This window comes from Pipistrellus hanaki (assembly GCF_964339955.1).
Source record: "Pipistrellus hanaki genome assembly, chromosome: 7".
In the NCBI taxonomy this organism is placed as follows: domain Eukaryota; kingdom Metazoa; phylum Chordata; class Mammalia; order Chiroptera; family Vespertilionidae; genus Pipistrellus; species Pipistrellus hanaki.
This window is the reverse complement of record NC_140509.1, coordinates 33,644,538-33,788,716: the sequence shown is the minus strand read 5'-3', so window position 1 is coordinate 33,788,716 and position 144,179 is coordinate 33,644,538. Positions and strand designations below refer to the sequence as shown.

General features: G+C 38.3%; 1 protein-coding gene across 1 annotated transcript; it reads right to left on the bottom strand.

The window, feature by feature from the left end:
- Nucleotides 1-135,368: 135,368 nt before the first annotated feature.
- Nucleotides 135,369-135,935, bottom strand: BCL2L10 (BCL2 like 10; the record flags this gene model as incomplete). The annotated part of the gene is made up of 1 exon (XM_084890484.1): nt 135,369-135,935. The coding sequence occupies one exon, from the start codon at nt 135,933-135,935 to the stop codon at nt 135,369-135,371; it is 567 nt and encodes a 188-aa protein (XP_084746610.1).
- Nucleotides 135,936-144,179: the final 8,244 nt, after the last annotated feature.

The following is a 144,179-nucleotide window of genomic DNA, read 5'->3' as shown; positions in this document are numbered from 1 at the left end:
GCAAAGAAATCAACAAGAAGCAGCGGTCCAAGGTGAAGGAACAATCTATGGGAAATGGCCGCTGGAAGAAAAATGTTTAAGAGACTTTGAGAGGAGGAATGTCACCATGTGATTTTAAGTTGAGAGCCTAAAGTGCTAGAACCCTTTTCCTTGCCCTCAAACACTCAATACAAGTGCTCTGCTATGCACAACTATCAATGATGCTTAGGAGAAACCAAAGAAAAGTATGCACATTTTGTTGGGGTTAAACAAAGGACAACAAGAGGCAAGAACAAGACATCAGAATTCTATAGAAATCATATTTTAAGAAGTAACCATAAGAATATAAACTTAAATTACCATATGATCTTATCACAGAATATATTCTACGTTTATATATCCTATAAACTAGATGTCCGTGGGGTCCTTTGGCCTGGCCTGTGGGATCGGGCCAAAACCGGTTCTCCAATATCCTCTGAGGGGTCCCATATGGCAAGAGGGCAGTTCTTGGGTGACACACCCCAGAATCAGGTTCCCTCCTTCTGGTTCTGGGTGTCACCTGAGAACTGCAGCTACCAAGTCACCGCAGCTCGGCAGCTCCTGCATTGAACATCTGCCTCCTGGTGGTCAGTGTGAGTCATAGCTACTGGTCAGACAGTTGAATGGTCGGATGGTCACTTAGGCTTGTAGAGAGATGTATAAAGAAATGCTGTTCTTTTTTATTTAAAGTATAGATAAACATCTGTTTAAGTACTCTAGCTTCCATTTTTAATAGATGTAAGGAATTCCATAATAATATGAATGTGAATTTAATTTTTTTATTGTTGACACTATTACAGATGTCCCTCATTTTCCCAGCTTTGCCCACCTCCATCCAGCCCTCCAACCCCCTTCCCTGGCCTTCCACGCTGTTGTCTGTGTCCATGGACTATGCATATATGTTTTATGGCTAATTTCTTTACCTTCTTTTATTCAGCCTCCCCATCCACTTCCCCTCTGACATCTATCAATCTGTTCCATGTATCCATACTCCTGGGGTTTGTTTATTTATGTGGGTTTTGTTGTTATTTTTAGCTATCTCCTTTTTATGGACTATAGGTTATTTCTTGTCATGAAGATAAGAAAAAGTTACTTTTCCTTTGGCTGAGTCCAATAACCAAATACAAGTGGACCTACTTGCTCCCCTTCACCTGATTCTTAAAAACTGTCTAGCCATTTGCTTCCACAGAGTTGAGTTCTGAGTTTTAGCCTCTCTCCTCTACTGCAATGGCCTTAAATAAAGGCTTGCCTGTTTAACTTTATCTAGTGCAATTTTTGCTTCAACACTCCATAAAGCAACCCAAACAGCAGAATATTTGTATGGGATATAATGTTTTTTATTATTATTAATTGCTGTTATAATAAACTAATTTAATTAGGTTTCTTAAAATTCTACTTTAGTTCTTTCATTTAACATACATTTACAAAGTACCCTCAATGTATGGCTTTTAATTTTTTTTAACTTAGTAAATATTAAATTACTATAGGGCCTTACACAAAGAATGTAATTTCTTTAATTCTCTGTTTCCTTATTTGTAAAATTAAGCTTGTTAAATGGATGCTAAAATCCCCACAGATCTAAAAGTCTAGGATCTGACTAATTCTTTACAAAAATTCCAAATCACTAAGCAATCTGTTGGACTACAGAATGTGTTTCTACAGTACTAATTAGCTCACACATGATTAGAAAATAGAAGTATTGTGTCAGTATAACATGGAAACAATCTGTATAACATGGTTTATAATTTTTAAGGGGAGGGGAACCAGAAAAGCAGGAGTAGAAATAGAACTTTGAGCAGTGAAGGAGAAAGCCTGAGCCCATAGCTGCTTGGGCAGCAGCAGATCTTTCAGCTCCATTTTCATAAGTTTAATTTAAGTCCTGCCACAGGGCACCATCCCCAGAGGCAGCACCAGCCTCCTGAGGCCTTTCTTCATGACAGGTTTCACTCCCTGCTGTATGCACCTTCAAAGCTGCCCTGCTGGCTTAGATCTCCACTCCCCTCTACCTGCCAGCCCTTTGCTAATTAAGGAGTTGCCAGTATTTCCACTCTGGGTCTTATCTGTACATTTTAACATCCTCTGGGACAGTCTCTAGCTATACTGAACAATCTGCCTGGGTGGTCTGCTACCTCCCAAGACACCAATTACTATCTGGTTAGTGCACTGGTCACAAAGTCCCACATGTGTGAGTGGCCGACCCTCAATCTATTTTCCCCATTAAGTCCTGTTTATTTTAGCACAAAATTTTACAGAACATCAGATTTGGGGTGTTAAAAACAAAACAAAAAAAAAACAAAACAGAACCTGTGTAGTGATGAAAGTAACTCATCCCAACCTACCAAAATCTAGGGGAAAAATGCAATAAACTCCTGTATACTAGTGTATCATAGTTGTCTCCAAAATTATCAATTTAAGTACCTGCCATGTGCCAGGCAATTTGCTCATCTCTTCTACTTCCCTGTTTGAAAACACCTGAAGATTTCTCACCTCCGACGATGATAGAAATATATTTTTAGTACTTTTACATTAAGATTTTCCATCCAGATATCGTTTACATGTATCGAAACCCAAAACCATTTCTATACATAGGGAGAATCCTTGTTTTAAAAATTCAATTCATTTTATGATGTCAACAGAGTCATAACTCAGATTCTCTCTCCGTGTGCTTTATGCAATAATGTACTACTGTATATGGTTATATACACCCAGACACAAATGAAAACTATGTGCTAAAGGTATTAGAAGCAGAGTAATGCCATAAAGAGTTCTGTGACTGTAACTTGAAGGCTCAGCTTACATAAACCGAAGAAGAAGGCAAGACACCTGATCCTGGCTATTCATCATAGGTTTGTTGCTCTATTCCTTTAGGTAGACCAGTTATTTAATATCATGTATTCTATCAATACTTGCAAATCCAAAACAAAGAATGCAAAGTACCCCCAACATTATGGCTTTTTAAGTTTTTCCTAACTTGGTAAATATTAAATTACTAGAGGGCCTTATACAAAGAATGCAATTTCTTTAATTACATTACATTTCTCATAGATTCTTCCTTCTTTCAGTTGCTTCCTGTCAATCTTTGTTATAGACAATCCATGCTGAATAGTCAATAGGAACAAAGCATGATGCAAGGCCAAGAAAGCAAGACCACTGCATTTTATATTATATGTATTTTTTAAATATCTGAGACATCAATACTTTTATTATAGTATATGTATTCATTTAACAATTTTCTATTAAGTATTTACTATGTGCTAACTGTTCTAGGCCTTGGGATGCAACAAAGGTAGTTTCTATTAGAGAAGTACAGAATTAAAGGTAACAGACAAAATGCAATTAAAAATCCAAGATAATTTTACCCTGTATTTCTTTGAAGTGTGTAATAAATGAGAGGCCACACAGAGATGGACTGCTACTTGAGACATTGAATCAGGAAAGATCTCTCTGGGGAGGTGAACTATGCCCAGAACTTTAGGTGGGGAGATGGCCTGGGGAGAGCTTAAGAGGGAGCATCCCCAATAGACAAAGCACTTGGTGCACTGGACTATAGATGAGAACCAGCATGGTTGGTTCTAGAGACCAAAAATAAGCAGGAGAAAAGTTATCTACTTGTTCACAGTCTCTACTTCTGGTCACTCCTTCCCCCCAGAGTAAAGAGTATCCTGACTTCTAACACCATAAATTAGTTATGCCTGTTTGTGTACTTTATGTAAGTGGGACCAAACAGTATGCTTTATTATGTGCCTGGCTTCTTTCATTCAATATTATGTCTTATTGTTCTGCGTTGTGAGAATGTATACCAGTGTATTTACCCATCTTACTGTTAATGGGTATTTGGGCAGTTTCCAGTTTGAAGCTATGCTAGTAGGTGTCATAATATTAAAGATAAAATAAAGAGATTTAGATCTATACAACCACACAGTTGAGTCTATATCTAGGAGTAAAATTGCTGGGCCATAGATTATGCATATTTTAAGCTTTAATAGATACTGCCAAACAGTTTCCAAAGAGATTATATGAATTTACACCAGCAGTTTATGCATGTTCCCATTCCACATCCTGGATAAACCTGGTTTTGTTTTTATATTTGGTACTTCTTTAGAGATAATGAAACACATTATAGAACACTTTGGGAAGATGTAATCTATAGAAAGCCGAGTTTCGCTTCTCACATAGTCATATATTTCTCTACGAAAATCATTTGTGTTTTCAGCCACACACGTGACATAAATGAGAAAGGCATGAGATGATTGTGGGGAGCCATCATCACTAGTGTTTGAGGCACTTATCATGAGCAAATTCTGCATGCTTTACATATAAATAGCTCAGGTGGTAACGACAACAGAAGGATAGCCATACAGCTAGGGGCCTGATAATTTGATTCTCTGGTCAATAACAAAATTTATTTCAGAATATTAAGTTTTTGTAAGTATGTCTTATATTGATGAAATGCTGACTTTGGTTAACTATAACATTGCAGTCAACCCTGATTTTGCTTAAAGATAATCTCCTGGCAGTTCAAAGTAGACATGTTTTAATAAATAAGGAAACACACTCATTACAAAATAAAAGTTTTGGGGACATACTGTCTGAAGTTGTCTTGCCTATTAAAATGTCCAGTCCTACAGTTTTAGAAACAAATGTAACTTTAAGAATACTTTGTGTAATAATTGTATTCGGTAAGTATAAAGAATAGCTTGCTGAGAAAGCTACATACTCAAACTGAGAAGTTAATAAATGTTATGCCGAAGTGTTGTGCTAGATATACTGGAACACTCGGCCACTAAGTGAGGTATGAAACCAACTCTTTCAAGTGCTTAAGAGTGACCCTAAAAGTCAAGAGATGTGGGTAGCAGCTGTTTCCCTTGTCTTGTCAACTGGCTCAGTGATTAATATACCACATTACCCATGTATTTATCAAGAAAAGGTAGAATATTCAACAGAACAAAGTCAATTAATGTTATGTTTAACCATATCCAAGCAAAGGAATTATAAGTATCTTCCTCCAATTTCTCAGTCATTCCTTATCTTCTCAATTTGTAGGTAAACATATGTTATCCAGGACATAGTACAATTGTTTAGGAAATAGAGATTGGGATACTATAGTCCTTTATTCAAGAGAAACACTAATAAATGTTTAGATGAGTGTAAGAGTGGTGAAAAGAAATACTATTCTTCCTGAGGTGACAGGAAATAGCAGATGCACGCTATTTTAATGCATGTTATATAAATATTCCACGTTACATCTCATAAACAAAGTGCCAGACCTTAAAAGATTCTGTATGTCATTTGGGCATTTCCTCAAAAGCAAGATTCTCAATCCATTTATTACCTTGATTACTTCCCAGGGTTTATCATTGTAGTATTAGAGGCCTAGGGCACGACATTTGTGACTGGGGATGAGGGGGGGAGGGATGGAGAGATGAGGGAGGGGGGTAGGGAGGAGATCCCTCAGCCCAGCCTGTGCCCTCTTGCAGTCAGGAACCCTCAGGGGATATCCAACTGCTGGCCAGCGTCCAACATCCTTAGCGCTGTTGCAGAGGCGGGAGAGGCTCCCACCACCACCATTGCTGCGCTCACCAGCCTTGAGCCTGACTCAGGGCTTCTGGCTGAGCAGTGCTCCCCCTGTGGGAGCACACTGACCACCAAAGGGCAGCTCCTGTGTTGAGTGTCTGCCTCCTGATGGTCAGTGCAAGTCATAGCAACTGGTCATTCTGCAGTTTGGTTGATTTGCATATTAGCCTTTTATTATACTAGGTATAGAATTGGTAGTGGTTAGCTTAATTCATGTAAAAGGTGGTGAGGATCAAATATAATCAATTATCAAGGAGTAAAAGCTTAGTTAGCAAACACAATGGGTGCAGTTGCCCTTGGTACCAGGGAAATGGTAGAATTTCCATTATCTATGAATATTTGTTGCTTTTCACTCTTCTGATAAGATTGGCGCCTCTGTAACAAGTCTTGCAAAATAAGAATTCTTTATGCTAATTTGCATTGGTTGGGGACTTGGTTTTCACAACTGCCAATTCTTAATGATCTCTGTCTATACCAAAGATCTGATCAGTTCTTCCTACACTCATTCAGCTTCTCTCAAAATTCATTTAAGTCACAATGATTTAAACATTATAAAAATCTACTATTGAAATTTTAACTTGAAAGAAATGTAAGAGGGTTTTGTTTTAGTTGTCTGATGAGGATTCTCTTCCCTGGTAAGATAAAAAATTAGACAATATAGCCTCATGGCTAAAAGCCAAGGTATAGAGAGCAGACACCTGGGGTTGAGTCTAAACTCTCCAAGTTGCTAGATACCAGAACCTGGACAAGTTTGTGAAGCAGGCAGAGTCGTAGGTTCCTCATCTGTAAAACTGAGGTAGCAATATTTACCTCCAGGATGTTTTATAAGATAGGACCATAAGCAAACACATATAGCCCTTAGCTATTATCTAACTTTCCACCAAATGATAGCCATTACTGTTGTTTGTTAATATTTAGGAAGAGTGGCACCTCAGGGATGAGAACCTGTATAGGCACGATCAGAAAGAAATCCCTCCTCAGAAAGCAGCTGCCAGGAAACAATGCTAAATGAGAAAATCTTTGGTCACATGACAACTTCTTTCTCAAATCCAGCATCTTTCATCTCTTTCTCTTTTTATGTTCCCCATCCCCTTTAGGGAAACTGTACTTGTTAGAAAATGTGGTCTTGTAAATTTGATGTCCCCTAGTCAGCCCTCAGAAACTGGTGATAATCAGGAAAATAGTTTTGCCCTGGCCAGGTGGTCAGAGCATCAACCTATGTTTGATCCCCAATCAAGGGCATGTACCTGGGTTGCAGGTTTGATCCCTGCCCTAGTTGGAGAATGTGCAGGGAGCAACCAATCAATGTCTGTCTGTCTGTCTCTCTCGCATTCCCACAAACTCTCTTTCTGCCCTCCTCATCCCTTTTTCCCTTCCATGTTCTCTAAAAATCAATGGGAAAATATCCTCTAGTGAGGATTAACAACAACAACAACAATAAAAGTAATTTTAAAAAAAATGACCAAATTTCTTATTTCTAGTCTGAACAGCCCCCCACAGTTGAAGGGGTACGGACATGAGAGTCCAGAAAGCTGGGTGCTCCCTCACCTGCGCTGCTCCTGAAAAGCTCATCATCTTGACCAGCCAGTGATCTGCTGGGCTCCACAGCCACGTGTTAAAGACTAGCCAGTTATAGCAGTGGCTTTTCAAACTTCGTAAATCAGGAGAATCCTTTTTTCAGTTGATGTGCTCCTAAAATTACCAAACATAAAACGGACTCCTTGCTGTCCCTTCCTCAGCCTCTTCTTAGCCCTCACCTGGCTCCCAAGAGGGCTCCCTGGAACGTCTGAAAACCCCAGATGAAATGATCAGTTAGTCCTCTTGACTGAAACGTTAAATTCTAAGGTGGACGTATTTAATGGTGGTCCCGAGTTACTCTGCTTTGTGACCTCTGGGAACACACTAGAAACCTGCAGTTGGGTCAGCAAATACCATGATCAGGGAAGGCAGGCAGCGCCCCATCCTGAGCACAGGGCTCACTCACTCTGTGACTTCTCTGGAGCAGCTCCAGGACCAGGGGGCCCTTCTGCAGACGGCAGCAGGCAGACCCAGGAGGCAGAGCTTTACCAGCAGCAGGGGGCGCCCTGGGCCCCTGACCACCTACCTGGCTTCTCCTGCACAAACAGGGGTGCTTCTAACACTGCAGACCTGCCTTCCTCAAAAGATGTGTGAATTAAAAACCCTGTGTCCCCACATTTGAAAGCCACCGTCCTTAGAAGTCACCACTCAGACTTCACCATGTGTGTCTTATGCATTGTCACCTGACAGGGGTCGGTGCGGCTTCCAGGACAGAAGCAAATGGTGCAGACATTTTACAAGGGCGGTTGCTCCCTGCACTGAGGTTCCGTGGATCCTCAGTGAGTGAGAATGTTCCAGGGCCTTCCCCCTGATAAAACCTCTGCATTCGCAGGGCATTTGGGAAGTATTATCAGAAGAATGTCTCTCATTTGCTCCTCCCCACCATCCTATGGCAAAAATAGAAGAGAGTATAATCTATATTTGAAACCAGGGCCAAGAGAAATTATTTTACTAGAATTTAAAGTTGATCAGTGGAAGAAAAATATAAATGACAGATTCGTGATGCTTTCCATTGCACGCTTACTGTAATAGATAACTATATTTTTTTTTAACTTGGCTAACCATTAAAATTCATCACACCTAAACTTCTCTTAGAATTAATAACACTTACTCTCTGTAGCATTTCATGCCATAAGTTTCTGGGGAGCTTCTTTCCTCACACTTAGACTTCAGGACAAGGCCTCCAGGCAGGCAGTGCCGGGCTCTGTGGGGTTTGGGGGGGGGGGGGGGGTTGCAGAGGGGGGGAGCTCTCTCCCTCTGCATAGTCCCAGCATGCCTCTCTCCCACCCTGTGTTCCCAGCATCCCTCTCTCCCACCAAGTGGTCCCAACATCCCTCTCTCCAGCCACGTTTCCCCAGCATCCCTCTCTCTGATGATGTGTTCCCAGCATGCCTCTCTTCGTTACATAAATTTATTTTGCCAAAGGACAAATATACTGGATACAGTGGAAAGAGAAAAGACTTTCTTGAATTATTATTCCTCCCTTTTTTTTCTCACAAACTATCTTTACGCTTACATTTCACAGTAAATATTCATATGTGGATATGTGGGTATCTATAGATGTATATGAAAAATACTGTCAGAGAACTGAAATTCACTCATGCACTAAACATTTTAAAATTAATCATTACACTTTACCTCTTAAGAAATCTGGGTGGGTTGTTTTTAAACACAAATAATCCAGGATCAAAATTTTTTAGGTTTAATTATGAACTTTTTAATTGGCTTAATTATTTGTGAATCCCCCCCCCCCTCCCTTCAGACCAGGAATTCAGAAACAACTCTGGATATAATTGCTATGAGTAGGAATAAAAGAAACACCTTCCTGAGTGATGAATGTTGAAGGGAACTGAGCCAAGTGGAGTACACTGAGGCCCTTGGCAGGTTGCTGATTATGCCACTTCAGATACAGATGGATCTTTCTCCCCGAGGAGCCACGCTACCATAGGCATCAATCTCCGTAGGCTCTAAAGCACATCAGCCTTTTAGAAATGGCTTGAAGAAGCCTGGGAATGAATAATTTTGGGGACCGCACAACCTCACACACTCAGGAATTGGATGTGCCTTCAGGAGTCAAGTATCTAATTAGCAGATCTTTGGGCTCTTCAATTTAAGTGAAGAACTTTCCCCTGAGAGTAACTTCTGACTTTGGGCTCTGTAAATTAAAACAATTGCTCAGCTTTTAAGATGGCAAATCAACTTAATTTGTGAAAACAGATGGATTCACACATACATTTTAAAACTCTCTTCTTTTAGGGACGATCCAAAAGCAAACATTTTACATACATTATAACCTATTTTTAATTTTTCTACTTTTCTCTAGGCTAGAGACTTTAAAGTAGATGAAATAAAATAGACAAATAAACTTCTATAAACTTATATAAACCTCTCTCTGTAGTGCTTTGTCACAGTATGTAACAGAATATGTAAAAGATTAACAATAGTATCACCTAATTATAATATTTTTCCTACCTGGAACATTCTAAAAACTATACCTCTGGAGAATACAGCCAAAATCAACGACAACAACAACAAAACAAAACAAATAAAGAACAGCATCAAAGTAGCCAAGAAGTGTATATCACTCTATTTCATTTATTGATACTCTCATTCTTTCATCCATCAATAACAATTGTGTGCCCTACTTATAGGCCAGGCATTCTGCCAGACCCTGGACATTAAAATGATTAGCAAAAACAGGTCTCCATCGTCACGAATTTTATAGTCAAATGCATAGGTGTTTCCTCTCAAGCCCATTTATATTTATTTTATATATAATTCTAATAGCCCAATATATCTTAGACCCATATCCATATCACAGTATAAATATCAAGTCAAAAGGAAAAGGGCTACCATAATGTGTAATATGAGCAGGAAGAGAGAAAGAACTAGCCAGGAAGGAGAGAGGAAACTTATTAGGATTCATTCATTCAACAAATATGTTCTGAGTATTTCATATATGCCAGCACTGGAAAAATAAACTCACAAAAATATTACCTAGTTCTCTTGGGGATTACCTTCTAGTGGCAGGAAGACAACCATTAAGAAGAACATGAAGCTGAGGAGATTTAATATCAGGTAAATGTGCATAAATAATAATGGCAGCTAACTCTTTTCTAATACCACATACCCAACATTTTCTAAGCATTTTCCATATAAAATTAACTTAATCCACACAACAACCTTCTGAGATGTGACCTCCTTTTTGTTTCCATTGTATAGAGCCCACAACCCTATCAAGTGCCCTGATTAGGAATCAAACCATGACAATCAAACTACTGAGCCACACTGGCTGGGCAAAAATGAATCTCATAAAAAATAAGTCATCTATGGAAAATAAATAAATTTATAAATTCAATTATAGTGCATGCATTAGTTTATAAATCAATTTCTTTTAGTTAATTATATAGCATATTTTTGACATTTTAATATTTATAAATTGGCTCACAAAGTTCCTGAATATGATCTTAAAATAGCCAGCAAGTTTTTGTGGAAACTACTTTAAAATTTATAGAAAATTCACTGTGGCTCTGTTATCTGATTCAATGCCATTTTAGCTTCCAAATAAAAATATAAATAAAGACCTATGTGCAATAATAAAAAATTGTGTTGTGTTTTCAAGAAATAATAAAATGTGTAATGTATTTATGATACAGTTTTATTTATATTAGCAAGTGGGAAAATGTTTATGATACAAGATGAAATAACAGACACAAGACACTTGTTTATACAATATAATCCCTATTTAGTCTGAAGCAAATGTGTGTGTGTGTGTGTGTGTGTGTGTGAGTGTGCAATAAAGAAGAAAAATGACTACAAATATTTTAAACCATGATTTATCTCTGGGTATTTTAGATTTTTGCATTTTTTTCTCCTTTCGAATTTCTGACTTATAAAAAGTTACAGAGAACACATATTGTATTAGTAATACTTTAAAATAAGCCAATTTTATTTTTACATAAAAAATTTAAAGCAAGTTAAAAAATGTAGACCTAATTGCAAGATATGAAATTCAGCACTTAATAATTTTAAATATCATTGCTATAAAAAGTACTAAGAAATAACAAAGGGTTATACAAAAAGGCAATGACATTGGAACCCACAAAGCTCAAAGCTCAGGCCTGGGAGGGAGAAGAAGGATCACAGAATTGGAATTATAAATCTGCATAAACCCAAAGGAGAAGAGCCAGACAATGGCTTCACACTTAGAGCTAACAAGTCTTGGATGAATTTTATATTAAATTGGCTCCAAGTTTACCTCATCTAGGTTTCCCACATGGAAGGCAAATTTTTCTGGCAGGGATGAAAGTAATAAATCAAACATCCATCCAACTCATTTAAAACCAGTCTTTTGGTTCTAGCATATTGTGAAAATATTCATCCTTGAGAACTCCCAGAGATAAAGAGGGCACTGCTTGTCCTCATCCCACACCCCTTCCATCTCTAGAATCCAGGTGGCAGTTCATTTGGCTCCGGATGCTAAATGGATTATGTAACTGCCAACATCACTCCCCCAAAAAAAAACAAGCTATTAAGGGAAAAGGTAATAAACTGCAAAGCTAACCATTTTACATTTGGAATCAAAGACTGTACAACTTTTATTTTCTCAATGGGAATAACTAAAAATTCTAGACCAAATGATAAGGTATCAAAATAAGCAATGCAATTTTGCTTAGTTATTATAAACTTTCAGATGATGTTTCACCAAAAACATTTTCAAAGATCATTTAAAATAAACACAGACAAAAATAAACAAACATTTCTTCTCTAAATGAAAGGATAGGCCCTTTAAGATCATTATATCACTTATTGTTCTTATTTGAGAATGATCTATCTGTATTTACAACTTTCCTACTCTCTGTCCTCTCAGCTCAGCTTCCCCAATCTTAGTATTGCAATAAGGATAATCTGCTAATTAATTATCAGATCTTTTGTCCTTTAGCAGAAAGGAACTTTTTAATCATCCTTCTGCAGTCACTGAAAGTACCATCAGCTCAAAACAAAACACTGTTTCAGCTGTGGCTTCCTATTTGAGACTGGAAATTGTCCTCAAGTACAAACATGTCAAAAAGCATAAATAGTCTGTTGACTTGGCCACACATTCAATTTTTATTGTAGAGAAGAATTACTTTAAATTTTAGCCAAATGTAATACCCAGACAGAACTGATCCTCCAAAGGAAGTGGTTTTGAGTATCATATTTAGTTGTTGATATTAGTTTTGTTTTGTTTTAATGATATGTTTTTATTGATTTGAGAGAGAGGAACATCGATGAGAGAGATACATCGGTAGTCTGCCTCCTGCATGCCCCTCACTGGGGACCGAAACTGAGCATTGCCCTGACCTGGAATCAACCAGCAACCTCTCCGTGCATGGGGTCAGTGCATGGTGACTGGGGGAAATGGGAACCACCCAGCCAGGGCTTGTTGGTATTAGTTTTATGACAAGTTTTATGAGTACTTCATTGATCTGAATTTTAAAAAAAAATCAAATTCCAGGCCATTTAATGACCTAGAATTGAAATTAATGACATCCCTATGCACATTATTTTTGTCCATCTATAAGCAAACAAATACAGGTAAGGCGAGAGTTACAGAGAACACATTACACAAAATACATTTTAAAAATATTGCAGCTCTTCAAATATGTGAAAAGCAGTTTGGCTTACCAAGGCACTGGCTCTGCTTGCCAATAACAAATCCAATTTAGCTCAGTCTCTGGTGGCAAGTAGTCATGTAATTGAGTATAATTTGTCACAATTGACCATTCTGACTTAAGAACGATTTAGAACTGAGCTAGGTTCATACTTTTAGATGTTCATAATCTAAAAGCTCTTGTCACATTTCAGCTAATAATAGAAAATATATAACATGGCAACCTGCCCTACCACAAAAGATCTATTTAACTATAATATTTTCTATATTACATTATTTACATTTAATATTTTAATTGTTAAAACGTCATCCGTTGCATAAATGTCTACAAAGATAATATTCATATTTAAATCTTCAGTGTCACATGTCTGAAATTCAGCTCTAATGTAACATCTTTCACCTGAATATTTTTTTTCTGAAGTATTTGGAAACTTCTGACACCTGAGATAAAGCCAAGAGAAACCAAATTATTTAATTTTGACAAGTTGGTTCCCTTCACATTGATGTCATTTGACTACACAAGTCTGTTGATGCTAACATTTCCAAATGTATTAGACAGACTCTATAGAAATGAAAGACTAAAAAACTCATGTGTCGCTTGATCAGAGAAATAGACCATGACATTCATTGTACAGTTAAAGGAGGTAACGAAACTAAAAAGGAACCGCTTGACAAGGACAATAGCCCCTACAATACTGAGTGTGTTATTAGAAGTCATTAAATGTTAAGAAAAATAGCAGTAAGACTGCAGACAGTTTTTCCCAAACGATATGGTTGAGGGCATCCTCGCACTAGCAACGACCTTGTGGAATGTATGACTTGATAAAATAAATGCAACAACAGCAGTAATATTAATGGTAATAATAATACAAGGGGTTAGCATTCCTGATTTCTGCCAATGCACCAGACTCTATGTTAAGCACTTAGTATAACATTCAATTAAAAAAAAAAACCTAAAAAACCAAAACAAAAATAACCTAAGCACAACTCTACAAGACCAGTTCTATTATTTGGAATTTGATTGATGAGAGTGAAATTTGGAGGGAACTTTCAAGGATTCAAATCTAGATCTCTCCCATTCTAAATCTTGAGCTCCTAAATATTACATATTCTATTTAAAAATATTAAGGAATAATCATTTAGGACATCTTTTCATGAAAGTTCAAAGAATTTTAAATTAAATTCTAAAACATTTTAAATACGTAAAGGTTATAAAACTTTTTACAAACATCCTGAACTAAAAATGCATATTATTTTCTCAAAATGTATGTATAATACTTTTCTCTCTTGTAGCTTTCATCTTCTACACATTTTATTTATTTAACCAAGCAATATCACTCTTTTATCAGTCAGCAAAAATTCTACTTTGCTAAATTGAAAGTTTTTCATAAAAGTGGTTAGTGTCTGAGAGTTTTAATAACAATACTAGAGGCCCAGTGCACTGGGGAAGGGGTCCCTCAGCCAAACCTGGCCCCTCTCACAGTCTGGGAGCTTTCAGGGATGTCCTACTGACAGCTTAAGCCCACTCCTCATGGGGAGTGGGTCTAAGCCACAGTCTGGCCTCCTTCTGCAGTCCATCACCCTGCTATTGCTGCCACTGCCAGCTGCTGTAGCTGCCAAAGTGTTTTCACCAAAACAGACTCCACTCCCTTCACCACGAAAAAATGACAACTTTCTTTAGGCATTTTCAAGATGTCTCTTTCATAGAATATGACATTTCTTTCTTTTTTTTTATCCTCACCTGAGAATATTTTTCCATTGATTTTTAGAGAGTGTGGAAGAGAGAGGGAAAGACAGAGAGAAACATTAATGTGAGAGGGACACTTCAATTGATTGCCTCCTGCATGAGCCTTGACCTGGGCCTGGCCAGGGAGGAACCTGCAACCTAGGTACATGCCCTTGATCAGAATTGAACCCGGACCCTGCAGTATGCAGGCCAAGGCATTATTCACTGAGCAAAACTGGCTAAGGCAAAATATGACATTTCTTAGCCCCTCCAGCAGTGGACCTTTGTTTTTTTCTCCAGGAGTGAGGTGGAAAAACCCTAGATCACCTTATTGGATTCTTATTACCCAAGTTACCAATAACAGTGCAAGTGGCATATAGAGAGCTTAGCCAATGAGCTGTCAGAAAAGGTGTTTCCTCTGCAGCTCACACACAAAGGCAGGACTGCTGGAGTGCCACAGTGTGTCTGCTCCAGGCCTGCTCCAGCCACGCCATAGCAGCTTGGATGCCCCCCAATGTGTGTGTCTGCTCTGGGGCTGTGCTATTCGTGGCTTGCCTCACCACGCACACAGTACCTTCCTGCCCATCTGTGCATGCAGCCTCCTCTTGAGCTGGTCGTGACTATTATGGCATCCTGGCTAATTTGCATATAGCCTCTTTATATGTATAGATACTACTTAACGTAATAAGAATACAATCCTTATCAGCCAGGGTTTTAAAGTCTGACAAATTCTCACAGGTATTAGGACAAAGGCATGTGAATTGGCTCTTCTCTGAATGGGAAAAATGGGAATCTAAAAGCTTATTGCTTATGGCTCCAAAAAATTGTAAAAGAAACTGTTTCCCATTTCATTAAATATATCCCTTCCATAGGTTTAAGCTCACTTTTCTCTTTTCTTTCTTTTTTTCCTGCATTTTCATTTCCCTTTGCTACATTTAGATAAATATGAACATGAGAATCTCATCTCTCCACAATTTAATGTGTTACTGCACATCCTCATGGTATTACAGGCAAATGAAAACATACGATGAGGAAAACCAAGTGAATGAGGACTAATCTTAAGAAACCATGTCAAACCTTTTTCCCTGATAATGTTCCCCAGCTTTGCCTTGAGGTCCGTAACTTGGACATCAAGTGCAGAGGAACACATAGGATACATTTGAAAACCGTTGGCTTTTATGAGTCTCTAATTTTCATCTTTATTAGAATACCAACTATCATTTTCTCAGTGTAACAGAATGAGAATGTGTGAATATAGCTCTAAATATGTCTCAAAATAGACTTAGTCTATCCCTTTTATGAGCAGCAAGGAAATTAAAATTAAAATCTTCATTAAGCTAAGATTGACCAGTTGATTTGCCTGTAGAGCTCTTAATTATTTAAGGGAAATGCTACAGAATTAAACATAGTTACATATTTAAATAACAAGGACTGTATGTACATTTAAAACCATTATAAAATAAATTGCACAACATGCAAATATAAGGCAGCATTCTAATGGTGGCTTGTCTGTAATAATTAACATAATTTTTTAGAAGCTGAATTTTAAATGATGCTAGAAATGTGGTTTTTAAAGGGGATGTTGGGTTAAAAGCACAAGAATTCTAAGACAATGGAATGGGGAAGGTAAAAGAGAAGTTGCTTGGCCTTATTGTGTAAAATCGTTTTCTCCCACTTGCCTCATGTATTAAGGTTTATCTGTTAGTGCTTTTAGACTCTTCCACTATCACAATTGGGTATTAGGGAAGTGGCCATATGTTCTGTTTTCTTTGAGACGGTCATGATTTATGTTAATTATGGTGGAAAATTTTAGAAATGGCTCCCTCCATCTGATTTGGTGATACCCCTGATACCCCTTTAATTGATATCACCAATTAAAGGCTTATAGATTATAAATTACTTGTGCCTCTAAGTTTCTCTTTTATAATTTCCACCCTTTATTTCTGTCTGCTATAGCCTGGTTGAGTTCTTCTCAAAACATTTGAGGTAAAGGACCTTTCTTTTTCAATCCATGTAGGTACTTTTGTAAAATATAACAAAACAAATTATTAGAAAATGATAAGCTGCAATTTTTTTGTTACTAGATTCAACAGCATGAACTTATTCTGTAAACTTCTTATAAAATATTCTAAATGGTTGCTATCAATTTCTGTACTAATCTCTTCTAGGCCTGGTAACAGTTAGTAGAACTACACTGATTCACAGACCACTCTTATAGGAACACTGATCTAATTGATTTCCTTAGACTTACTTTTAGTTTACTAATTCTTTCCAGATATATATCTAATATATTGTAAACCAATCCATTTAATTTATCAATTTCATTGAAACATTTTTTATTTTATTTTTTAGAATTTCTTTACCATATTTTTTATTCATTTCTATTATTGGCTACAAGTCAATTCCTTCATTCATTTCCCTAACCATTTATAACATAATTAATTTAAAGCCTTTCATAGTTTTGTCATGCACTCAGCCTCCTTTTGTTCTTATGTTAGACACTGAGCTCATCTTCTGCAGGAGTTGTTTTCCTCAGGGGCCCCCGGCTACAGGTGTATTTAGGGCGGCAGATATTCCCATAAGCCATTCATCCTCTTGGTCTGCTCACTTCTCTGACAGAGTTCCCTCTTTGTCTCTAGTGCCTGTTTATATCCCTTTCAAGGTTTAAACTCACTTTTCTCTTTTCCTTTCTTTTTTTTCCTGCATTTTCATTGCGATTTAGTCTTTCAATTTTAAACTTACTGTGCCATATCAATTATGTCTTAAAAACTCTATATTACTACTCATAGAAATTTTTAATTTATAAATATTAATAATGACACCTACAGAAGACTACTGACAAAAATATTGAGGAAAGGCTAGTGTAAATAACTGTTGAGAACATCCCAAGTGCTGTACAAAGGTCTGTAAATAGTGAAACTTCTCAGGCCACAGTACATGCAATGATTTTTTTTAAGTATATTATTTATTGATTTCAGAGAGGAAGGGAGAGGAAAAAAGATAGAAACATCAATGATGAGAGAATCACTGATTGGTTGCACCTTACTGGGGATTGAACCAATAACCTGGACATGGGCCCTTGACTTGAATTGAACCTGGGACCCTTTAGTCAGCAGGCTGGTGCTCTATCCACTGAGCAAACTGGCTATGGTGGCAATTGATTTTTATTGCAAAATCTATTCCAATATAAACCTTCTCACAAAGGATAAATTCTGAAAATTCCAAAACAATAACACTTAAGCCATCTTTTATTAATGCATACATTAAAAACATGAAATTGGGGGTGGGGGGGGGGGAGAAAAAACAGGCAAGAAAGCCTTCTAGGGATCTGAGTAGTAGTTTGCAAGGCTTGATGGATAATTTTTTTTCCAGATAATAAATATTAGAGAAGGTGAGGAAAACTAATAATGTTACTTGATTGTCAATTTCTTTGTCATCAAAATAAGGCAGTTCTTTATCCTAATATTTGGAATACTTTTTTTTTTTTTCACAATGTTACATCTTCAATTAATGGGCTCATCCTTTCTTGATAAGTGGTAGAAACCTTATATTTGTATCATTCTGATGAAATGTTAATATTTATTTTTATCTTCTTTTCTCAAAATTCCATTGAAATGCCATCTAAGTCATGTGGAAATTCTTCTGACTTATGGTCTCTTTTCATTACTTCAACAGAATTTCTAAAGTGGTCTCAAATCCAGGACTTCTTCACTTGTTTGTAACTGGTAGTGGCAAGAGAAAACTGTCAAGGTGAAGGCTTGAGTTTTAGTCCCAACTATGCTACTAATGAACTGTAAAACCTTGGGGAAGTCATTCCACTTTCTGGAAATAGAGATTTTACATTTGTGGGAAGAAAACATTAAACTAAAGATCTTTTTGTTTCTTTTACATTTTTAAGATTTCATATTTTCAAGAACTTATTATTCATTATATGTTATTTTTATGAGATGCTAATTAGGTTTTTTTTTTATTATATGATCATTATACAAACCTGGACTATTTTTGTACTTTTCTATTTTAAATGTGGATAGCAGAGATTATCTGCTCACTCCTGCATTTTAGTGGTTTTGCCTACTTACTACAGAAAGCAGGGTTTGTTCAATGTAGCAAAGAATATTGATTTTTGCTGACTTAGATTAACTATGATTCAGATTCTCAAAATTTCTGTTTATATCAGTTTCAATTACAGAAATATTAAAATATAGTTTCTTGTGTAAAAGTTTATTTCTGTGTCACATAAAAACAACTCCACAGTTTTATGGTCCAGATCAATTTCAAGGAATACAAATAATATAGGCCATTCCTATCTTTGAGCTTTACAATGCTTCAGTTATGAGGATCCAGAGAAATGTTCACTCTCCTAATTAGTCTTTCTTCCTCCTAAAAGAGAAGCATTTTCACTTTTTAAAATAATGGCTCCCTTTAAATTTGTACTTAGGTCTAAAGACTTGGTTAGGTTCAGGAAAACATATTTGTTAAAGAAAGTGCACTGGCAATGGTGCATACTTATTATATCACATTAAGGGGCATATACTGTCAAGTTGTTCTTTATTAGTAACTAGAGGCCGGATACATGAAATTCATGCAAGAGGAGGCCTCCTTCCCTCCCGGCTGGTACCAGCTTCCCTCTGGCACCCAGGACCCGGGCTTCCCTCGCAGCCCAGGCTTTGTCCAGAAGATCGTCCAGAAGGATTTCTGGAAGGACATACAGTCTAATTAGCATATTATGATTTTATTATTATAGATTATTAATTAAATTAGTAATATCCAAATTTCCCTATTGTAATGGCACATTGTTCCTATGCATGTATAAGTGACCTGAGTAGTATTAGTCGGCAACATGCTAATATTCCTGTTCCTCTACAACTTTTCACTTAATGGTTATGACATCCATTTATGGTCTTTTGCTAAATACTCAGTTATTACATTGAGGGTCATAACAAGGCAATTGTATAATTCATCACTCCTTCTTCATGAATTAACTAGTATGCTTTTGTAAAGATCAGCTTCTCTGGCACAATAAGAGGTTAGAGACTGTAAAGGAAAAATTTCACTGAACACAGTTAAGCAGACAAGGAAGACTTTATTCAAGATTATTCCAGTAGGAATAAGACAGGAAGATATTTAGGCATATTTCACTGGGTGAGCCAGTGAAAAGGTACAGAGCATTTAAGGTGGCGGGTCGGGGGGGGGGGGGGGGGGGGGCGGGGAGGGTTAGTCACTGTAATCATGTCAACTATGTTCGTTAATTTTAGTTAGCTTGTTAATTGGTTAGTCTATTAGTTAGTTCTCCTGCCCTCCCACAGAGACTTGGAGATAGGTTGACTATCTTTGTTGATTAATATACTTCAAAGGTTGGCTCCCAGATCACTGAGAGTAACATTCTTGGGATGTAAAACTGATTAGAGGCTGGGAAAAGATTTACATCCCCTAGGGCCAGGAAAAGAATTTACAAATGAAAGTTTTCTAAAGAAAATGCTCTAAGAAAAGAGAGGTTAGTGACCAGTAACCAGGGGAAAACCTATTGACTTCCCTGTACTTTTCCCTAACAAACATGACTGCCATTTTCAAGGTCATTCCTTGGCCTCAAATGACTCCTGGGGAATAACCATTATGACCAGTTGCCAGATAGCAGGAAGGAGAAATTTTAAAGAGGAAAAGAAATGATGTCTGTTATCTGGTTTTCAATAAAGGAGACTAAGAGCCAAACAATAGCTTTTACTAACATGCAGTTGGCCTTCTCAAACTGCAAGGCAGACTGAGGAATATGGTGTTTTAGGTGAGTACATTCCTGCCTGAAAAAGTCAGGAATCTTTCTACTTTTGAAAGGTAAAAGTGGCTGTTGAGCAGGCAACTAAAAGTCTCAATCATCCTGGTAAACATACATGCCACAGAAAACAGAAGCCCTGAGAATGCTGACAAGTTCTGAATAAGTTGTCCTGCCTCAGATCTGTGACATGTAATATTTTCTGTTTTATTAGGAATACATCATAAGCCTAACGCTGAACATCTGTTTTCATCAAATCAACAGAAGAAGACACGAGAATAATATTTTTAAATTCTTAATTCTATTTATCAGTATTGACTAGCAACTATTTAAAACTCACACTGTGTATTCAGAGTACCACATACCGTATTTTTCGGACCATAAGACGCACCGGACCATAAGACGCACCAGTTTTTAGAGAAGGGAAATGAAGAAAAAAAGATTCTGAAACAAATAGTGTCCTAAAATATTTTATGTGCATTAAAAACCAACATCACAGTCATAAACACATGTAATCAACCCTGTAAAGTAAACAGCAGCATTTAGAACCATTTAAAACCATTATTAACAAATACAGTCAGCAAAAGACAAAATGTACTGTAAAACACAATAACAAGAGACTTCAGTAATAAATTAGAATAAAGTTGAAGATTTATGGTAAAGGTTCTGCTGAGATCTACAGTACGCCTACCCAGTAGTCAAGCACAGCAACAGAGGGCGGAGAGGAATGATTGGGGGAATAGACGCGGCATTCTTCCGGGCACGGAGTACGGGCCAGCAAGGGGTACAGGCGATGATTACGGTTTGGATTACGCAGTTACCGTACACCGTACCTGGGCTGACATGGAGATATGGCTGCAGCGAGGGCATGGAGGCTGACTACCATACATGGGAACTCCTCTACCACTCGGGGTTTATAGAGCGGGGCAGACACTCTGGGCACGGAGGAATAGACAGTGGCTGCAGCAAGCACACAGAGCCGGGCAAGCACACAGAGACCACACAGAGCTGGGCAAGTAAAAAAACTTTTTTTTTAAAGTATATGTGTAGGCTATATTTGGACCATAAGACGCAGGGACTTTTCCCCCCCACTTCTGGGGGGAAAAAAGTGCGTCTTATGGTCCGAAAAATACGGTATTTTGTGTAAATGTTGAAAGCCACCTTTCCCAACATGTTAAAAACACCTATTCAATGACCTAAGTACAAAATATTTAGGAAGTTGTGGTTCTTAGAATATAATGACACACCATTTTTACCTGATTTGATACATTTGCACTTTAAGAATAAAGAAATGAACCTTAAAATTCTGTAAGAAATAACTTTTAATGAATAGCCTTCAATTTTATTTATTAGAACTGGATCAAATCAGAACTGAAAGTTCCAGATTAACCCTGTCTGCCTAATACTCCATTTGTGTAACACTGCTCCAACAAACAGAAGCTTCAACAAAAATCACAGCTCTTTCCATTTATTACAGCATACACTGGGAGAAAAGTTTCAAACTTCAAAAATGCTCTCAATGTCAGGCCAGTATTCGATTGAAATTCGTATTCTAAGTTTTCACTTGGTACAGTTTCTTCCTCTGATATAAAAATAGTCCATGGGTACCTTTAAACTTTCTATATAATCTCTAAACATCTCAATGAAGAGAAAAGCAGGAACTCACCTGGATTCATAATCATCATGCATATACATTTTTTTTCAGGATTGTGTTTCTACATTTTTAATTCTAATCTGATAGTGTTATTAGAATACTATGGATATAATCTATATTGACCATTTTTTATTCTATCTCTGAAACACAAAGTCAAAAATATATAAACATAAATATATTTAAACTTCTCTAAATAAAAACTCTATGTATTATTATTCTTCTAAATGTTCAACCAAATTTTGATCTTAATTCACCTCTAAGTTCATAGTTTTAAGAAAAGCTGACCTTGTCTACTTGTTAAAAGATGTTATTTTAATCAATATATGGTTCCCTTTACCAGCATTTACAACACATCATTATAATGTAAATAAAATGTTTATTAAATCCCTACTAAATACCCAATATTGAGTTATGGCTGAGAATACACAATTACGTAATATGCAACCATCGCACAGTTTGTTAGGCGTCAGAGATGTGAATACAACAATTAAATACCTTTGGAAAGCTCTGTCTGATAGAGTTGTTATTAATACAAGCATCTTTACTACATAGGGTCTTCACCCATTAAATAAATAGTGATCAGGAACTATCATCTGTGTATACTTGTCTTAAAATACTTAGTTGGGTTTTTTTCTTTTAATTGAAGAGTATAAAGAAGTCCTGTGCAAGAAAATTAGTCATTTTATTGTATCTTCCCAAAATACAGTATTCAATTTCAAAAGCTTATATATGTCGGTGATCTCAAAAGAAGCAAAGAAGACTATGTCTTTTACATTGCATTTCAGAACTCTGCATTCTATTCTAAAAAGTGCTTTTAATTGTTGAAATCCACTTTTAATATAGAAAGTATGAATCCCTTAACAATGAACACACTAAAAAAAGTGCTTTGATAATTCTTTTTTCCAAAGGTTTCACCCACGTTAATATAGGTCACACTACTCTTAAGGATGCAATCTTATGTAATAATGAACAGCAAGAACCATCAACTACATTAGGATAAGAGTTCAATCAGGACTTCCCATACTGCAAATAAGACTTAGAACTTTCAAAAGGTTTCATTTATTTTTATTTTTCTTGAAAGCTAAAGGATTTCTTTTAAACACTAAGATTAATAGCTAGACTTCAACTTTCAGAGCTTTCTGGACCAACTAGATCCAATGGAGATAGGTCAAAGCTCCAATTAGAGGGGGTGAATTCTAATTATATCACAGTGAATTCCATAAATTATGCTATTAAATTTGATTACTTTCCTTGGCAGTTTGAACATATATGGGCCTGAAATTAAAATTCTCAAATTGTTTTTCTGGCTGACAAAAGGGGAGGTTGACTACCATCACATGTTACCCAGAAAGAATTTATTAAAGACAACAATAGTACTCTGGGACTAGAGACAGGTAGTGTTCAGACCTAGTTGGGGGAGGGAAGAGAACGGTACTTTCTAGAACAGCCAGTTACTCAGCTCAGCAGATGCCACTCAAGACTGATTCTATTTGCTGCTCACGAATTCTGTTCCTTCATATACATACACAATTATCTCACCTGCGCCCTAGAGCGAACAACAACAATTTCTTTGGAAATTTTCAGGAAAGAAAAATCTACCATTTGTTAAGTATCACCTTTTTTTGACAGGCAATATGCACTGGTACTTCCTATACATTATTCCATTTAAACTGAACAACGCTACATTGTAAAGATGGGGAAATTGAGCCTCAGTATGACAAACCAAGAATTTCAACCCAGGTCTGTGTAAGGTCAAAGTCTGTGCTCTGTCCATCCTGTGGCACTGGATGTACAAGGATAGTTGAGACCATTGTCAACCACTTATAAGAACAGTAGACATGGTAGGGGTTGCTTGCCTTTTACTATAGTGTAATGGGATCAGTCATATTTGCTATTCTAGTTGTAGCTTGCCAGATTATAAACTTAATGTGATCCAAACATTCAATCTTTCCTTTACTTATCTTAGAAACAAAAACCTCTGATGACCCTTTATTACTGCAGAGCTACCAGAAGCATGTATGAAATGTTTGGGTTTTAAGCACTTTTGTAAAAAAAAAAAAAAAAAAAAGATATACTTTGTCCTGACAGTGTGGCTCAATGGTTGAACATTGACCTATGAAACAGGAGGTCACAGTTCAATTCCCAGTCAGGGTACATGACAGGGTTGCAGGCTCGATCCCCAGTGTGGGGCGAGTAGGAGGCAGCCAATCAATGATTCTCTCTCATCACTGATATTGCTATCTCTCTCTCCCCACTTCCTTCCTCTCTCTGAAATCAATAAAAAAATATTTTTAAAAAGATATGATATTTTGTCTAAGTCAGAGCTATCTAAATTCTTACCAAAAGAATATCCACAGGGGAAATATATATTATCAATCTGACAAGCATAAGCGATTTCCTGGAAATATGTTTTACAGTAATTCTGCATTTCTTTCCTTGTAATAATGCCTCTGAGAGCCAGAAGTAGTATAGGCTAAATAATTTTGAAATGTGAGTAATGGAGGGAAATATATAATTTAGTTCAAGAAAATATATGGGTGTGGTTCTGTCAGAAAATAATTCAACTAGCTGTAGTACTGTGTGAGAACAATAAATACTCAGGCTGTAGTTGTGAGTTGAAGTCTCTGCATGAATAATCTCATGTTATATTGACTGCATAAATTTTACTTTTGAACTCTGGTTCTTGTGACTTTCAAGTGATGGAAATTATGTGTGTTCACCTAAGGCGCAAGGAACAAAGAATAGTCAACTACTGATAGCCCACAGAGCTCCAAAGAATGAGTCCTTTGGTATACCTGGTCTCACTCAACCAGTTCACAGTGCCTTACACACAATAAATTATAAATTTTTTTTTTAAAGTTAGGTTAAGGCACAGCTAATAATTCACTAAAACTTATAAGCCTGTGAAATGTTTATACTTAATAACAAAACTCTAAAATTGAGATAAATATCTATAATAATAAAATCATAATATGCTAATTCGACTGGACAGCTGAACGACCTTCCTGATGTCCTTTCAGATGACCTTCCGGAGAAGGCCTCGGCAGCCACTGAGTTTCATGCATCAGGCCTCTAGTTATAAAATAAAAATGAAGATATTTATACAGTTTACATCAATATGTAATGTTTCTATATGTATAGTGTACTTAGAGTTTTGTGTTTAGAACTACCTCGTTAGAACCTACAATAGTATGTGTAGCAGGCATCATTTTTATACCAACACCAACGTCTCTCCACAGTGAGGGAAATAAAACTCAGAGGTTCCTTTACTCAACCAGGTTTGCAGAACTAGAGCTAGTAGTAGTGAGGCCAGTGTTCATCTGACCCAAGTATATGCAGTTGATTTGCTCCATGAGGGGAAACAGATATCCCAAATTTGACCAATTATTACCCTTAGCCTCAATAAGGGCCCCAAATAAGAACATTCTGGCCAGGGACTCATGGGTTGTCTTCTTCACCCCAGTTTTCTAAACAACTCTGTCAACAGCTGCCTTCTAGATACAGCTGCTGGGGAGGTGAGTTCTGGTGTTTCCTCCAGCTTGCAATGGAAATGTGTCAATACTGTTAAATGCAGGGCTCCTCTCAGCCTCAGGCTACTCCAGCATCACATTCAAGCACAGGGATATCATTCACTTCTCTTCCCAGAGTATATAAACTACTCAAACTTTCTTGAAAACTAAAGCAACTAACAGCCTGTTTTCTGAGATAAATGGATTCACTGCAATAGACTGAATAGAATAAAAGTATAATATAGTAACTTATATGAGTGAAATCAAGTCCGATTTCTAAAGATTCTTTACAGAGACCCAATAGGACTATTTCTGCAAACATGGCCCAGACAAAAACAAACAAAAAAGTTGGTCTTAGGTCGATTAGGTGGCAATCCAGTCAAAACCACTAAAAAGCAGCTCTCAAAATATATTTTTTAAAATATATTTTTATTGATTTTTTACAGAGAGGAAGAGAAAGGGATAGAGAGTTAGAAACATCGATGAGAGTGAATCATCGATCAGCTGCCTCTTGCACACCCCACACTGGGGATGTGCCCGCAACCAAGGTACATGCCCTTGACCGGAATCAAACCCGGGACCCTTCAGTCCGCAGGTCGACGCTCTATCCACTGAGCCAAACCGGTGTTGGCCAAAATATATTTTTTTAATAAAAGCCTAATTCTTATTGTTTACTTTATAGTCCCATTACTCAAAACATACCTGACAGCTACAACAGTGGGAAGCTGTGAGCAGGTTGTAAAATCTCCCACCAGCATGAGGCGCAAGAAAAAAATCTGAGCTTGAGTGGCTCTGTAAATTTGGACATCTTGGAAATAAAGAGAGGTCAGAAACCCACAGGGATGGGTGTAGGCAACAGGTTGGGGCCACCATATCAACTGCAGCAGGTCTCAAACAGGCAAGGAAGCAGGCAGCTAGCTAAGGAGAGTGCTCGTGGTGGAGGCAAGTGGGAGAGGGGAGGCAAATGAAGAAGGGAGGGAGGAAGGGAGGGAGGGGAGGGAGATGTTTCAAGGATGCGGATGGGCCACTTTGGAGTCAATAGCCTCTCATGCTGGAAGATAGAAATCCTTCTGGCATGTGGGGAGAACTTACCTTCTGAAGCCCATGGCAAGTGTGTCAGAGTGCCCTAGTTCAGGCCATTTGGGCAACCGGAGGAAGCAGCTTGGACTATGTGGATGGCAGTAGGATCAAGGAAAGAGGGGAAGGATTGAAGAGGAGTTGTGAAAGGAAAGGGGAAGACAGCGTGTTCGACAAAGAGAGCCTCGAGAAGGAACGAGTCTAGGCTTGAAGACACACGTGTGGGCTTTGAGTCTGTACAGCACCCCACACCAAGAAGCCTGCAGAGAGAAAAGCTGTGGCTGTGACATGAAAATCCACACGCTGGTCTAATTCCTGAGAACAGAAAATTGGTAGGTGCTAGGCAGCCTTATTCCAATGATCTGTGGACAGCAACAAAAAACACCATCACAAAAGCCGAATTTCTTTAGACTAACAACTCTCCTTTCTGTTGTGTTAGGAGCCTCTTACAGATTCCATTTGAAATGCAAATCATGTCATGCTCTTGAGTGGGCATTGTGGGGAAGTGATTACAATGACTGGGACAAATCATCAGCAGAAGCATTTTGGAACACAGAAAATTTTCCATGAATTTTACTATCGTCATGACTGTCCTAGGCGGTTGATGATAAAGAATTCTGACTTCTGGCCAAGAAGCTTAAAAGGAAAACCAGCATCCAGCATCACGGAATGACTGTGGCCTGTGAGAATTGGAATACGTGATGAAACTTTCATCATCTGTGCATGGTCAAAAGGGCCAGGGCTTTTCTTTGTTTAGCTATGGCTTTGTTTCAAACTAAACATTTGAGTCAGTTTCACACACAGTTGGGACCCAAAACAAAGGCCTCAAATGACAATCACGGTCTTGTCAGCTCCACGGAAGGTGGCTCCTGTTTCCATCCATGCGGGCCCAGAGCCCCAAGATGCAGCCAGAACCCACGCAGCTCTCTGAGCAGGGCTGCGTGTGAGTAAAAGGGACAGTACTGAAGCAGGTGACTTTGTCAGAGAAATATAAAAATGGATTTAAAAACGAATATATTTGTCTACCTTTTTTATTTCAAGAGGTAAGTGCTTTAGAATGCTTTCTTCTCAGATGCATCCAGGACTCTGTACATAGATTCCTTGAGTTTCCAAATAGAGATAAATTAGTTCCTGGAACGATTTGTGGGCAAGTTGTTTACTGAAATTCAGCCTGAGTCGCATATTTCCAGCTTCATGCTCCCCTAAGTGATGGCTGAAAAGTGTATGTGTGTGTGTGTGTGTGTGTGAATTATATACTGAGGAAGAACAGTGAGATGTTGTTAGAAAAGGCAGACTGCTGAAATATCTTCAAAATCGATGTTATAGGTACCAAAGACCTTTTGTTGGCCTTGGCTTCCTTCCCTCGGGCTAATGATTACTATAGAACATAAAGTAACAAATATCCTGAGCTGCATTGAAGAATACACAGAGAGACATTTTTAGGGGAGGGGACAACTTAATTGGCCACTTGAATTGACAGAGCAACAGGAATTGTTGAAGATGACACAGAACAACATGCAGAAAGGAAAGTCCTTGCTACTTATTAGCTGTGCCCTGCGTTGGTGTTTTGACTCTCATTATAATGATGCAAGTATTTGCCAACCTCCAGAAGACAGAAAAGCAATATATCTGGGAGATTTCCTTACAATAAAAATAAAATAATTATAGCTGCATCGCGTTCAGGAACTAGTATGTGCAATGTTAGGCACTTAGTTTGTTCTCAGAATTAGCCTGTGAGATAGGTATTAGAATTCCCATTTATTGACGATGAGTTGAGATAAATTGTCACAAATATCTACTGGGGAGATACCACGGCTCCAGAGAAAACTAACGTTCATTAAAGTGCCAGGATTTGCCTAAAGTCATGGTTAGCAATTGATGAACCTGAACCCTGTCCCCCAGGACACTTTACGTCAAGCATGCTCCTCTGCACCACGGCAAAGGGTGACAGAACAAAGGGATTCCTAAATGCCACAAATGCTCAGCGCTCCACACCAATCAAATGAAAGTCTAAACAACCACCCAACATATTGTGTTTTCTAGAAAGACTTTGAATTCCAGATAATTTCACTTGTTCCACCCAATGTAAGATACTTTTCCAAAGAAATATAATGTGTTTAATAAAACTTAAATTCAAGTTTGTATGCAGTTCAAAAGAGTCCTAAACATAGATACTGCCCTCAATTCTTCTTGGAAATAGCAATGGTTATTGTAATGTTAGTGAGCTAATAAAGAAGAGTTATCTATTGAGGACGTAGGATGTGGCAAGTAATAAATACAATGTCGTTAAAGTCTGACAAGCACTATATAAATTGTTGTTCTCATTCTTACATGGAAAGGGCAGTGATCAATCCTGTGTCAGACATCTGCAGTTCCCGTGCTCTAGGAAGCACCCATCTCATCTGGAGGGCTTGTTGGAAAATAGATTGCCGTGCACTGCTCTGGCTGGTTCTGACTCAGGAAGTTTATACGAGGGCCTGAAAATTCGTTTGACTTACGTTCCCTGGTGATGTTGCAGGTTCTGGGGTCCAATGGTGAAACCCACTGATTTTCCTCCCATAAACGAGAGAGCAAGAAAATGAACCCAGGTTTGCCTGACTTTAAAAAATCATTTCATTATCCCACACGGTTTCTACTATAAAGATTTTGAATTAAAATGTTTTCGATCTTAATTTTGTCTTCGATATTTATATACAGATTAATAAACCAAGGGCTGAGAATTTCACACTGGAATTGTAAGATATAGAGAATTAAACTGAATGAATCAACCCACAGTGAGAATTACATTAGCCACTACCTGCTCACCTTACCTATTCTATTTCACAGAACAGTATTTTAAAGCTAAAGGTGACCTTAGGCCTCATCCCGTGAAACTCCATTTTATAGGTGAGTGAGTTGAAACCCACAAACATCTTCTTAAGATGCTTCAGTGGTCCCCCCCTACCACACCATCCAAATACCCACACTTCTAGAAAGTTTAACCTCTTCTTCCCTCCACCACTCTGTAGAGTCTACCACTTCCTTCCTTTGCTGTGATTGCTTCTGATCTGTTCTTTCTTGATTGGTGTTACCACCCATCTTTTAACTTACTGGTTTACAATGTTGTCCCCTCTTTTGGACTAGAACCACCTGTAAAGCAAGTATTACATTGACATGTCCCCTGAATTCACTTAGAAAATGCTTGTGTAATGAAATGAGATTTCACTTCATTTTGCTTTTTCTCTCTTTACTGTTGCACCATTTCTACCACCATGGTTTGCTGACTACTAAAATGTAGCTGTTAGTAAATACTTTCCCCCATTTTTTAGTATGTCATTTAAAAAGTGAGCATAGCCGAAACCGGTTTGGCTCAGTGGTAGAGCATCAGTCTGCGGACTGAAAGGTCCCAGGTTTGATTCCGGTCAAGGGCATGTACATTGGTTGTGGGCACATCCCCGGTAGGGGGTGTTCAAGAGGCAGCTGGTCAATGTTTCTCTCTCATCAACGTTTCTAGCTCTCTCTCTCTCTCTCCCTTCCTCTCTGTAAAAAATCAATAAAATGTATTTAAATAAATAAATAAATAAATAAATAAATAAATAAATAAATAAATAATAAAAAGTGAGCATAGACCTATAAACCAGGAGGTCATGTTTCAATTCCCAGTCAGGGCATATGCCTGGGTTGCGGGCTCTATCCCCAGTCAGGGGTGGGGGGTGGGGGTGGGGGGGTCGGAGAGGTGCAGGAGGCAGCTGATCAATGATTCTCTCTCGTGATTGATGTTTCTATCTCTCCCCTTCTCTTCCTCTCTGAAATCAATAAAAAACATTTTTAAATAAATAAAAAGTGATAATTTTAGGATGCTTGTTCTTAATATTTAAGGCATCAAAAAGTATTTTACACATCATAGGAAATACAATAGATAATACTGGAATAACTATGTGCGGTGCCAGGTGGGTACTGGAAATATCACGGAAAACACTCTGTAAAGCACATGACTAACCATTATGCTGCACACCTGAAACTAACACAAAACAATGCTGAATGTTTAAATATTAACTGTAATTGAAAAAATTTTAATTAAAATATTTTTAAGTAAACAAAGTATTTTACTTATGTAAAATAGAAATGTGTAAGATTTCATTTAAAGTCTCCTATGCCTCTTATCCTTCAAATATGTCCATTTTCCATTTTTATAGAGAATAAGATTAGAAATCAGCCCATTTTGTCAGAAAAAAAACTATTTGGAGGAAGTACAATGACAGAGTAGGTTACAGACATAACCTGAAATTCCTATAATAACAATCTTTTACTGCTTTAGGCTAATTCAAAAGAAATATGACGTTTAGATCACAAAGTCTAGAAAAAAGCCTTCACCAAACTACTGCAGGGAAGTCAGCAGAAAAGAACACCCAGCAGAAGCTTCCTTTGAATCAATGCAAAAGCTAATTTAAAGCCCACAGTGGGAGAGTGGAGGAGTGGCTGAATCACAGAGCTCTGATATTCCTTACATCTTTTGTATAATAGAGCTCAAATATAGTCTAAACTCTTTTCTTTAAAATGTCTAGCCCAGTTGGTGTTGCTCAGTGGTTAAACATCAACTTATGAACAAGGAGGTCATGGTTGGATTCCTGATGCCAGGGTTGCAGGCTCCATCCTCGGGGCAGGGGTGGGGGGTGGTGTTTGAAGGAAGCAGCCAATCGATTCTTCTCATAATTGATGTTTCTATCTCTCTCTCCCTCTCCCTCTCCCTTCCTCTCTCAGAAATCAATTTTAAAAAAACAAGTCTAGATCAGAGGTATCTTACAACCCATATGTTCAGCACTTTCCTAGGGTTGACATTAAAACATGCAATGCCATCCCTGAGAGTAGGGATACATTTCAAAAATAACAACAATGCAACAATAATCATGAGAAGAACCCTTTAAAGGGTTCTTCTCTCATGCCAAACATATTGTAAAACTTCCTATACTTAACCTTGGGGAAACCTGAAAGGTAGACAAACAGAGGCATGTTGATGATGCAGGTGCAAAAAAATACTCAGAGGATTAGGATGACCCATGCAGTCATACCTGATTCTTTGGTGCCAAAGCATTCTACTCATGTAAGTTGTTACATCCTCTAACTGAAATAAAAACCAACATCTGTATTTCAATGGCAATGGGACACTTTTTAAAGAATTATTTTTTAATCTCTATTGTTAAAAGTATTACAAGAGAACCCTGTGCATGGGAAAACACACAGTGTTCATTTGCCAATGTTACATCCGATAGGGGCTTAATCTCCAAAATTTATAGGGAACTCATACAACTTAACAAAAGGAAGATAAACAGTCTAATAAAACAGTGGGCAAAGGACCTAAATAGACACTCTTCAAAAGTGGACACACAGAAGGCCAAAAGACATATGAAAACATACTCAAAGTCACTAATCATCAGAGAAATGCAAGTCAAAACACGAATGAAGTATCATCTCACACCTGTCAGAATGGCTATCAACAACAAATCAACAAACCACAAGTCCTGGTGAGGATGCAGAGAAAAAGGAACCCTCGTGCACAGCTGGTGGGAATGCAGACTGGTGCAGCCACTGTGGAGAACAGTATGAAATTTCCTCAATAAAAAATAAAAATGGAACTCCCATTTGACCCAATAATCCCACTTCTAGGAATATATCCCAAGAAACCAGAAACACCAATCAGAAAGGATATATACACTCCTTTGTTCATAGCAGCACAATTTACAATAGCTAAGATTTGGAGACAGCCTAAATGCCCATCAGCAGATGTGTGGATTAAAAAACTGTGGTACATCTACACAATAAAATGCTATGCTGCTGTAAAAAAGAAAGAACTCTTGCCATTTGCAGCAGCATGGATGGAACTGGAGAGCATTATGCTAAGTGAAATAAGTCAGTCAGAGAAAGATAAATACCACAGGATCTTGCTCATTTGTGGAATATAATGAACAACATAAACTGAAGAACAAAAACAGATCCAGATACAGAGAAGCATCGATCAGACCAACAAGCCTCGGAAGGGAGGCAGGGGAGGTTGTGTGTGTGTGTGTGTGGGGGGCGGGGGGGGGAGTGGGTAAGAGGTCAACCAAAGAACTTATATGCATACATATAAGCATAACCAATGGAACAGACAATAGGGGGGTGGGGATGTGCTGGGGGAGGGAGGAGCAGCCGGGGAGAGGTCAATGTGGGGAAAAGGAGACATATAATACTTTCAACAATAAAGAATTAAAAAACACACACAAAGTATTACAGATGTCCATCCTTTTTCCCCATTGACCCCTTCAAGCCTACACCTGCCCCCTGCTCCCTGCCATCCCAGACCTTCATTACACTACAGTCTGTGTCCATGGGTTATACAAATATGCATACAACTTTAAGGAATGATATTCTTAAGAAATTAATTATTCTCCCCTAGAACTTCTGAGATAAATGAAGAGTTTCCCTATTTTCCATCTAGTAGAAAACTAAATTGGAGCATTTCTAGCCATTTGCTGCCTCCCCAAAATTTAAACAGACAGAATATTTCTGTAGTACACTATATGACCAAGTTGCCATTCTGAGAGAACAAAAACAAACAAACAAAGGGTTTCTCTACATTGTATTAACAGTCAGAAAGTCTCCCCACTCCCTTGCAAGCCATAACTTTCCAAAGCAAAATAAAATCCACAACAATAAAATCTTAATTTCAAATGTTGTTTTGAGTTTTCTCAATTAAATATTAAAATGTCTCAGAGATCTCAACTCTTGTGACCCAACTCGCCCTCCCAGATTGTTTTGTTCACCCTCAAAATATGGCATAACATCCTTTTAAATTTAGAAACACAGACTTTCTTCTGGGTTCTTCAGGTTCAAACTAATTAGTAAGGTGAAAAAAATATATCCCCACCTCCTTTAAGAACCAGCTGAAAGAGCTCAGTTGCTGGTGGATAGCTCAGTGTGGAAGCTGGGTTCTACAGTGAATGGAAAAGCTGGTTGTGTAATGCAGTGGAAATAAATTAAAACATTGGGATTAACTAGACAGTGTCAACTGAGGATAGTAGAGAGCAATACAAATACTACAAATACCTAGGGCTGTAAGAAACCATGGAAGGTGCTGATTTACCCAAAAGGCCAGTCTTTTATGGCTCTCGGGAAGGAGAAGGAAATGGAAAGAATGTGAGGTGGGAGCCGGGAAGAATGGGTCAAGTTCTGTCTTTACTATTTAAAGCTGCTTCACCTTGAAACACAACTAACCTGAGCCTCAGTTGCTTTATCTAGAAAGCAGCGGTCATAATTCTAACATTACAGGGCTGTTTTAAGGATTAGAGATGCATTATTTTAAATGCCTGACAGAATAAATACTCCAAGGACCAAGAATTTTTCATTGAAAGAGTTCATGGCTCATACAATATTCGGCAACTACGATTACCATAAAAGCTGAAGCCAGAACACAGAAACAAACAGTCACTCGTAATTGTCAGAGGCAGGCTCTGCCTGCCCTCATGATGCTTACTTAGGCTTACCTTTTTTTTTTTTTTTAATTTAATACTTGTTCTCTAGCTTTTTATGGATGTTTTCCTTGTTTGTTTGTTTGTAATTTCTAGATTAAAAGACAAATGAAGTTAGAAGAGAGAGAGAAACTTCCCTTGAAATTATTGAAGATGCTTGACTGGCAAGATGAGAGTCCTGGCTACCCCCAAAAGACAGAAATACCCAGGTCCAGCGGTGGGCAGTTCCAGGACATGGTGGGTGCCCCATATGCCTGGAAGACATGAGGATCCATGGCAATGCACTTGGACACAGATTCTGTGCGAAGTGGCTCTTCCTCTGGGTCGATGGGGAGGACAGTGTAGCGTCAACCTCTTGCTAACTAGGTTGCCAAACATCATCCTATAACTGAATTTGGAATGAAGAACTCCCAGAGATACTTCAGCCAAGAGTCTGAAGCAGCACCCTTGCTGAAGGCTGGGCTCAGCAGGGCCTGCCAATCCACAGTGACTCAAAACCCAGCCCCGGGACATGGGCGCCAAGGCTCTGGGCAAACTGTCTCTGCTAAGTGGCAATCAAGATTCAGTCAACAGCCAAGACTGGTTTGGCTCAACATCGGCTTGGGGACTGAAGGGTCCTGGGTTCGATTCCGGTCAAGGGCATGTACCTTGGTTGTGGGCATATCCCCAGTAGGAGGTGTGCAAGAGGCAGCTGATAGATGACTCTCTCTCATCGATGTTTCTAACTCTCTATCTCTCTCCCTTCCTCTCTGTACAAAATCAATAAAATATATATATTTTTTAAAAAGATTCAGTCAACATTTCAAAATTGTGCTTCTGCTTTAGTTTTCATTTGTTTACATTACTTTTACTCAATATTGACTAGATACAAAAGAATTCTTACAAGATACATGTGGATTTGAAGAAAGATGGCACAAATACTTGTGTACCTTCTAATGCCGTTACAAGGCAGGATCTACTCCCTCCTGTCCCTCACCAATGCCATTGTCAAATCAACTGTGCAATGTTGAAATAATCCCCGATACATCACAATGTGTCATCTTTTAATCCATTATTGTTCGTTTGCTAATACATTACTCTGAGGATTTCTGCATAGACAAAGTATATTGGCCTGTGATTTTCCTTCTTCGTGCAATTACCTTTCATATCAAGGTAACCTCCTCATAAAGTGAGTTGAGCGTTTTTCCTTTTTTGTCTATGTACTGCAACAGCTGTTGGAATTCTGAAACTGTCTCTTACATGCTGGTTGACCCCATAGGTAAGAACTCTCTGGTCCACAGGCCGACGCTCTATCCACTGAGCCAAATCGGTTAGGGCTAAATTTTAATATTTATGTCATAAAAATCACTGAATCAAAAAATGTACTGAATCTGTTAAGTTTTCAGCATACTTTCTTTATTATGCATATCAATTTACTATGAAAAAGGTAGCTTTGTCAGTTAGTATGATGACTATAATCCTTAGGCTTTCAATCACAACCGATGATTGGATACTGCCTGGGAGAAATATAAAATCTCCCTAGAAAGCTAAGCAGAAATACTTTACAAATAATGATTATTTTTAGTAAAAGCAGAACACTGTGTTTAAGTTCATCTTAAGTGAAGCACATTTGTCAGGTGGCAATAACATGTTTCTTTAAAACTATTCATAACTGATAGGAAAAAAAAATACAAATGCAAGTTTAGTCTAGTTAATTCAGAATTTATAATTCAAAAAAACTGTCAAAACTCTTAGAAACCAAACATTTATATGGAATTCCAATAAACATAATTACTTTCCTATGTTCTCCTCAAAGGAGGAGACAAAGGAGGGAAAATGAGGAATTTTATTTAACTTATAGGAGACCTGCAACCCAATTTTTATGCAGTCTGTAATTATAGTAGTTTACAAAATAAATACTTAAAAAAAAAGGCATGGCAAAGGCCTAGAAGTTCCACCATTTCTAAGATTGTATTATACCCAATTTCCAAGGTCTGAGATTTAGTAAAGGAACTCATGGCTGTGTAGCCAAACTGTGTAGCTAGTAGGAGGCACGGGCATTGGCATTGTACTGATATTTGCATTAGGTCAAGTTACTAGTTTTCTAGTAGTAGAACCCATGAGAAAACTGGCTAATTGTGCTTAAATAGTAGGTATTTGGCAGAGCTGGGGCTCAACACAAATTTCTTTATCTAAAAGCTAATATTTTCTTAGCTGTTTTACAACTACCTCTCTAGTGTATATACAGGGAAACAATAAACCTAAATTATTGCTAACTTACTCTAAGCTATTTTCCAGGACTGAGAAAGTACAATCAAATTCAGAGAAAGCTTTTATGAGGATACAAAAAAAGACCTGTAATGCTCTTCCACTTTTAGAATTCTCTAAGTTGAAAACTCGATTTTCATTATTTCACACTTAAAACTCAGCTGAAGAATATTCTGCTCATTTAACTACTTGCCATGCAGTTATTTCATTGTTAATTTCTTCCTTGTACTCATTAATGCTTTGAATACAAGCAAGAACAGAACAATGATTTGAGAGGTCCATCCTGAATTTAGTAAAGTTAACTATTTTCATTTTTTTTTTTTTTTGGAGTATGTCTGCATCAAATTTGGAAGATCTTAGAAAACAAAATAATGCAAAGGTAATATTAAAGAAACAACTGATTTACTGGAAGTGCCTAGAGATTTTTATTTTTTTTTATGACAGATAAAACTTGACAACCCGTCTAGGTGTTTTCTTGACTTGCCGATCAAAATGAGAAAACAGAGTATCATGAAAACAGTTTATTAAAACAGTAAAATTCTCCCATGTAAAATATTTATTTCAGAGGCACCTGTCACATTAGCATCTGGGTGTGCTTACACGAGTCAGAGTTAAAAAAAGATGGACTTTTCTCTCCTTGGGAGTCATTTCAGATTTAAAATACCAGCAAACACTCATATTTTAAAGGACACTACTCAGAACTTTTATAAGTAGATAAAAACACAGATATTTGAAGTTGATATATATATGTACTATGGATACTCATTTTATTCATGGAAGAAAATCTAAAGCACCTATTTAGTGTTAGATGGTACTCATAAAAACACTCACACACATAATTTAATTCTTACCATAATCTTACGTGGTAGGTTTATAATAACAGATTTTAAAACATAAGCCACGGTGATAAGACACCCAGGGTGAAGGGAAAGGAATTTGACCAGACATTAAAGGTGGGGATTCTTGCTAAACTGACTAAGCAAGATTTTTGCTAAAACTGGGTGATGCAAAGACAAGAACAAAGATCAGGGAAGTATAAAGGTGCTGTCTAATTGAGAAGAGGAGCCTGACTAAAGTTTGGTCAAGAACATCTTACCAGAGGTCTAGGGTTTTGTTATTTAGGGGTGGTGGTTAATAGGGCCGTTTTTAAATTACAAATTTGATTATTTCAATAAATATAGAACTATACAGCTTTTGTATTTCTTCTTATAATCAGTTTTGGTAAGCTGTACTTTTTTTATGGTATTTATTTCATCAAAATGTTCAAATAAGTTGTTCACAATAACTCTTATCATCTTAATGTGTGTATAATCTATAGCAATTGTTCTTTTACATTCCTAATATTACTTGTCCATTCTTTATTTTTTCTGATCAGTCTCACCAAGAATTAATTAAATCCTTTTGTTGCTCTCTATTGTTTATATGTTTTCTATTTCCATAATATTTGCTCCTAATCTGAATACCTTCTATCTGTTCCCTTCGGGTTTTATTCATTTAATTCAATACTTTTTCAATTGGCAAAGCTATTATGTTCATTGATTTTTTTTTTCAGGTTTCTTTTTCATTTTTAATACATGCATCTAAGGCTACAAATTTTCCTCTCGTACAGTTTTACTGGTATCCCATGCTTTTTTTTTTTAATTACAGATTTTCATTCAACATTATTTTGTTTAGTTTTAGGTATCCAGCATACTGGTTAGACATTCATATTTTTTAAAAAGTGGTCACCCTGATATGTCAAGAATCCACTTGATACCATGCATAATTATTACAATACTAGAGGCCCATTGCACAAATTCGTGCATGGGTGGTGACTGGCTGGTCCAACCCCTTGGTCAAACTCCCAGTAAAATGGACAATTTGCCTATTAGCCTTTTATTATATAGGACTAGAGGCCCAGTGCACAAATTCATGCACTAGTGGGGTTCCTCAGTCTGGCCTTCAGGATCGGGCTAAAACCAGCTCACTTGACATCCTCTGAGGGGTCCCAGATTGTGAGATGGCACAGGCCAGGCAGAGGGAACCCATCAGTGCACTATCAGGGCCAAGGACAGAGGCAGGAGGTTGGCCAGCCAGGGCGGGACTGTGGGAGGGCACCATGGCATGTCCAGCCCATCTTGCTCAGTCCCAATTGGTCAGACCCCAGCAGCACACTAACCTACAGGCCAGAGCATCTTCCCCCTGATGATCATCAGTGCATGTCAAAGCAAGTGGTTGAGCGGCCTTAGCATATCATTAGCATATTATACTTTAATTGGTTGAACAAACAACCAGACTTAGCATATTAGGCTTTTATTATATAGGATTATTGATTATATTCTCTATGCTGTACTTTACATCTCCATGATTTGTAACTACCAACTTACAGTTCTTAATTCCTTCATCTTTTTCACTAAGACCTCCAAACCCATCTGGAAACCATCAGTCTGTTTATATATCCACTAGAGGCCTGGTGCATGAAAATTCATGCACTGGAGGGGTGGTTCCTCAGCCTGGTCTGTCCCCCCTCACAGTCTGGGAGCCCTCAGGAGTGGGAGGCGACCTGGCAATCAAGAGGAGGCAATACCCCATCACACCTTTGCTGCTACCATTGCCAGCAGCACAAGTCTTGGCTGGCCCTGGTTACCTGAGCCGCAGGCTGGCCCTGGACAGCTGAGCAGCTGACATCTGAAGCTTGCCTAGGCTTCAGGCTGGCGCTGAGTAGCTGGGGGGCTAATGGGACTGGGAGGCTCCAGAGGTAGGCACATGGCAAGACCAGGCCTACCTAGGCAAGCCCAGCCTTGCCAAGCACCTGCCACCCCGGCGGAGCTGAGAAAATTAGGTGCCACAATCTTGTGGCTGTAGGCACTGCCATCTTTGATTAGCATATTCTCTCCTTATTGGCTGTGGGTACCAACATCTTCGAGGGTGGGGCAGCCAGTTAGCATATTCCCTTCTTATTGGCTCTAGGTGCCATCATCTTTGAGGGCAGGGCAGTCAATTAGCATATTCCCTCTTTATTAGATAGGATGAGTCTGTTTCTATTTCTTTTTCATTTATTTTGCTCTTTAGATTCCACATTTAAGTGAGATCATATGGTATTTGTCTTTCTCTGACTTATTTCGCTTAGCATTATACCCTTTATATCATCCATGGTGTCAGAGAAAAGGGAACCTTCATGCACTGTTGGTGGGGATGCAGATTGGCACAGTCACTATGGAAAACAGTATGGAGGTTCCTTAAAAATTAAAAATGGAACTGCCTTATGACCCAGTGATTCTGGGTATCTATATCTGAAGAAACTGAAAACACTAATTCAAAATTATATATATAGTGTTCATTGCAGTGTTATATACAACCACCACACTTTTTTACACAGTATTTTCATTATCATTCAATGAAAAGTATTTTATAAATCCCATTGTTTTTCTTTTTGTTTAAACATGAGTTACTTGTACATGTATCTCTTTATTTCAGAGCATACAATATAATGATATACTAGATATCTTTTTTTTATTGATTTCCAACATAATTGCATTATAGTAAAACATTATACTCTGTATGATATTAATAATGTCAAATGTGTTGAGAGTTGCTTTATGGCCCAACATATTATCTATTTTTGTAAGTGTCCCACATGTACTTGAAAAGAATGTATATTCTACCGTTGAGAGAAACAGTGTTGTAAATATGTTTGTTAGGTCAGGGTTACTAATGGTGTACAAGTCTCCAATCAGTCCCCTAAGCCTGGGAGACTGTTGAAAACTCCACTCTCAGCTACCAGCCAGTAGAGAAATGTTCCCCCATCTAGGGAGGCATGGGTGAAGGGACAAACTTAAACAACAGGCTCACTACCCAGAACCATTCTCCTCCATCTAGCCCCATAATTCTTTACACTCTTGTTAGCACCCTTGATACTCTCCAGTAGGTGTGTGTGTGTGTGTGTGTGTGTATGTGTGTGTGTGTGTGTGTCTCCAGATTTCTTAGCTAAACTTAGTGGATCATTTTATTTGAAATACTGGGCTTCCCTAACCAAGAACACATCTATTTGTTCTATCTGCTCTCCTGGAATGTGTGATCTGTAAAAACAGTAACTGTGACACTGTTGTATCTTCAGTGAAAAGAAACAAATGCACTGAGTAGGTGCACAACAAATATTTGGTGAATGAATGATTATATGCTTCCACTCCAACATAATAAATGATTCTTCTTGGCTCAGCAACTTTCCAAACACTCATTTCTAGAAATAAAGCCTTTCAAAAGCTAAAGTTTTTTAGCTCCACATTAAGAATAATTGGATAGTTACCCTTTCTAATCATATCTATAAAAGTCCCAAGAGTACATAATTCACTGACCATTATAAAATGCATCTTCTTCAAATTTAAGGTTAGAAAGTGCCAAGTTATATATTTAATTAAAATAGCTTTAATTCCATGTGGATTTAAGATTAATGTGACTGCACAAAAAACAGACGCATTAGGGACTCTCCAGGTGAGAATAACATTAATTATTGTGTTTGGAGTTGACAAGCCTTTCATCTGATAAATTCTAGGATTGTGAAGACATTTGAAATATATGTTTCTTCCCAGTTATTTCCCTGCTGAGTTTTAAAATATTTTTTTCAAGCAAGATAATTTTTACCTTTACTTAAAACAGTTGAGGAATTATTATACCCTTCAACATATGAAAAGGCAAATGAGATAATATAAACTTATCCAAGGTCACATAAATTAACCAATAATTTTTGAATACATGGCCCTGTTTTTTGACTGGTCTCTGGACCACTGTGTAAATAGTAGAGTTTTAAATTATTGGGGACAGGGGCCTATCTAAAGACACTAATCAAATTAAATAAGCTTCTAACTTTGACAAATAAGTAAAAAATAGATTAGTAGGGAAGTAGCTATCAACCGCCTGGAAAATCTCCTAGAAATGAATCATCTCAAGAATGTTCACACTTGTTCAAACTTTGTTCTATTGCTTTTTTTCTATCCTTTACTAGGCATTAAAACGAAAGGCTAAAGGGCGAGTGGCATCCACTCTGGCAGCCATGGACAACCCCGCTGCTAAGGGACCTACTGCCCTGGAAGCCCTTCATCTCTGCCAGTGATTAGTGGCTTCTGGAATACCTAAAATTGAACGTCTATAGTTGAGTACTCAAAGGTGACAAGTCATCTTCCATGTCCAGTGAATGACAAACTCCTCTGCTTTAATTAGATTAGAAAAGGGTAAATGTCCAGCTATCTTAGATGAAGAGATTAAAGAGGTCAAGTAGCCAGCCAAAAAGTGTAGCCTTCAAGAAATCCAGATGCCCAAAGCTAGAGGCCATGCAAGCTATTCAGCTCAGCTAACTTAAAAAAGGTTGCATACTTTAATCATTGTGAACCTCCTGAACCTAACCTGATCCTGTCACATAGAAGGAATATCACAGTCTCAAGTGATAGAAAGCCTGACTCATTTAATCCAAATCATTAAAAGTATGTTGGTGACCCAGTAATAATTATGGGCTTTGCTTTATCATTATGAATTAAAAAATTTTATGTATTTGATACTTTTCAATCTATTGCAATCATTAATGCTTTTATTCTATTTAAAAATGCTACCAAATAGTCTGTAATTTTATCTATCATACATTGTTTAATATTTTTATTAGAATATTACAACACACAGAAAAGTACACCAAAGAATACAGTTTGTTTAATTACTACATCCAAAATAAACATAACCATGTCACTACAACTAGATCAAGATATAGAGCATCACCACCAACCCCAGAAGTTCCCCTCCAGTTAAGTTCCTTTTACAATACTTTGAATCCTATCACCATGTTAGTTTTGCAAATATATTTGGGGACAGGTATACCAGTTGACAGAGCCTACATCATATTCATACATACATACACACACACACACACACTAGAGTAGGGGTGTCGAACTCAATCAGAGAAGGGGCCAAAATCTAAAATCCAGCCTAAATCGCGGGCCGAATGGTTTACTGAACAGTCATAAACTGACAATGTCATAAACTGACAGCGGAGTGCAGTGATGACAGCGCGGTGCGGGCCACATTTCAAGGCCTGGCAGGCTGGATTTGGCCCGCGGGCCTTGTGTTTGACATATGTGCACTAGAGGCTGGATGCATGAATATTCCTATAAGAATGGGCCTTCCTTTCCCTTGGTGCCTTCCTTTCCCTGGGTGCCAGAGGCTCAGAGTGGCTGGGGTGGTGCGGACCACCTGTGTTGTTGCCATGGCAACGATGCAAGCATCCACCTCAGGCCATTTGGTGCCTATGTATGCAAATAAATCCGCCATCTTTGTTGGGTTAATTTGCATACTCGCTCCTGATTGGCTGGTGGGCATTGCAAAGGCACGGTCAATTAGCACGTTACTCTTTTATTAGATAGCTATTTGGATCTGGCTTCATTAGTTCAGTATTATGTCTGTGAGCTCTGTCCATATTGTTAAATGTAGCAGCAATCTGTTCACTTTTATTGCTATATAATATTCAATTGTCTGAATATTCAACAACTTATTTAATCATTCTAATTAGTGGATATTTTGGTTGTTTTCAGATTTTAGTTCTCATGAAAATTTTTAAGCTTCTATATGTAGATTTTTAGGTGTGTTTTGGTAAACAGAATACAATTATATTGGGTATGTAACTGGTATACTGCAACAATTTTTAAAACATGGAATACTTGACTATTCATTCAAGGGCACTGACTTCTTTTCCCTTAAATTCTCAAATAAAAAAATGACAACAGCCAATACAATAAAAGCTGTCTGGTGTGAAATTTGTCTTGAACCATAAATATATAGGTGATATAACAAAGTTGCATCTTATTGGTCATGTTGCATAATAATGTTATGTCTGATTGGTTAATTCTTGGTACCAGAAATCCTTATATACAAGTATTGGCACCTGATATTTTTTATTTTAAAAAAATATATTTTTATTGTTTTTAGAGAGGAAGAGAGAGGGAGACAAAGAAAGAAATATCAAGAGAGATAATCACTGATCAGCCACCTACCAAGTCCACAACCCACGTACATGCCCCAACAGGGAATCGAACTGTGACCTTTTGGTTCATAGGTCAATGCTCAACCACTGAGCCATGCTGGCCAGGCTAGCACCGATTTTTTAAAGTCAATTGGGAGCAAAAAGGTAGGTTACTGGTATTCTTATTATTTTTGTAAATCAATAAAAATTATACCTATATTTTTTGTCAGATTGGCAAAAAATACATAATACTTTTTTTGGCATGCTGCAGAATTTTAGTAATTAGCTTATGTGTGCCATGAAATGAAAAAAGGTTGAAAATCACTTAGACAATTTGAACATTTTGAATCCTGATAAAACTGACAGAGGACTACTGTTGTCACGTTGTTGTCTAGGTGACAGATTTGTTAGTGTTGCTGCCTCTGTTGCCCACAACAAAATGGTTTAGGCACAGGCCCTACTTTGTAATACCACTAGATTCTAATAAATTTTGGGGACAGGTATACCAGTTGGGAGAGCCTACATCATATGCCTATGCTCTAGCTGCAAGGTAAACAGAGAAAGAAAATTTCTAACATTGTTTCCAACATTTCTGCACACAGGGAGGGGATTTAAATCCCAGTCAGTCAAAAGGAATACCAAAAAATCCATTTCATTAGGCATTCAGTAGATGTTTGTTGATCTGAATTAAATGACCCGCTCCTCTCACATCATGATAAAATATGAGGACGTTTGAGCCAAAGTTTAGCAGCTTGTGCCACAAGAACACCTGGGAATTTGACCCTGAATTTACTCCTTGCAACACTGCTTTTTGGAATCTAGTGAGTTAAGATAAATCTGTGATTTAACTGTGCACCATTCTCTAACAGACCTTGTTAAGAAAATTTATTATGACCTCTTCAGACAGATGGTTGAACTTCCTTTTACAAACATTTTTGGAATTCTATAACAGTTGGGACTATTTATTTTGCAAGTTATCAAAAGTCAAATAAGCTTAATAAAGTTCATCTGTCACTAGAAGTAGTCCAGTCCTTAATTTGGGCAGAGAATGATCATCAGAAAAATGCTGCCCAGAACCCAATTTATCTTTATTTCTCTACAATGTCTTCTATGTATACAGGGTCAGTTTAACCTATAGGCACTACCCTGAACCAATGACCCTTCCCACTAACACACGCGCACACACGCACACACTCACATACCAGATTCCATCTGTAGTGTTAACCAAATAGATGCCATACTTCGGAAGCCAAGAGACTCACATGCATCTTCCAGTAACTGTTGTCAAAAAAAGTAAAAGCTTATTTTTTTCCCCCAGAAACCTTAGCAAATATCATATCTTAATGCATTTGGTTGGTTTATGTATCCATTTCTGAACCAGGTACTATGAGTAAAATAAAATAGGATTCCAACTTTGATTTAAGATTATCAGAACTCAACCTTAAAGCTAACATGGGTAAATCCCACCCCTTCATCACTATGACCGAGGGAGAGAACGCGGTTCCACCAAAGGAAACATCATTGAGAGGCAGGATGCTGTTGGTGGAAAACAAGGAAATGGGTTCAAGAAGGCACACAACAAAAGCCCATTATGGTTGGTTTGAATTTCCTGGTAATTGCAGCCACCCCCCTTTTTTCGATGGTTAAGAACTAGACAGTCTGCTAAAGGCTATTACTAACATACCATTTTAAAAGGATTCAGTGATTTTTCTGTGATGGAATTCATTCATAGCTCCTAATTTATTATCCTTCTCAAATTTTCATATGCTTCCTGTTACATGTCAGACCCAAAACTCAAACACTAATGCTTCTATTTGACTGTGGATTGATGATATTAAAAATTGTGGATAGAGAAGCATTAAGAGTGCTATAGATTGACTCACAGACTGGCCCTGTTCCCTGAGGCACCATGCCCTTTGACTATTCTTTAGGTCAGAATTACTCAAGATGTTCCCAGGGCTAAGCATGAACTCTGAAATTATTGTGAAAATCATATTTCTAGTTCAAATATCCTGAGTGGACAGCACTGAAAATCATGACCACTTGGATAACTTCTGTTTCTAAAAATGTTTTGAACTTACAGATCTTCATGTCCCAAGAGGCAACACCAGCTTCTACAGTGCATCGGTTTCTTTCTTTCTCCAGGAAATTCCATGAGTCATCAAAATCAATCCCGCCTGTCACAGCAGCTTAGAAAGTCTGTACTCCTGTGGCACTCGGTGCAGAAACAGACAGCTTGACATTTGGCTTCCTCTGTCCCTGTGTTCTAAAAGAAACGGAACCACCTGCCAGCTTCTCTTTCAATACCCCAGAGGCAAGATACATACTGAGGTCGCACACCCAATCCCAGGTGGGAGACACATTTCCGCCTTTGCAGATGCCCTCTTGGGAAGTGCAGGGCTTGAAGCTGCTGGCTGTTGGCACTGCCCATCTTACTCAGCAAACCAGAGATGAGAGGGTGGTAGGGAAGCATTTTTCCATTCATTTTTCACACCCTTTCATTTGCCATGACCTCAGGGATGGAACACCAGCTTTTGTCAAAGCAGCAGAGACAAGCTCCTGGAAAGTTTGTGTTCCAGTTGCTCTCTGCTCTGGGGTGGCAGCAAATCTGGCAGAATTGCTCTGGCAAGTGTGGAGGGAAGAAAACCAGAGGCTGCTCTGCCATCGTAGCCATATTAATTCTGATGATGCTGAATAATTTTGAGAATTAAAACTTTGAAGTCAAGCTGCACCTGTCTAATCATATTGCCTCCTGAGAAGTAAACGTCTTTTGGACAGTTGCAAAATAGACCAAACATTTCGTTTAGAAGCCCTCCCTTTTATGTGTCTTGTTGTTAACCAAGTTGCAGAGACTCTTTTAGTTTTACATTATTATTCATCTTTCGAACATTAAAGAAAACACTTGTACCACTCCCGAGGCTCCCATCTTGTTGCCTGTGTGAGTAAAAAGAATTGTTTTTACATTACTCCATTGAATTGGTAAGCAATATTTCATCACACATTTCTCCTATTATTGAATATTTAAGTTGTCCCAAATTATATTGTAAATAATGCTGCAATTAACATTTTGGGGAAGGAAAAGGTAAGGGAGAAAACACACCTTTTTTTCTCATTACAAAATCAACACATGCTCACTGCATGCATTTTGTAAAAGCTAATAGTAAATCAAAAAAATTTCACTTAAGTAATGTCCTTCTAGATTTTTTCTTTATGCATTGAAGAGTTTGTTTAATGTGATACTATCCTTTCCTACAGCAATAAGTCATGTGCATTTTCTATATAATTAAATATCCATTAAGTCTGATAGGTTTGAGCCTTACATACAGTCACCTGAGTCTCAGTCCAATTTCAAAAATTTACTAGATATGTGGCTTAAGGCATTAGGTTGGTATAAGGATTAAATTATGAAATGTATATAAGTGCATTAAGTGGTACATAGTAAATTTTCAATAAATACAGTCATTAATATTAGTATTATACATCATTTTAATGTCTCCACATAATTTTATTGGGTAGAGCACATTATTAACTCATCCCAATTATTGAAAATTTAAGTTATTCCCACTTCTTCATTAATGTAAAGGAAAAGGAGGAACATAAACATCCTCATATGACCATCAGTGCATGTATCCCTCTATGTCCTTAGCCTAATTATATAGAAATGCAATCACTATGTCAAAGGATATACCTGTTTTGGGATTTTTAATGCATATACCAAAAAGAAAAATATCCAGGAAATTTGCACCAACTTATACACCCACACACAGCTCACTGTCCTTCCACTTTGTTTGCTAAAACAACTAAGAAAAAAATAAAAATTTATGAGCCACGTTTTTACAAAAGCCACTGCATTAACTGAGGATGAAACTGTTATGTTATCATTTATAAGTGCGACAAATGATGTGCTTCTTTTATTCAAATCTGTGTATGTTATTACTGCTACTAAATTGAATTTGGGGGGAAAAAATGTGTTAGAGGAGGATTTTCAAGTCAAATCACAGCATCCAAAGTGTCAAAGTAGAAATTTTAAAAAGTAATGAAGCATATTCTAATCACATTTCTTTAAAAGTTCATTACTAACATTTCTGTAAGGATGAATGTTTGAGCACATAATAAACCAAAACTCAAGAAATAACAAATATTTCTAATATTGCTGTTGATATTAGTAACAAAGTACTCACATTTTCAGAGTAACATATAATTTAGTAATTTAAGACACTGAGTTGCTTCTAAAATATTCACATATCACAGGAGAATTTAACATTTTTTCCTTAAATGTAAACACCAACAGCCTAAAAATGTATAAAACAGCCTAACAAAGTCACAAATTCTCATTACACAGAAGCTATACCATTTCATAAAATAAAAAAGTTGCATTCAACTCCTTACATTTCTAACATCATATAATGTGTTTCTATCATATAAAAATCTTATGCTGTAAAGAAATGTTTTAGTATTTTTTATTAGAGACTAGAGGCCCAATGCATGAAATTCGTGCAAGGAGCTCAGCCCTCACAGCGGCCCTGGCTGCCGCCTCAGCCCTCACAGCCCTAGCTGCCTCGTGGCCCCACCCCTCACCCACTGGTCATTCCAGAAGGTTGTTCTGCCATACGGTCTAATTAGCATATTAGCTCTTCATTATTATATACGATTCTTTCATATAAACTGTAATAAAGAGCATATTAGCTCTTTATTATATAGGATTCTTTCATATAAACTGTAGTCTACTGAAATTATTTTTAAATTTGGGCTTAAAACTTATCAGAAAGTTTCTGAAAGATAAAAGCCCTTCTAAACTCCAGATCCTTGTCAGAGATCACGAACTGGCAGACAAGAATATCTTCTGAACTCTTGAGGAGAAAAATCTTTCTCCCAATCACTGATGGCTAATAATATAAAGAAGTTAGAATTTGCCTTAACAAAGTATGCAATAATTTAAAATAAATTAGTAAAGAAAACTTTTATAAATAGTTTAAGCCGTGATAGCTAGCTGGGTGACTTCCCCCCTACACACACTAATATGGTAATGACAGCGCCCTGCAACCCACCTTTCTCCGTGAGGGCAGCCACCTTGCATATGTGCATACATCTGTTGCAAAGTGAATGAGAGAGAGAGTGTGGCTAAATCAGTAAAGAGCCAGCATCACTTGAGAAAAATGACTCTATTCATGCCTGTCCTGTAAAACTGGGCTAGCAGCATCATCACCCCATAAAACAAATCAAATATTGTTACCTCTTAACCTTGTAAGATACTTGGCCAAAGTAAGATTTCATACTGTCTATGGAACTCTAGAGCTTCATTTGTTATTAAATAAAGTATGGGTCATTGCCATTGTCATCTTCATTTTATTACATACACAAATTCTCAGGTTGCTTTTGCATCATGCTGTGATTCTGCTTAGTATATAAAATGATAAATTAAACATCTCTACTCTCTACTGTATTAATTGAATAAGTTTTTCAATCTCTCTGGACCTTAGTTTTCTCGTGTGTAAAACAAGAATACTTCTTGTAGTGTTGCTTTAGAGTTTTCTAAAGACCTAGTTCAAATTTATAGCCCACTACCTGGCACATATTACATTGCTCAGTAAATCATAGCTATTATCATTAATTAATTTCAGTACTTTGAAATTGATATTGATCATTAAATTCTTAATAATAAATTCTTGAGATTTTTCCCTAACAGTGATTAGGTGCACCAAGCAATTGGTAAGTGAATAAAATAGTGCCATTGTTAAATAACACTTCATGCAGTTCAGATGGGGGAAAATATTTTAAGCTAACTCAGTTCTAGACATACATGCACAGCAAGTAGTAAAAACATCTAAGAAACATGCTGTTTCTGGGCTGCCCGAGTGGCAGCTCCACAGTAGTCAATTTCACATCAACAGAAGATAACAGACCGAATCAGAGATGGGTTCAAGACCATTTGCGCTCAGTGGCCCTCTACTCCATACTGTGGGTCATGCTGTTTGAAAGCTGACCTTGATGGCAACAGCAGAGTTTCACCAGCACTTGCAGTCTACTCTGCTCTTTGTATTAAACAGTTACTAAACTTAAACTTTGTGCACTCAACAAGATGAAATGCAAAGTTTTAAAAAATCAGAATGAAATAATGTATGCAAGAGTTGATGGCAAATATTCACTAGCTGCCTATTGAATATCGGTCAAAATGGCATCAGACTACTTAAATTAAAAGCCTCAAACAATGAAAAATATTAGACTCTGAGGTAAAATGTCTACTCCACTGGCTGCTCACAAAGGCTAAGTATTCATAAGAGACTTTTTAGTCTCTTTTTTTTCTATTTTTTTATATTTCTCATCTGACCTATTCTACACACTAGGTCCATAACAAGCTTACCAAAACATTAGTTAACATAAGTAGTAAAATTCATCAATGATTTTTTTATAGTGCATCATGTCACCAGGAAGGGACTGGGACCAAGGCAGATCTGCCCCTGAATGGTCTAGAGCATGTTGGTTCTTGACTTCCTGCAGGAGAGATTTAACAACAAGAGTCCTGGTGATTTTGAGAGTACGATTATTAAATCTGGGGACAGTGAAACAAAGGAAGGGCTTAAGATAGAAGAGGCAAGATCACAGTAACAGAAGTGAGCCGCACTGGGCTGCATGGGCTCAGGAAAGGAAGTTACAAAGGCACAAGGACCGTCCTTGGAGACAGGTTCAGAGGATTTATATGGGAGGAGCTGCTGCTGCCCACTGCTTTCCTGGTTGCAAGTTTTGTAGGAACCCTTGGAGCTTAGGAGAAAGAAAGTAACAGTACACATCTGGGAAAAGGGGGTGGGGCACAGGATGTGTGAGAGGGAGAAAGAGAAAAACTGAGTATTTTATCAAAATGACCATCTGGAATATTCTCTAGTCAGGTCAGCTTCACTGCTTTACTTTTATCTTGGGTTTTCTGGCTCTAATTGGATTTTTGTTATTTATTCCCCTGACTTCATCCATTCTGGAGTTTGGCTGGCACTAATGGCACTGAGTCTCTGTTATCTCTCTTCCTGACCAGGGTGATTTAAGCTACTCACTCTCTGGTTGGGGAGGAGAGGTATAAACCATCTGCTCTTAAGTGTCCTTGGTTAGGAAAGATAAGATCTTATGATTTATTAACAAGCTGTTATTTGCTCAGCCTTGTTTAACTATCTTGTCTCAGTTTCCCTCATTCCACTTGCCAAGACATTTTTCTAGCTGCTTCTTATCCTGTCTCAAAAGGATGAAGTATCCAATTTCCAGTCTGAGACCTGTCTTTGCAATTCCTTGTCCTACCCACCTCTGCATGTACTCACTCTATATTTAAACTTGACTGCTTATTGTACATCAAGTGTCTACCATATCCTCTTTCTCCTTTGCCTTGCCTAATGTTTCTTGTGCTCTTCCATTATTGTCAAAATACCCTAAGACTCAATCCAAGCCTCTTTTTCATCAAGGGCTGCAAAATCAAACCTCAGAGCCTGTCGTTAACCTGAATGAGTAGATTCAAAAATAAAAGCATTGCAGGAATTTGGGACCAGTGCTGCCCTTTCATAGTTCAAGAGAAGTCAGAAACCTGGTTTTTCATGTGAAATCTCTTTAGGCTAAAATGGTTAAAATGCTTTATATATAATGAGATGATACTCTGAAAATGTAATGTGTTTGTATTCTGGGTAATTTCTAATGGAAAAGCATCACTCTGTTCATGTGTGTATTACCATTCATGCAGTTCCTCCCATCCTGGTGCTGATGCCTCAGAAAAGGTACTCCTGTCATACCATCTACATCTCTCCCATTGTACCAGTACCAACTGATAAAGGGAGGAAGCAAACCTTAATTTGATTGAAATTAAACACCCAGTAATCAGAAAAACACAATCTCAACATATGAATTGCAACTGTTGTGTGACCTTCCCCAACAATCCTACTGCTCCATGCGTCCTCTTTCCTCCCAAATACCGAGTGCTTGTTGTTGTACTTACCTTAGGTATTTCCTGTTTTTGTCTTTGGGGGCTTCTCCCTCAACAAGACTGTTTCTTATGTTTCCGGAGGGACTACATGGATGGCCCACCAACCAGAACTCTCCATAGTATGTTCTTTATGTTTTGCTGAGTATACTCTGCTGCAAAGGTGGAACTGGAGGCTCATTTTGAACCAGGGACGATAAGTTTCCTCACATTCCCAAAGGAATCTAAATTACGCGATGCTGGTGAAGTTATGTTGCAAGTCCCTAGAGTCATGGTCCAGGGCTTACATGTTTGTCTCTCCCTTACTACCTGCCAGTATAGATAAAAAGCACATCCTTGGAAGTCAAGTCCCTGCTATTGATACATCAAATATGGAGACATCAGTGAGTTTAGCCTAAATCAAGAAACTTGCCCAGCTAGTGTGACTCAGCGGTTGAGCATCGATCTATGAACCAGGAGATCATGGTTTGATTTCTGGTCAGGCCACGTCCTGGGTTGCAAGCTTGATCCCCAGCAGGGGGCATGCAGAAGGCAGCCTATCAATGATTCCCTCTCATCATTGATGTTTGTCTCTCTCTCTCCCTCTCCTTTCCTCTCTGAAGTCAGTAAAAAAAAAAAATTTAAATAAACTTTGCAGCCCAGGAATTTACTGGTAAATTCCATGGAAATAAAGTTCTATTAGGAAAGGTTTCATATTTGTAATTTAAAAAACAAACGAACAAACAAAAAAAAAAACCTAAGATATCAAAGTAGAAAAAAAGGTTTGTCTTTACAAAAGAGGGAGGAAGCAAACCTTAATTTGATTGAAATTAAACATCCACTAATGTTAATTTCTGCCCTGTTTTCTGTCAAGAATTAATTGTAAAAAAAAAAAAAAAATCATAAGAATTACACCAAAAATCTCACTCAACTCCCTCCCTCCCCACCGCCAAAAAATATGGAACTACCTTCCCAGCTGTCTCCCTAGATCTTAGGAATTCCATTTTAAAGAAACAGCTATCTTCTCTGGAGTGATGAAATGTGGACGGTGCTGCTACCCCTTCCTTCATTTTTTGTTTTTATCATCTAATACATAAGAAAGAATGGGACAACAGAATTGGGGTCATGCTGAGAAGTCCCACTGCAAAAGGAGACTTTTATCCTCTAAGATTTGCCAGATTGTTTCATGGTATTGGGACAGGACCACCCTGGTATTCATTGGCCCCAGGAGGTTATGATAAATGACTTCACATAAACTGCTACTTCTATTTAAAGAAATGCGTGAGTTTTTGTAATCTTTGGGAAGAGGAACTGGCCCCTGGGATGTGTCATTCGAATAGCCTGAGGTATCTAGAATTCATAACAGCTGGAACCCAAAGGGCCCTTTGAAGGAAAGCCCCGTTGCTGCCATTTACACATTCTATTTCAAGCCTGGAGTTCCCTGTGGTTTGCTAAAAAGGAGCCCAGCACCACCCAGCACCACTCAGAAACAATGTCCTGCTTATGTCAGTTATTGTCAAGAACCAGCTACAGCTGAGTTGCCAATTTTTTCTGCATTCTCCTAATGTTTTTCTACCCTATTTTTAGCCTGTCCAATAAATACAAGACTTCTGTAGAATAAATGTGTATCTTTTAATCCTGGGGCAATCATAATTGCTACTTTAAAGCCTCAGTGTCACACTCCTTGTTGAGATGGAGGTAACGGTTTAATCAAGTCATTTATGTCTGTATTTCAATATTCTTTACCTTAATCATTAATCATCCAAATTTGAAAATAAGAGAAAAGGCAATCTCCAAACCATCCTGCATCATTACTTAAGTCTAGCCGAGGCTATTTTTAACTTTCAATAACGAGTGTTCCCAGAGAAAACTGTGCGTTACGTATTTATGAGGTGATGACAATGCATATGCTAACTGCTTCCCACGTTTTATTGAATTTATCCTTCACAACAACCTTCTGTGTCAGATGCTAGTATTATTTTAATTTTAAAGGAGGAGAGAACTGAGGGTTGAGGAGATTAATTACTCTGGCCAATGTCACATAGCCAGAGGATGAAGCAGGGATTTGGACCCTGCATTGGGCCCAGAGTCTCAGTGTGTATTCGTATCACCACAGGGAACTGCCTTACAATGTGCTATCACAAGGGCACCAGTGTTCCTGTGCAATGGTTAACATAGTATACCCTGATCCTGGGCTCAAAAGCCCAAAACTACTAAATCAGAATGGAATTTGATTCTCCATTAAGTTACATTGTCAAATCTGAGTTCCATTCCCCAGAGCATACATTCCAAAGGTCTAAATTCAAAGAAGGAAAGTGTGTAAGCCAATTCCCAGCTTTTACACATGTCATTTAATCTCCAAAGTGACATTTCAAGTGAATATTGTTATCTACAGTTTTACAAAAGAAAGAAAAAAGTGATTCAGTTAAGTTATATAACTTCCCCCAAGGATGCATAGATAATAGAGTTGAGCTGGAATCCAAATCTCTCCAGCTCCAAATCTCTCACATTCCACTAGATGGACCCAGGTTGGTCTTTGGCCAATTAGAAGCAGCAGAAATCATGATAGGACTGGTCTTTGTTCTGAGATTTATTCCCAACTCTCAGTCCTACAATAGCTCAAGTGGCAGAGAATGTTGGTGGATATAAGTTCTGAAGATCAACTGAAAAGAGCTGATGTCTAGTGATGGCCATAGAAAACAATTCGAAGCTGGCAATGAAAGATGAAAATGAAAAACTATTCTTGCATCTCCAGAAGAAATGGCATGTTTTAAATAACTTTCTTACCTAACTTCGTATTCAAAATGGATAATGTTAGAACCAGCCTTCAACTTTTATGGATTAAGATTTTTTTTTTTTTAGCAAATGATATGGAAGTTGTCTAACATTCCAGTTGTTAATGGGAAGCTTCACATGTTATCCCTACCACTTTGTACATCTCATCATTTATGCAAATCAAAAACCTAGAGAGCATCCTTGATATTTCCTTATTCTTTGTCCCTATAGTTAAGTCCTAGCCTACATGAAACCCTGCATTGAGAAACTTCACATTAGAAAGAGAAAATACCTACTTAAAAGAAGTTCCAAAAATTGATCACATATTATGCACTAAAATATAAAATAAAAAAACACTCAAAATGTCTAAATATTATAATCAAAATAAACTCTATTCTCTGGTTACACTAACTTAACTCTGAAAATGAAAAAGAAAAGAAAAGAAACTACCAAAAAAAGTTAAAGTTCTAACTTCTTAACTCTTCAGTTTAAGAAAAATTACAAAAAGAACTAAAAAAATAATTTAAAAAAATACATTTTGAGCAAAATGTGTAATGCTAAGTATCAAATAAGAATGAAAATAAGTGAATTAAGCATTTTATCTCAAGAAGCTAGGAAAAAAAACAAAATTGGAAAGAACAAAGAAATCAATATTTGAAAATCAGAAATTTATGAATTATAAATCAGAAAATGAGTAGAACTAACAAGTCCAATAGTTAGGTTTTTTTTAATAAAATAAAGCACTAATACAATTAATTGAAAAAAGAGACAGGACATAGAAATCACAAAATACAAGAATAAAAAACATAATGGGGGAAAAAAATACAGACAGGAAAATAAACACTTATTAAAAAAAACTATGCCTAGCATAATGTATGCTGTTCTAGCAGAACTTAAAAGTCACTAATGAAATATTAACATATTCTATTCATTCAAATGCATAATTATAATGGCAATTTAAAAATTCATTCTTCTTAGATACAATTTCTAATGAATCTAATAATTGAAGTCATGAGAGACCAACATAGAGCTGCTTATTAATAATTACACATTTCAGAAGAAATAAGCAATTCTCTCACAAATCTGTCCCTCGGTAAAAGTCAGAAACTCATACAATGTTCATAAAGTATCTTACGTTCTGCATTACGTTCAAACTAGATAATGTCAAGCACAGTGAAGAGTCTCAGATCTTCCCAGCTTGTATACTCAAACGTTAGCCTGTTACAGTTTCATTGGTGGTGGCAGAAGACATGCAATGCCCTGGTCACAGACAAAGGGCTTCATTACTCATGCACATCAGGTAGCACGAGCTGCATGTCTGCACTGTTGTTGTTTTTTTGTGTGGTTTTTTTTTTTCAGCCTTTATTCCTAGCACAGTGATGTGGAGGAGTCGAAGCGGGTGCTGCTCACAGAGGGGGCTGTGTCACCACGAGAAACTATGAGTTGGGCAAACCTGCCTAACCTTTGTCTCAAAGGAAAATATTATCTTTACTGTCCTGGACCCGCCCCCCAAAAAATCTGCCTCCTGTCCCAGAGAGATACTGTCTCTATCTTCCAAGGCTCTTCACTATATAAGCATCTTTGAAAAGTTAGCACAGAACCAAAGCTGTCAATGCTTCTGCTCACAAGACATGTACAATAGAAAGATGAGACCCATAGCAAATTACCTGCAACAGGTAGCACATGTACTACACAAAATATTAATTACAACAGAATAAGTTCAAACTCAGAAATACATATAATTCTTACAACTGGGCAATACTCTGCACCTAGAACATCAACATTCGTAAATTATCACTTAAAGTTTTCACAGGCATATCAATTAACTCCTGCTGAGTAAAAATTCAGCCCAAAGTTAGTGGCTAAACTCAATGGTTTATTAGCTATACTAGTGGCCTGGTGCATGAAAATAATGTGCAGGTGCAGGGGGTGGGTGTTCCTCAGCTTGACCTGCACCCTCTCCAATCTGGGACCCCTTGAAGGATGTCCTTCTGCAGGTTTACAGGGATCGGGCCTAAGCAGGCAGTCAGACATCCCTCTCACAATCCAGGACTGCTGGCTCCAGCCACTCACCTGCCCACCTAGCTGCCTGCCTCCCTGCTTGATTGCCCCTAACCACTCTGCCTGCTGGGCCTGCTCGCCCCCAACTGTCCCCTACCACTGGCCTGCTCACCCCCACTTTCCCTCCCCACTGGCCTGCTCACCTCCAACTGACACCCACTGACAGCCTGCTTACCCCCAACGGCCCCTGCCATCCCATCCTGGGCTGGTCATCCCCGCAGTGACCCAAGACTCCAGCCCCTCCTTTTCTTTATTTTTATTTCTTTTTTTTCAGCACCTCCTTTAGTGGAGACCAGGGCCAGCTGGATGCAAGTATCTAGGATTTATTTATCTTCTATAATTGAAACTTTGTAGCCTTGAGCGGAGGCCAGGGCCTGCCAGGTAGGGCAGTAGACTTGGCTTCCTCCATTGCCAGGGCAACCCAAGCCTCCTGTTTGTTCCAGCTCTGTGGCCAGCCGCCATATTGGTTGTATTAATTTTCATATTCACTCCTGATTTGCTGGTGGGTGTGGCTTATGGGTATAGCAGAGTGATGGTTAATTTGCATGTTTCTCTTTTATTAATGTAGATATATGAAAGGTTATGTGACCGGGAAACCAACCAGCTGGTACATATGATGTGCACTGACCACCAGGGGGCAGACTTTCAATGCAGGAGCTGCCGAGTGTGGTGACTTGGCAGTGGCAGTTCTTGGGTGACACACCCTGGAACCAGAGAGGAGGGAGCCCGATTCCTCACGGGGCTACTCAATTCCACCTTCAGCCGTGGGTTATGTTGCTGCTGGGGCACTGTTGGCCCTGAACCTAGTTTACTGCTGAGCTGCGGTAATTAATTTCCTTTCAATGTGCACAAATCTGTGCACCAGGCTACCAATTTCTTTTATAAGACCCTAGATTGGCGAGATGATTCTTTGGCAGATTTTACCTGGTTCACTCACAGAGCTGCATTCCACTGGAGGTCTGATTCTGCTGGAAGGTCCAAGACAGTGTTACTCATATGTCTAGCAGTTGGGTAGAAGTCCTCAATTTTCCTTGACCCGGCCACTTACCCATTCAAAGGCAAGATAGGCTTCCAGAAGTAAAATTCCATGGTCAGCTACTGAGAGGGCTCAAGGCCACACACAATGTCACTTTGGCCACATTCTGTTAGTCAGAGCAAGTCACAAAGTCAGCCCAGATTGAAGTGATGAGAAAATCATTTTGTCCTCATAATAAAGGGGCTGTAAAGAATTTGTGACCATATTTTCAACCTACTACAATATGACTCCTAGGTGCTTGGGATTTATTGACTGGACTAATCAAACAAAAACAATGCCCAGACGAACACTGAGAGAATGTAATTCAACCAGGCTCTGATGAACCAAGAAGGTTCACAGTAAAAACTACAACAGATAACATTAACTCCACAGAATATTAATCATTAAAAAAAAAAATCACCGTAGTGTGAAGTTTGGACCATTCTGGTTAAACAAAATTAAACCATGTCTTCTACTGTAAAGATTCTCAATCTTAATTAATCAGAGAACCGTTAATTTGGTGCAAAATCTTCCACTGGCACTGTGTTGCCTATGACATTCTTTGGGAAAAGCTAATATAATGAAAACTGTAAACTTTAGAGATAGCAGACTGGTTTTGACTCGAAACATTGCTACCAACAAGCTTAGTAGAAGCTTGACTTGGAACAAGTTGCTAGGAACAAGCTCCTGAAGCAAAAATTCAAGATTCATTGTGAGGATTGAATGTAATAATGTATATAAAACAATCTGTGCAACAGAGAGTTCATAACACTGAAAAATTATTACTTTTTTTTTCTTACCTTAAAATCATTTGTGTCCCTGCCCTTGCCAACTCTAAATACAGAGAAATTTATCATTTTACTTGGTGGTAAGAGGTGAATATTTGGGTAATCAATCTAAAGGCATCAGTAAATTATTAACTGTCTTTTTATGTTATATGTAAGAATTCCCATCTCCCCTAAACAATGGGTCTATATTCTGCTATGGGTATATGTGGAGTGTTTTCTCAAGTTGGTAGAAAAATAATGATAGTATCATTTTTAAAAAGGTGATTTGTGGCTCACAATACTAGCTGTAATCTCTTTTAATCATATTTGTTGGAATATAGTACATGAGGATTTTTTTAAACTTGTAAGGATATGAAGAAGAGAAAGCTCTAAGAAGAATGGGGATGAATCTCTGAAGATAAAAGACAAGGAGAAAGATGGACACATCGAAGAAGATGCAGAAAACAAGAAACAGGTAAGGTGATTACCAATTCTGGCAAAGTAAACAGCTTGATACAAATTAAGAGCCAGGAAGCAGCATAACGATCTTGGAGAGCCTGGGGAAGTGGTGGTGACAGTGGATCATGGCACAAGCTTACCAGAGACCGTAGGGAGAGTAGAGAGGGGCTGTGACTCCCCCTGGACACAGGAGCAGGGCTTTCTCTCAGGCACCAAGATTGGAGGACTGCTGTTTGAAAGGATTAGCTCTGTACATGGTTTAAAGAGTTCTTTGGTCCCAGGCTTCTAGAATCTCAACTGAATTAACACACATACAAACACGCTGGGTTCTTCTCAAACTAAAATAATGCTACGAGGACTCTGAAAAGCCTGGTGTCTGCCTAGAACTTTTACTCTTTGGTACTTTTGGACAGGAATATTCATTCCAGAACCAACATCCAATGGACTTCAGTGTATCCATGGCTTAGGCTTTCCATCACCTCACATTATATTACATGCCATCTTTGGGAAACCACCTTGTCAAATTAATTTCAAAAATGCACGTCATAAAGCATGGACAAATTCTAGGCGTCAGATGACATCCTCTGTCTGAATTTTAGGGTATAATTCACAATATGTCTCTTACTCATTTTCAAGTCAGTTCTGTTGAATGAAGGGGGAAAGAGTAGTATATTTAGATGCTATTTTTTTTAAACTATCAGAGAATATTTTCTGAGAGCAAACAATGGCAAGAGTCACTGAGCACCAGGATCTAGGAACAAGCACATGGAATTGATAGGGACTAATGTTCTGCTCAGTGAGAACCAGCAAATCACAAAAATGTTCCTTTAACATATGTCCACCCCAAAAACCATTCCATTCACTTCAAACGCCTTACTTTTCTTTACTTCATTTGTCTCAAAAGCAAAATTGGCAGTCTTGTTCACCACTGAAGATTAACTTCTAATGGAGTCATTAAAGTACATAGATGCATATGAAGCATTTGCCATTGTTTTAGAAACCGGAACCTGAAAGATTAAAAGAGAAATTGGCACAGATCTTCCAAATACTTAGAATGAGACTGAAAATTACATTTTTAAGAGCCCCTTTTAGCTTAAGTAAAAATAATGAAACAACATTTACAACAACAAAAAAGAAAAAAAAAAAAAGAAAGAAAGAAAAAGAAAAGAAAAGAAGAAAAAGAAAAGAAAAGAAAGCCCTAGCCTGTTTTTCCTCAGTGGGTAGAGTACTGGCCTATGGACTGAAGGGTCTTAGGTTCAATTTTAGTCAAGGGCACATGCCTGGGTTGTGGGGTCAATCCCCAGTAGGAAGTGTGCAGGAGGCAGCAGCTGATGAATGATTCTTTTTTTTCTTTTTTTCTTTTTTTAATATATTTTATTGATTTTTTTACAGAGAGGAGGAGAGAGGGATAGAGAGCTAGAAACGTCGATGAGAGAGAAACATCGACCAGCTGCCTCTTGCACACCCCCTACCGGGGATGTGCCCGCAACCAATGTACATGCCCTTGACCGGAATCGAACCTGGGACCTTTCAGTCCGCAGACCGACGCTCTACCACTGAGCCAAACCGGTTTTGGCATGATGAATGATTCTTATCATTGATATTTCTATCTCTCTCTCCCTCTGCCTTCCTCTCTGAAATCAATAAAAAATATATTTAAAAAAAAGAATATAGAGAAACCAAGATGGCAGCATAGGTAAGCACCTGAACTTGCTGCCTCGCTCAACAAATTCAAAACTACAACTAAAAGTCAAAACGGGTACCATCTAGAACCACGTGAAGGCTGGCTGAGTGGAAATTCTACAACTAGAAGGAAAGAGAAAAGCACACTGAGACTCAGAGGATGAGCAAAGGTGAAGAAGTGAAGTGCAGAGATACAGAGGCCACACGCAGAAAGGGCTGGCAACTGAGTACACTGTTATCTTTTTCAATCGGGAGAGAAACACAAGCTCCCAACTGCTCTGAACTCCAATTCTGAGTGGGACACAGGAGACCCAGACTCATACAGGGAGAAACTTGACTGTCTGGCATCAGGTGGAACTTGAGGGCAGCTTTCTCTTAGAGGTGCTTGCAGCGATCATTGTCCCTGCATGGTGCTGTTGGACACAGAGCCACAGGACCTCTTCCAGGGAGGACTGACAGTCAGCCATTGCTGTTTGCTCCACCCTGGTGATTCTCTGAGACCCCGCCCCAACCAATTTATGTGCAGAGGATTTTGCATATGAATGGTCTAGCCCTTTGCAATCTGAAACCTAACATAGTGCAGCTGGGTCAAAGAGCCCCAGAGCCTCTAAAAGAAGACCCAAGGCTCAACAGCAGCTTTTGTTGCTTCATAGCTGGGCCTCATCTGGGCACTTCCAAATCCCAAACAAAGAAAAGCAATCTGCAGATCTCTCTTTAGCTCCTTCTGGGTGGCTTCTCTCCTTGGAGATCCAAGTGCCAATGTACACAGTGGTCAGAGAGAGAACATTCAGATTACAACTCTTCAGATTCATAAGAGACTCACTCGGGGGACAGACTCAGTGAGCACCAAAGCCACACTAAAGCAAGTCTTGCCCCATAAGGGTGTCTCCAGCACAGAAGTTATTCCATCATAGACACAACTTGCCTGGAGGTCAATTCCTCCCAGTGATACCAACAACAATCAAGGCTTAACTACAACAAGACTGTGCACACAGTCCACAAAGGGGTACATCAAGAGTGTATCTGGGGAGGATGAGTCACTGGGTCCTCAGGTATCTGGGGAGGATGAGTCACTGGGCCCTATTGGACACCTAGCACACAAAGCCACTCTATCAACACAGGGAAACAGCCAAAATGTGGAGTCAAAGAAACAGGTCACAAAAGACAGAAATGGAGGAAAGCAAACTACTAAATATAGAGTTCAAAACCACAATTATAAGGTTACTCAAGAATCTTCTAGAAACTGCCAATAAATTTAGTGAGACCTTCAAGGATATGGAAAAGGACCAACTAGAAATTATCCATACACTTACTGAAATAAAAAATAATATATAGCCGAAACCGGTTTAGCTCAATGGATAGAGCATCGGCTTGGGGACTGAAAGGTCCCAGGTTCGATTCCGGTCAAGGGCATGTACCTTAGTTGTGGGCATATCCCCAGTAGGGGGTGTGCAAAAGGCAGCTGATCGATGACTCTCATTGATGTTTCTAACTCTCTATCTTTCTCCCTTCCTCTCTGTACAAATAAAAAATATATTTAAAAAATAATAATAATAATAATATAGAGAGATCCAATAGCACACTAGAGGATTGCAAGAATCAAGTCAAAGATTTGAAATACAAAGAAGCAAAAAACATTCAACTGGAAAAGAAAAAAGAATCCAAAAATATGAAGATAGTGTAAGGAACCTCTGGGACAACTTCAAGCTTACCAACATCAGAATTATGGGAGTACCAGAAGAGAGAGCAAGATATTGAAAACCTACTTGAAGAAATAATGACAGAAAACTTCCCCTACTAGGTGAAAGAAATAGACTTCCAAATCCAGGAAGTGCAGAGAACCCCAAACAAAAGGAATCCAAAGAGGACCACACCAAGACACATCATAATTAAAATGCCAAGGGCAAAAGACAAAGAGAGAATATTAAAAGTATCAAGAGAAAAATAGTTACCTACAAGGGAGTACGACCATCAGCTGATTTCTCAACAGAAATTATGCAGGCCAGGTGGAAGTGGCAAGAAATATTCAAAGTGATGAATAGCAAGAACCTACAACCAAGATTACTCTATCTAGCAAAGCTATCATTTAGAATTGAAAGTCAGATAAAGAGTTTCACAGATAAGAACAAGTTAAATGAGTTCATCACCACCAAACCAGTATTATATGAAACTAGAGGCCTGTTGCATGATATTCATGCAAGAATAAGCCTTCCTTCCCCTGGCTTCCCTCCCAACTGCCCAAAAGCCATCAAGTCCTCACTCCAGTAGCTCCCTCCACCACCACTCCTTGCTTTGTGCCTGCATATGCAAATTAACCTCCATCTTTATTGGGTTAATTTGCATACTCACTGTGATTGGCCAGGGGCATAGCAGAGTGGTGGTTAATTTGCATGTTTCTCTTTTATTAGGTAAAATGCTGAAGGTATTTTTTAAGAGGAGGAAGAAGAAAAAGGTAAAGACAAAAATTATGAACAACAAAGTGACAACAAATACATGCCTATCAACAAGTGAATCTAAAAATCAAGTAAATAAAAAATCTGATGAACAGAATAAACTGGTGAATATAATAGGATCAGGGGCATAGGAAGGGAGTGAACAGACAATTCTCCGGGGAAAGGGGTGTAGGGGTGTGGGAAGAGACTGGACAAAAATCGTACACCTATGGATGAGGAAAGTGGGGGGCGGGGGGGGGGCGGGGGGGCATTAAGTCACGGGGAGCTGTAAGAAAGCAGTACTTAAAAGTTTTCATCACAAGAAAAAAATATGTGTAACTATATTGGTGATGGATGTTAACTAGACTTATTGTGGTTGTTATTTTGTAATATTTACAAATATCAAATCATTATGTTGTACATCTGAAACTGCATATGTTATATTTCAGTTGTCTCAATTTTTCTGCCAAGTGATAACATTAAAGTGACAATACACACACAAAGTAAAGTAAGGAAGAAAAGATATGCCAAAGGAGACAGGCACCAGAACATTTGTTAAATGTTTCTTGGCTAGCAAATAAAACCTGAGATAAACTAAATCTATGTGAAGAGGAGACTCTAGTATTATAATGGAGTATAGTTATACAGTGAAACACTATACAAATAATAAAGAGGATCAAATAAATCCACATTGATAAAATAACAATAACAAGGTAAATCTTTGGACTCCTTATGGGAGACTCCCATCAGATTAAGTGGTCATACTTTACCTCTAGACAACTGGAAATCATTGTCATTTTTCAGCTAGGCACTGACACAATAGGAGTCACTTTAAGAAGATTGATCTGGGAACTAACTATAACCGTGATGGATTAAAGATAAGTAATTTTAGAAGTAAATTCCATTAAAAAGCTACGACAACAGCCCAGATACAAAATAATAAGGGTCTTTGAGTTCAAGTGGTCATAACTGGAATAGAAAGAGACAGATGCAGGATCACAAATAAAGGCATGGCAAAACTTGGGGGCTGAAATGAAAAGGGGCACGTTATAGGATGCACTTTGTTCTTACACCCCAACATTCATATGTTGAAGCCTTAACCTTCACTGTGGTGGGATTTGGAGATGAAAGTCTTTGGGAGGTAATCGGGATTAGGTGAGGTCATGAAAGTGGGGCCTTATAAAAAAAGACACTAGAAAACTTAATCTCTCTCTCCCCACCCCTTCACACACAAGGGGTCACATGAACAAGAGATGTCCACCAGGAGAAGTCTCATAATGAAACCTACGTTACCAGCACATTACCTTGATCTTTGATTTTTCAGTCTTCAGAATTGTGAGAAACAAATTTAAATTTCTGTTATTTAAGCCACTCTGTTTATACTCTTTATTATGACAGCTTGAGCTAAGACTGGTGAGGTCAAAGTAAAACTGATTTTTAATCTGGATACATGGAAAAATGATAATTCTGAGAAACAGCAAGGTAACAAAAGGATCTAGTTTGAGGAGATAGCAATCTAAACCCAAATAATTAGGTCAACTTTAGCTGTCCCTAGGTCATGCAAATCAAATGTGGGCTATCTACCTTGTAGATAATATAATAAAAAATTTAATTGAACATAAAATGATAATACATGGGTATGTCTTTCTGTAAGATGAGCACACACTGATTTTACTTTTAAGACAATAGGATTGGCAAAGCTATAAGAATGTAAAAAAAAAAAAGTCATTTGGAACTCTCTGCTGTTGGTTTATGTTGGAGTTTGTGCTTCTATTTAATCTCCTCGAATGATGTTGGTAATGAGCTTGTCAAACAATTTTCTGCCAGGATTTGATATATTACATTCAAATTGTTTATATTGTTATTATTTTATATTATGATGTGCCAGTGGCACATAATAAAAGGAAAACCCATTCAGACCAAGAAGGTTTTTTCATTGCCAAACTTTATTCTTTGATTGTTGTTCTCTTTTGCCCTCTAAACCCAACCTCAGTCCCCTCCCTGGACCTTCACCACACTGTGTCCTTGGGCTATGCATATTATGTCTTCTGGCTAATATCTTCACTTCTTTCTTCCAGTCCCACCCCACCCTCCCCAGCTCCAACAACTCTCAGTCTGTTCCATGTACCCATGCCTCGGGTTCTATATCGTTTGTCAGCTTATTTTGTTCCTTAGATTCCATCAGCCTGGACAACTTGTGTAAAAACTGCATTCCATGCTGGGCCTGAAACATCCCAAAGCTCACTTTCGTAATTAAATTGTGACTAAGATTTAGATGTTTCAAAAAGGGTAGTGATCCAAATGTATTCCTCTCAATAACTTCTATTTTATTGCAGGATAAGTCTAAATACTGGAGGGAGTGCAGGCCTTCAAATGAATCCTTGCGTAATTCTCTCAAATTATTTCCACTGAGAATTAGTTTCTCAACCAAATGGTATGACTTCCACGTGTCTTTACCAATGTAAGAAATAGAGTTTCCTTGCAAGTTTAAGACAGTAAAAGTACCACTGTAAGTGTGGGGCTCTGGCACGGGCACTCTGTGGAGTCTCTGCTTTGGGCCGAGACCAGTACAGGAAAGTGTACCATTACTGCAGGTACAAAGTTTACATATGTTCATGGTGGCAGTCCGTTCAGTCACTGGAGGAACTGTCTCAGATGACTCTCGTTGCTGAGTTCTGATGACTTCCGGGTCCACAGACTGGACCGTGACTTCGGTCAACATTGGCTGCTGAGCCTGAATGGGCTCTGGAAGTGCCACCTCAGAGGGCTTTGGGGGAGCTGTAGTCTGCTGCAGGGCTGCACCATCAGCTTCCAAAGTAGGTTCAGGGATGATGGTCCACTCCTGGTCCGGCGGTTGAAATGTGACTTCAGACAATGTTGGCTGCTGAGCCTGAATAGGCTCTGGACGTGGAAGTGCCACCTCAGGGGGCTTTGGAGGAGCTCTAGTCTGCTGTAGGGCTGTGGCTTCAGCCTCCGAAGTAGGCTGGGCTGGGGTCTCCTGCTGGGATGGAGGCTTGAGCTTGTCTGTGAACTTTGGAGGATGAGCTGAGACCTTGTCAGCTGCAGATAGTTCAATATTTGTAGGGGGCTCTGAAGTGATCAAAATCCCCAGATCCACACCTTCAACATTGATAATTGGCAACACTGGATGCTGAGCTTCACTCGAACCAAGAGGTGAGACTGTCGCCTCATGATGGACTGAAGGTTGAGCTACGACATCCATAGAGGGTTTCCGGGGCTGAGCTCGATCCTTCTGCTGGGCTGGAGAAGGCTGTACACCTGCCAGACACACGTGCATGGGGGATGAGCTCTTTTGCTGGATTGAAGATTGAACACATTCAGGGTAGGATGGAACTCCTTGGTGGACTAACAACGCTTTTGATGGCTCAGAGGATACTGTAGACTGAGCTTGAGCTTCATGTTGGGGTGGAAGCGGAGCTGAAGCTTTCTGGGAGTTTGGAGAAGCTTCCCTTGTCTCGGAGGATTCTGGAGGCAGAGCTGAGACTTCCTGTCTGGATGACGGAAGTTCATCGTCTTTCGATATACATATAGGGTTTTGCTGATCCCAAGACCTGGGCTTGATGGGCCCAGGGGGAACGGAGGTCAGCAGGACAGGGACCAAGGCCATAGGATGAGCAGCCTGAACTTGCAGCCACATCAGCTGCCATGTGAACAGGAGCCGTGAGGCCCAGAGGAGCAGCCCGGACATGACAGGCACAGGTCCGGGGCCCAGCGATCCTTCTAGGCAAATGAGGTGCTGGCACCATGTGCTGAGTATGAGCCCAACAATTGGCAGCCGTGTCACAATTGGTAGCTATGCCATGTATGCGCCACTTGGCAACCAAGCACCCCTCCCCCGCCTCAGGTTCCAAACTTTATTTCAGCTTTATTAATCATGGGCTGAGAGTGACTTCAGAAGAGTGAGCCTTCTTAGCAGAATCACCAGGGACCAAGTGGTCCTTTCCCCCTGCATAAAACACAGCTACCTCTCCCTGGGTCTCTCCTCCCTCCTCACCACTCTGAGGATTTGAGCTTCACACCCGGTGGCCCGGAGTCCAGCAGCCCAGGGATGGTGAGATGGTGGGGTGTCGGGGAGTGCTGTAGTGCTACCCAAGGAAGCCACAGGGCCTGTCATCCCAGGAAATTCAGAGGTGCTCATCCAGTTCTGGCAATCTGAAATCTGAGAGACATTCTTCCTCCTCTTGGCCATACTGCTTCCAGTAAAAGTAGACAACCTATAAAATGAACAGTTAGGGTGGTGGGGAGGGAGGGGGACACACTTTACAGTTCTAAAATGTTGCCATTTTTCTCAAAATTCTCAGTATCCATGTCTGATTCTTTTTTTTTTTTTTTTTTTTTAATCCTCATCCAAGGATATGTTTATTGATTTTAGAGAGAGAGGAAGGGATGGGAGCAGGGAAAGACAGAGAGAAACATAGTATGAGTGAGAAACATCAACTGGTTGCCTCCCCTACCCACCCCAACCAGCAACTCCTTGGTGCATGGGATAATGCTCCAACCAGCGAACCACCACCTGGCCAGGGCTCTGTGTCTGATTCTGAATTCACCATTCTATTCCATTGGGGTTGCCCTGAATCAGGATGACTCCTAAATATAGGTAGATGGGGTTTTGGAGAATGAGCAATTCATTCTGGGATAGGGGGTCTCACACCAAGTAAATAACTCTTGGCAGTGGTGGGGGAAACCGTCCCGCTCCCACCTTGGCTCACCACAGCCATTATTCTAGAAATGTAGCAATGCCACTTTTCTAAGGTCTACCCTGAGCACAAACGGAGAAGATATTTAGACTGTTAAAGCCAGAATGTTGAATCATTTTTTAAATACTGTAACTGGCACCTAATTTGCTTTCTTCACAGCCCTTTTTATATTATATTTTATCCTATATTTTTTTCCATTCTTCTTGTTTAGTGTCTATCACAACCTCCAGCATGTAAGCTCCAAGAGAGAAGAGGCTGCATCTTATTCCCAAGTGTTTAATGCATAATAATGGTTTTATCAATACTTGGAACTGATTCCAAGATTGGCCTCAGGTAGGGATGGATCCCTTGTTATAACCTGGTTTCTGAAATCTTTAACATCAATACTAAATCCCTTCCTCACATATTTCACAGGAAGACAGATTTCTAAAAGCCCAGGATAATAGCAGAGCTTTTGCTTTCTCATCAGAGGTTCCAAATTTCAAAATTCCAGCTAAGTTAAATGCAAGAACTATTCTATGTCAGCTATCATTTAAATTTTTAAATTATCAAATTGATTTCTTTTTTAAATTGAATGTATTGGGGTGACATTGGTTAATAGGATCACGTAAGTTTTTGGTATAAATTTCTATGATACAAGATCTGTGTATTGCACCATGTGCCCACCACTCAAACTCAGATCTTCTTCTGTCACCATATGTTAGCCCTGCTTCACCTCCCCACCTCTACCCTCTTACCTTTGGCAGCCACCACACTGTTATTTGTGTCTATGAGTTTCAGTTTTACATCCCACATATAAGTGAAAGCACATGGTTTTTAGCCTTTCTTGACTGGCTTATTTTATTTAGCATAATATTCTCAAAGTCCATCCATATGGTTGCAAATGACAGTACTTCATATTTTCTTATGGTTGAGTAGTATTCCATTGTGTATATGTACCACATCTTTTTCCAGTCCTCTATCGCAGGACACTTAGGTTACCTCCATGTGTGGGCCACCATGAATAATGCTGCAATGAACATACCGATGCATATATCTTTGTGAAGACATATTTTTTTTAGTTTTTTCGGGTATATACTCAAGAGACGGATTGCTGGGTTGTATGGTAGCTCTATTCTTAATTTTTTTTGAGAAACCTCCATACTTTTTCCATACTGGCTGTACCAGTCTACAGTCCCACCAGCAGTGAATAAGAGTTCCCTTTTTTCCACAACCTCTCCAACACTTGTTATTACTTGTCTTTTTGACAATAGCCATTCTAATAAGTACGAGATGGTATCTCATTGTAGTTTTGATTTGCATTTCCCTAACTGCTAGTGAGGTTGAACATCTCCTCATATATCTATTGGCTATTTATATGTCTTCCTAGGAGGGGTATCTACTCAGGTCCTCTGCCCATTTTTAATTGGGTTGTTTGGTGTTGAGTTATATTAGTGCTTCATATATTTTGGATAGTAAACCTTATCAGAGCTATTGTTTGCAAATATCTTCTCCATCCGATTGGCTGACTTTTTGTTTTTTTGTCATTTTCCTTTGCTGTGCAGAAGCTTTTTAGTTTGATATAGTTCCATTTATTTATTATTGTCTTACTTCCCTTTTCTTTGGGGTCAAATTCATAAAATATTATCTATGAACAAGATCCATAATTTTGTACTTATGTTTTCTTCTATGTAATTTACTGTTTCAGATCTTATATTTAGATCTTTGATCCACTTTGAATTAATTTGTGTACCTGGGACAAACTGTAATCTAGCTTCATTCTTTGGCATGTGTCTTTCCAATTTTTCCAGCACCGTTTGTTGAAGTGGTTTCTTTACTCTATTGTGTATCTCTGCCTCCTTTGTTGAAAATTATCTGCCCATATACATATGGTTTTAAATCTGAACTCCACACATAAATTTTGTGGGAACACAAATATTCAGCCTATAACATCTCCCTTTTCTTTCAGTTAAGAAGTTCTGCCATGTCTTTCTTTGTGATAATGCATTCATCTGTCCCCTCCTTTTCAGTCTGATTATAAACATTTGAACTCAGGACCCTTATTATTTCATGCCTGGGCTGTTACAATAGCTTTTCAGTGGCATTTGCCTTCTCTAATAAGAAGACTTTTTTGATGTCCTGTATGTTTCTCTGTATTTCACTCTGATAACACCTTGTATGTCTCTTAGCCCAATTTACCTGTATTACAATGTCCTTTAACCTGTTATATCTTACTGCCTAAACTCTGAGATTCTCAAAGTCCATCCAAGGAAACTGTGTTTCATCTCTACTACTTGGTGATTGACATAAAATAGGTGCTCTATAAACACTGGGTAAGGAAAGGAAAGTCACAGGGAAGAGATGGGGAAAGAGAAGTTGGGAGAATAGAAACCATAGTAAGGGCTTTAAGTCCTTGATCAGAGTCTCCCAAAAGCAGAACCTGAGTCAAGGGTTGAGTGAGTGGACCTAGTTTACCTGGAAGGGTTAAGGATACTCACACTGGGCTGGAAGGTGGTACAGAAAGGAAAGAGAAGGCAGACAATTAAGGACGCATTATGAAAGCAGCAAGCACTGTGGGTAGTGAAACAATATGGGTGAGGAGACGCTCTTGGAAAAAGAGTAAACCACTTGAATCCTAGCCAAGGGTGAAGGAAGCAGGCGTGATTTACGCCCACACCCTTCAGTAATTGTTAGGGGCTGCTCCCAGGAGCACTTAAATTCTCAGGTGTTTTCAGTCTGATGTGCAAAAATGCTGGATGTTGGAAGTCAGGCTGGCATGGGTGACAAAGGACCCCAGGGGATCTGAGTAAAGAACTGACAACATCTGTGATACTCAGAGACTAAAAAGAAATTTCATCAAGTTCTGTCCAAGAAAAGGAAAGAAGTGTGTTAAAATATGGAAACTTGGTATGCTCTGTTGCATCACTTCACAGATTTTAGGCTTTTATATTAAAAGAATCTAGTTTACAATGGCAGGAATCAGTCCAAGGATAATTTAAGGAGACACACCATCATTAAAAACCTACACCCAAGCTTCACCAATATCAAGCTTTTTTGGAGGCAGTTACCTGACTCAATCATCCTTAGAGCAATTAGTATGTAAAACAGACAAAAAAAGTATAGTTCTGTGACTCAGGAAGAGGCTTGCAGAGGCTGAGATTATCTCTGATCAGCTTGATCCTTACCAAGGAACGGATAAGTAAAATGAAAGCAACCTCTAGAGCATCCTCTTTTAAAGAAGGGCTAATCAAGGTGACTGAAAAGAAATCTATCAAAGTATTCTCCTGGCACTTAGGATAGGGAAATATGTCCTTATAAACTCTTTACACAAGCCACATGAGTATGTTGTTGGTGGTAAGGCAATAAATTTTCTGCCAATTCAAAAGCACTGTTATAAATGTCACATAAATCCAAAAATAATGACATATGTATACAAGTACACTTTTCTCATTTCTGACTGTTTGCAATCATTTCTAAGTTCAGTTAATAAAATCACCTTCAGGTAGAGTGTAACGCATGATTCATTAAGCATTTGGGAAATGCTTTTATGAACAAAGGACAGGGCTACACAACATGAGCCACTCAAAGAAGAAAACAGACTTTGCTCTCAGGAACTATATGACTTAGCTAGAGGCCCTGCGCATGGAATTCATTCATATGGGGAGAGGGGGGACTCAGCCCAGCCTGCACCTCTTGCAATCCAGGATCCCTCAAAGGATGTCCCACTGCCAGTTTAGGCCTGATTTTGCAGGGAATTGGGATCAGGCCTAAACTGGCAATTGGACATCCCTCTGGGAATCTGGAACTAATGGCTCCTAATCACTCACCTGCCTGCCTGCCTCATCTCCCCTAACCGCTCTGCCTGCCTGCCTGATTGCCCCTAACTGCCTCTGCCTGGCCCCCACCACAGCAGCTTTGTCTGGGAGGACATCAGAATGACGTCCAGAAGGTCGTTTAGCTGTCCAGTCTATCATATTATGCTTTTATTATTATAGATAAAGGGGGCATGATGGATGTGGGGGGGGAAAATAAGATTGCTAAATGTCATCACACACACACACACACACACACACACACACACAAAAAAAAAAAAAAAAAAAAAAAAAAAAAAAAAACCTATGGAAAGTCAGAGAGGGAAACGTTTGTTTCATGCTCATGGGTCAGCTAGCATTTGAACAAAGTCTGAAAGCACTTGCAGGATTTGGAACTGTGGAGGGACCAGGGGTGCAAAACAACACAAAGACATGGTGGCAAAATAACGGTGATTTACAGCTATGAATATAGAGTTCGATTTGGCTGGAGTGTGGAATATATAAAGGAAAGAAAACTGCAGTCAAAAACAGGATTGTAATAGGTAGTGAAATTATAGAGCTACACTAGTATAGTAGCCATTAGCCATATGTTGCATTGAGCCCTTGAAATATAGATTAAAATGTATTTTAAGTAATTAGAAAAATGATGCAAAATAATTCCTAAATGACATGTTAAAATAATATTTTAATATATTGAGTTAAAAATATATTGCTTTATTTTTACTTTTCAATATGACTATGATAAAATTTTAAATTACATCCATGGTGCAAATTGTATTCCATTGGGAAATGCTGTTCTGTAATAATAGCTGGAAGTTTGTACTTTGTTCTGTGAGAAGTTGAGGCCTTAGGACAGGGTGAATGTCTGGGTGACATAATTAGGTATCTGCTTCAAGATGATTAGTCTTGGCTTAAAAGGGAGGGACCACAGCGGAAAGTACAATAGAAAAAGAAACGCATACAAAGTTGGAATAAAACAACTTGGCAGTTGGGTGTGCAGAAAAGGAGATGCGTGTACATGATAATGGGGAGGTAGAACTGGCAGTGGATCAGAAGTTACGTGTAGAAAAGGGTAGAAGTCAAGTACAGTGCCAAGTTACTGAAAGAAGTAATTGGAATAAGTGTGATGATGTTAACAGAAGCAGTCAGAGGGAATCAGCTACAAGGAAAAAAAGATGAGCTCAGCTTGGGACATAATGAGTTTTAGGTCCATGGGACGTTAAGGTGGAGTAGCCAAGCAGTTAGAAATGTGTGAGAACAGATGCTCCTACAACCTGGGAGCATTTCAAAGGACATAAAGAGAAGATGAAAAATCTAAAAATTGTCTTAAATAGCAATATGTACTCAAGAAATGGAGCCTTCTTATTCCTTGTATAGAGGTGACCCCTCCATGTGCTATCAAAAATACTATATATCACCTGGTAATGGTGTTTTTAAAATGATGTTTAAACTTTAGAAAAGCATAAAAAAGGGAAAACCCCTCCATTTAGCTATTATTTGTTGAGTGCCCCGAAGGGTCAGGTGCTGCATAGCTGGCCAGAGAGGTGCACATGAATGAGGCATCTGTCTGTTCTGAGAGCTTCTCAGACTCAGTGTTTTCTTCAGTGGAGTGGAAATGCTAAGGAGTGATGAAGCTGATCTGAAAGCTTGTCAAACCTCCATGCTATAAAGAGGATAGCCTCTAATAGAAACCAAACCTGAGGCAAAATGGGGCAGCTTCAAGAATAGTATTGTTTTCTTTCTATTTTGTGACTGGTTTCAGTATGATGCCTCATTAGCCTTAACACTTTGCAGCTTTGTATATTATTAAGCTTCTGTTGTTTTAAATGTTAATATTCAGGAGTCATTTCTTTCCAGTGAAGACAGAGTCTGTTCTGTGCTCTATGTGAAGTCACGTCTCTAATTTTAAAATATCATTTCTATGATCAAAGATACTTACGGGAGCCTCCTTGTAGCTGAGAAGACTACTCCTTGCAAACTTATAAAAAAAACAACAACAAATTGCAAACTTATAAAAAAAAAAAAAACTAAAAAAAAAACCTATCCATTTGCTAGTGAGACAAATGAAGACACCACATCAAATTCTCAAAACATTAGCTGGAATCGCATCATGGTCCAGATGCAATTGCACAAAAAACTATCCATTTGCTAGTGAGACAAATGAAGACACCACATCAAATTCTCAAAACATTAGCTGGAATCACATCATGGTCCGGATGCGATTGCATGGGCTATTCCGTGCACTCCATAAAAGGAGCATTTTAATAAATTTGGGGGCAGGAAAGACAAGGACACTGAAACCTTGAAGAACCATTATCTTCTCATGAAAGTCTGACCCCTGAGTGAAAGGAATAGAGAACAGAAACATTTTTCAGAGAGATGTCAGGAAGTAGCCACAGTTTAAGAAACTAGATGGCTATAAACAGACACTGTAATCATGTCTGGCAGTGTCTGAGTACTGCACACTGCTAGGGTTAGCTCTGTCATCTCCACTGACTGAGGGTGAGCCACAGTTTTGCAGATCTGCACTGGTGGTTCTGGCCAAACACAACGCAAAATCCCTTATGGGGAAAAAGGACACAAATATTAAAAAGACCAAGTATGATGACTTCTTACCACTGACAAATTATAGTTACTTTAACTCACTTCTCTTCCAAAAATAGAATAGAAAAGATAGATTCAGGTCCAAGATCCTACTTTGTCAGAATCCTGATGATATATGCTAGGATGTAGTCATATCATTGGGGAGAGAGCTGATGGTAAGTCTTCAAAGCTTGTAATTAATCTTAAAATAAGAAAATATGATTGAATGATCATTCTAATAACAGAAGAATAAATGATGATACAGTGACAGATCAGACAAAGGAGTTCTTTCTCAGAGAAAAAAGCATTACTGCAATTTCCATTTTAATTTGAGCTGAACTATTATTTGGTAAAACTCTATAGATCCTTAAAGAATATTAATTCAAATCTTCTAGGCTGTCAGTGAAATACATTATACCTTTATTTTTCTTTTCCTCTCCATTACTTCATAAGTCTTGACGGCAGAATGAAAATGTAGCTCCTATTACAGAAAATGGCATTTTATGTGACCCCTATAATGATTATGGAAAAATTAAAGCATTGATCTTATCCCCATTCCACATTTAAATGATGGCATAGTCAATGCTTCTTTTTGACTTTAACATTTGTTTAAGTTTAATCACTGTACAATTAGAAAGCCATTTCACAACATTAAATGCAAGACATTAATTTAAAAAGAAATAAAATATCTATATTTTATGTTCTCTAAATACCAGCTAGGGTTAAGTCACCCTTGAATGAAGAGAATTTTTAAAAATTTTTATATTAACATATCCTTTTTTTTTTTTTTTGGAGTGAGAGAACTAACCTTTACTGATCTCTTATGAAATGCCAAGCACTGGGTGAAGTGCTATATACAATTATGTCATTTAATTATCACTCTACCTATGAGATACTGAAGCAGGAATGTCAGGATTGACATTAGTAGAAATGGGGAAACTTAAGCAAAGTCTACCCCATGATGTCCCCTACTTTCCCACCCACTAATACACACACACACACACACACACAGCTTGCTGTTCCTCTACCTTATAAGATTTGCTTTATGGTTTTTACAGTATAAATTATTTCCCTGACATCCCTGCATAAGAGAAAGCACAAGTTTAAGGAGCAACAGTAGGTATGTAATTTGGAGACTCTTTAAGAGAGGAAAGTAAACTCTAGATAGCATGTGCTGCTCCTATATTTTTTTGAACTCCAGTAAAAATCATTTTAGGATTTTTCTTTGCTAGACCTAATCATTCTATCAAAAATAAGCAGAGAATGGTAAGGATGTAGCAGAAATGTTTTACATAGATAGCCATATGTGAATCAAATGCTAACTGCAAGGTCAGTGGAGGCAAGGAGGAGACTAGCATCTGAAAATGTTGGTTACAAGTAACCAACTGAATCAGAATGTTGTTTACAAATCACAGAAATCAAGCTGAACTAGTTTAAGCAAAAAGGGGAGTGGGTAAATGCTAAAGACTCTTATTACATACAAGAACAAGTTGAACATTCTGAACCTGGAAAGATCAGAATAAGAAAAGCTCTGATTCCTGGAGTTCCTTAAAATGTCTGCAAGTGATGGACAATAAGTACATGAGAAGTCACTCAATATCATTAATCATTAGGGAAATGGAAAACAGAAACAGAAACACAAAGAAGACGCCCATTAGGATGATGGCTATCCTATATAATAGAAGGCTAATATGCAAATTGACTGAACGGCCAAAGGATCAGTCATTATGATGCACACTGAACACCAGGGGGCTGATGCTCCATGAGGAGCTGTCCCTGGTAGTCAGTGCACTCCCACAGGGGGAGCACCACTCAGCCAGAAGCCAGGCTCATGGCTGGTGAATGCAACAGTGGTGGCGGGAGCCTCTCCTGCTTCCATGGTTGCACTAAGGATGTCCAACTGACAGGGAGTGGGCCTAAGCTGTCAGTTGGACATCCCCTGAGAGCTCCTGGACTATAAGAGGGTGCAGGCTGGGCTGAGGGAATCTACCCCCCTGCCCTAAGTGCATGATTTTCATGCACCAGGCCTCTGTTTATTTAATAAAAGGAAAGAATGAGTGCTGTCAAGTAGGTAGAGGAAAAATGGGTATGTGAGCACTGTTGGTGGAAACATAAAATGGTGCAATTGTAGAAAACAATATATCAATTATCAAAATCACCATAGGATCTAGCACTTTCACCTCAGGATATATGGTGTATGGGACCTTTAATTAATTAGGACTCCCAACAGCCCTATGAATGAGTGATGTCCATGACATCCTGTCCTCAACAGCCCTACTCAACTCCTATACTAGACTCAGGTCTATGGCTTTCTTCATGGAGTCATCTTGTCTCATATTTGGTCTTTCTCTTTTCCTGCTGCCTCCTATTTTTCCCAGTATTATTGACTTTTCCAAAGAGCCCTGCTTTCTTATGAGGTACCCGAAGAAGGACAGCTTCAGTTTTGTCTCCAGCAATGTTTCAGACTTAATTTGCTCTACAACCCACTTGTTTGTCCTTCTGGATAGATACCCAAAAGAATTGAAAGCATAGATACATGTTCATAGCAGTATTATTCACAATAACCAAAAGGTGGAGGCAACCCACCTTTTGGATGGTGGATAAACAAAATATGGTTTATACATATAATGAAATATTGAAAGAAATTTTTGACAAATGCTTAATATTTGTGGACAAAAAAAGGGGGGCTACATACTAAACCTTACAAATTCAGGGGAGGCCTGCATGGCAAGCCATATTAACTCAGAGAAAGAAAGTAACCACATAGTATGGTCTAAACATAAAATATTCCTTACTGCCCTAACTGGTTTGGCTCAGTGGAGAGAGCATTGACCTGCGTACTGAAGGGTCTCAGGTTCAATTCCCAATCAGGGCACATGCCTGGGTTGTGGGAGATGCCCCAGTAGGGAGTGTGCAGGAGGCAGCCAATCAATGATTCTCTCTCATCATTGATATTTCTATTTCTCTCTCCCTCTCCCTTCCTCTCTGAAATCAATATTCCTTACTAAAAGTGGGTCGTGGTGGTTAGTCACATGATAGGCTTACAGTTTCCTTGACAAAAGTCAGTCTTTACCTTAAGTAAACCTGTCTATTGTCTTTCTGCATCTAAGATAATATACCCCTTGGAATATCAGAATAACCACCTTTTTCTGGACCCTCAGGGTACAACCTTGCACCAGAGGACCAGACCACAGAACTGCTCATTGTTACCTTGCTCCCCGAATACAATCTCTCTGTGTTGTAAATGTTAACTATCCTATACCACCAATGTAAAAGAAGTGCCTGTTCCTCCATTTTACTCTATCAAATCTCAGAGATTTTCCTGATTTACTTTCCCCTGCCTCCCTAATCTACCGTCAAGGAATTTCATGTAACCCCATGTTTATGTCTCTTCTTTGGATTCTAATGTATAAAATAAGTTGTAAAACTGCCAGCATCTTTTTAATCCATTGAGATTTTTCTCCCCACTTGTTTGTCCTATTGTTAGTTTATTACTCATAAAAATTTGATATTTTTTATATTGATGGACACATGGATGATCCTTCAAGACATTAGGGGAGGCAGAATTTGCCACACCAAAATATGCCTTTTGAAGATACCACATATTGTAAGCTGATTCTTTTTAAGAAACAAAAGACTCAGAAAAAATATTTTACCTTCCCCCTACCTATCAAAAATAATTTAGTTAGAGGGTCTGCTCCAGGAAGGGAGCTATCACCATAGTTAACTGTAATTTAACATGAGCTAGTGTGCCCTGGGGAGGAACCTAGCAGCGTCTGTTTGATCACAATCATCTCCATGTTCCATTGTTAAGGTGGCCCAGCCAACAGTCATTTACCAAACATTTGCTTTTCTGTCTCCTTGCAAGTTGCCTTCTTGCTCTTTGAAGTCTCAAACCACACAGCCCATCTTCTCCTTAGCTCAAGATGGTATATAAACCTTAACTGCCAAATCCATCCTTGGATCTCATATTCTATGAAACCCCCATCTGTACATATGCAATAAATTTTGTTATTGTCTCTTATTAATCTGGCTCATGTTAATTTGATCATTAGCCCAGCCAGAAGAACTTACAAGGATAAAAGGGAGTTTATTTTCCCACCCCTACAACATTACGCTAAGTGAAATAAGCTAGTAACAGAAGGTTAAATATTATATGACTCCACTTATATGAAGTACCTAGAGTAGTCAAATTCACAGAAACAGGAAGTAGACTGGTTGCTTTCAGGGCCTAGGGGGAGGGAAGAGTGGGAGGTATTGTTAATGGGGAGCTTTTCAGTTTGGGGAGATGAAAAAGTTCTGGAGATGGATGGTGGTAATGGTTGCACAACAGGTGAGAATGTACTTAATGCCAATAACATTGCACACACAAAAAAAATGCTTAAAGTGGTTAATTTTCTGTTATATACAAAAAAAAAAGAGAGAGAAAGGATGAGAACAGAGAATAGGTCACTGGATTTAATCATTAAGTTCTTACCATTTATTGAAATGGGATTTCAGCAAACATGAAAGGCAGGGTGTGAAGGTGTAGGGATCCCACAAGAGGTAAGTTGGCAAGGGAAGCTGTGGACAAGTGTGTTTGTGGAGGGTAGGGATAGGGATCTGGGCACAGAATGGCAATAGTAGCCAGATGAGAGAATAACTTCGAAATGAAAGGGAAGAAATAAAGAAATAAAAGGTGAAGCTTCTGCTTTTAGATTAACAAAAAGAGCAATGCAGGTAATGTCTAACAATGTTTTGTATTTGGCAAATAGTATGTATATAAACTAGTTAAAGAGCAGCTTACATGTATTGTATCACAGAGCATTCCATCCTGACCTTCTGTCTCAGAAGAAAAACACTTTATTGGATCAGGCAAGTCAATTAGGGACCATTGGGCCATAGCTTTATCATGGTTTCTGTGGTTTTTGTCTCTGGAGATAATTGTCAGTTTGACTAAGAGTAAGTGCAACTACAAAGGGAAAAAGATATGTAAAGCACTATCCTCTAAAATCCGAAGGTAAAAAACAAGCTGAGACAAAGCAGAGGAGAAAAAAGAAACAAACATTCAGGTATTTATATTTCGGCAGTCTTTATACAATAGCTAATAGATTATATTTAATCTGTTCCATTGAATAGCTTCCTTTAGAAACTAATTATACACCTTTCTGGGAAAATAAAATGGAAATAAGATGTAATTAACTATTATTGTATCACCGCATAGAAATGTTTCTAATAAAAATGGTTTTTAAAAGGAGTAAAATATTTAATTGTAATAAAACTGAAGAATTATTTCCCTTAGATACAAAAAAGGAGTTAAAATTAAAATTAAACTTTAAAAGAGATTCAATTCCAAGGTAAAAAAACCTAATCGTATTACCTAATTCTCAATATTATTTACCATTCCAGAGGTGCAGTATAGGGGTTCAGCACTAAAACCTTAGAGCCATACTCTCTGAGTTTGGAGTCTATCTTTGTCACTACAGGTCATATAATCTCCAGGTGCTTTGATGTTTTAATTTGGAAAATAAGGATGATGATGGGGGGGGGGGGGGAATTAACCTACCTTGCAAGATTGTTGTGAGGATTAAACAAGTTAACATACACAGTATTTATAATGGTGCCTGACACAGGAAAAAGTGATTATAAGAATGTTATTGTCAAGTCACTGCAGGTTCTGAAATCTGCAAGTAATGTTAGCAGGGAGGAGAATAAATAGCACCTGATTTTACCAGTATTACCTCCTGCTGATTCTTACTCTTCATGTGTCACAGTGCGTTATTTGGAAGCATGCATGTCTTTGTTGGCCCACAGAGGAGTATCACACCAGCTCTGCACCCTCTTCTCCCTGCCCTGCCAGGCCGCTTCATCTGATAGGTTCAAGTGGGCTCGTGAGCTCTCTCTCTTTCTCTCTCTCTCTATCTCTATCTCTATCCCTCATTTCTGGTAGCAATCAGCAGCTTCTTTAAATATTATTCAGCCACATATGAATGAATACATGAGTATGTTAGAATGACATAGCAATGCAAGTAAACCCAGAGAAATTGAGTAACTGCATATGACAAATAAAGTTGTCACTGCCACTTATGTTGAAAAGAAAAGGAAAATTGAAGCAGGAATTCTTATAAAAATTACATTATGTACAATAGTACTAAAATCTTTTTAATGCACAGTATGTTTTAAATGTTAATATTCTGTTAATGCTTCATCTATGAGGCACTGACCACTCATATTTTGAGGGTTTTTAAAACTATTTTTATTATTATTTTGGTCAATATTTTTATCTATCCTAAGTATCAATATCTCTATAACTTCTGAGCAAAAATCATCAGAACAGAAAATGAAAATAATTCAACGCTACATTGGAGAACAACCTTGTTTGGAAACAAGTATAAAAAATAAGTGAGGTGGTAGGTAGAAAGAACCACACAATGAAACTCAGTGGATGGTTCTGTGCATTGCTGTATTCCCCCTTGCCTAAAACAGTACTTGGCACACATCAGGCATTTAATAAATAGTTGTCTGAGTTCGAATGAGTGAAAAAAATTGTTAACTTTATCAAGCATAAGTTTCTAGATTTTGTAAAGGGTCAACAATCTGAGAAGTGGTTGGAGGGGAACAACCTACTTATGGATGTTTAGAAACATGGTGAGAAAGGGTGGTTTGTCAAACATGGTGATTTGTCAAAATGGGTTTGGGTGCTGTAGATGGACAGTTAGTAGGTGGGGGGCCCAGTTACGTTAAACTCTGCAATATGGAGACAAGTAGAAGTAATTATAGGCCAATTTAACACAATAAAGAATTTTTCCACCTCAAAAAATTAAACAGCAGTCCATCAAGAATTACTGAAAGCAGAATTGGTGTGAAAAGTATAAAAGAAACAAAGACAAGCAAATTAGAAATGTAGGGGGCAGGACTTGGGTACTTTGCACCTTTTATACTTCTCAGGAGGTCTTTGCTATGAGTGGGAGGGAACTGTTCAGAAAACTAAACTGGTTTGAAAATATCTAAATCAGAGCTTCTATATATGTACATGCACCAGAAGTGACACCAAGCATCAACTTTATATATTATTTATACTAAAAGAAAAATGACATAACTATAAAGTAGGGTGCAAAGTTACTTTACCATAAGAGATGCAAAGGAATCCCATATTTGTGGAAAGCATCAAGGGCATGTTCTCAGAGCTCCATATACCCACCTCACATCATCAGTGGGTGGTACTTTGGTGGGAACACTAGCTCAGCCCCTGAGCAGTGAATAGTTCATCAGAGAACAGTGGTACTAAGCATGGAACACTGCGGGGGTAGCACCAGGATAGGACGAAGCAGAAGAAAAACATCTGAAGGAAGGTACAGATAGATGTTCAGGTGCATCCACCAAAGACAAGCTTCAGAGTACAAAGTACACAAGGTGAAAACATTAAAGCCCAGTTTATTCACTTAATAAATACTTACAGAATACTTCTCTGCATCAGGCATTGTGGTAGGCCTTAGGGAAAGAGATGAACAGGAGACATGGCCTGGTCCTCATGAAGCTTATAGTCTACCATGAGAGGCAGTCATTAAACAAATCAATAATAATTGAAATTCACAGAGCCTGTAGGTTTAGGATAGCAATGAGATCTATTTCAGGTTGAGGATGAAGAAGGACTTCGCTTAGCAAGTGATAGCTTTCAGGGTCTTGAACGATGACTAGGAATTAGATAATCTATACAGAACATATTCAGGGAGATAGCTCAGCCCATATTCAGGCCCAAGGCAACAGAGCCTAGAACATTCCTAGGGCTAAAACAAAGGATGGGTGGCTATAGTCTTGGTGAGCTGGGAGGAGACACATGAGATAAGACTGAGGGTCGGAGGGTCCTTCAGTCTCCTATAGGAATTTGGGTTTCACTCTAACCAAACTAGGACACCACTGGAGGGCTTTAATCAAGCATGGTCCAATTTAGGTCTTAATAAGATCACTCTGACTACAGTGTGGAGAATTAAAGAGGGGGCCAGAAAAGGGGTAGGGAAGCTATAAGGAAAGCTATTTCAATGGTTCAGGTGAGAAATGATGGTGACATCATTGGGAGTAACAACCATAGAAATACAACATATGGATGGCTTTGAAGCACAGTCAAAGAAATAGTAATGGCCTGGTTGGTATTGCTCAGTGGTTGAGCATCAACCCATGAACTAGAGCACATGTGTCAAACACAAGGCCCGCGGGCCAAATCCAGCCCGCCAGGCTTTGCAATGTGGCCCGCACCGCGCTGTCATCACTGCACTCCGCTGTCAGTTTATGACATTGTCAGTTTATGACTGTTCAGTAAACCATTCGGCCCGCGATTTAGGCTGGATTTTAGATTTTGGCCCCTTCTCTGATTGAGTTCGACACCCCTAAACTAGAGGATGAAGAATTTCAACAAAAGACATTCAAGAACTCCCTTTTGGACTGTTCTATCAGTGACTGAGAGCAATCTGAATAGAGGTATTTGATGTTTGAATCTCCAACTTAGATCAGGGTGTGCATTTGGGAGTCCCAGGCACACAAATTGGAGTATAGAAAGACATGGCTTTGGATGAGGTTACCTAGGTGAAGCATGGTTGTCTCAGTCCATTGAGAACACACTATTAAATGAATTCTCTGATGTCAAGTAAGTATCACCTCACAGGAAAATCATTTTTCTATTACGTATATTTCATTTGCTAGCCTTTTTTTTTCTCTCCTGGTCTTTATTCTACAACATCAATTGCACAATAAAGCAAAATAGAGGTTGCTGTTCTGGTTCTATGTACTTCGCATTCAGAGGAATGATTCTAACCAAGGATGTAGCAATTATTGTTGTTTTTATTCATATGCTTCCTGCATTATTCATGAGTTCAGTAAAAGGGTCACTAACCTGTTTATCAGAAGCTCACTGTGGATCTGTAGCACCCAGTGCATTAGTCTGGGAAGCATTTGCAGCCTATTTGCACATGTCGGTTTCATAATTCAAATACTGCTGTTCCCATCATCACCTGCAAAGTGCAATCTCAACCCTGGGCTGCAGAGCCTTGCAGCCCTTCTCGTCAAACCCTCATCACGTGGCATTTTAGCAGGAAGCACTTACACTGCCTCCCACTGCCCTGCCTTTGCCCAGGCTTTTCTATGCTAGCTCACCTTTCCCACTCATTTCCCCTTCGGAACATCCACCTTAGAACACTCCGCTGCATCTCCTGGAAGTCTCCATGATCCCCAATTAGGTCACTCCCTCTTCTGTGCTTGCTTGTCAGTCTTCCTACAAACTCCTTAAAATCAGAGCCTGAGTCTAATTAACCTGAGTCTGTAACTCCTGGCATAAAGAGAAATCTGTTCAATTGAATTAAATTGACCAATCATAATGCAGTTTAATATGGCAGAGGGGTTATTTTGTTAAGTACTGTATTTTCTGGTGTATAAGACGACCCCCTAATTTTTACAGTTAAAACATAGGTTTAGGCCTATTTTCGCTGTATAAGACTACCCCCCCACTTCCAAGGCAACACCAGTTCTTTTTTTAATAGGCTGCCTCTCTGACTCTGGCCAATCTGAGCAGGCTTTTTACTAGAACACACATGTACACTGTGTTCTAGTAAAAAGCCTGCTCAGATTGGCAACACCAGTTCTTTTTTTAATAGGCCGCCTCTCTGACTCTGGCCAATCTGAGCAGGCTTTTTACTAGAACACTCTAGTAAAAAAGCCTGCTCAGATTGGCCAGAGTCAGAGAGGCGGCCTATTAAAAAAAGAACTGGTGTTGCCTCGGAAGTGGGGGGGGGTAGTCTTATACAGCGAATATAGGGCTAAACCTATGTTTTAACTAAAATTAGGGGGACCTCTTATACGCCCAGTCGTCTTATACACCGGAAAATACGGTATAGAAAAACTACCACATACTTCCAGAATCATGCAAAATAAATAAACAAACAAACAAACAAACAAACAAACAAACTACTGTGTGCCAGGAAATGCAGCTACTTTGAAAATTTTAGACACTGGTCTTTTTTTTTTTCTTCAAAGTGCTATTTGATTTAGAAAAGACAAATTATCAACTATCCAGGGATAAGTCCAATCTGTAGTTCCAATCACTCAATGAGACCTAAATAATCCCTAGCCTTTTGTAACTGCTACTCATGGTACCATTTAAAGAAAGCAGAAAATGGGCCATAGTTCCCTAGGAAGCTCTTAAAGTGCTCAGTGCCTCAATCTGAAATCCAGTACAGAACAAAGTGGAAACGCTTTCTCTGTTAAAATTGTGCATTGCAAAATCATTTGAACCCCACTGACTCAAAACAAAAAAAATTAAAAAAATAAAAATAAAAAGCAGTCCCACTCTAAAAATTTTAATTGCCCAAAGCAAAAGATACTTTGTCACAATATTCATCTCCACTTGGTTAACCTCATATAACAACATTTAGGTTTAGCAAGGTTTTCCAAGAAAATGAGAGCTCATAAAGAAAGGAAATGTCCTTGGAGTTAGCCCTGGACTGGTCCCTCAACTTCTTGGCCACTCAGTTCTCTCATCTGTTTAACGGAGCTAATAATTTTCTGCCTGGAGGCATTATTGCGTGAATCCAATGAGAAAGCATTCAGTTCACATTCAACAGATGGTGGTAGAATATGAATTATCAGTCTTATCACTGTAGGTTAGGGTTAAGGTCATGGACTCTGGAGGTCAGACAACTTGTTGTGACCATGAGAAAATGATTTACCTTCTCCTGACTTCAGCCAGCTACATAATTTGTGGAGTCTAGTGTAAAATGAAAACACAGTGCTCCTTGTTCAAAAATTATTAAGAATTTCAATACAGTGACAATATAGCATTAAGCCACATGCAGGGCTCCTTTGAGGCCCTATGCAATTACACAGGCTAGAGGCCCAGCAAGCCAGGCCTGGCCTCAGCTTCCTACCCTGAGGACAACATTGTCTACCTCATGGGATTGATATGGAAATTAAATGAGGCAATACTTGTAAAACAATCACTGCTCTCCCATACTGCCGGCATTATTGGAATAAATGCTCGCTTACACGTGATTCAATCCTGTCCTTCATTTGGTTGAAGTACCCATGTGTCCAGTATCAGAACCTTGCTCCAGCTGCCCATCTGCATCTCCCTCAGGTGTACTTGTTAAAAATAAAATTTTACCACTTAATTGATGGCAAATATTAATTTTATAACATAAGTATAATTTTAAAAAGAATACAAGGAAAGGCCCCATATTTTGCTTCTTTTTGTCTTTACCCTCCTTCCATTGAAATCTTCTAGTACAAGCAACACCCATCCCTTTCCAGGTCATTCCCTCTTTGGAAAACTCAAGGGAAGGTTAAAGTATAAAGGTAGGATCTATGTATCAGCTTCTTCAGGAACTTGTGGAGACGATAGAGTGCCTAAAATTCATGAGACAAAACTCTTCTTGGAAAAAGGTTCAGAAAAAAATCTTCAGGAAAAGAGTAATGGAAAGCAACCCAAGCCCAACTAAATGGGACCTTGCCATCCCTGTCAAACTTGGAGAGACATGAAAGAAGGAAAGCCTGCAACGTTGAGCTATGGCCTCTGAGGCCATTTTTGTGTCTACTCTGCCCTCTTTACTTCGTGGAGGATCAAGTACTCAAACCCAGAATGCAAATATTATAATTCATCCTGTCCAAGTTGATTTTTCAATTATATCTTCCATGTGGGAATAATTATATTTTACTACGTTGTAAAAATGTTAAGATTAAGATAGAACAACCAGTTTACTAACATAAGAAAATGACTAGAGTCTTATCATTGAAAGTTCCTAATTTCTTTAGAGGCAGAAAATAATTTCAAATGTTCTGTCAATGGATCTTGAAAAAGTAACAGCATTTCTTACTGATTTTATATGAGAAATAGTATAGACATTTCCCTTTCCCAGATCTTTTCTTTATACCCTATAAAGGGGAAATAATGATCTAAGAATGGTAGCAATCATTATCACAGAAATAATGATTTTCTTCCAAAGAGTTTAAAGTACTTGTTTAAAAAACATTTTATAATAAAAGAAGGCAAATGGACTATTGATTCACTCCCATTACTATCATTATTGGGATTAAATAATGAAATAGCATCTGCAGTGAATTTTAAAATAGCTGAGAAAATCAAACATCAAAGAAATATTAAAAGCATAGGCATTTCTCTTATCTTGACCTCTGAACTTCATTTTCTCTATAAAAATACATGGGTAGTTGAGTGCTGATAGCTCACAAGGTAAATTATACCAGGGTGAGCTTACAACAATATAGAAATTTAGAAAATGAGTGTTCAAATAGGAAATGTTACATTAACCTACCCATCTGATTACTCAATGTTCATGACTCACAACTGGAACAGTTTTTACAGTATTGGCATTTGAGACAAGTCTCATAGCAGTGACTCCAAGCAAATTAGAATCTTTGGGAATAAACAGTAGATAGTAGAGCAATACTTATTTTTAAGTCAGTTCTTATTAATCCATCACTATACATGTTGGAGTTATTTAAATGTATACATAGCAATGATGTCATCTGTCTGAGGCTCCATTAGCACATTATCATTAATCCTTGTCAACTAATGAGTATTCAATTCTCAAGTGTAAGACGTTAGTACAATTATTTGACAGAGAGACATAATCTTGCTGTCAGTATAACTGAGCATATTAAAAGACATGACTCACTTTATAGAATCAGAGTTAGATACAATTTCTGTTCCCACCATTTACTATTTGAATGAACATGGACAAGTTCATTTTAACTTTTTGTTTTTTAATATATTTTACTGATTTTTTTTACAGAGAGGAAGAGGGATAGAGAGTTAGAAACATCAATGAAAGATAATCATTGATCAGCTGCCTCTTGCACACCCCCTACTAGGCATTTGCCCATTACCAAGGTACATGCCCTTGACCGGAATCGAACCTGGGACCTTTCAGTCCACAGGCCGACACTCTATCCACTGAGCCAAACCAGTTTTGGCATACTTTAACTTTTTAAACTCTCATTCTTCTAGACCAGGGGTCGGCAAACTTTAAGACATAAAGAGCCACTTGGACCCGTTTCTGAAGGAAAAAAAAACACCTGGGAGCCGCAAAACCATTGCGACATTTAAAACCAATATAACACTGCATATATTGTTTCTTACCTTAATGCTATATTCCGGATCGTGCAGTTAACTGTCAATCTGAAGAAAAAAAAGGATTTTTTCACTTAACAATGTAAAATATATTTTTGCAAATTAATAGCTAATTAAAATATTTACCTGGTTAATGGGATTTTTGCTCCTGAACCTCAGTGCACAGTGTCTGCACATCAGGGCTGTAAGACGTTACCTTCATTTTCACACAGGCTTGCAAGTTGTCATCTGTGAGGCGTAATCGATGTTTGTTTTTAATATAGTTCATGTTGGAGAAGACCTGCTCACATACATATGTGGAGCCAAAGATCGACAGGACTCCAAATGCATACTTTTTCATGTTTATATAAGTGTTGGGGATGGCATTCCATGTTTCGAACACAAGTTTGTCCTGTTTGGGAAGGTTTTCAATATCACTCCATTTATGATTCTGAGCCAGAATGGCCTTCTGACGGGCAACATCCTTAAGAGTAGCAGCCAAGCATTTGAACTTGGACACCCATATATCTTTGTCGGCTATCTCGGCCAGTTCCATCTCAAGATCAGGTTGACTTACACCTGCAAATGCAATCATATTCAATAGGGATGGATCGATCACTAGGGGAGTGACAGGGAAGGATAATGTGTTTTTTTCCTCTCTGAACTCACAGAATCGTTTCCCAAACGAACTTTGCATTGTGGTGATTGCAGACTTCAAATATTCCAAATTTATCATATCATGACTTTGTTTGAACTCTCTCAAAGAGGGAAAGTGAGACAGTGTACCTCTTTGTAAATCTTTGACAAACACTCAACTTGCGCTCGAATGCCAAAACCTCCTCCAGCATGTGCAGGGCTGTGCTTCCTTTCCCCTGAAGGGTTGTATTTAGTGTATTTAGATGTGCTGTCATGTCTACCATAAAATGTAATTTTTCCAGCCACTCTGGTTGTTCCAGCTCAGGAAAGGTGAACTCTTTGCTGGCCAGGAAAGTTTTTACTTCTTCCAAACATGTGACAAAGCGTTTTAGCATCTCGCCTCTGGACAGCCACCGGACCTTGTTGTGGAGCAGGAGGTCAGAATATATGCTTTCCACCTCATCCAATAGCAAACGGAACTGGCAGTGGTTTAAACCCTCTGCCATTATCTTATTAACAATCTGAATGACCACATCCATCACTTTTGTGCATTCCGGGGGAAATGTTTGAGCACACAATGCCTCTTGGTGCAGGATGCAATGAAATGAGAGCAGCGTTCTACCCAGAGCCTTCTGCAGTAGAGCCACAAAGCCCTTTTGTGCTCCTCTCATGCTCGGTGTCCCATCAGTAGCCACTGAGACCAGGGTGTTGGTGTTTATTTTTTCAGCACTTAAATAGTCCAGGACAGCCTTACAGATATCCTCACCCCTTGTTTGGCCATAGTCCGGGGAGGAGGCTGCGCTGTAGAGCAAGTCCCCGTGCAGCACCAGGAAGACAACAGGGGCGGCGGGGTCGGGAGCCACAGGCAGTCCCGCATCCTTGCAGCGCGGCCTCGCAGCCAGGATGTTGTAGATGCTGAACATGTTGGTGGGCATCCCTGAACCCCGCGCGGGGCTGGGACCAGGACGGCGGCGCTCGGAGGAGGAGAAGCGCCTCAGCGTGTGGGGGGTCCGGAGCCGGGGCAAACCGAAAGAGAGCGCCAGTGAGCGCGGTTGCTCCCTCCCCACCCCGCCCCTGCGCCCGCCTTAACAAATCACCTTTTTTTAAAAAAAACAATTCATCAGGCCCCCAATATTTTGTAAATTAAATTTAAAAATGTAAATAATAATTTAATTAATTTTTTTATTTAAAAAAATTTTATATAATAGCCACAAATTTCCTACAGTGTACATCTTACAAAAGGACCTGTCTCCCATGCTTAACCAACAACAAAAATTAGTATTAGAGGTAAGTGATACAGCTCCCCGCCCGCCCCCTGCTGTCGGCCCTGCTGGGAGCCGCAGCAAAGGTTCAAAAGAGCCGCATGCGGCTCTGGAGCCGCAGGTTGCCGACCCCTGTTCTAGACCATAAAATTGTCATAAAAACAATACCTAGTTGATAGGGTTGCTGCAAAAATTCAAGAAATAATCTATAAAAAGTGCTTAATATATAGGTATAAATTGTCATAACTCTCATTATTTAGACATTAAAATGCATTTAATGGTATATTACAAAGAACATACTGTCTAATTTAACTTGGTATATAACTTAAACATAACCTCAAAGATCTATATTATTGGATTTCAGCCCCTATTACCAGAGTGGTGGTTTTTGAATGAGCCTCTCAAGAATTTATCCAGGAGCTCTGGGAAGGAATGAATGGTAGGTTGCAAGGAAGGGTAATTGGGTGGGGACCAAGAATTGGGAGGACAAAAGTAGACAACATACCCTTTCTTCAGGTTCATCAGAGCATCTGAACATTATCTGAAGATACAGCTTTCACTCACACTCACATCCTATCTATCAGCTGTCAGTGCCACCTTTCAGACAAGGAGACATTTCTTTTTTGTTGTTGATCACTGTTGCATCCCAGTACTTAAATTAGTCCCCAGTACACGGTCGGAATTTAACAGGATTTTACAATTGGTTGGCAGAGTGAAGGCAAAAGCAGTATCCTGGATGACTCTCAGAATGTTGGCTTGTGAAAGTGAGCCAATGATGATGGTGCAAGAATCCAAGAAGAGGACCTGGTCAGGAGTATATTAGTTCTCTGCATAGGAAATTACTCCAAAAGGTAGCAACTTAAAATGGCAAGCTCAGAGTTTCTGAAATTCAGGAATATGAAAGCAGGTGAGTTAGGTGGTTCTGACATAGGCTCTCCATGAAGTTGCAAACAAGCTACAAGCCAGGGCTGCAGTCATCTCAGGAGTCTATTTTGACTAACGAATCTTCTTTGAAACTTGCTCAGGTGGTTATTATGCCTCCTTAGTCATTAATTGGAGGCTCCAGTTTCTTACAACATGAGCCTCTCCTAGGATAGCTCACAACAACAAGCCTGCTTCCTCATCCCCGCTCTATGACCCTCTCCCATGAAATATCCAAAAGAAAGAAAAGTATAAGCAAGAGAAAGTTTTCAAGATGGAAGCTGAATGTTTTTTTTTAAAAAACTAATATTAGAAGTAACATACCGCACCTCTGCTGTTAGTAAGGGTCACATAGCTCAACCATGGCACATGGTGGGAGGGGGCTACACAGTGGGTGAACACCAGGAAGGAGGGATCATTAGAGGCTGGCCAACACAGGGGAAAACTGTGAGTTCAGCAAAGTATAGGGTAGCCTATCGCTATAGGGCAGGGAAAACTACTAAATATTGAACATCCGCTCTTCTTATCATCCTGCAGTGATCCTCTGAAGCCCCAAGGTGCTGTACATACCTTATCCTTAGCTCAGAATGTCAAATAGTTTTTGAGTTTCTGTCTCTGAGCCTCACATGCATGTGAGGTCTCTGACATACATACCCATGTAATTAAATTTAGCTAATTTTTATTGTTAATCTGTCTCATGTAGATTTAATCATTAGACCAGACTAATGAACCTTGAAGAGGAAAATTTCCTCTTCCTCTAGAGATCTAAATCCTTATTCTGACATTTTATTCTCTCCATGAACTGATCCTACATTGTTCACCGACCTCACACAAAAGTTCATCTTCTTGATTCAGTTTCTGCTTTTGAGTGAACTCAGTGACTTAAGGTTCACTACCAATATATTTAACAGCAAAAGTAACTGTTTGGCCTCTGATTAATGCTCAAATATTTTATTTCTTAAAGAAAAATGTATTCATGACACTTGTTAAATTACAGTAAGTCAGACTTTATTCAGAGAGACTAGGAGTAGGGACCATTGCAATGGGGTTTTCAGTCGGGGAGAGAAATTGGGCTCAATTCTGAACACAACAAAGAGAATTAAAAATTTTAGCCATGGAGCAGAGTAGGGGCCAGTGGATGGAAAATTACAAAAAGGAAACATCAGGAGTCCAGGGGGATTTTGGCCAAATTAACCTAATAGGATTTTTTGCTGAAGGGGGACCAGGGTGATCAGACATCATCCGGGGGATGGTGGAGGATAAGGAATCTGATCTTATTGAGGGTGATCAGATATCAAGGTTGGAGACTGTTGGCAAACTGAATTAATGGGATTTTTGCATAATCAGGGAGGCCCAAAAGTTGAGACGGGCCTAGTTGAGAAGAAAGTTCAGAGGAGCCTGAATAAAATTTGATTAAGGAGAAAAATCTTTATCAATCTCATCTGAGTTTAAATAGTAACAACCTAAAAAATGACCTCCAAGTATCATTTCTGAACAACAAGAAATAGCTTTCAATGAAAAATTTTCCAGCAGCACATTAATTATTCTTTATCTGCAAGAGGACTGGCATTTTATCATTCAGTCAAATGCAAAGCTTTGCTCTGTCTTTGTCTATTTGGAAGTGTAATAATTTTACCATGTAGCCAACCTGAAATGCATCCTTTTCTTAATTTTCTACTGAAAACAAAATCTTAACCCATATGCAGGAATGTGCCATGAAATATATTTCTGTGCTTACAAAAGACTGCTTGATCAAAATATTACTGATTTGATTATTAATAATACTATAGGCCCAATGCATGAAGGTTCTTGCAAGAATAGGCCTTCCTTCCCCTGGCTGCCAGCACCGCCTTTGCTCTGGCCAGAGCCACCTTTCTGCCTTCCCACACTGCCCAGAGGCCCAGAGTGGTTGGAGTGGTGCAGAACACCTGCATCGTCACCATGGAGATGACACAAGCATCCCGCCCCACCCCCTGACACTAGGCATCTGTGTATGCAAATTAACCTGTCATCTTTGTTGGGTTGATTTGCATACTCACTTCTGATTGGTTGGTGGGCATTGTGAAGGTATGGCCAATTTGCATCTTCCTCTTTTATTAGTTAGGTGTTATGACATAATCTAAAAGTTTAGAGGTAAAAATCACTGATAATTACAGTCACCAATAATTGCTATGAGCTAGAAATCCACACAAAAATATGTAAATTATAATTCTACACAATGTTGGTTAATTCCATCCAAGTTAGTATCGGATACTATCCTAAATTTTAAATACACTTTAAACAGTGTGAAACTCCAGAAAATTTGACAAGAAATACATCACTTAAGCCAAAATATTCTCCTTTTCTGTCCCATATTAGGCTAACACAGAGAAAGGTGAGTGATCATCCCCAAAGACCATTTTCTCTTATTCCACAAGTTAAACCACTCTGTCTCTCCAGGGTATATTCAGCCATTTCTTGGACTTCACATTCCTAGCTCTAGACATGAGCCTAGCTGTTGTGGGTACAAGGCTGATTTTTTAAAATATATTTTTATTGATTTCAGAGACAGAGAGAGAGATACAAACATCAACGATGAGAGAGAACTATTGACTGACTGCTTCCTGCACACCCCACACTGGGGATCAAGCCCACAACCTGGGCATATGCCCTGACCAGGAATTGAACTGTGATCTCTTGGTTTACAGGAAGACACTCAACCACTGAGCCACACCGGCCAGACCAAAGCTAATTTCTTAGTAGGGCTGGTATGATCCAGTTGGGTATGGAAGGAACATAATTCACCTACGTAACAAAAAAAAGTGGGTTTTTTTTTTTATCCCCATTCTAAATTCTAAATTAATTACAAAGCAATTTTTGTTACTTCCTAATATGAGTAAAGTTTATATAGCACATGTAGTATGTTGACCTGAAAAAAAAGACTTTATCATAACACTCTTTGACAAGCATTGCTGAGTCATCCTATAAAGGTCTGTAGAGAAAACAATGGACATGAAATGAAAAGAACCAATCCCAATGCCAGCACTGCTACTTTCAGCTCAGTGAATCAGCATGTCACAAGTCCTCTTTGACCTTCAGTTTCCCCAAGTGTAAAACAGAACAATTCTCTCAGGTGATAGTTTGTGTGCAAGCAAAAAAGTGAGACAATTGTTTTGTGAAAACTGTAAGCAATACACAAGTACAGTATACGGTATGTTTTTTTAATGAGGCCTCAGAAAATGTCTCCTTAGCAAAATCAGACTTTTCAGGTCACATTCACATCACCAGGAAACTGCTGTTTTTCTGGCTGAAAGACATCTAGCTCCATGTGCTTCTGTGTGAAATGGAAAAGCAGGTGCACTTTGATTGACTAATGGCTATATAACGTTGAAAAAAAACTAAGCTAAAATAGGACTTAATTAATATTAAGATGAAAAAGAGCAATATTACAGGCAAAAAAAATTCTGCTAGACTTCAGTTTAAAGAGCCAAAAGTGTGAAATAAAAATTATGTATTTTTCTCAAAATGCCTGCAGAACTTCCATTTATTGGTGTCAGCAGACACACTCTAAAACCTGTGGCTCACTTGAGGATTACTCCAGCTGTAATCTTCCTGGAAAAGAAGGAGAAAAACTTAATTTCTTTCTCTCCCAATCTCCTCTTCTTTCATACGGCAACATCTTTCCTCAACTCTTTGGCCATCTAAGAATATAAATCAATAGTGCATTCCATGTTTCCCAATAGTTAATATAACTCTACATTCATCTTACATCAAAGACATCCATGTAGTAATGGTGCTAAGTTCCCATGCTAGATAGAGCTTAGTTATATTTACATATCCATCACAAATACAAAGGTTGGTACATATATATGTCTGATTAGTTGAAGTTAAATATCTAGTTATTGTATACAGGACTACACCAGAAAGCACTGGTTACCAATAATAGCCAAAATCTTATCACTTGAAAGGAAGGACTCACTGTTGGACTATAATTACAGAAGACAATCAATAGAGGGCTAACTCTAATGAAAAGGTGAAGTTAAACTTTCCTTTTGGCCTTTCCATGCCCCTGTATTTTTCCTCCCACAGCACTTTAAGGCTACTTACTAGCTTCCCATGTGTACCTTTATACACATACACACGTAGCCCCCACCATGACCCTCATTAACTGCCACAAATATCTCTGTCCCTCTCTTTTAAACCTAGATCCTTTGGCATGATTTAACTGTCTTCGGATTATAACAATTCTCATACAAAGAGAACTACTTCCATTAATGTTGTGAACATTTATATTCATATGTGAATAAGTAAATTTTAAACCTAAAATGACAACTCCTTGGTAGTGGCTTTTGGGATTGTAATAGTCTAGGTGCAAAAGAGATATGTGATGATAAAAAGATAGATAGATGATAGCTAGCTAGCTATCTAGTTAGCTAGATACATACATACATACATACATACATACATACATACATACATACAGCTAGATTGATGACAACAATCAGGCAGCCAGAAATTAAGTGCATATACATTGTGTCTGCACAGGCCTATATACAGTATGTTCCTATTTGGAGGAAAATACCCTTTAAATCACACTAGTTTAGAAAAGCTCCTACTCTGTTATATGAGAGCTCAGCCATAAGATGAAACAACCATTTTCTCCTTGAGCCAAGTAAAACATCAAACAATGGACAAGACCTTTTCAAAATGCTTCTGATACCACAATCTCATGGCTTTCTTTCATCTTGGGTAAAAATGATTTCTAAAATTGGTTTTGGACCCTCGAAATGTTCATGATTGTAGTACTCCTTATTCTGACATCTCCTTCTGATGTCTTTGCCTCTATGACAGGATCCCAGAAAAATCTATTCTTTCCATCTTCTGAAGAAATTTACTTGCTTCAAGAAACTCTCCTTTAGGGTTCTCTCTGAAAGATTATTCAATTGGGAAAATAAGTATAATATTGACATCTACTATAGAGAATTATTACATGTAGGTTAGTCATATGATATTGATGTTTTATGCAATTTTTGAAATCAAGGAAATAAGCATAATCTCAGTTTTATGATGATAAAGGAAAGCACCTTAAACTGACAGAGCCAAATATAACAAATATCATACCACTTGTAGAAGCAACTGAAGATGAGGAATCACAGGTCCTTGTTCCACTTCTCTCTTTAGCTGCTTATGAAACAACCACTCTGCCTCTTCTTTTCGCCTAGCAGCAGGAACAATGATTGCCCTGCCTGACTCAGAGGGCCATGCTGAGAACCAAATGAGACAATATATTTTAAAACAATGTATTGCTTTATTATTACTTTTAGTCAAAGAACATTATAAACTGATTTTGGCTTTTCAGGAAAACAGAAGCTTCCACCTTCATTATTAACTTTCAGAACTAAATATTTTTGGTAGTTTAATTTTTTTAACCTTCTGGTAAAAATGACAAACTGCAGACATAAAGCATGGAAGCCTTGGTAAGAATAGATTTGCTAAGTAATTGCTTAAGATCCCATAAGCGTAAGGCACATTTTTAACGTGTAGTGGGAGGACTGCAGGGAATTAAAGACACAATTAAACTAATCTCAGCAGAGTTCATAGATCTGGCCTAAGGTCTTACTCAGCCAACTTGCTCTCTTTGTAACTCTAAACTTTAGTCACATCTCTCTCTAGCCTTGAATTCCCTCAGTGGTTGACTTCAGGTCCCCTTCCTCCAGTTAAAAGAATATCTCTTTGAGTAAAGATTAAGTCTCCTTGCAACCCAACTTTATGTTTTTTATAAGCAACTGGAATAGAAAAGTTAAAACAATGCTTATAAGCTCAGAATGCATATCCCTAAAATATTCTTTTCACTGTGTCATTCTTTGTTCATACTTCCAGTGTCTTGTCATTGACCATAAGATGAAGTCCAGTTGGCTTAGGCAGAGGGCTTCACCTCTCCATTCCCAGGTCATCTCCTAGCACTCCAATAGCATCCATGCTGGTAAGTACTCCTGTCCATTCCTTCCCCAACCCCACATGCAATTCTTTCTCTCTATCTACTCAAAATCTACCCAATTTTAAAGGCCACTATAAACATTTCTGCCTTCTTTGAAGATCTCTCTAGCTATTACAATCCAATGCCACATACCAGCACAAAGTACTTGTTTGTATCCCTTATTTTTGACTTTTGCTACTAAATGTTTGTTTCATTAATATGTGTCTAGTTTCCACCTATAAATTATAAGCTCATAATAATGTGATTAAAGGATGAAAGTAGGGACAACTTTCAGAACTACTGTAGGAAAAAGCAGTCAATAGCATAACCAACAAAAGATTGACGTAAACAAAACAGTTAATAATGCTATCCCCATATACCCATACATTATTCATAGTGTTGCTTTATGCATATAAGCCTAACCAGTGGCCATGGACAACAGGGGGATGGGGGCATACGTGGGGAGGGTTTGGGATGGGAATGGGAGGATGAGGAGAATTATATGATACATCAATAAATAAAAAAGATAGATGACAATTTTGTTCTAATTCCTATGGAGGAAACACCTTACAATGAGATTGCGTTTTCATCTTTCAGTGCTATGTTTGTGTACAATCTAGTCTATGCTTTCCTGAAAATGCTAAAAGTATCAGAACAAAAAGACCAGTTTCTCCCATTAAGACTGTCAGTAAGGCATATAGACACGCATCATTAAAGTCACAAAAAAGCAGGGTTGAGACTATTACAGATTAATTTGCACCAAGTGTAGGTGTTGATAATATTTCTGAACATCGTTAGCTTTTTGTCATTCACTTCTTCCACTTGAAATCTCTGTCTTTTGAAAGTCAAAGAGTAATGAGGCATATAAGTAAAAAGTTTCACCAAATTTTAATCTTTCCTCCCAATTACTTCACAGTCCATGTGCTGCTCAGAATGTAGAGGTTTGTGAATATACACCACAGCCAAATCCAGGCCTTTGACTTCTAAGAAAAATAAGTATGTGCAGATATCAATGATGTTTCTCAATTTTACTTCCTAAGTCCTTTTGAAGAAAAGTATTATTTGAAATGAAATAGAGTTCAAATTCAAGGCATAAATACTTTGTGTCTATGTCTATCGCTTAACTACAGCATTTTATATATCCTGTAGATTTTAGATTTTGCCATAATTTAATATATCTTACTTTCTATCTGTTGAAGCAGGTTAAAAGTGAACTGGAAGAACTCTGGTAAGAAGTGTCAAGGAGGTTAAACTTTGTAATATTAGGAACTAATAAGAAGAATTATTAGAAATAGCTGTGATATATTTGGTGTCAAGGACAAGTTGACATATTAGAGAAGAACACTGATATAAGAGTAGAAACCCCCAGGCAAGTACAAATTAGAGAATCTAGCAAAAAATACACAGATGGAATACCTGAAATCTATGCAAAAGCTACCCAGGTGTGGAATATTTCTAGGAAAAATGTTACCTATTTGTTATAAGTTGAGGTTTGGCATTTTTAGAAATTGTGAAAGTAAGCTTAATTCTATTTGGATTAATAATTACTGTCCCTCTAAAAAAGTCCTCTGAGGGTCTTCAGCTGAGATTAAACCATCCAGGCCCAGCTGGCATGGCTTAGTAGTTGAGTGTCAACCTATAAAGGCTATAAAGGAGGAGATCACAGTTTAATTCCCAGTCAGGACACCTGCCTGAGTTGTGGGCTCGATCTCCAGTTTGGGCTGTGCAAGAAGCAGCCCGTCAATGATTCTCTCTCATCATTGATGTTTCTATCTCTCTCTTCCTCTCCCTTCTTCTCTGAAATCAATAAAGATATATATAAAAAAAATGTTTTGCTCTTTTGTGATGATCCCATCACCAAGGTTTCCTTGAATAGAAATTAGATAAGCATATATAATAAACTAGAGGCCCAGCACATGAAATCATGCATGGATAGGGTTCCTAGGCCTCACCTTCAATCAGGGCCATCTTCTGCCTGTTCACCAGTCCCCAGTCCTGCCTCGCTGCCACCATTAATGGATCAGAGCCTGTGGGCCAGGGGGAGGGACCAAGAGGTCGGCTGTTCCACTTGTTCACTAGTCCCCAGTCCTGCCTCACCACCACCCACCTGGTTCCCCATGGTTCCCCATTCACCATGCTGTTATTGGAACCTGAGGGCTGCAGGGAGGAACCAAGAGGTGGTCAATGCACCTCACAGTGACTGGTTGAGCAATCGTTCTGGTCGTTATGGTTGGTGGGCTTTTATTATATAGGATGTTAGAACATAAAATGGCATGGTCTTTAATAATTGTGAAATTATTTAAGCATTCCTAAAGCTATTTCTAACTAGCAGCAGAGTTTTATATGAGTGACATTTAGGGGTTTAAAAAGATTAACACCTAAGCAGAGTCTTCATCTAAACTCCTTGAATTTTCCCCTCATTTGCATCTGAGTAATTGACATATACATAGTTCAACACCTAATACAGAACCCAAACCACTTGAAAATTAATCAGCTAAAATGCCATTACCTAAGACCACATTTCTTAAAACTGTTGAATATTGAGTGAGCTCCACTGATTGAATATTTATGAACTGAAGAGAAGACACTACAGATACATTTCTATTTCCTTAAAATTAGTAAATATTTTTTAAAAGAAAAGAAAGAAATCTTGGCCTCTGCTCTTTAAAGTTAGTCTTCTCTCCTTGTCCTCTATTTCATTCTAATAAATTTCATTCTATTGTCTCTTCAGAACAATGAGAATCACTCTTTTTTTTCTACCTATTTCTCCCATAAAGTTTTTGTATGACTCTATCATCTAAGGACAGTGCTTGATACATTATAATAAAGAAAGTTTCCATCTTTATTCTAGGAGGTAGTGGAATTTGAAAAGCGGTTAGAGCATTCATTATACTCCTATACTTACACTGCACTCATATGAAGTATTTATTAGACAGGCATACCTCATGTTATTGTGCTTCACTTTACTGTACTTCACAAATATTTTGCTTTTTAAAAATGGAAGATTTGTGGCAACCCTGAGTTGAGCAAATTGAAAACCTTCTGAAAAAGGATTCAACATTCTAAATGTCAGTAAGAACACCCATGATTCATAGGAAGAGGTCAAAATATCAACATTAGCAGGAATTTGGAAGAAGTTGATTCCAACCCTCATGGATGACTTTGAGGAATTCAAGTCTTCAGTAGAGGAAGTAACTTCAGATATGGAGGAAATAGCAAGAGAAATAGAGTTAGAAGTGGACCCTGAACATGTGACTGAATTGCAACAATCTCAGGAACAAACTTTAATAGAAGTTGCTTCTTACGGAAAAACAAAGAAAGTGGTGAAAGTGGTTTCTTGAGACGAAAACTACTCCCTGTGAAGATGCTGGGAAGATTGTTGAAATTACAACAAAGAATTTAGAATATTACAAAAACTTACTGGATAAAGCAGCAGCAGGGTTTGAGATGATCGACTCCAATTTTGAAAGACAAATGTGGGTAAAATGCTATCAAACAGTATTGCATTGCTACCCATGTATCTCAAAAATAACCCTACCTAAATTCACTGGTGAAACAAACAAAAAAAAATCATATGATTCACTTTATTTTGGTGGTCTGCAAACAAATCCACAATATCTCCAAAGTATGCCTGAATATGCTTAGTTATAGACTATAAAAACCCATTAATACAGGGTGGGGCAAAAGTAGGTTAAAGTTGTTCACATGAAAAGTAATAATTCATAAACAATACAAGAATAAATTCTTTTTCATGTACTCACAACTGTAAACCTACTTTTGCCCCACCCAATATATTAAATATGCTTAATTCAAGTGTGTTTATATAATCAATATCCAAATATAAAAATCTACTTGTAGAATTTTGACAATTAAAATTTCTTAAAATTTCTTGCTGCTCATATTTTTATATTTGGTTAACTAAGTGGTGTATGAAATCTTCTGGGATGTTTTAATAGCTCTGATATTATGGTACTCTCCTTGCCTGTCTTTGCTATGATTTAAATAGGATTTTTCAGATATCTCAAAAATAACCCTACCTATTGCTTAAACATAAAGTTCAGAAGATTCTTTTTCAATTCACTACCACAATCATTCTTTATATCAGAAGAATAAAACTTTTTTAAAAAATTCATTTTTTAATAAATTCATCCCCCCCTCAACTGTCAGTACCATATACATACCTTGATTGTGAAAACACTTTTACCTAGAGAATGGTTATAAAGAGCTATTTTCCCCTTAAGAGACTTTTATTTGGAAGGAACATTCCTGGGAGGAGAAAAAGAAAAGGAGGTGGGGAGAAACCCCAAAAACCTTGAGTATTTACTAAAAAGAGACTAATATAATCTGGATAGGGCTGAGAAAACTGGAAGGGCCATAGTCTTAAAAGAAATTAACCAGCTACTTCACACAAAAGAGGATCCAGAGACAGGTTGAGTTCACTTGAAGAGAAATAAGGCTACATGTCTCATATCTGAGTTGTAACTATGAGTTTTAAACTTAATACATTTGAAAATTGAGGAACTAGAACCCAGAAGAATTCTATATTTAGTGCCTTCTTCTGCCAGAGGGATCTCCACAGAGTGACTGAGCAGTCAAAGCTCATGTGGCCAACTTCCCATCCATAAATGACAAAGATATGTGGCACAATCCCCTAATTTTAGAGAAAGGAAATTGAGATGAATGAAATTGTAATGACTAACTTAATTTTATGATTTTAAATATCCAATTTATCAGACACCAAAATAAAAATCTAGATTTGTTTTTTCCAACTAGTTCCAATCTATGAGGCATAGGAAAGAGAACATGGGGGCCTAGAATTTGGTCCATCAGAACCTAAAGAAAGACTACAGCTCAACCTTCTAACAGAGCATAATTGAATTTACTGTTTCGAATCTGAGTTCCCTGTTGCTTTTATTAAATTATGAGCTCTTCCAGATAACTGAATGTTAGTCATTCAAGAGATATTTATTGAAGACCAAATTCTGATCAATTAGATTTACTCCAATTCATTGTTTACTGGAAATTAGCTTTGTGGCTGCTATTGTGCCAATTGCTGGGAATAGAGGAATGAGACAGACTGGCATAGTTACTGTCCCCATGGACATCAGTTATGACAGTTGTGATAAGTGTTAGAAAATGGAAAGGATAAGGTGACATGGGGAGCACAAAATAAGTGGCTAATCTGGACTATCCTTATCCTAGTTAGTGTACTTCATAGGCTTTATAGAAGGTAGATACAAATTCTTTTTTTTTTTAGGTTAAAAGTATAATGCCATTTTTAAATGAATGACATTTTAAAATCAGATAGCAAAGAGAACTGAAATAATTTATAAAAAATACAGACTCCCAGAATTTAAACATTCATTGAACACAGCCCATTGTTCAACATTTGAATTGCCTTACTAGTATTGTTTCTTGAACCTTCACATTTTATATGTATAATATATTATGTAATAATAGAAGCCTGGTGCACAGCTTCATGCACATGTGGGTCCTTGGCCTGACCTGCGGGGATCGGGCCAAAACCGGCTCTCCAACATCCCCCCAAGGGGTCCTGGATTGTGAGAGGGCAATTCTCAGATGATATACCCCAGAACTGGGCTCCCTCCTCTTTGGTTTCAGGTGTGTCACCAAAGAACCACAGCTGCCAAGTCACCACAGCCACAGTTTGGCACCTCCTGCATTAAGCATATGCTCCCTAGTGGTCAGTGAGCATCATAGCTATTGGTCAGAACGTCTGCCCCCTAGTGGTCATTGCATGCCAGAGTTACCGGTTGAACCTAGTGGTCATTGCATGCCAGAGTTACCGGTTTAATGATCAGATGGTTCAATAGTCAGAGAGAGATTATTTCACATTTTAAGTGCCACCAATTACTGTATATAAGAGATTGAAACAAAAGACCATTTTATGTGTAAACAACATAGATTTACTGTGTACATAGTATATTATGGCAGGCAGTTTCATTTATTGACATGTTCACAATTACTAATACTTTTAATTATTAAACTCTATTAGTAGATAAAGAATAAACAAGTTTAATTATAAGATTGATCAAGACTATTATTTGGACCTTTTAATATAATTTTAATTGCCTACATTCATTAGCCTAGAGATGTTTTGTTGAAATTCTATAATTTATTCTGAATTTTTATTAGTTGAAATCCAAGCTGTTGTAACAAAGGAAACTGAAATGCAAGAAGTTCAACAAGATAGAAGTTTGTTTCTTCATGTAGTAATTTAGAGATGGAATCTGCTACACAGTTATTCAGGGGATCAAACTAGTGAAATGGCCTTATGGAATCCTTATGGATTCTAATATCCCTTTAATTCACATTCCATTGGTGATAACTTAGTCACATGAGCATGCATAACTGCTTGTGAACAGCTATGTGTCCAGCCATAATTGGTAGGACCTACCAGAATATAATTTGGGTCATCTTTTTATTATGTAATCCTTCTCTCTCCACCATCATTATCTGAGTATACAATGCCATATGATGTAAAGTTAGTGACACTGACATGGCTGTTTAATTCATGCAAACAGTATAGGGAAATCACACCTGTTCAACAATGGAGTTTATAAAGAAAAGATAAAGGACAACTCTAAATTTACCATATGCGTCTGCTCTTTTATTGATATCATAGTCTGGGATTTTGTCAAGAAATATTGGGCTAACTGGTAAAGATATTCATTAATAACTGGAATAGCAGCTAGTTATACTTGATTCAACAAAAGAGGAGACAAATCAAGTAAATTAAAGCTATGCCCATATGATGGATTTTAAATTTTGTTTTAACTGAAATTTGTGATCTAATTTGTAGAGATACAGGTAATATTATGAAGGTTATGTGGACTTAAAGAAATTGTCCAATTAAACAGTTCAAATGAAGGTCTGACATATTTTCCCTGACTACTTTTAATAGATTGATTTGATTTGATTTGATTAAATGGGAAATCTGAAATTTCTGATATTCTTAATTACTTTATCTTTGAGGATTTGGAGGACTAACAAGTATGATAAAAATTGGAGCACATGGGCCACTGATAAAAACGAAATTGTGTTTTAAATTATTTTTGTGCCTCCAAAATATAATAGTCATAGAAAAGCCTATTTTATATTACCAAGTTTGTATCCAGTAAGACTAAAAATACAATATTCTACATCAGAGGTTCTCAAATATTTGGTTCTTACAGCCCCTTTAAACTCTTAAAAATAGAAGACCCTAAGAGATTTTGTTTATGTGGATTCTATCTACTGATATTTACTATATTAGAAAGTAAAACTGAGAAAATTTTAAATATTTATTTAACTACTTACTAAATTATTTAATACTAGAGGCCCAATGCACAAAATTCATGCAAGGGCCTTGGTTCTGGCCCCACTCATCGCCACTATGGCCAGAGGCCTCTGCCACTTCTGCAGTGGCCACTGCCTATTGCGACTTTGTCATGAAGGAAGGACATCTGGTCTAATTAGCATATTATGCTTTTATTATTATAGATTACATTGAATAAATTATATTATTAAATGTTTACTTACTTAAAATAACAATACATATACAAATATTTATATTTTCCAAAACAAACAAAAAAAAATGTAAGAATGCCATGTTTACTGTTTCAAAACTTTTTTTTTTAAATATATTTTATTGATTTTTTACAGAGAGGATGAGAGAGGGATAGAGAATTAGAAACATCGATGAGAGAGAATCATCGATCAACTGCCTCTTGCACACCCCTACTGGGGATGTGCCCGCAATCAAGGGACATGCCCTTGACCAGAATCGAACCTGGGACCTTTCAGTCCGCAGGCTGACGCTCTATCCATTGAGCCAAACCAGTTTCAGCTGTTTCAAAACTCTTTAATGTCTGGTTTAACAAAGCTGAATTCTCATATCAGCTTCTGCAGTCAATCTGTGATGACATGTTATTTTAATTGAAATACATAAAGAAATTCAGCCTTGTGATATGTAGAGAAAAGAAAAATCTTATGGACATCCTGTGAGGATCTCCAAGGTCTCCTCCTACTACACTGTGAAAACCCCTGCTATACATACTCCCTGGGTCTTCTATTTACGTCTTTACTTGACAAGGAAAGAGCATTCCTGAGTCCTCAGTGAAGATAGAAGCTAAGCCTCAACCATACTGGAGCTCTAAGTCTAACGTGAAGAGGCGTTTTTAAATGGTGGCTGCTGGAGGAGCCTCTGAGACTATTCAACACCAAAAGGAAAGTTACTAAAGAATAAGCAATTAGGACCAAGTAAAGAGAAACTGGGGGGTGGGGAAAGGAAAATCTTAAGGTTAAACATGAGTGGAGCCCATTGAATAAATATGATAGCTAAAGAATAAGAACAATAACAAGTACAGGTCCCAATTTTTCTGAACACCTTGCCATGTTTGGATATATGTATAAATCCTTCCCCAAACAGAAACAAAAATATTCACAGAAAAAATTTTCATCCTCCCTTGTGGTTTAAGTGATTATAGGTTATTTAAAGCCCACCATCAGATGCGCCTGTGCAAGGCTTTCATTCGGAATTGAATTACACAGAAAGGTTGTATCTATTATAGATGGGGTGGGTGGCAGCCATGGCCAGTGTGGCTCTGGAGTCCCCAGCTATGGCAAAAGCTCCAGAATCAGCATCTTACTGGTCACCATGGCATGACATGCTTCTGGAGCTGGCATCTGGCAGCTGGGGTGTCACCTTCATAACTAGAAGTTCTCTGGTCTTTGCAGAGGTAGCAGACAGTCTCAGAAATTCAAATTCTATCAGTCATGCTCCCAATAAGAAATAGTTGATATACTCATAAAAGCTTAGCTGAAGAAAATTTGATGGGATCACTAATGGAGAGGTTTGGGAAATTTTAAGGAACCAAAAAGGGGTGGTTAAACAGTCAGGGACTAGCCATCATTAATTCTGAAGGCACAAGAAAGGTAAGGGTGTTACTAGAGCCTGTGAAAAGCCACAGCTTTTAAGTCATAGGGTGAGAACCTCTGCAAAGCCTATCTGTTAATGCCAAGATTTGGGACAAGGAAGAATTTATCCAAAAGAAAGAAGGAAATAATATAGATGATAGAAGTAGAAAAGAGACGACAGAGCATACTTTAAAACCTGGGAAATCTCTGACATTTCGGAAGGCCAGGAACTTCCACAAGCCAAAGTATTAATAATTCAGGTGAATACATTTTGAGTCAAAGAGGTCACAACTTATAATTGGCTTATAAAGAATATATAATGAATAGCCATTAAGCCTGAATATTGCAAAGGAAAAATAAATTCTGTAAAATATCACACTTTCAAGCCTCTATTGATAACACTTGGTGACTAGAGGGATAGGGAAATTTCTCATTCCAGTTCCCCCATTCAAAGGCACCCTATTTCTAGGAAATATTTGCTATGAGCCCCATTCTCCCTCTCCAGGAATGTGCTGTGTTTTTATTTGGCACCTCCAGAACCCACCCTTCATTCACCTTCAATGTCATGCCTTTGACGCCAGCCACTGCTTTGGGGCAGGGACTGGAATAATCAGAATACAGTAGTCCCCCCTTATCCTGGGGAGGGTACTTTCTAAGATCCTCAGTGGATGTCTGAAACACAGATAGTACTGAACCCTATATATACTGTGGGTTTTTTCCTATACATACATGCCTATGACAAAGTTTAATTTATAAATTAGGCATGGTAAGAAATTAACAACTAATAAAATGGAACAATCATAACAGTATACTGTATTAAAAGTTATGTGAATGTGGCCTTTCTCTTTCTCTAATAATCAAGAAAGGTACTAAATGACTAAGGACAAATAGAGTATATGGTGTGGATGTGCTGGACAAAGGGCTTATTCATGCCCCTGGTTGGATGGAGCAGGATGTCTTGAGATTTCATCACGCTACTCAGAATGGCATGTAATTTAAAATGTATGAATTGTTTTATTTCTGGCTCTTTAAATAAATAAATCATAGTGGTGCCTTACAAGTAACTAAATCAGTCAAATCCCTGGGCACCTGTGAGAAGAGAAGGGAAAGGGAGGAAAGGGAAGGAGAAAGGAGGGGAGGGAAGGGGCAGAAAGAGGAGAGGAGGGGAAGAGAGGGAAAGGATATGAGGTTATATAAAGCCAATTTAGGGAACAAATGGAACCTATGATTTTTTTTAATCTTTATTGTTGAAAGTATTACATAGGTTCCCCTTTTCCCCCCATTAACCTCTTCCAGCCCATTCCTATCCTCTCCCTCCCCCCAGTCCCTCACCATAGTTGTCTGTGTCCACAAGTTATGCATACTGACCCTAAGATTTGAATAGACAGAAAACCTTGTAATCTTAGCTTGTAACCGGTGCTGCAGCTAAGATAACTATGGCAATGACCAACACTGGATATGAATCTAAGTACTAGCTCTGCCACTTGGAGCTTATAGTTAAGTTACATAATCATACCTAGCTTTAGTTCCCTCATTCAAAAAAAAATAAAAATACCTACCTCCCAGAATCTAATAAACCAATGTCTGCAAAGAGCATTGTCAAGCCCATTAGCTGACACCTGTGCACCTGCTAGAAGGGCAGCCTTCTCCAGTGGGCAGCACTGGCATTTGCAGGAAAGCCCATATGGACCTGCCATTATTAGCTGTGCAATCTGTCACACTGCTTCACTTCTCCAAACATTTAATTCCTTTTTCTCGTAGCTATGATTTCATGGCCTTCTCCATAGAGCTGCTGTTCAGATATATTAGTACTTTATCACGATATCTAGTAAGCACTGGGCAAATGTTAGTTTCCTTCTTTAGACTGAATCGGTGGCCTTGAGAATATAGTTATAAGTAGTATTAATCATGACAGCCACTCCCCAATTCCCGGTCCAGTGCTTTGAATAATGTAGGTGTTTAATTCAGATGTGTGAATGATAACTGAAATAATCTCTAATTCTGTACAAAAGGAGTACCAAATGTCCTGAGTAAGCCTGCATTGGCTCCTGCCTTGCATAGAGGCCTGGGCATCGTGAGTATTTTTTTCCTTGTGAATTACAACATACGAGTTTAAATTTGTGATGTAGTAGTTACAACACCTCATCTCACTTTAAAGTTCTTCTACAGTTTGAAGATGGGGTCCAAGATATTGCATTATAATCCACACATAGCTTTACTCTTTAATTTAATGGCAAAAAAGGGTGAAAATCTAGAGATCAAAAAATAATGCTGTAGCAAAAAAATAATATTGAAAAGGGTTTAATAACAAGACTTCAGTTTCTTTCTGTTTTTATCTTCCTGATACTAAACTACAGCTATGTGTATGAGAATTACAGATATTCAAACTCCCAAAAATCAAATAACCTAGAATATTTTTTCATTTTATTATTTTAATGTAAGTTTTAAAAAATATATATATTTGTTTATATTAAAGAGAGGAAGGGAGAGAGAGAGAAAGATCAATGGGAAAGAGATACATCCATCAGTTACCTCCCACATGTGCCCCAACCTGAAAACTGGGTATGGGCCCTGACTGAAATCGAACCTACCACCTATGGGTGTATGGGCTGATGCTGCACCAGCCAATAACTTCTTTTATTCTTAAATTCTTCTCACCTCTATTTTCTGAGATGCTGCCTTTCTTTCCTATGGCAGAGACTCTTGCTTCAGAGGAAACTTATTTACTGTGACTATTGACAGCTTCACAAAAATAATCGGCCCTCTCTCTTCCTTTTGCAATGTTTCATTTCTTCAGCTCATACTGGGACCTGCACCAAGTTATAGAAACTGCTCTCTTTCAGGGGAATTTAACCAAAATTCATATTTAAGTCTATTTTCTGGCTCTTTGATACTGTACATTTTTAACTCTCATCTTCCTTTTGTAAAGTTGAAGATTCTTTGCATTATTACAGAGATAGGGAAGTTGAAACAGGAAGCATAACTGGTTCTCAGTTCTGGTTTCACCTATTTTCTATGTGTACCTTTTTCCTCCTTGAGATTCTCCAGTGAGTTCTGCTATTTATCATCAATCAGTGTCTTAAAATAACTTGGCATAACTAAAACTAGCCGAGTAAGGAAGTTTTGACATATGGTGAAGTTCTGCAGTAGCAATTGTGGGGTTACAATAATAGCAACCACAAATCTGTGTGCTTGTCTATTGTACGAAGTTCAAGACTTCTCACGGGAGACTAAAGCCTTAAACACTGCTGCCGAGTCCCACTCCCAAATTCCCAGTGCAATGCTTTGCATGATGTAGGTGTTTAGTACAGATGTGTGAATGATAACTGAAACAATCTAATTCTGTACAAAAGGAGTATAGACTAAGTTTTGTTCTCTTAAATCCATACTGTGATCAGACAACCAAAGGGTCTGGGCTGACTGTCACTACTTGGGCCAATTCAGCAGATATAGGATTGAATCATATATGAGCATTTATTCCAATAATGCCAGCAATATGGGAGAGCAGCAGGTCAACCACAAAAAATCTGTTCTGCCCTGCACCATAAATAAGCTGTTTATATTGGGTAGAAGTACAAAGATTACATGGGAAAATAGGCAAAAGGTAGTGTATCAATAGGTATGCAAAATTGGCAGTTTACAGGCAAGCAAAGACCTGGAAGTATGCAAAGGCCTGTGCGTTTGGTTTCTACAACAAGGTTTTTATTTATTTTTATTTATTTATTTTTTTAATTTTTTTATTGATTTTTTAAAATATATATATTTTATTGATTTTGTACAGAGAGGAAGGGAGAGAGATAGAGAGTTAGAAACATCGATGAGAGAGAATCATCGATCAGCTGCCTCTTGCACACCCCCTACTGGGGATATGCCCGCAACCAAGGTACATGCCCTTGACCGGAATCGAACCCGGGTCCTTCAGTCCCCAAGCCGACGCTCTATCCATTGAGCCAAACTGGTTTCGGCTACAACAAGGTTTTTAATCTCTCTATGATAACAGGCAGCTCCCAGATGTAGAGGACAGCCACATTTCCAGGTCCCACATGCAACTCCCAGCCAGGTTGGAATGGGCTTCCTTTAATCAGAACAAAACAATCACCGTTAACAGAGCATGATTAATACTCCTTATATCTATAGCTGGTCCCCAATATTCTATTTCTGCCCCTAACAATACCCCTAACATTTCCACTAAGCCAACCTAGAAAGAAAGCCCTGTCAGAAAATCAACTCCAGACCTTTAAAGGAACTAGATGGTTTATTTTCAATTCTCTCTCATTTAAGGGAATTTAATCAAACCACAAAACGTAAAAGAAATTAATTCTGTAATCCATGGTTACTGCTGAAAGAATTAAAAAGAGACACGGAAAAAAATCAACTATAATGGAAGGTTCAATTATTTCAATTATATATCTTTAAATGAACATTCTTTTATATTAGACATCAGCAATGTACTGCTAAATTTGCTCCCCAAAATAGCATCAATTATAATACTTTAACCAAGAAAAAGGTAAAATATATTCACAAATTATTTAATGGTAATTATAAACATCAGATTGATAAAGGTCTGTGTTTATAGTTAATTCAATTATTACCATGGAATATTATATCAATATATATACTAGAGGCCCAGTGCAAGACATTCATGCATGGGAGATTGGGAGGGGTCCCTCAGCCCAGCCTGCGCCCTTTTGCAGTCTGGGAGCCCTCAGGGGATGTCTCACTGATGCCTTACCCTGCTCCCCATGTAAGCTGCAGTCAGACATCCTTAGTACTGCCTCGGAGGCAGGTCGCTGCGCTCGCCAGCTGTCAGCCCTGCTTGTGGCTGAGCAGCGTTCCCCTGTGAGAGTGCACTGACCACCAGAGGGCAACTCCTGCATTGCGCGTCTGCCCATTGGTGGTCAGTGTGCAACATAGTGACCAGCCATTCCATCAGTTGATTTGCATATTGCCCTTTTATTATATAGGACTAGAGGCCCAATGCACGAAATCTGTGCCTGGGCAGAGTCCCTAGGCCTGTTTGGTTGTTTCAGTTGTGACGGCCCCTGGCTTTTTATATATATGGACATATATAGTGTGTGTGTGCATAGTGTCTATATATGCAGATAAATTGCTCCCTGCTCAGAATCATAAATACCCAAAGAAACATCTTTATATATCATGTCTTTGCATGTTCAATTTCTATGAGGGTCCATGAACATAAATTCCAAAGAAGTAATTAACTGATTTTTTTCTCTTATGTGGCTCCATCTAATTTGTGCCCAAGAATTTGTACTCACTTTAATATTCCAATAAGCAAAATATTATTAACTCCTCCTATTAGTTTTTAAATTTTGAAATGAGGATCAAATTTAGTTCTCAAATTGAGACACAGTAAGCCTGTCTCGCATCCCTGGGCAGGGTGGGTGCAAAGAGCTTCCCTTGACAATCAGGAATGGGTTAGCAAGCAGGGTCCTCAAAAAAATGTGTTAACTGCGGTGAGCAGAATAAAATTTTTGTGCAGCATTGTGAGGAGCTAGCTCCTACTAAAGAGGTTATTATTAAATATTTAGGAATTAGTTGAAATCAGTCATAGTGGAAATATTTACACCATGAAAATTGATAAATGGTACAAGTCTATGTTTTAACTGTTACCGTTATCATTTTGGGTACAGTAGTTGTCATTGAGAGCGCCAGTTGATAGGCATACCACTGCATTTAGGATGAATAGAATCAACAAGTCCAGAAATGAGCATTGTAATCTAGGAGCCAGGGTAGCAATTACTTCAAAATTATTGGGTCATCTGTAGTTGGGTAATCTTTCTTGAATGTTTGGCCTGTGGCAATGATATTCAGATATTTACCTAGCTTCCTAGCAGAAAGCTCAAAATTCTTTATCGTCCATTGTCCAAGTAGGTTTATAATTGACATGTTGAGTTTGTTATATAGTAAAGAATATAATGTATATATTTTATAAGGGTTACAATAAGCCTCTATATAGTAATCCAAAAGTCCATTTTTAAATTTTAATGTCTGAGTCATAGTTCTTCTGCACTTATTTCCTAGAAAAATGGTTTTTATTAAATGAAAATGGGTATGATTCTTCCACTCCATCATACAAAGATTAACTAAACCTATATTATTCAAAATAGTAACCATTATTTCTACTGGTTAGTACCTATTACACATAAGTACTGTTTTTTTAACATTTTGATACTCCACCCTGTGAGTTAGAAATTATTATTCCTGTTTTATTTATTTTTTTTAATATATTTTGAATTTTACAGAGAGAGTTGGAAACATTGATAAATGATCAGCTGTCTCCTGCACGCCCCCTACTGGGGATCAAGCCCAAATCCAAAATGCATGCATTTGACTGGAATCGAACCTGGGACCCTTCAGTCCCAGGGCTGCTGCGCTATCCACTGAGGCAAATCAGTTAGCGCTATTATTCCTATTTTAAAGCATCAAAACTGAGAGGCATAAAGAGTGTCACTTAAAGCTTCAGAACTTATAAGAGTTCTGAAGCCTGGATTAGAACCCTCCCTCTGATTCCAAAATTCATTCTTTTAACCACTATATTCGATTTTCTTTTGTGCATTCATGAGTCTCAGATATTCAGACACACACCACTGTTTCTTTTTGCCTATAAAAATCTTCAGAACTGTGTACTAAGCTAAATATTATTGACATGCTTTCAGCTGACGTAGAGTCATAGGTTGTTTAAATCAATGGCATTTTTGAAAGTTTATGGTTTTAATTAACCCATCAACTAAATATCTGGTATCATAGTATTAAATATCTGTACTCCTTCATTATATAGTTATGCAACAGTTCAAAAATTTCCCTGCCTCTCACACTTCCTCCACTATCTGCAATGAAATTTTAGTTAATGTCAATGGTTCTAGATACTAAATAAATTCCTTTTAAGTGTTAACTTTAATCTAAAACAGGGGTCTTCAAACTTTTTAAAGTGGGGGCCAGATCACGGTCTCTCAGAGAGCTGGAGGGCCAGACTATATGAACTACTAATTCCTACTGTAACACCTTGGCTGCGCTCACTGCCCAAAAAACCTGGCGGGCAGGATCAGACTCCCCTGGGGGCTGCATGTGGCCCGCAGGCCATAGTTTGAAGACCCCTGATCTAAAACATTATAGCAAGTTTCTCAATCCACATTTTCCTGCTGATCTCAATATCTCAAAAGTGAATTTTATATATATATAAATTTTGTGTGTGTGTGTGTGTTCAGAGATCATAATAATCTGGCCATATAATATATATATATGCATATATATATATATGCATGCTGAGTGGCCAGATTATTATTATTTATATATAAATGCTATCCCTATCTTTATCAGTAAGAGGAAAATCACATTTAAAATGACAAGTAAAAGCTCTTAGAAATAATGCCAAGACATAGCTAATAGAATTCCACAATAGCAATTGATAGAAAAATATCACTTACCTCTGAGGCTGGCAAAGCTATTAGTGCTGGTATGTTGAAAATGTCTTATAAATGTTAGAGAAGGAAAAGTTTAAACCTTGGGGAAGTCATTGAAAGAAAGAACAACCTTATAATAATCATGTTGTGAGAAGAGAAATGCCCCAGGATTTCAGGGACATTATTAAAACTGCTGGCAGACTTACTATTGGTTCACAAACTATTCATTAGCACTTCACTAAATCCCAAGTTCTCTGGAAGTTGAAAGGCTCTTATCCTGCCCATTTATGTTCAAGTAATTCCAAAAGTTTAATTTTATTTAGATGATTTTTAAGGATGTAGAAGGGGTTTAGAGGGCCATCAGCAGCTGCTCTTTAACTCAAAGTCATTCTTTATAGCTTTACAAATAATGCAATTTGATTCAACTTCACCTTCATTTTCAGGGAGAAATAATTAGTTATCTGACACAGGCAAGAGAAATTGTACTAAAAATGCAATTACTTTGCTCAGTTGAGATTACCTCCCTGGATGTAAGGGCTCATTACCATAAAAACGTGTATTCCAATCAGAAGCTTCAGAGATATTATAAGAAAATACACTTATCTCATTAATAAAAGGTGAATTTGAAACCTTACAATGTCCACTTACATTGCAATTCTCCTGATAGCAACATAAATTTCCAATGTTCATTGATTTCCCACAGGATATTATCCATGCAACTGGCTGAAAAATAGTGCTTTATTATTATTATTATTATTATTATTATTAGAGCAAGTTAATAGTTTATACTAGATTATTTCTAAGGTCCCTATCAAGGCTAATTTCAACGACCCTATGTTTATAAATTTTTATATTTACACTGAATTAGCTCACATACGAAAGCTCTGTGCACTCAGAGCTCTTATATATTTATGCTACTTTTCTTCTAACATTTTCCTGATGTCAGGTGGCAGCAATAGCTCCATTTTGTGGTTTTTCTAAAAGTTTGGCAATGAGTCTTATGTTAATGACACCTGTTTTTAGATAATTATTGTCATAAACAATAGACTTATCTTCCTGCTCAGCAAATGCATTGCCGCATCTGTGAAATCCCAATCATTGCCATGACAATGGAGGTGACCAACAAGGAGAAGAGGCAAAGCTTTTGTATAACATCAAGTAGAAACAGCATGTAATTTCTTAAAGTTGTTATTCAAATTAGATCTCATAAGCTATTTCAAAAAGGAGAGAAAGAAATGTGTGACTTTCTTAGTTTTTCCCCCTCTCTTATAGTTAACAGCTCTAGAAAAATATCTCTGTACAATATAAATTAATTCAAGTAAAATTCCACTTTTTTAAGCATAATTGGCATATGCTGAATAGCCTGATAGTGCATATAAAAGAGAATTACTGTAACATCTTATGTTAGTATTTAGTAAAAACAGACCAACCCAAATTCTCCTCTGGTAACCAGAGCCTGGTTCCATCTAGTTATGAGTGATGAGAAGGAAGGATTTGCTGTAGATATATTTTTCTAAGTCAGCACACAGTGTCCTCAGAATTGTGGCACAGCATGGCTGCCAGTGTGTGTAGGTAGAACTGAAGAGGTGGATGTGGAGAACTCTCTAGGCACACAGACAGGGCCTTTGGCTGTGCAGCTGAAGGTTTTCCCCACAGTTTGCTCTTTCCCACTCTGTCTCCTAGATCCCCAAGAATTCCAGAACCTCTGATAGGAATACTGAAGAGTCAAGGCCAGAGTCTGTATAAAAAGAACGTTCTCTGTAGGCCTGTGGGCCAACAGAGTGAATATAAAATGAAAATAAAGCCAGGGGCATGTCACTGGTGGACAGGCAGATGTGAGAAGCAAGGGGAGAGGGAGAAGAAATCAAAGGAAGAGCCTTAAGAATTGTGAGAAGCAGCAGAGTCATTTGACTCCCTAAAGCCAGTTCTGCGGAGAGTAAACAGAACAGCGTGTTAAACTGAGTATTGTAATTCGGGTAAGATATAGTAAGTGAAGGAAACTGCACAGGTTATACAATTCAGGGCCTTACCAGAATACAAGTAATTTGCCCACACACTGACGATCCCTAAATCCCAAGGACAAAGTTATGAGTTGTTGCAGGCAAACATTTGCTTTCGTTGTCCTGAGAATTAAGAAGTCCTTTAGGTCTGGGCACAATTCCTTGCTCTTGCAGACCTGTCAATCCCCATGATTAACTTTGATCACTCTGTGGACATGGAGTGTTTTCTGTGCTGAGCATTTGCAAGTGAATTGCACTGCACCCAGGATCCCATTCTGAGCCCAAACCTACCACACAGGAATGCATCCCTGTGAAGTAGAAAGGACTCTCCTGGGAGGTCAGCTGTCCCTGGAGAGAAAAGCTTGCCCAGGTACAAAGGCTCCTGGTCAGAGGAGGTCGGTTCTGAAGACAGCCTGGAGTTGGTCCTGCTAACTGGCCTCCAGGCCCCCAGGGACTGCGGTCTGTGCTATGAAGCCCTTACTCTGCAGAAGGCTGAGCTGTGAGGCTACAGAAGTGAGCAAGATGAGGCTGGCCAGTGAACAAAAATCCAGCACAGAAAGGAGGCAGTGTTACACAATGAGCTACTAGGAGTGGGATCATGTGTGAGGACCTGCAGGGCTCCGTGTAAAGAGCATTTAACAGGGAGAGCTAACCTAGGGAAGCCCCAGGAAGCTCCTCCCCGGAGAGACCAGTAAACTGACATTTAACCAGGCAAGGGCAAGAGATTAAGAGATTAAACTCCAGTGAAACCAAAGTGGGGTCGGTGGGCATTGGATTGTGTGGTCCCTTTTGTGTCTTGTTTAAGGAGTGGGCCCCTATCTTGAGGGAAAGGGAAAGCCATCCAAAGGCTTGAAGCGGAAGAAATAAAGGGGCAAGAACATAAATTAAAATGGAAATAAACTCTTTTCAGTTAACCCTGCAAAATACCGCTTCAAGGGCAAGGTGGTGAGGGTAACAGATTAGAATGCAGCAGGAGGAGGAAAGCTGCCTTTTACCTGTCTGTGATACTCAGGGTCCTCGCAGCCTTGGCCCACCCATCGCGACAGCAGGGAGTGTGGGATGCAGTGGAAGCCACTGATGCGGATGAGCACATGACTGGGAGGACTCCACAGTGGTGTCTGGTTGAGCTACCAGCTCTATAGCCTTAATGTCTTTTCCCCGATCGTCTCAAAATCGCATTCACACAGCAGGTGTCAACATTACACTTTGGCTGGAAATTTGGGGGCCACGTCTGGCAATGCAGAAAATATTGAACAACAGGCAATCCCCTCTCTTAAAAGTCCTCTAGCACCGCCACCCCCAAAACAAAAACAAACACTCTGACTCTAGTCTCTTGCCCACTAGAATAGCTCTCCCCTCCCAACCCCATTCTTTTCCACAGCTCCCCTTCCACATGGAAAGACCCCTTCGTATGCTCTGAGGAAGGCCTCGTGCCCCACCCACCACAGCAGAGAGGAGCTGGCAGACTGATTTCAGGTGTCCCTTCCCCTCCAGCTCTGCCAGTAGCCAATGTGGGATTAAAATAACCTGCTCTACCCAACTACTTACAGATTATAGGAAAAAACCTTTTCTCCTTAAAGTAGCTAGAATAATGTGTGGAATTATACTTTCTAACTTATAAGAAACAATGTTAATGAAATATCTAACCTGCTTTCTTGAAAGTTCCAAAAAATATTTCATTTGGCATTAAATTAAGTTTTTAAAATGTACTGCCTAGTCCTACCCATTGTATAAGATCGCATGAGTCAGTGATTAGACTTTGTCTGGACAGACTCACTTTTTTCTTTCTATTTAAGTTTTTCCTTTTTTTCCTCAGAATATATGTTTTCTTGATAAAAAAAAACTATATATATATATATATATATATATATATATATATGTATATATTATGATAAATACTAAAAGCACACACATATATACAAGACATTTGATCATTCATAATCCTTTCCTTGATCCATTTTTAATTGCATTTTCTATCCATAGTTGAAATGATACTGAATACACAATTCTGTGTCCTGATGCCTTCAGGTTCTTGCTCACTAGGATTTGACTAACTAAAAAAAAATTATGCTACATTAGATCAAGTGCCAGGACTATGTTACAAATAATGTGTTACAGAGTGCAGAGAACAAAGAAATCATTGGGAGAGCTTGTCAAAAGAGGTGTGACTTTGACCTGAAGGACAGAGGAGAGACAATACTTGGACAACAGAAGTGGTTCTCTAAAGAAGTGTAGGATAGCCGTCTGTGTAAAACAAGAGATGTGTACTGTAGAGAGGATAAGAAGCCGTGGGAAGGAATGCTGGATTGTTCTAGAAAGAGGTGAGCCAGGACACACAGATGAGCAGCCAGGTAAAGATGTGTCAGTAATTTCACTTAAGGAATAGGAAGAGAGAAACGTGGAAAAGATTCTATTTATCCTCATCCATCACCATCAAATTATAGTTTTAATATTTATATAATTATATATATGTGTATATACATATATACAGGGTGTCCCCCCAAAAAAATGTATACACACTTTTACAGCTGATAGCTCAATTTGAAAATGAAATGTATTTTAATAAACACTGCTTTTATAATTATTCAAAGTGCATGTATACATTTTGGGAGACACTATACACACACACACACACACACACACACACACACACACATTATATGCCCTGAATTTGCCATATTTCAAGGCATAATCCTTTTCCTATCCAAAGAAACTACATGATGAAACTATTAGAAAAGATTAGCATAATCAGACTGTCTCTTTTAAGGTAATGGCACTAAGTGAGTTGGTCTATTTTTGCAAATAGAACTCTTTGCTACCAAAAAGCACCTTACAATCCTATTACTCATAATTAGATGTAATCACTTTTAGATACATCATGTAAAAATGTGAAGAGTATATCTAAAGTTCTTCTTTAGTATCATAATTTAACTTCAGGAAAAGGATTTTTTAAATAATAAAATTTTCTGTCACTTTTCTTGAAATTTGATCCAAGAGTTTGTTTTCTGACTATAATTTAGCAAAAAGCAAAAAGATTAAATATATTGTTTTGAATTTACACTACAAATCCTGAACCGCATAACTTTCTAAAAATGAAACAAAGACTTGATTTTATCAATAAAAATAAAAAGAATGGGAGAGGTGGGCAAAGGTGCTGCATTCTAGAGTTCATGTGTGTGTGTATTTAAATTTTCAGATGCATTTATCCCATAGGTTACTTATTTATGCTTCTGTTCAAAGGTATAGAGTTTAAATAAAAAAGCCTACAGTTAAATTACTCATATAATTAAACTTTCTTAAGTATTTTAAATTGTCTCAGGAAGAATTTACTATATTATATTTCACTCATTAACCAAAATTCTTCAGTTTTAGACAATGTTGTTCTACAAATTATACCTATTAGGATCAACTCCAGGGATGTAGCAGGTAAGCAAAAGTACTTTACAAACTACCATTCCTTCTTTCAATTTATACATATCTTAACTGATAGGTTTTTTTCCACATGTGGAAATCAAGTTTTCCAATACTGAAGATTAGCTTACTCAAAGTCACAAATTCTGCAAAACAAATTGCACCTGTCCTTCTGGATCTGCCATTTTGAACAGCACAACTCAATGACTTTTCATTTGTCATCCAGATGCTAATGTTAAGATGCATGATCTCCAAGACAGCTGAAATTACATCACTACTGGGGAAAAAAACAAACAAAAAAAAAAAACACGGATTTTTCCCTATGATTATCTCACTGCCTACTGGCACCCCTAACTTCACTGGAAATGATGATTCTGCATTATATTTAGAATCAAGTAAATAGAACAAGATTGTTAAGTAAGGGTGACCCCATGCTAACTTTCTTCATTAATTTTAACAAAAAAAAAACAACAACAAAAAACAGAACTACGGCCTACCTAAGAGTTCTGACTTGGAGGGTCTTCAATGAATAGTGCCCTTTCACCAATTCCCATATGAGGAGGCATAGGCCTGCTTTGAAATAAAGCATATTTGTCATGTTACTCAGGTTGGTTGAAAAGAGCCTCTAAACAATTACTTGAGATGATTTCACAAATATTTTTGTGAACAACCACTGTTTCATAAATAGTGTCAAGGCAATGCCTGTGACCGAGTTTAATTTTCACAGCGCTAACTCTCCTGACTTCTTCTGGAGGTTAACTCTCCAGATCCTCTGGCCAGAGCTGCCATAATAGGTCCCTGCTATTTTTACCAATATATTTAAACTCCCAGGGTAATCTAGTTAATTCCCTACCTCCTTTTCACTTCCTATGCCCATAGTGTACTATGAGATCGTGAATGTCTTATATAACAACATTTAAAGTGTTTAAACACCATTACAGGATCCTTTTTTACTTATGCTCTTTTTATCTTGAATAAATTTTATTTTTATTGTTCTTTTAATAGCTTTACTGAGATATAATTGGTATACAATATACTGAATATATTTGAAGTGTACAATTTGACAAGCTTTGGCATATGTATACATCTGTAAAACCATCACCACAATGATAAGGAACATAGTCTTTGTCCCCAAGTTTCCTCATCTCCTTTGTAATTCCTCTCTCCTCTCCCTTCCTGACTACCACCTCCAGGCAACTACTTAGCTTCTATCTTCCATTATCCATTAGTTTGAATTTCCCTAGAGTTACTAGAAATTGAATCATACAAAATGTGCTTTTTTTTTTTACTTTCTTCACTTAGCATAATTATTTTCAGATTCTTCTTTTATGTAGTTTCAAAACATGTTCCTTTTTATTAGAGTAAGATTACATTGTATATGTATAACTGTTTATCCATTCACTTCTTGATGGATATTTGAGTTGTTTCCAGTAATTGGCTATTACTGAGTTATTACAAACATTCATGTACAAGTCTTTATAGGGACATGTGTTTTTATTCTCTTGGTTGAATACCAAGGAGTGGAATGGATGATGTGGTTTGTATATATTTAATATCTTAAGAAACTGCCAATCTGCTTTCCAAAATAGTTGTACCATTTTTACCTTTTAATTCTCACCAACACTTGGCATGATTAGTCTTTTTAATTGCATCTACTCTAATAGGTGTAGGTGATATTCCACTGTGGTTTTAATTTGCATTTTCCTAATAATTAATGGGGTTGAATATCACTTGCATTAATTTTAGCATACATACTGTTAAAACTCCCTTTTTTCCTTTTTTTTTTTTTTTTTTTTGCACATTACTAACCAGTTGTTCCAGCATTATTTGTTGAAAATACAGTTCTTTCTCCACCAAATTGTCTTTGTACCTTTGTAGAAAATTTATTGTTAATACTCCTATGTGGTTCTATTTCTAGACTACTGTGTGCCAATGACCTAGTAGCGTCTTTGTTAATATCAATTCCATGCATTCTTAATTACTATAGCTTCAAAATAAGTCTGGATTTCAAGTAGTGTTAGTTCTCCAACTTTGTTCTTTATCGCATGCATTTTTAATATACCTGCTATCATGGAACATTAACTATAGTCTTTCAATCTTAAGAATACATGTATGGCAGGTCCATACTTATCCACATTTGGGGGAAATGGTCTGACCAATGGGGGGAAATGGTCTAACAGAAGGCACCAAATGTGCCTGTTTAAATTAATTTGTACAGTACGTTAATAGCATGGTGCCATACTCATAAGTGGTTAATAAAAAGTCTTAAAAAATGTTTCCTACATGTCAAAATAACCTATGTTGTCTATTAAATTAAGATATATTTGAAAGAGCTATATGCATATATGCATAGGCCATGGACAGAGAAAATAAGGTGGTGAAGGCCTAGGGTGGGGCAGGAACCAGGTAGAAGGGAGAAATGGGAGGGGCACAGAAGGGGAGGATATCTGTAATATTCTCAACAATAAAGATAAAAATGCATTTTAAAGCCATTCTACAAGATTTAACACTTTTATAGGTTTTACAGACTACTAATTAATTCACTGTTATGTGTGGAAGACCATATACATGCTTCTTTTTCCTCTCACTCTAGTTTTCTCTCCCTGATTGAGCTGACAAACTCCTCTCCACAAGATTTGAAAGACAATCTATTGCCAGCGCAGACTATCTTTTAGAACTCCATATCTATATTACCCTACTCAATATTTCTATATAGACACCCAACAGGTAACTCAAAAATCATTTTGCAACTGAGTTCTTAATGGCCTGATCCCACCCACCGTCAATCCAGTCTTCCTCCAATTTTCTAAATATCGTAACTGTGCTGCTATCCCCAAATCTGTTTAGGCCAGGAACCTCAGAGCCATTAATGAAAGTTTCTTTTCCTCAGGTCCCATATCTTATCTCTAACCAATTATTCACCTCAAAACATTCCTCCATCTAGCATCCACTTCTCTCTCTGATTTCTGCCCATATTCTAGTTCATTCTAACCTCATCTCACACCTTTATCTACTTCAAAGACTCAGAACCAGTCTGACCTGCTTTAATCATTGTATTCTAATTATATTATTTATGTTTCAATAGTTTTATTTTCATTATATTTCTTTGTAGGCAATCGAACTATTCCCAAGCAATTATGATTACTTTTTTGGTATGTTTTCATTGATTTTAAAGCAAGGAAGAGAGAGGGAGAGAGAAACATCAATGATGAGAGAGAATCATCAATGAGCTGCCTCCTTCTTGTACATCCCCCTCTGGGGATCAAGCCCACAACCCAGGCAGATGCTCTGACCAGGAATCCAACTGTGACCTTTTAGTTCATGGGTTGATGCTCAACCGCTGAGCTGTATCAGCTGAGTGACTTTTTGCTTTTCAATGTTTATACTTCTCTTTTTCCATCTTATGATTATTGCAATACAATATTGTATACCATCTGTGATAAATACTTGTCAGTGGTCTTTTAACATCTAGAGGGGGAGGGTCAGATTTTCATGCATGGGAAGAAATTTTCCTGCTATTTTCTATATTTTGATTAATATTTAATTTATTAAATTTATACATTTTAAAATATAGTTTTACTTAACCATAGATAAATTGAAATATTTTATTTCTGAACTTTTGGCTAAAAATAGAAACCTCAAATTCACTTGTTCTTTGAATAATGTATAATAACTCATAATTTTAACAGATTAAATCCTTTTAAAACTTTAATACCACTTACTAGTACATACATAATTAATCAAATCCCTATAGACAATTCAAATCACAATTACCCACTCAATATACCTGACTCTCTCAAATATGTTAAACACAAAAAGGCAGACATATAAATTGAATACGTTTTTCTTATAACTTCATTCTTGTAAGTCCATCAGACATCATTTTAATAGTTCAAATTTTATTACACACTAGTGGACTGGTCCACAAAATTTGTGCATTGGGGCGGGGGGGTGTCCCTCAGCCCACCCTGCACCGTCTCCAATCTGGGACCCCTTGGGGGATGTCCGACTCCCAATCTGGGACCACTGGCTCCTAACCACTTACCTGCCTCCCTGCCTGATCACCCCTAACCACTCTGCCTACCGGCCTGCTCGCCCCCAACTGCCACCCCCCACCAGCCTGATGGCCCCCAACTGCCCCCCGCTGGCCTGCTCACCCCCAACTTCCCCCCAGTCAGCCTGCTTGCCCCCAACTGGCTTCCCCTGCCAGCCTGGTCACCTTCAACTGCCCTCCTCTCCTGTCCTAATTGCCCCTAATCACTTCTGCCTCAGCCTCACCACCATGACTTTGTCTGGAAAGATGTCCGGAAGGTCTTCCAGACCAATTAGCATATTAACCTTTTATTAGTATAGATTTCAAAGATTTAAGAAAACAACTAGAATCTTTTGGGTTAAAATGTGAAAACTTATATCTAAACTTTCTCCTTCCTGAGACATTACTAAAACCCACAGTAAAAGGAATTTTTTTTAACAAAGAAATGCATCTGATTTCAGACTCCTAGCTTACAGAAGTGTGAGAAATAAATTTCTGTTGTTTGTAAGCCATCGAGCCTATGGTACTTTGTAATAGCAACCTGAACTAACACAACACTATATTAAATATACCAAAGACACAGCAACAGAACGTTGAAAGTAAAGGCGGATCCTAAACCAATAACAGGGAAAGCAGAGAATCAACTCAATTTGTAGCACAGAATCTCCAAAAAGTTCAGAAGAGGCAGCACCAGGTATTTCTGGTAGAAGGGCTTAATGGTGAAGGTAGAAGTGGAGTATCCGACTTGGGTAAATGCTATACAAGTACTTGAAGACAATTATGAAAATGACCTTTAGTCTTGAGGCTAAATAATGTATATTCTTTTACCTTTTCCCTCGTGGGTCATATTTTCTAACTTTCTAAAGCTTTATAATTTCCTTTGAACTTCTTATTAGAAGGGCTTCACATTGAAAAGGAACAAACTACTTAGCAGACTTACAGAATTTTAATGGCATTGCTAAATTTCATCATGTAGATTTGGCCTTTCCTTAAGCCATACTCAGACTTCTGCAGTTGGGAAAAAAAAGCCAAAACTTTGTCCAAAGTAGCAGGAATTGTATTCTGTCATTGAAATAATATATCTGTAGTGGTTAGAAGTATGGAATTTTAAGTAATATCTCTTTCCAAAATAATACTATTAAAATTGAAACATCACTGTAGTACATGATTGTCTAACCACTATGCTGTACATCTGGAACTAATACAGAATATTGAATGTAAATTGTAATTGAAAAAAAAAAAAAAGACACATCACTATAACTTTTCCAACACCAGGAATACAGCATTCAAAATGTATCATCTGACCTACCTTGATGCATGGTCAATAATTAGGTTTTCACAGACAATCCAGACTTCAATAAACAATAAAGAAACTAACCTCATAAAATAAAGCAATTATTTTTCAAATTTTCTGATCTGTTTCTACCAATAGACTCAATGACCTCTCTTTATAATTATTTATGCTGACCAACAATATGCTGGATAGTAAATTATAATATCACAACAGTCAATCCAGGTAAACTGATCTGAAATAAAAATCACTTTGTCTTTGTAAAACTACTTATTAGTTTATCTACACCTGATGAAGTTAACCTGACTTATTTATATGTTAAATTACCTAAGCCCTCTCAATGCTCAAGAAGAAAGTGTTTATATTCTAATTTCTTGGGTGGTATAATGTATCTCAATTTCTACATCTTTTAATTTTCTTAACTCTTTTGTAGCTAACAGGCTTCTCTATTACACTCACCATACCCATCACAAACTGAGAATATAATGACATTTATAAAATGTTGGCCTATAAATCAGTTCATAGACTTTATTATAATTATGTTACATTGGTTAATCCCAAGGTGGAAGCACTTCCTCCAGAGTAGCAAGTGGTCACTCTTTCTCATCGGATACTTACTGCCTCAAATAGCAACCCTGTGTTCCCTCATTCACGCAGGACTAGTCTAAGTAACAAGAGGACAGAAATCTTTGGTCACATCTGATGAAAGTTCCCTGTTCTTTTCCAGTTTTTATGTCTTTTCATTTTCTCTGTGTGTTCTGAGAATTCTTCTCTTTCATAGGATTCCCTCTGTATCAGACATTTTCTGCCCTACCCATACTCTTCAGCTTGTGTCATCCCGTTCGGCCAAGACCTTCTGGTGGAAGAAGCTATAACTGCCTGAGGAATCGTACTGAAGAAGCAAGTTACAATAGGAAGCGCTGGATAGTTAACGCCTTTAGGGATCTTAAACAGAGATGCACAGTAGTTAATGAATAAACACCACAGCTTGCTTGTCCCTCTGACAGGACACCCCAGAAATGCTTTACACAGTATCTAAGCGGTCTACACTGCCAATGAGCCCCAGTTGCCATCAGTGGCAATCTGTTTATTAATGCACTTACTGGCTTTCTTCCTTTCCTACATCGGTCCCTGGGATCACCTCCCTCCTGAAACTACCTAAACTCAAATCCTTGTCTCAGGGCCAAGCTAAAGAAATGATCTTTGTCACTACCTCCTTATTTGTCTTTTCCATTCTTAGGTAAAATGCAGAAAAGTTAAATCATTGATGGTTGTAGCTATGAGTTAAAATTTAAGTTATAATCATGAGATGATTTATGCTCTTTAAATTTATAATTATAATAAGAGAGCTTTGTTATTAATTCAAAATAGTTTGAGCTAAACAGCTTTCTGATTTCATAAATATATACAATACTACTTTACTTTTCTTAGCACAAAATATTTTTTAAACATTTGCTCATCTTTTACCATGATGGACATTATATCACCAATTTGCATATCCATTTCATGAATTCTGAGATTTCTAGCCTGGACTCCATAAAATGATACTATTTTTTTTTCCATTTCCAAGTAAATGTACATTGACTAAAATTGCCAATTGTTTAAGATATTAAATAAAATTTAATAATGTTTTTATTGATTTCAAAGAGAGGAAGGCAGAGGGAGAGAGGAATAGAAACATCAGTGAGGAGAGAGAATCATTGATTGCTGTCTTCTACACACCCCTATAGGAGCTGAGCCCACAAAGAGACATATGCCTTGACTAGCAATTACACCATGACCTCCCGGCTCATAGGTTGACACTCAACCACTGAGCCACATGGGCTGGGCTTAATAAGATTTTTAAAATTTAATTTAAATACTAGCCTTATTTAAATAATTTTGTTTAGATGTATGATATGAGACCATGTGTTCTTGCTCTGGGCCTCACAGATGTTAGGAGAGACCTGAGAAGTAAGTTTATTTAGATCCTCAAAACAGGAAGCTCCTCCACCTTCACAGAACCATGCCCTCCAAAAGAAGTCAAAACTGATTTTGACTTTTATGAGAGAATTTGTTTACTGGAGAGAAAATATCTTTCATTTTATTCTGGGCCCTTGATTATGTTTCCACATAATTGGTATAGTTTTGAGAAATAAAAATTAATCTTTATTTAACATCCAAAGACATCCAGTAAAACACAAATTACATCATGCCACTCACACTGAGAGATTTTACTCAGGAATAATTTATAGGCAAACTCCCAGCACCAACAAGAGCTTCTAGAGAAATATTAAGGAAAGTAATATTTGTTCTGTGTTAAATTTCTGGAAGAATGAAGATGGAGGGAAGTGGCATTCAGAGAAAATCCAAAGAGCAATGCATTTTTTACATCAATTTATTTCCCAGGTGAGTTATGCTCAATAAAAATAACTTTTAAAATATATTAACACTCTTTGGGACAGAAGCATTAAAGTCCAGAGGGTTAAGATGTTTGTATTATGAGGGCGCCCCACGCAGTGCTTCAAAGTGCTGCAAAAGCAGAAGAGACTAAGGGTCCTCCTGAACGGCCTCCTCCATGAGCTGGCAATCACGCAGGACCTTCTCCTCACGGCCTCTGCCTGTGCCTCCAGGAGTCATTTCATATCCTACATTAGCCACGGGTGATGGCAACACCATCCCACAGTGCACTTAAGAAAGTCAGGCTGCAAGGAGTACTTCGAATGGCAACGTGTGGTTATAAGGAAAAGTGGTGATAAGAGCTTTTTAGATCCCTTTAAGACAAGAGCACACACCAAGGCTAGGTTAATTTGAAACTGTAATTTGTATTATCATAAATTTAAGCAATTAGTAGCCATAAGCATAATTTAACCACAATAGCTCAGATGGGCCAGCCACAACTTTTCTGTTATAATATTGTGGCTGGGGAAAGAGAAACTCTAGCTAATTGAAGCAGAAAGGAAGCCAACCACAGAAAGACGGACCTGTATAAACGGTGCCCCTGTATTAACGGTGCCCATTCTGAAGCTGACATGCCTATTATTTTTCCAACTTTTTTTTATTTTATGTAAACTGCATTAGGAAAAATATTCAATGAATAATTTTTGTATAAAATAGAAAACATAAAATATTTTAGCATGGTATATAGCTGAAACATGACTATAGTATTAAAGCTAGCATCAGTTAATGATTTCCATGTGTGTAAAGAAACTAAAAAAACTGTAGCTGCCAAGTCACTGCAGTTCGGCAGCTCCTGCATTGAGTGTCTTTCCCCTGGTGGTCAAGTGTGCATCATAGCTACCAGTCAGACAGATGCTTAGGCTCTTATACATATAGATATATACTAGTGTATATGTTTTTAATTGATTTATTTTATTTTGTTTTTTACAGAGAGAGAAAAGAGAAGGACAGAGATAGAAACATGATCATGATTGGCTGCCTCCTGAATGCCCTCTACTACGGTAGATATCATGCCTGCAACCCAGGTATGAGCACTAATTGGGAACCGAACCCATGACCTCCTGGGGCATGATATACTGCTCAACCATCTAAGCCACAATGGTCCAGCTCCAATGTTTTATTTACAACCTATGTATTCCTAAACTCCAGTTTCTGCCTAAGTGGCTAGAGTAGTTTGCAGTTTAATATCAGCGGCTCGCAGGTAATGAGTGTCCTTCCCTAGACTAAGTAATTCCACCCAGAGGCAGTCTGGGTTGATAGCTTTTAACTAGAGCCCATCCACTCGGTCACAGTGAGTCTTGGGCCTCAGTCCGAGTCTGTCCTTGTGATGATTCGTCTGCCCACTTCCTGTTTCCATCTGGCTTCCTTTGGTTCTCCATAAAGCAGTTACAGCATCATGCTTGGGAAAAAGCATTGATTGATCTAAATATACCAATTTTAATCACCAGTACTATAAATAATTTTAGTTAAAGCAGCAATATGACCAAATGTCCCTATAAGAGATACCAACCCAAAGGAATTGCATGCCTAACAAAACCCTTCTCTAGCCCTGGTTGATGGATCACAACAATTAAGTAATAACTCCTTACAATAAAATTAAAGTACTGAACAAATATAGGAACTGCATATTAACTGCCATAGAATATTAGAGCCATGTTCTTGTCTTGAGTTCTTTGTCCCCTTGTTAATACTACCACACTGTTAACCCATAGGTAAGTTCTCCTAACTCCACAGTTTGCTATTCTCTTTCTCTAGGTTCTACTAGAGTTGAAATTATAATTACATGGCATCTTTTTATTTTGTTCTTTCACTTTTTAATAGATAAACCTCTCTCATGCAATTTTTTATGCCTCAAAATGATAAATATCATGGGTATACCACAATAGAAAAAAATTACTCCAATGTCTATGATCTTTGTACTATTGGGTCACAAAAGACTGTGAATGCACAATTTTCACACCTTCCAAAAGTTTTCAAACACAGTTCTCAAGGTACTTGAATAGACTCAACTATTATAGGACCTGTATGTTCCCCAAATATATTGAGGCACTTCTCCCAAGGCATCCCATATTCCCATGCACCGGAGGTAATAATAATCTATGCAAGCTAAACCAGGAATTTTATATACATTATTTTATTTAATCCATGCAACACCCTGAAAGGTAACTATTATTATTTCTATGTTTACCAATTATAAGCTGGAGGGTGAAAAAGCTTACCTATGTTCTTCTAAGTTCTCATGGAAATATTTAGTTGGTTTTTGGGTCCACCAGAGGTCTCTCTGCCCCCAATCATACATCTTTCTTAATCTTAACCACTAGGCTTCTCTTCCTCCTGCAAGTTGAGTGTGTCATAAAACTGGCATTCAACTTGTCAATAAACTTTGGATTTTCCATGATATGCTGGCGTTATTCTGATATAACTGGTCAAGTCTAACAGAAAACCATGAAAAATAAACCTCTCAAAATGAGTATGTCAAACAGATGGAAAAAAAGAATTTATAGCAAACTGAGGGTCAGTTTCTATACTGTAAATACTTACTTTAGTTGTCTTAAGCACAATTATTGGGCTAATCCTAAACATTGCCTTATATTGTGAAAGTTTTCCCACCAAAGACATTAATAGGCCTTTCCAGGGGGGGGGGGGGGAAGAGGAATCCTACCTAATAAAAGAATAATATGCAAATTGACCACACTTTTGCTATGCCCAACCAATCAGGGTGAGTATGCAAATTAACCCAACCAAGATGGTGGCTAATTTGCATAGCAGATAGTGTAGAAAGAAGCCAAATGCTGCAGAAGGGAGCAAAGCTGTGGAGAAGCAAGCAAGAGGGGCAGGGGAGAAGGAAGGGAAGCAGGCAGGGCGGGGGAGTAGCAGGAAACCCTATTGCAAGAATTTTCCTGCAACAGGATACTAGTTTATAATGATGATGATATCTATTTTTTAAATTTGTCAGTACATCCATTTCTCTTTATCTTTACCACCCCTCCCTAATCCTTTGTATTCACAGCTTGCTTGGACAATGGAAATCACCTGAGCATGGTTTACTACCACATACTCTGGGCTCCTCCAACAGTTTACACACTGTCAGCCAACTGGCATTTCATGAAAAACTGGCGATATCCCCCTCTGACTGCAGCTTCATGCTCTAAAAACTCTCCATGATTTCCATCACTCTGAGTAAAGACCAGAATTCCTAACATAGTCTGTCACTGCATTATTAACCTGCCCTCTATCCCTAACTTCATCTGACGCTTCTCCTCACTTTAAATGCTCCAACCATGCTGGTCTCTTTTGTAGTCATTCAAAGTTCTCTTTGCTATTTCCCAGCACCAACAGTCTCTTCAAACAATAGCATTAGGAAAACTGGATGTTCACATGCAAAAGAATGAAGTTGGACCACTATACTATCTTACACTACTCACAAAAATTAACTCAAATGGGTTAAAGATTTAAACATTAGACCCCAAAATGTAAAGCTACTAGAAAAAAAACACAGGGGTAAAACTTTTCAATAATGGTTTTATATATATATATATACATACATACACATACACACACACACACACACACAATTATTTTATATATATATATATATATATATATATATATATATATATATATACACAATTATATACACACACACACATACACACACACACATACTAGAGGCCCTGTGCATTCATATTCATGCACAGGAGGGGGGTTCACTCAGCTGGCCTGCCCCTCTCACAATCTGGGAACCCTCAGGGGTGGGAGGCAACCCAGCAATCAGGGGAAGGCAATGCCCCATCACATGTTTGCTGCTGCCACTGCCATCAGTGCAAGCCTTAGCCGGCTCTGGTTATCTGCATCTCGGGTGATCTTGGGCATCTGGGCAGCAGCCATCTGAGGCTTGTCTGTGCCTTGTGCTGGCCCTGGGTGGCTAGGGGGACTGGGAACCACCATCTTGTGGCTGAGGGCATCACCATTTTTCAGGGCATGGCAGTCAATTATCATATTCCCTCCTTATTGGCTGTGGGTGCCATCATCTTTGCAACAGCATGAGGGTCAATTAGCATATTCCCTATTCATTAGATAGGATATATACATACATACATATATATATATATATATATATATATATATATATATATATATATATATATTCTTATACCAAAAGTGCAAGCAACAAAAACAAAAATAAACAAGTAGAACTATATCAAATTAAAAGCTTTTACACAGTAAAAGAAACAATCAGAAAATTGAAAAGGAAACCTACAGAATGGGAGAAAACATTTGCAAGCATTTGTATGATAAGGGCTTTTTGTTTTTTTCAAGATATATAAGGAACTATTGGTAGGAATGTAAATTTGTATAGCCACTTCAGAAAACAGTAAGGAGGTTCTTCAAAAAAATAAAAATTGAACTACTATATGATCCAGCAATCCCATAACTGGCTGTATATCTAAAGGAAATTAAATCACTCTCATGAAGAGACATCTGCATTCCGTGTTCACTGCAGCATTATTTACAATAGCCAAGATATGAAAACAGCCTAAGTGTCTAGCACCAGATGAATTGGTAAAGCAAATACAGTGTATCATATTTATCACATATATCAAATATGTGAGAGTGTGTGTGTGTGTATTAAAAAAAAAAAAAAGGAAATCCTGCCATTTGTGACAACATGAATGAATCTTGAAGGCAGTATACTAGTGAAAAATGTCAGACAGAGAAAGACATACACTGTATGATCTCACTTACATGCAGAATTAAAAAAGCCATAATCATAGAAATAGAGAGAATGGTGGTTGTCAGTAGTTGAGGGTAAAGGAAATGAAGAAATGTAGGTCAAAGGGTACAAACTTCCAGCTATATAGTTAATACATTCTAAGGATCTGCTGCGCAACATGATGATTATAATTAACAATAATGTATTATATGCTTCAAAGATGAGAGTAAATTTTGAGGGTTATCAACACAAAACAAAAATAATAATTATGTGAGATGGGGTGTTAACTAATCTTATTGTTGCAATAATTTCATAATATATACATGTATCAAACCATCACAATGCTTTATATTACCTATGAGATCATATGCCAATAATATCTCAGTAAATCTGAGAGGGAAGGATGTGTTCTCCCTGGCATCATCTATCATGGCTTATAATTTTAAAGTCAGAAGGGAATCTGGAGCATATTAGCCTACTTTGCCCAATGCACATCCCTGACTCAACATGAGGATAATAGGACCACTGTCAGAAAACAGGATAATATGTCACCCTTTTAGATTGGAGTCCATGTAGGGTCCATACAACAATGGGTGGGTGAAAGGGTTCAAAGTGAACATTGAGCTGCTGAGAATAGTATAGCATTTCCACGGAGGGATACAAATCTCATAGCAGGTGTCATGTCTGTGGTTCTAGCCAAGAGTAAAACTAATAAACCTAGACCCAATGCTGAAGTCACCCTTGCTGCCAAAAGGAAGGAACTCGTGGACTCCTCTCATGGAGACAGGTGAAAAGAGCAGAGAGCTCACGGGTGTAGCGCACTCAGAGGGCAGGCAAAGATGTGTTTCTAAGCACTTGCTTGTTACTTGAAGCATCTACTCTAAAGCAGGTCATGAAATCAAACCATGTTTCTTAATAAAATAGACGAGGCAAGAATAGAAAAATAAGTGAGTACATGTGTATCACAATGATGAATACTGTCTCATTAACTTGCTTTCGTTTCATTAATATATGTACATATATTTGTAATGAATTATAATGTAAAATGTGTTTCTCGGTGTGAATCACAGTGAAAAAAAAATGTTTCTAAAATACTGCTTTAGTCAAGAAAGAAAGAAAAAAGCCATAGTAATTTATGGCAGACATTTTAGAAAATGCCTCCTTCCAAACACCATAAATAAAAACAAGGTATTTAAAGTAAACTGTGGGATATTTGGACCCCAGTTAAACTTCAATTCATCATGTCCGTGAAAAAGCACCTGAATTTTCAATGCAGGGCATAAGAATGGGCGTGATTGCTATCATTGTGATTGTGGTGACAGCTAATTACCTGTGGAATCTCTATACTGATTTTTTTTTTTCCCAAGAAGAAGAGAATGGCAATGTATGGGAAGGCTCAGAGAAAGAAGATGGGTAAAATGCATAAGGAACTCAAGAGTACTACAGGAAGGGAAATTAGCAAATGGAGTGAGATTACAAAGGTGTGAGCATAAGACAAAGAGACCTTTGAAGATTACTATTTTGTTAGCTAACCTCCTATATTTACAATGGTACTCAAATATAAGTAGCTTGACATTGGCTTTACCACTCCCAAAATAACTACAAGTGTCTTATATATCAGATCTATAAAAATAAAAAAATAAAAATAAATAAATAAAAAAACCTGGAACCTGGAGTGCATAGTTAAAATTCTTTATACACGCCCAGTGTGGCTCAATTGGTTGAGCATCAACTCATGAACTAGTAGGTCAAGGTTAGATTCCTGGTCAGGGTACATGCTCAGGTTGCTGCTTGATCCCCAGGAGGGGGTATGCAAGAGGCAGCCAATCAATGATTCTCTCTCCTCATTGATATTTTTTCTCTTTCTCCCTCTCCCTTCCTCTGTCTGAAATCAATAAAAACAAGTTTTTAAAAAATTATTTATACACAACATTCAAGTATGCATTAAATATGCTTCCATAGTACAGTTTGAATTACTATTGTCTCATTCATTTATCTTTTGAAAGCTGCCCTTCTATTTACTTTGTCTTATATATATAAACTTTTTTGTGAAATATGAAATAAAATATTTTTAGAAAGAAAGAAATGAAAGAAACTAAACAATTACATATGAGGAACTGACCATTTTTCATAACTTCCCCAGAAGATCTATGATATAAGTGGTATGTTTGGAATGGCATGCGTCAGAAATTGCATGGAAACCAGGAACATTTCAGAAATCCTGGCAGTGAAGGAAAAAAATATTCAGAGACAAGCTTGAATAAATTAGCTAAGAGCTGGTGGGTTTTTGATTGTTAACAGTCCTCTGGGAAAGGAGGCATGGAATCACACTGAAATGGAAAAGTTGCCTTAAATTAAGTACATAAACAGGATTCTCATCCTACAGTTAGGATTCAGGCATTCCCCATCAAGCTTTTCTCTTGCTAAAAACATCCCTCCATACAGTCAAGGCAGAACTAAAACAAAGAGATCTTTCTGATCTTGCAGTAAAGAAACCAGATAAGCCAACAGAGTAGACAAACCAGGCCCTGAGCCCCAGGGTGGGAACTCTGCCTACCGGGACACATTTCTGTGTAGGTATGCTCCACCAGTCACACATACCCCAAAACACAAGAACATTTACTTACCCACCCCTCACAGCTCAGAAAATTCAAGCCATCAACCACAGGAAGTCAGAATAATAAGTAATATGCCTATCTGTTTTATCACCATCATTTCAGATATCACGCAGAATTATCCACTCATCCAAAAGCAAAGTGTTCAAGTTTCTATAGAACTTTAAGCAGTTCCAAATATATATATATAATATATATATATATATATATTTCTTATCAATCTGCCTGTACACTCCTTCTGATCATAATTTAAATGAATTGGTTATCACATTGCACAAGTGACTTGAATTCTAACCAAAAAGGCCAGTAAGACACCTTAGATTTTAACTTCTAAGCAAGAATTATTTTTTTTTGGCTATGTTCCGTATTTTCAGCCTATTTAAAAATCAAACTATTTTCTTATCTCTCTATTTTGCAATGGTTTTCGTGTGCCTACATGAAGCCAAAATGACTGTGAAATTCCAAAACCTCAAACGAGATTTTGCAAAGGTTTCATCCGTGGCCCTTGACCTCAAACAGGCACTTCCTAATAACCAGAATACAAGTTCTGATTTTTAATTTGTGCACTTTTCTGAATTCCTCACTAGGTCTAATATTAAAATAAAATGTTTGTATCCACTTGACAAAAAGCATTAAGGTAAGTTTCAGAGAAGTGTGCTTGATTTTCAGGAATAGAACTTTACTGTCTATAGTACTCAAAGTGAGAGAAAAAAAAAAATCACATAACTACAAATTTTACATGTAAATACCAAGTACTGCTTTGCTTGTTCACCTTCAAAAACTCACCTATTAATACAATCTTCAAGTTTATATTTTTGCTGCAAATTAGCTGTCAGTGAAGTGTTGAAACATTGTTGGACACACATTGGCACTGAGGCTATGTGTCATAAACACATCAGTGGTTCCTATCAAATGGGCCAGACTTCAAAAGACATTGTTGCTTTTCTTTCTGTTTCCCTGTGGCATTGCTAAGATAAAATGGTCTACATGATTATTCATGGCTTGAAGAATACTCTTGTTCAATGAGGTCTCTGGATGAGGTGATGCAGTCAGTCCTTTACCAGACTTTCATGTGCCATCCATGTCTCTTCATCAAAAGTATATTTTATTCTGTTATATGCAAATTTATAACCTCCATTAAGCAGCTTCTTTTTCAAAACCTTGGGTGAGAAATTTCAAAGCATGCACAGTGGCTATCTGCTTTGAACTACAGAAAAGTGACAAAGAAAGTTATCGTTAATTCTATTACCTTGAAATTGTAAACATTTCAATGGACACTGTAAAAGAAATATAATCAAAGTTCATTATACTGCTGGAAATGAAAAAGCACCATAGAAGTCTGTATTTACAATTGAACAAAAAATGTCTAGACAGTAAGTGAGCATGAGCAATTTAATACCTACCTAGACACATAGCAGCAAAATGCAGAGTACACCCTACTTTCTAATTTCTGTATACACAAAACTATCACAAATAGCTCTTATTAAAAATGTAATTTTATCATGAAAAATTTTTATCCAAGAACCACTGTATGTAGGATCTTTTGAGTTGTCACTTATTTGTGCTAAATGCAACTAAAAAGTATAGCTTTGCTTTAAAATCTTTATGTCCTTTCTTAGACTGCACATAAACAATGGATGTCATCGACAAATAATTTTCATTCAGAATGCAATGCAAGTTAATTTACCATAATTTTTTATGAATTATGTTAGGTAGCATGTTCTTTATTATTAGAGGTCCGGGAACTCTGAATAGATTGTCTATAATAAAAGATGATTTGGCTTCAACATTATTTTCTTTTTTTCTAAATTAATTAACTGATTTACTAATCCAGGTTTCGAAAGTCCTTTGTGTTTTTGTTTTATGCTATTGGAGCTAAGATTAAAAGTTTTATTCCCAAAGTGTTAATAAGTTTCACCCTGAATAAACATTTGTATTATATAGATATATAGTTACAAAACAAAAGGGACTACTTAGGAAATAGTTTGCTTTTGGATTCTAATTTACTAACCTTTGTCTCCATTCACACAACAACAACAAAAATGAACCACAAATATTTTATATTTCACTTCTCAGAACTATTTCCAAAAAAAATAATAAAATGGTGATAATCACTAATTTTAATAGATCGAAAGGGAAGATAAAACAATGAGGAGGAGATCTTCTGATTGATAGGCAGACAACACTATTACAGGACACAGCCCAGGAATAAAATGTGCCTTACTTAATTAACATATCCTTCCTCTGAGCCTAGGAAACCATCTGTGAACAGGAGCCTGAGCAGGGACCCCTCCTCACAGCTTAGTCATGGTGCAAGAAAGCAGCCAAGCATTGTGGGAGAGTCTTGTCTTGAGACAGGAGAGAGAGAAGAGATTAGTTAATACTTATGTCTTTATGCTCTCCACCAAATAACTTGGTTCGTAGGCCATCTTAAAAAAAAAAAAAAAAAAACAGGGGCCAGGTAGCCTTTTTTGACAGCTAACTGTAGGTGATTTTGGAGGAGAAAAAAGTAAAATAAAACACTTCTTCCTTCTTTACTCTCTTTCACTTACATGCCTTCTAAAACAACTGTCAGGAGAAACAACGTGTTCTTTTTAAAAAGATGCATAAATTTATTAAAAGTTGGAAGACATTTAACAATTTATTGAAGTCACTAATATAAAATTTAACTCTAAAACACAAAAATTCCACTTCAAAGGCTTTAGAAATAATTCCTTATAAAGGGTTAATGCTACATTCTGTGTTAGGGGTGGAACTTGGGACACTCCCGATATCATTCCACCATTTCACCCCTGACCCGTCTGCCTTGATAAACTGACCAGCAGTCGCACATGAAATTGTGGACAGATGAGAGTCTCATGTTCCTATTTATCTAAATGTAGCAAGTAGCACCGGGTTTCCCATGTAACGGAATGCCGTTTCCTTTATAATTCTCCGGAGCAGTGAACCTTTGCATCCCCATTTTCCCCGATCAGAGAGGAGCCACTCCGGTGCCTCTGCCCTCACACACCTTAACGTGTTTGTCAGGAGTTAAAACACTGGCTGCATTATCACCAGAGGAGTCCTTATAGGGCTGCAGGTAAAAATGCCTCAGAAGATGCTTAAAACTGTTTTTGTTTTTGCTTAATTTTCACACCTCCAATCCACTTGGCTGGTCGCAGGGAGGCAGGCAGAAACTGGTTAAACATCTTGCAGCCATGATTTTATCCACAAGCAGATTAAGAGGATGTGTATGAGGCATGACATCAGCAGTGGAGCCAGCAGCCTGCCCCAAGCAGCCTGCGGCGCAGGCAGGAAGCTGTAGCAGAAGCCGTCCCAGCCACCGCGCGCCTCCACCCAGGCGCGGTGCCTCCCGGTGAGCCAGCCGCACAGGAAGGCCGCCAGGCGCTGGCAGTCCCGGTCCACGGTGGCCTCCCACTTCCGCCGGGCCCGCGCGTGGCCGGGCGGCGGCCTCTCCAGCAGGGCCCCCGCGAAGGACACGAGCGCCAGCACGCTGAACCAGGTGGGCTCTGCGCCGTCCGGAACCAGCCACTCCGCCTGGTCCACCACCTGCTCCACGCGGTGTCTCTGCCTCCGGGACCAGGAGTGCGGGGTCCCCAGCCAGGACCGGGCGGCCAGCGAGCGCAGCACGGCGGCCTCGGGCGTGGCGGGCGGCCGCGGGGCGGTGCTGGGCCTCTGGGCACAGTGCTCCAGGAACTCGGTCAGCAGCCGGCGGGTGCGCAGCCTCAGCTCGTCCTCCTCCTCCATGGCCTGGCGTCTCAGGGGAAATGAATGTTTAAAGTGAAAATAAATCAAGTCAAACCTACCCTCGTTGCAAGTGTGTCCCACTTAACAGATTCAGGGTCAAGGGCATTGCTGTGAGAACTGAATGGCAATCCACACGGAGTGCTCAGACAAGTCCTTCATGACTAGCATTAGTAATACCGGTTACCATCTCTGTCATATGCTATAGGATATTCCAATCTTCCCAGGAACCTTCAGAGAGATAACTCATACTTTTTGTATTTTATGGATTAAAAAAAAAAAAATCTTACAAGGTTAAGTAACTTATAAACTCCATGTCACGTCCATGGAGTGTATAAGTTACGTCACATCCATCTTTCAGCTTTAGGATAAAGTTCCGTTTCTTTAGCATGGCATCAAAGGTCATGACCTGTCTCCTGGTAACCCTTGCGGTGCTCCCACACATACCTTTTCAAACATCACATCCCTTTCCTGGTATCCACCAACCCCTTTCCTTGCATAGGTTGTTCCTTCTTCATTAAACACCTTCCCTCTAGTCTAACTCCTGTCCACCTGGCTGGCTTCTGCTGATTTGTCAAGGCTCAATTCAAGCATCACCTCTACTAAAAGAAACCATCCTTGACTGTTCCCTATTCACTTTCTCCAGAAGCAGGCTGCTTGTACTCACTCACAAATTTCATCACATGGCACCAAGCTTGCTCTGCCTCCTGCCCCTCCATCTGGATGCTGAGAGAGCAACAATAACTATTTCTCATCCAGCTCTATTTTAGCAGCATATTGCATAATATCTGATACATGATGGGTACACTATATATGGTGGTAGAGTGAAAGAAAAAATCATATAATGAATAAATGAAACACAAGTAATAAGCAATACACAGAAACGGAAACCCAAGATTTCTGAATCAAAGTTCTTTATGTAGCAGACATTTGGGGGAAAAAAAACCCTACTATTTTCTACATTTTTCTACTAAATACTGGAGACAGAAAGTTGAAGACGGCATGATGCATGACCTAAAAAACAAATATACACGTGCTGACGCTCAATGCAGGAACTGCCCCCTGATGGTCAGTAAGCTCCCACAGCCAACCTCCTGAGGTTGGCCAACCTCCCATGGCCTCTCCTCCCAGCCAGCAGGCCTTCCCTTCCTCCCCACATCGGCCCCAATCACCAGCCAGGCCAAGGGACCTCATCTGGGCACGAATTCATGCATCGGGCCTCTAGTATTAGAACTAAAAGCTATTTAAGAAAGCAAAACAAAACACACAATTTCTCCTCTTGTTGAGGGTTAGTTTTAAAATAACAATTCAGACAGAAGCTCCACTCTGATATGTGAAGCATGATTGAGTTAGATGGGATCTTTCATGTTCTAGGAGTGAAATATTTCCATATTCATAGGGGAGATGCCAGCAGGATCATCAGCTGAAAAATACCCCCTCATGGGCCAGGCAGAACATTGCCTTACCCCAAGGTCAGAAATGTTCACCACACAGTGTGCCTATCAAATGCAGGAACAGGCCCTAGGGAAGATGGTTCTCAAATGCACTGGGTTAATTGAAGAGAGCTCTCTAATGTTCTTCTCTTTTACAAGGACATAAAAAGTTTGGAGAAATACAAGAAAGAAAGGGGTCAGTAAGAAAGACAATGAAAAGAGATGAGAAAGCTATCTCAATTTTATTTAAAGCCTGCCCTGCCACAGAAAAAATGCCATCTTTCTTAATCTTTTATTTTAACTGCCTCCTAGAAATAGAAAATAAATCTTTCATTTGAGCTTATTATTATATGAATTTTTTTCTGGTTATAATAAAAGTTTTCTTCTACCCAGTCTGTACTATATCATAAGAATATTGCATTTTTCTATATTCTGCCTTGAAACTGTTTTAAGCTCATTTTAAGGATTTATATTAGTGCAGGAAATATGTCTAATTTGAATTAACAACAATTAAGTGCCTACTATATAGAAGGCACTGTGTGCTAGGAGCTGTGAAAGATATAAAGATCAACAAATACAAGGGAGAAATTGAACAGAAGGAAGAGGATGAACAAAGAACATGCAATGTAGGCATGAGATATATATTAAGGTAATGCTAATTTCAGTGACTTAATCCAACAGAAATTTATTTCTTACTTATATCAGTCTAATGCATGTTTCACTGGTCTGACAAAACTTTCCTCCATACAGTGATTCAGGGACTCTGTCACCTTTTGTCTATGGCTCCACCATCCCCTAGGGTCCAGACAGAGGAGAAAAAGTGGAGAAAGCAAACAATCTTTAGATTGTTAAGCAACAATTCATTAAACTGAAAACAACAGATATCTATAATTGGTAAGAACCAGACATATAGTTGATTTTACCTTAGATGAAAAAGGGATTGAGAAACGCAGCCCAGGCCTGTGCAGCTGCTTCCTGCTGTCACCAGAGGGAGGACTCTTTGGTTAGACAACCTGCCGGAAGCCACCACATACCAGCACTATCAAGAACGTGCACTGAGGAACGCAGGAGGCCCATAGACCTTGAGCAGTAGAAGGGCTTAAGCTAGGCTAGGCACCGATTGTTCATGTGGAGATTGTGGTGGCTCGAAGCAATTTCCTGACCTGATAGCCTCCAAGTAAATGTTTATTAGACCTTACTGATCTTTACTGACATTAGAGACGGTCTGTTTGCTACCTGTTTGCCATGCTTTACTGAGGGCAAGATGTGTATCTAAAACTGAATAAATAACCTGGCCTTGCCGAAGTCGGTTTGGCTCAGTGGTAGAGCGTCGGTCTGCGGACTGAAAGGTCCCAGGTTCCATTCCGGTCAAGGGCATGTACCTTGGTTGCGTGCACATCCCCGGTAGGGGGTGTGCAAGAGGCAGCTGGTCGATGTTTCTCTCTCATCGACGTTTCTAACTCTCTCTCTCTCTCTCCCTCTCCCTTCCTCTCGGTAAAAAATCAATAAAATACATAAAAAACAAAAACAAAAAGAACAAAAAATAACCTGGACTCTCAGTGTAGTTGTTGCATTGCTCCTACAACTGCTAAAGTCAGAAGCAAGAAAGGAAAAAAATACAGCTTCCATCTTTTCCCACCTTAAAACCTTATGTATGTTATTCCATGGGCTAAGTCGAGGGTTTCTAGGAAATGTGATTTTTAGAACTCCAACCATGTGCATACAGAGGAGAATATAAAAGGGCAAGCATGAAGTTGAGAGCCAAGAGACAGATAACTGTCCCAGTGGCAGAAACAGAAGTGAACTCAGGGCTTCTGACTTAGAATGAGTTCTTCTCATTCAATGAATATTTATGCAACTACTCTAAGACAAACACGAAGACAGGTGCTAGAGATTACCATTATAATCTGGGCACAATGAACTGGGTATGAACTAGAACATGAACTAGATGTGAACCAGTCATGGACTTGTGGGGATTAGAGTGTGCAAGTGAATACTGGGACTCTCCCCATCACACTGCATCCTCTGAACAGAGCTGAGGCATCTTTTATGGTTGAAAGAGTTTGCTGGGCTTTGTTCTGTCGACTTAAGCTGGGAATTGTGTTTTATAGTGTTTCCTACTCTATATTTCTGAGTTAGAATTTGCCTGAAGAGGAGTGTGCACAGGACTGGAGAGCAGAAGTAGCCGTGATCCTCAGAAATCTTGGTGGTAAGATAGTACTATGTACAGACAAAGTTCCTGGCGAGTTTCATCTCTCCTCTATGCTACATCCAGCTTGTCCTCCCAATGTTGGTTCTACTAGTCGCCCAGCATTAGCTGCAGGAAAGTGGTCATCACATAGCAGCAGGTGCTTCCCATGAGTCCCTCCCTGAGCTGCCTCTTCACTGTCTCACTTCAGCAGCTGGATGTGCGCGCTTAGCAGGTTTTCCTGCAACCAGTCCATTCATGCTGGTCCACCAGGAGGTTAGTGACTCCTTTTCTAATCCTCCCATGCAGACCTTCACCTCCCAGCACACACCCTCCCCCACCCACCCCCCCCCACCCACCCCCAACAACTGTGCACGGCCGGGTTCCTGTCAAATAAATCTCACTGGTAAACTCAAAGTGAGCCTGCTGTCCTGGCTGATAGCAGTAGCATCGGGCCGTTTGGTATTTCCAATGTCAAGCTTTGTTTAGAATCCTAGAAAGAGCCGAAACCGGTTTGGCTCAGTGGTAGAGCGTCGGTCTGCGGACTAAAAGGTCCCGGGTTCGATTCTGGTCAGGGACATGTACCTTGGTTGCAGGCATATCCCCGGTAGGGGGTGTGCAAGAGGCAGCTGGTCGATGTTTCTCTCTCATCGACGTTTCTAGCTCTCTATCTCTCTCCTTTCCTCTCTGTAAAAAAATCAATAAAAATATATTAAGAAGAAAAAAAAAGAATCCTAGAAAGAGCTGTTACATGCATGGTTCACGATGATTTTTTTACCTAAAACATAGCTACCCCTCAGCCTATTTCCCTCCCAAACATCATTTGTACTCTGGTCTGGCTACAAAATTCACAATCTTGCTACACCTCTGACATTAAATAAATAATTTAGCAAAATGCTTCTGGCAATTCTCCTAGAAGCTCCAAGCAGATGACCCAAAAGATAAACCAAAAGATCGTCTGAAATGCCTCTACCTCTTGCTATAAAGCAAGATTCTTTCCCTCACTGCTTATGGTAGTCGAATACTTCTCCCTTCCCTGGCATAATGATTAATTCCCTGTACTAAATGCTACCATTACAAGTCCTCTCAACTTCCTTGAAGGCAATAAGTTGTCCTGTTGACTGTATATTAGAAACAGAGTGTATTGACTGCCTTTTCTTGTGGTGTCATGATTATTACCACAGAGGATAATATAGATTCAACAAAAGCCAGCTCATCAATAAAAATCAAGGGTTGCCTTCCTGAGCCGCAAATAAGGGCTTGGGAAAGATGATCGTGTGTTGTTGTTTTTTTTGTGTGAGTCACTAAACCATTAAGTTAATTTTCCTAGTCTATGGTTTCAGTAACTGTGATAGAAAATATCATCACCCAAACTATTAGAAGTACTGACCAATGGGGATAAAGCTAATAGAAAGATTTTTGACCACGGTAGACGAAAAGTTCTAAAATCCCATTTCAACATATACTCATGTAATACATTTAATTAATTGTAGAGAACACAGCACATAAAATACAAACCCAGGAGAGATTAGGAGGAGTTCACGGGGACTTGATTATAGCCAGAAGCAAAAGTCAGAGTCCCAGAAAGTGAGCTGCACAGAAAAACTAAAGATGTGGTTCTCTCACAGAAACCTCTAAGCAACCCTAAGCAAGGAATGCAACATTTGGGTGATTATCATGACAGAATGAGGTGAAGAGGAGGGGAATTTAGGCAACGAGATTCCACCCACATTGACCGACCACTTTTGTTCAGAGTGGCTTTGGTACAGGGCAGTTTAGAGGCAGGCAAAGTGAAGAACAGGAAGCCCAGAGCAGAGACACCTTCATGAGACTCCAAAGAGCAATATGAAAAGGAGGCCAAAGGACTTGTGTGCATACATATGGGCCTAGCCTGGGGCCATGGACAACAGGGAGTGGGGGGGAGGGGGGGCATATCTAGGGAGGGGTTTGGGATGGGAATAGGGGAATAAGGACAATTATGTGAGACCATAATCAATAAAATAAAATAAAAAGAGGCCAAAGAAGGAAAAATGACAGGACATAAGGCTTGAGAGCACGTGCCTAGAAGCAATCACCTGACATGCTCTACAGATGCTGAGATCTAACTGGAGAGACTTTTTGCAGGAGAACGTGAAAGCTGGAGGAGTCAACAAAACACAGAGATGGGGTACATATTTACTTAAATTCTTCTAAAATATTTTAAGGCAGTTAACAATAAAAGTAAGAACTGAGCCGAGACTGGTTTGGCTCAATGGATAGAGCATCGGCTTGGGAACTGAAGGGTCCCAGGTTCGATTCCGGTCAAGGGCATGTACCTTGGTTGCGGGCATATACCCAGTAGGGGGTGTGCAAGAGGCAGCTGATCAGTGACTCTCTCTCATCGCTGTTTCTAACTCTCTATCTCTCTCCCTTCCTCTCTGTACAAAATCAATAAAAAATATTAAAAAAAAAAAAAAGTAAGAACTGAAAACTCTTAAATGCTAATACACACGCCCCACCTCACCCACACAAATGCAGCACTGTTCATTCCTGGAACACAGTGGGAATTTTAAATAGCATTTGTTGAATTAAAGGGTAAAAGAAAATAACATCAAAGCAAAAAAAATGTTACTAAACTTAACATTTGAATTAATAATATAAAAGCAAAATATAGTGAATTAAAACATGGAAAAAGGTATAACCAAAGAAAGACAAATACCATATGGTTTCATTTATATGTAGAATTTAAAAAATACAAAACAAAAACAAGAGTCACAGAAATAGAGACCAAAGAATGGTTACCAAAAGGAAGAGGGTGGAGGTTGGGTGAAAACAATATTGTGATAAGTTTGCACTGTGACAGATGATTACTAGACTTAGTGGGGTAAGATTTTTAAGTGTCAAATGACTATATTGTACACCTGAAATTATACAACATTGTATACCAACTATACTTAAATTTAAGTAAAAGAGGGAAACCATATAACAATGATAATTTGACTAAGGAATTTAGCTGCAAGAATTGGCTAAAGATGGAACTTCCTAGAAGCCAAAGTAAACATTTTATAAAAAATAAGTTTAATAGAGGTCTATACCTCTATTCATAGAATAATAGCTGTTCCCAAGAAGGCTTTGTCACAGGATATTTATATGAGACTGAGCAGTATAAAGGACGAATTCTCAAAAGTCATTTAACAAAACCTATTACAAAGAACTTCTACCTATTGTTATTTTTAATAACCCTTGACAAAGCTAAGAATGGAAAGTAAAAATTTTATTTCTTAAAGAAAATTCAAATGAAGGGCAGGGCATTGTGATAAAATCTAGATATATAACATTCTGATGATATGTTTTAATACATATATTTCAGAGAAACTTTCAGTATGACAGCTTAATCTTTTACTATTGTTCTGTAAGATCAATTTTCCCACCAGATTTTTGAGAAGTGTTGATATCAGATGAGAGCTATAGAAAGGAATGATCCTGAAGAGTAGCTATTCTGTGTTGATTCAGAGACTGTCCATTGGTATTAGAAAGCTGGTGCATGTATAACAAAGATGCTCCTTAAGTAGGTCCAGTCTTGACTAGTTATAGATCTAAAACGCCATGGGCAGTGCCCACAGTGTGTTTCAAGCTTTTTCTCAGAGATAAGCAGGTCAAATGTCTTAGTGTACATAATTGAACATCACTCCATAAAATATGGATAAAATGGAAGAAACCTAGAAGATTTTAAAAACTGAATTTATCACCTCTACAATCATGGAACTGTAAACCTGCCAGACAATGCAGTTTTGGACAGTGTTGAATGCCAGTGTCTAATAAGACATTAATAAAAAATGGACCTACTGTTAACCAAATGAAATCACTTGTTACATAACACTGTAAAATAAAATCTATCTCTATGCCAAGTTACTGTCTAAAATATTGGTTTTGGTTTTGAAATAATTTTTTAGATGTTCTTCTTGACAAGGCTAAGTTAGTTCCCATGGTGTAAAACAGGGGTCTTCAAACTACGGCCCGCGGGCCACATGCGGCCCGCAGAGGAGTCTGATCCGGCCCGCCAGGTTTTTTGGGCAGTGAGCGCAGCCGAGGTGTTACAGTAGGAATTAGTAGTTCATATAGTCCGGCCCTCCAGCTCTCTGAGGGACCGTGATCTGGCCCCCACTTTAAAAAGTTTGAGGACCCCTGGTGTAAAAGGTAGCCAACACCATCAGCATGGGAAGAACCTGGAATCCTATTTGCAGGAAGTCATAGGTCCATTTCACCTAGAATCACTCAGGAATAAGCTTAAATATGTGGGGCAAGACACAGCCCTGTTGTACTACATTTAAAGTCAATTTCCTGTTATACACCTAACGCTAATATAATATTGTATGTCAACTACAATTGACATTATTTTAATTTAAGAAAAAAATAATTAAATGCTCAAAAAAATAATGTAAGAATTTTCCCTAGCAGGAGAATATTCCTGCTTGATTTGGCTGAAACTATTTTTGCAATCAAGATACTCTGGATAAATCTGAAAAGTCTTTGATATATAGAGAGATCATATGATTTAATCTATAAACTATTTTTGTCTATGGAATCAAAGATCAACAGTAACTCAGTAAGGGTTATAAAAAGTATAATTATTTGATTCAGGAGAAG